Here is a 112703-nt window from a genome sequence, read left to right on the forward strand (position 1 = left end):
GCGCAAAGGATTTGTTTTTTTAAGATTTATTTATTTATTTTTTGAGAGAGAGAGCACATGCGAGCAGGAGGAGAGGGAGAGAGTCTCAAGCAGGCACCTCAGGGGGCAAAGGATTTGAACTAGCATTCTGTCCAAGAAGATGTTGAATGGGGGGCACTTAGAGTGGCTCAGTCAGTTAAGCATCCAAATCTTGGTTTCGGCTGAGGTCATGATCTCAGGGTTGTGGGATCAAGCCCCACCTCCAGCTCTGCACTCAGCTGGGAGTCTGTTGCAGATTCTCTCCCTCTCCTTCTCCCCTTCCCCCGCCCCCATTGCATGTACCCGAAATAAATAAACACATAAAATCTTAAAAAGAGAGAGGATGTTGAATGGCAATAAGCACATGAGATAAGCACATGAGAAAATGCTCAGCATCATTAGTCATTGTAGGAATGTGAATCAAAACCACAATGAGTTACCGCCTCACACCCACTAAGAGGGCTGTAATTAAAAAGAAAAGCAAGTGTCGAGGATGTGAGGAAGTTGGAACCTTTAAACATTGCTGATGGGAATGGAAAAATGGTGTAGCCACCTGGAACCTAATTTTGCGGTTCCTCAGAGTTAAACACAGTATTATCGTATGACCCAGCAATTCCACTCTTAGGAAGTTATCCAAGAGAACTGAAAACATATATCCACACAAAGAATTCTACACAAATGTTCGTAGAAGCATTATTCATAATAAGCCCCCAACAGTGGGAACAACCCTAACATACATCAATGATAAATAGGTACAATGTGGTATATCCATTCAATAGAATCATCTTTGGCCATAAAAAAGAAGGAAGTATGATACATGCTACAAAACAGACAAACCTCAGAAACATTATGCTCAATGAAAGACACCAGATGCAAAAACCATAATGCATGATTCTATTTACATGAGATGTCCAGAAAAGGGGACTCGCTAAAGCAGAAGGTGGGTTAGTAGTTGCCAGGGGTGAGGGTGGGAACAGGCATGAGAGATCTCTTTGGGATGATTGAGTGTTCTCAGATTAGCCCATGGTGATGGTTACACAAGTCTGTAAACTCACTAAAAGTCATGGAATTGTATACATAGAAGAGGTAAATTTTATGGTATGTAAATTATGTCTCAATGAAACTGTTAAGAATGACATTGCAATTAACATCTTTAAACAACAAATTTAAAACTTTTTATTTTCTCACCACACAGAGGAGTTCATTTTTTCAGACTCGCTGCCTGATTTCAGACTCGTTGACTGACTGGCCCTCTGAGGCCTACCAGAGCTTATTGCAGCTTTGGGCTCAGGACACATTTAATTTTCCCACTTGGAACCGAGAGACCTCAGATCTTTTCACAGACTGGCAAAGTTTGGCAGGGCCTTCAGAAAAGAGAGGCATTTCACAGCTAGAGAAACTGAGTCCCAGAGAAAGAAAGGGCCTTGCCAAGGCCGCATGGGCATTTGGCAGCAGCCTCATCAATGCCGGGAGAGATGGGGTTCACCAGACAACCCCCAGGGGAAGCAGTCATTGAACGAGCTAGACTTAGTGCGGCACAGGCAGCCCCTGGATTCTTTCTCACCAGAGCCCTGTTAGCTTCTCTGGAGACCCTTGCACCTGCTTGAGATGCTCCTGTGGCTTCTCCATCCTGGGGGTACACAGCACAGGCACAGGCTCATCCTCTATGTATTAAAAAGTCTGGTCCTGTTTGCTCTCAATGTTTTTGTGTTCTGTTCAGTCTCAAGCTTCTCCTCCCTGATAGCTCAGAGGAAGAGACGGGTAGAAAAAGTCTTTGCTGATGTGGCTGTAAATTAGGCATTGGCACCTCTGGGCATGGTAGACACCCAAATGCTGATTCTGTCCCCACAGAGCACTTTGGTGGGTTCCCAAGGGAACCTCCCACCAGGGACCTCACCCCACCTTCCCAGGCAGAGTGGTGGTACTCCCTAGCTGATCTGTCATGACCCTCACCCCTCAGCTTCTGCACACCCCCATTCACTGCTCAGCTGCAGATGCCCTTAGAAGACACCCCATGCGATGGTCCTCATCAGAAGGCTCACAGCCACCTTCCTTCCCACCCATGGAAGCAGTCCCCGTTCCCCAGCATCAAGACAAGAGCAGCCTGCTCCCAGAGCTGCTGGTCGGTGAGCTGCTGGGCCCTCTGCATGTAGTAGGTAGTATCTTTGATCCTTACGACAAACTCCAAGGCAGGCATTTTCACCCGTCCTCCCTGCCCCATCTGCCTTCACAGATGAATAAACTGAGGCCCAGACAGCAAGCACAACTGGCTAGTATTCGAATCCACGTTTTCCTGACCCCAAAGCCCTTTTCCTTCTTTTAGGCCAAGGATCCTCTTGGCCAGACTGAGGCCATTACCATTATTAACAGCAAATATTTAGTGAACACTTAGTGATGGTGAGGCGGGTCAGACCAGGCAATCTAGGCAGACTGGAGGCCCAGGTTTGGGCAAAGGGCAGGGGAAGGAGGGACACAGGACTGCTCGTGGGACCCAGGACTCCGGAAAGTAAATCAGGCGGTGGGGGGAGAAGAGTCATTAGGTGATCTGCAGCCTGGGGCCCTGGGACAGGAGGTGGAGGTGCCATTAATCAAGGCTAAAGGGGTTGCCAAACCCTGCTGCAAATGAAAACACCCAGGGATCTTTAAAATATACCGGTGCCTGTACGCCACCCCCAGATTCTCGGATCTCATTGGTACGGGGAGCGATGTGCGCATGGTGAGCTGTGGAGGTGCAGCAGGTGCGTGGCCGAGGAGAAGCAGGCAGCTCTGAGCATCTGATCGGAGCGGCAACGACCTGGCCCCAGGGAGCCTGAGGCTCCAGAGCAAGGAGCTCAGGGCAGAGGGCAGCGGGCTGGCCCCAAATGCCCTGGGGAAAGGTTAGTTGGAGAACTGTGGGAGGGAAAGGCAGGAGGGCAAGAATGAAAGACAGGAAGAGAAGCCAAACCCCAGGCGGTGCGGTGAGTGTGAGCCCCTTGTCTGTCACTAACTTTCCATGTGCCTGGGGGCAAATTGCTTCCCCTCTCTGGGCCTCAGTTCCTCCACCCGGAGAAGGAGGGGATTGAACTTAATGATGGCTCAAGATCCTGCGGGCTTCAGGGTTGGAGGATGCGCCAGACCGGGCCCCAGCAGGCTGGACCTCCTGGTGTGTAGTAAACCCAGATGGCCTTCCTGGTCGGCCCACCCGTGCACTGCCCGTCCCCGGACTCCCTGGACGCTTCATCATCCTGCCAGACATGGTTTGTGGAAATTTCCTCTCAGCCCCTCTTAGCCCAGCTCGGGAGCGTGGCTGTCCTTCCAGCTTCCAGTGGAAATTTCCACTCTCACCCTGACAGCTGGTGGGAGACTCGGTGCCTCGGAGCGAGAGACAGACAGAGATCCCGCAATGGGAGGGGGGGTGGCAGTTCCGAGTTACAGGCCACACGGGGTTGTCAGGGATCGGGGCATCCTCCTGCGACAGGGATTTGCCGAGCACCTCACCTACGGAGTGCTGGCCCCTCTTCCAGGTGCCAGGGACGCAGGAGAGGAGGGTCTCCAGCCTCGGGGAGCTGGTCTCCTCGTGGGGAGAAGAGACCTACGTGAATACTGTGCATCCAAGGATGCAGGGTAAGGAAATAGGGGGTGGCGCTGGAGGCAGGGAGGTGATCAGGGAAGGCCTTGTGGTCGGTGAGGGCATATTGTGTGATTTTCATGGGGAGCAGCAAGTACGCTGGCCCTGAAGCCGGGCCTCCGCTGGCGTGCTGAGGATGGCAAGGGTAAAAGTAGAAGTTGTGAGATCAGAGAGTTTCCTTGCGGGGGGCCTTCCTGTGGTCAGGACTTTGGATTTCAGGCTTAGTGCTCTGGGGAGTCCACAGGGGGTTTCTGAGCAAGCAGAGGGGTGACAGGATCTGACATATTTTATTAGCTTGTTTTTGTTTTTGTTTTATTTGCTTACTTTACAACCTGGGGCTGATGTTTATCTCCCTATCAGGGGCATTAATGTATAAGTTTGGCCAGGGCAGAGCTACACTTGGGAGTGAACTCATGCGTTAAACACTGTGCGCTTGCATCATAGGGAGGTATTGGCGGAGGTCGGAGGGTGGACCTGACTCATCCCCTCCCCCCCACCCCCCGCTGCTGCTCGTGGGCCCACATCTGCAGGGAAGTGGGGAGAGTGGACTGCAGGGAAGCCATCACCCAGGAGCTTTGAGGGCCAGAGGCACAGCCCCCTTTGTTGGCTATATTTTCTTTTTCTTTTTCTAAGTAGGCTCCACACCCTGCGTGGAGCCCAGCACAGTGCTCCAACTCACGACTGTGAGATCAAGACCTGAACCGAGATCAAGAGTTGGACATTTAACCAACTGAGCCACCCAGGCACCCCAGCTGTATTTTCATCCTGCATCCTGTTAGTACCTTGACAATGTCATATGGGCATACAGGACTTTTGGGGTGTCAGCATCATACTTCAAGACTGGACTAAGTGTGATTTCATGAAAACAGGCCTCTGTTATAAAGAAAACCATAGGCTCAAAATGGTGTCATTAATATTACGGCCTTATTGCAGTAAACCAAGACTTAATACCTAGCAACAGTTTCAATGCCCCAGGAATGTAAACTTTAACCAGCCCAAATGGAATTTCCTGGTCAATGCTAGGAGGTAACCCCTTAGGGAGTGGCCTAAAACAATGCATTCCATGCGAATAAATTCTCTTTTTCTGGCCCCCTCTCTGCCTTTAAAAACCTTCCATTTTTCACAGCTCCTTGGATCTCCCTTCTACCTGCTAGATGAGATGTTGCTGTATCCATGAATTGTTTCATAACACCAATTAGATCTTCAGATTTACTCAGTTAAATTTTGGTTTTTAACAGATTTGGTGGCAGCAGTGGGATCCAAAGTGAACTTCTACAGCATTCAGGGACAGTGAGAAGCACAGACTCGCTGCTCTGGGAACCCTCGTGAGTTCACTATCTTTCTCACCATTTCCTAGGCTCTGGGTAAGCTCCTCTTGGTCTGAACTTGGCTCCTTTTGTGTTGAGCTCCCAATCCAATCAGCTTTCCAGCCCAGGGTTCACAGGTCTGTCTGGACGGACAGGAGGCTCTAACAGTGCACCAGTCCTTCGCTCTTGGTTCGGTCTGCAATTCTGCAGTTGTGCGGAATCACTTTCCCCAGTTCCAGTCCGCAGTCCCCATTTACTGGAGTCTGCTGGTTTCGTTTATACTGGGAATTGCAGGTAGCACGTACCGGGCCTTCTGTTGGCTGGTCCACGAGAACTTCGAAACCCCAAATTCCACACTGGGAATAACTGATGGCAGCTCTGGCTCTCTGTTCACTGGGAACCAGTCCAACAGTCTCCGTTCTCTGAGGTCTGCCAGTTCAATCCTTTCCCCAGGCCCCAGGTCTCTGGTTACTGGCAGTGCTCACACTTCCATTCCTTGGGTTACTCCTGGTTTCCGTCAATGTGCGTATGGGGTAAAGGCTTAGCTAAAAGAAAAAGAAAAAAAAATAATGAGATGTGATCTTTGAAATCCAAAGAGTTAAACACACCACTGTCCGGCACACCTGCTTATTTTATATATAAAAACTACGGTCCCCAAAGCTATAAATATCTTGGAAGGGGAAAAAAAGGGCAAAATTTTACTAAGCTTGTTTTGTGTCCTGAAGAACTCGGCTTGGTAACCATCAGGTTGGGGGCCCCGAAACACAGCCAGAAAGACATGGGAGTTGCCCCCCCATCTGCAGCTAGACATGGCAGGACAGAAATATGGATTAAAGTCCATTTTTGGCTCGGGTTCTACCAAACTGCCATCAGCCCTCAGGGGAATTACAACCTAGAATTGCAACGGCCCTTATGAAGACTGTTGCAATTAAAAGAGATCATTAAGAAGTACACTTAAAAGCAAAGGCTTCAAGAATTGCAAAAAGTTCAACTCCATTAAAAGTTTAACTGCAAAAAACTGATGAAAAATTAAAAGACACAAGAGGAACCTAATACCTAAGATGGATGTCAGTCTTACTGCTTCCCTCCACACTCCTTTATTTGAACATTCATTCTAGTTACCCTCTGTCTGAACTGCCTTGACACAGAAGTCTGCCAAGCTAATGACTTAACAGACACCCCCATATCTCCCTTCAAAGAAGAGCCCTTGGTGAGCCCCTTCCAGAGGTGATGAGACTGAGGGATTTTCTGGTAAACTGCTACTTTATTCCTTGAAGCAGCCAAAGGAAAACTAAAATTAAAAAAAAAAATTCCAACATAGATCAGTTCTTTAACATCTAGGCTACAATCCAACTCTTTGAGGAATTAAAAGCAACTGTCCTTATCTTACAAATCTTTATAAAACTAGAAATGCAGCTCAGCTCTAGAGGGAATTCAGAGTTTACCTAGTCCTTTCACCAATCCCAAAACATCCTCTATTTATCTCAAAAGGCTTGTAAATTATTGGCCTTATGAAACCAAAGTCCTTCTTGGAGGAACTTTCATTCTTAACCTGTGTCTTTGAGATGAAAATATTAAAAGTATAAACCCCAAGGATATAATTCCTTTTTTTTTTTTAAGATTTTGTTTATTTATTTGACAAAGAGAGACACAGTGAGAGAGGGAACACAAGCAGGGGGAGGGGGAGAGGGAGAAGCAGGCTTCCTGTGGAGCCACCCCAGGAATATCATTCTTATCAGAAGTAAAACACAAGGGGAGGGGCGCCTGGGTGGCTGAGTCGTTAAGCGTCTGCCTTCGGCTCAGGTCGTGATCCCGGGGTCCTGGGATCGAGCCCCGCGTGGGGCTCCCTGCTCAGCGGGAAGCCTGCTTCTCCCTCCCCCACTCCCCCTGCTTGTGTTCTGTCTCTCTCTTTTCTTTTATTATTATTCTTTTTTTTTTAAGATTTTATTTATTTATTTGACAGAGAGAGACACAGTGAGAGAGGGAACACAGCAGAGGGAATGGCAGAGGGAGAGGGAGAAGCAGGCTTCCCGCGGAGCAGAGAGCCCCACGCGGGGCTCCATCCCAGGACCCCGGGATCACGACCTGAGCCGAAGGCAGACGTTTAACAACTCAGCCACCCAGGCGCCCCTTTTATTATTACATATTCTTTTCTAATTTTTATTTTTAAAATTTTAATTTCAGTACTGTTAACACAGTGCTATATTAGTTTCAGGTATACGATATAGTGATTCAACAATTCTATACATTACTCAGTGCTCGTCACGGTAAGGGTTCTCGATCCCCTTCACCTATTTCCCCCATCCCCCACACCCGCCTTCCTTCTGGCAACCACCAGTTTGTTCTCTAGAGTTAAGAGTCTGTTTCTTGGTTTGTCTCTTCCTCATCATCCTTAACCAGTATTTTTTTAAAAACCAGCACAAAACCAATTTCTTTCTTTTTTTAGAACACGTCTTTTGTTCTATCAGTAAGCATATTCAGCAAGCATTACGTGACCTGATTATGAATCATGTCTAAAGAAATTTTGCTTACTCTTTTCTAATTGGGTCCCTTTCATTTGCATTGAGATCTGCATGAAGGGGAGAAATTACTGTTGCCATATGATATCCCACTTAAGGAAGTATTTTAAAAAGTATTACATTAAGGGGGCACCTGGCTGTCTCAGCTGGTAGAGCATGCGACTCTTAATCTCAGGGTCATGAGTTGAAGCCCCACATTGGGTGTGGAGCCTACTTAAAATTAAAACAACAAAAAAAAAAGTTCATTACACTAAGAATTCCATTATAAAATTGACCTATATTTTCATGTGTTCTAATATTAAGGTAGACTTCCCGGAAACTAAAGAATAAAGAATTATTTTAAAAAGGTGATGTGGAGAAGTTGAGGGGGAAATCAGTACGTATTAACCTATAGTGTTATCGATGTAACTTCACATACTGTAGGGCAAGGTGCGCTGTAGAACAGCATATAGTTAGAAGACACTGTCACCAATTATTTATTGCCCAAATATAATATATACAGCAATCACAAAATCAGAAAGCCATGGGTACCAGGCAGTGCCTTAGGGATAACAGAACATCTTTACTATGAGCAGTAAAAGCATTTGTTATCCAATCTTTCTAAATTAACTCTTACCACTTATTTCTACATATTCTAAATAGCATTTCCCTCCAAAAAGTAGATTCTCCAGCTCTTGGCACTAATTTTTAAAGTCAATAAATTTGATCATATCAATAAACTCTTCAGTCTTCTATTGCTCACCACAGGCATAATGTGTAGGAAGAGCCTTGTGTGTTCTAAAGAAAAGTATGCATTGCCTTACAGTTTTAAATACTAAGTAATTGATCCTCGCAAGCAGATAACATCAACTAAAACTTGTTTTTACTAGTGTTCCTTCTCTTTTACAAGAGACTAATCATTGTATTCATATTAATATTAAAGATTTTATTATTTTTACATAATCTTTACACCCAACATGGGGCTGGAACTTACAACTCTGAGATCCAGAGTCACACATTCTACTGACTGAGCCAGCTAAGCGTCCCATTTTATTAATGTTATACTACAAAACTATGTACACTCCCTAATTTAAAAGGTTAAATGTCAGATATACAAGTAATGGTATTTTCGCCAATAATTCACAATTTTTACCATTTCTGCTATTTTGGAACAAGCGTTAAAAGTCCCACGATTTATATATCATTAAACATGAATTGAAACACTTAACATCTCAAAGAATTGTTAAAAATGGCAGAACCTACAATTAACTATAACTCTTAACATTGGTGATATAGCTCCCCTTTGTTATTTTATATCTTAAGTAAACATTCTACTACGGTGTTTTCAAGTGAATAGTTCTGGTTTGAAAATTTGATTTTTCATATTAATTGTAAAGAGCCTTGTTGTCGTACATTTTGTTAAATTATATGATGACCTTGAACTGAAGGACATGCCTACCCAACTTAGAGCATGTATCTCACTACTAGTGTTAAAAAAGTTTCCTTAAAATTCATATTCAGATGAGTGGGGTTTAATCCAATTTTGCAAAGGTTTTTATGACTATCTTAATATAGAAACCTTGTTTTGAGAACCAGCATTTTATACCTCTGAATGTTATTGCTAATATTAATTGGTAGCTTAAGAGCTCTATTTTTTTTTTGGAAAATTAATTGGTAGTTAAGAGCTCTACTTAATCAGCTTAAAGAAAATTAGGCACTTATATAAATTTAGTAGTCATAAAAATTCTCGAAAATAAAAAGTTTAATTCAAATGAATTTCAGATTCAGGTAACCTGGGAAAATATTCTGTATCAAAACTAGTTTAAAAATTGCTGGTTTGATTAAAATGAACATGTCTTAAGAGTTATCAACATTGAATATAATGCAAACATACAACTTTTGATTTTACCTGGTTTTACTAATCAAATAAGTTCATGTTATGTTGCAAAATTTGCTAGCAAAATATAAATAACTTAGAATAAGTTTTTGTTATAAGTTTTATTATCTAATGTCTCACAAAGATATCTAAACATAATTGCCAAGAATAAGTAAATTTCAGGTGCCTGGGTGGCTCAGTCGGTTAAGCGTCAGACTCTTGGTTTTGGCTGGGGTTGTGATCTCAGGGTCATGGGATTGAACCCTCATCCAGCTCCCCAGTCAGCATGGAGTCCACTTGAGATCCTCTCTCTCCCTTTTCCTCTGCCCTCCCCTTGCTTGAGTTCTCTAAATAAATAAATAAATTCTTTAAAAAAAAAAAAAGAATAAGTAAATTAAATAGATGTCAGTATGGTAAAAAGTTTTTAGGTATTTTCCCCAAATCATTTTGGTAGCTTCAGACCTTAATGTTTTGCTAAGTTAAGTGATGAGTTAAGTTAAATTCAATGAATATCCAGATAATTTTTAAATAAGATAAAATACTGAAACATTAATTACTGAGCATAGGCTTATCACTTTTTGCTGCCTTTCTCAAGTCTGTAATTACATAGAATTTTTAAAAAACTGAGTCTTCTCAATATTTTTTTTTAAAGCTTATTTATTTTTTTTAGTAATCTCTACACCCAACATGGGGTTCGAACTTCCAACACTGAGATCAAGGGTCGCATGTTCTTCCAACTGAGCCAGCCAGGCAGGGGCCCTGCGTCTTTTCAACTGTAAAAGAGCGAGGCTTTTTACAAATATTTAACTTTCTGTATTTGCCTACAAATTGTCATTCTGGTCAAGCGGATAACTGAGCATTATTTCACAGTGACCTATGATCTTGTTTGACCAAGTGTTCTAAAACCTTTTTTTTTTACTTTTTTTATTTGAATATAATTGATACACATTCTAAAACCTTTTTATATTTTTTAGTATTTTTCCTTTAGAATTATTTTCTTAAATCATAAATGGGGGTGCCTGGGTGGCTCAGTTGGCTAAGCAACTGCCTTCGGCTCAGGTCATGATCCTGGAGTCCCTGGATCGAGTGCCGCATCAGGCTCCCTGCTCAGCGAGGAGCCTGCTTCTCCCTCTAACCCTCCCCCCTCTCATGTACTCTCTCTCTCTCTCTCTCTCATTCTCGCTCTCTCAAATAAATAAACCTTTAAAAAATAAATAAATAAATAAATCATAAATGTACAACTTCTTTACACATGCACTTAAATTTTTTTTACATTTTTTTAAAGATTTAAAAGATTTAAAGATTTTCTTTATTTTTTTAAAGGTTTATTTATTTATTTTAGAGAGAGAGAGCATGAGTGGGAGGGCAGAAGGAGAGGGAGAGAGAATCTCAAGCAGACTCCAAGCTGAGTGCAGAGCCCAACATAGGGCTTAATCCCAGTACCCTGAGATCACAACCTGAGTCGAAACCAAGAGACAGATGCTTAATTCAATGTACCACCTAGGCACCCCATTATTTTTTTTACATTTTATTTTTAAGTAATCTCTATCCCCAACATGGGGCTCAAACTTACAACCCCCGAGATCAAGTGACACAAGCTCTATGGACTGAGCCAGCCACGTGCCCCAGCACTTAAATCTTTAAAAAGGAAAAACATGTCTTATTATATCATGATCCTGGCTAATAGCTTTTCAAAACTTAGAGAAAAATCTTTTAAAAAGTTTCACAGGTCATCTGAAACTTACAAATTCAACATTATCAAAGAACAAATTCTTCTACACTCTTACAGAGACCACTAAGAAGAAACAATAATTAAAAAGCTAAGAAACTGGGCACCTGGAAAAAACAAAAAAACAACAACAAAAAAAACTGGGCACCTGGGTGGCTCAGTCGTTAAGCGTCTGCCTCGGCTCAGGTCATGATCCCGGGGTCCTGGGATCGAGTCCCACATCGGGCTCCCTGCTCCGCAGGAGGTCTGCTTCTCCCTCTCCCACTACCCCTGCTTGTGTTCCTGCTCTCGCTGTGTCTCTCTCTGTCAAATAAATAAATAAAATCTTAAAATAAAATAAAATATCACTGGTTTTCTAATGTTCTGCTTTTCCGGATTTGGGAAAATCTTTTGTCTCTTATGCTATCAACAATTTGATAGAGTGAACAGAGATGTGAACGAAGATGAGATGTTTGTGAAAAAAGATGAGATGTTTCTTTTTCCTTCCTACCTGATCCCGCCAGAATTAAAAAACTCTTGAGTATTCTTTTTATATATATGAAAGATTGTTGTATCTTTCCTTATTAATCCAGCTTGAAGGATCAACATTCTTTTTTTAATGTTTTTTTAAATTAACATATAATGTATTATTTGTTTCATGGGTACAGGTCTGTCATTCATCAGTTGAGTATTCTGATGGCAAAATAATTATTTACGTAAGTTCAATGAGAATCTTTTCTCCTCGCAACAGGAGACAATTAGAAACAGTGGTTATATTACCAAGGCTTTGACTGGAATATTATATTTGAGAGAGATGTGCCTAGACTCAGGTATGACCAGACAGTTTTAAGGAACTAAGGTTGACTTTACAGAGCCAATAAAGCCCCTTAAAAAGGTTTAACCTGGTACCTTGCTTACAATTCTCCAGCAAGGTAGTTTTTTGGTTTTGGTTTTTTTTAAGTAGGCTCTGCACCCAGCATGGAGCCTAACATGGTGCTTGAACTTAAACCATGAAATCAAGACCTGAGCTGAGGTCAAGAGTCAGGTGCTTAACTGACTGAGCCACCCAGGCACCCCTACACACAAGGCAGTTTTAAAAAGAGCTTATATATGGGGCACCTGGCTGGCTCAGTCTGAGCATAAGACTCTTAATCTCTGGGTCATGAATTTGAGCCCCATGTTGGATGTAGAGATTCCTAAAAAAAAAAAAAAGAGTTTATATGGTCAAGCATTATTCTTGCAACACACATATAAATAATCAGGCAACGTTTAATGCAAACAAATTAGTTTTACTATTAAAAATATAAAGGTAATTGTAGAGAGAAGAAACTACATTTGCATCTTTGTCTGTATCAGATTCTAATCCTGTTAACTGTCTTTGAAGTTCTGTTATATACCTATAAATTGGACTGAATCCCGAATTCCTCCAGTTTCTTCAAAAATCTGGCAATGACTCCCAACTAATGTTTCCAATTTTCTCCTGCCCTTCTGATTTGGAACTGGTAAGAACGAAGATTGCCCCTGAATCTCCTTTGGAAGGGACTCTACCGGGCCCTTTTCACCACCCAAATGGCAGCCAAACTTTGGGGACTTACACCTTGGATATGCATCTCACAGCTGGAAAAGGTTCCACTCGCCCTCTGGTCCTATATAAGCCATGGAGACCCCTCCAAATCATAGTGATGAGGAAGAGAAGCAGCTGACATCAAGGTGAACTGCTTCCTCCCAAGATATTAGATCAAGATGTCATACTTTAAAGACAAAACCCTTTCTTCTTTCCTTTACTCTGACCCTGGCTTGGAAAGACAACGACAAAGGGGTCAACTTTGCCTTTCAGACTGTGGATTTGTCACCAAACATTCCTTTGTGAACTGGAGGTTGTGAATAGCACAGAAATTAAACAAAAATATCATGTCAGTTGGGCATCTGCCTTCGGCTCAGGTCATGATCCCAGGGTCCTGGGATTGAGCCCCTGTCAGGCTCCCTGCTCAGAGGGGAGCCTGCTTCTCCCTCTGCCTGCCACTCCCCCGGCTTGGGAGCGCTCTCCCTCCCTCTCTCTCTCTGGCAAATAAATAAATAAAATCTTTAAAATAAATAAATAAGGGCGCCTGGGTGGCTCAGTTGGTTGAGCGACTGCCTTCAGCTCAGGTCATGATCCTGGAGTCCCGGGATCGAGTCCCACATCGGGCTCCCTGCTCAGCGGGGAGTCTGCTTCTCCCTCTGACCCTCTTCCCTCTCGTGCTCTCTATCTCTCATTCTCTCTCTCTCAAATAAATAAATAAAATCTTTAAAAATAAATAAATAAATAAAATAAACAAAAATGTCATGATCTGAAGAAAAGAAAAAAAAAGTCACGATCTGTGGATACTGTGCCAAAGGAACAAGATTGGAGAACTACAGAGCACTAGCTGAGAGTTGCGCTAATGTCTTAAATTGTGGTTGCATTTTTCAGTTAAGCTGAGAGTCTGATCAAAAGGGAGGAACTATTTTAAAAAATGGCTCAAAATAGTGTCACTTATGTTAGGGCCCCACTTGAGTAAACCAAGATTTAATGACTAACCTAACAATGGTTTCGATCTCCGTGAAATGTAACCCTTAACCAGCCCAGCTGGAATTTCCTGGCCTACAGGAGGAGGTATTCCCCTAATAGACCTCTACAATACCCCTTGAGAGGGTGACCTTGCCTAAAACAATGCATTCTTTGCTTATAAATTCCTTTTTCTACCCCTCTCTGCTTTTTTTTTTTTTAAGATTTATTTATTTTAGAGAGAGAACATGAGCAGGAGGGGAAGTGGGAGAGAGAATCTCAAGCAGACTCCACACCGAGCACAGAGCCGGACGTGGGGCCCAATCTCACAGCTCTGAGATCATGACCCGAGCCAAAACCAGGAGTCAGACACCCAACCGACTGTGCCACCCAGGCGCCCCTGCCCCTCTCTGCTGTTAAATCTTTTTTTTTTAAGATTTTATTTATTTGTTTGAGAGAGAGCATGAGAGAGAGAGAGCATGAGAGGGGGGAAGGTCAGAGGGAGAAGCAGACTCTCTGCCGAGCAGGGAGCCCGATGCGGGACTCGATCCCGGGACTCCAGGATCATGACCTGAGCCGAAGGCAGCTGCTTCACCAACTGAGCCACCCAGGTGCCCCTCCTCTCTGCTTTTAAAAACCATTTTGTACAGCTCCTTGGAGCTCCCCTCTACCCGGTAGAGGGGCTGCTGACCCATTCATGAATTGCTTAATAAAACCAATTAGATTTTCAAATGTGCTCGGTGAAAAAAATGTTTTAACAACTGCAAGCCCAGGAAGGAGGGCTGGAGGAGATGCTCCGGACATGTGGACCTCCTATTGCCAAGGGTGACTGCTGACCATTGAAAGCTCACAGCCCTTCTCTGGCGGCGGGGGGGGGGGGCAGAGGAGGACGCAGCAGGGCATCCCCTGCTCCAGGTGCCCAGAGATGAGGCGCTGCTCTGCTCCCGGCCCACGCCAACTCCCTCTCAGCGGTGGGCGGGAAGCTGTACCCCTCGGCCCACAGAGATCCTGAATCTGACCTTGTCTCTCCACCCCATTGACCGCACCTCCATCCAAGCCACCTTCCTCTCTCCCACACGCCTGCTCCCCACAATCCACTCTTCTCACAGTGTCCGAAGGATCCTTTACACACATGGCCCAGTCACGTTGCTCCCTGCTTAAAGCCCCCAGAAGCTCCACATCATTCATGAAATGTCATGCGACCCCTCGTTCTGGCCCACAGGCCAGCACGGCTGGACCCTGCCCACCACCCTGGCGCCGGACACCCTGCCTCCCCTAATCCAGCCCGAGGGCCTTGTTTATGCTCCTTCCTCCCACCTGCTCGTTCCTGCCTCGCATGCTGTTCCATCTGCCAGGAACACGCCGCGCCCAGCCCACCTCACCTGCAGAGACCCTCACCCCGGCCGCAGTCACTGCCTCTACCAGCCCTTTTCATTCCTTCCATGGCACTCAGCATCTTTTGGTAATGTCTGTCTCCTCCACCAGAATGTAAGCTCTTTTTTTTTTGTCTAAAGATTTGGTTTCTTTATTTGACAGAGAGACACACAGTGAGAGAGGGAACACAAGCAGGGGGAGTGGGAGAGGAAGAAGCAGGCTTCCCGCCGAGCAGGGAGCCTGATGCGGGGCTTGATCCCAGGACCCTGAGATCATGACCTGAGCCGAAGGCAGGTCTGAGCCACCCAGGAGCCCCAGAATATAAGCTCTTGAGGACAAGAACCTGCCTGCCTTGCACATCGCTAACCCCCCAGGGCCTATGACTGTGACTGGCGTGTAGGAGGACTGTTTGTATTTGTTCAGTGAATGAATGAATGGAAAGGCTTGCTTTGGGTACTCTCTTAGGGACATCTAAAGAGAAAGGAGAGGAAGGAGATTGGGGCAGAGGGCCTGGTATCCGAGATACGAGTCAGAAACTGGAACCAACCATTGATCATCTTCCCACCAACAGCCAAACCCTCCTCCCTGACTGCCCGAGGGGTCCTGCCAGCAGGAGCGTGTCTGGGACTGGGAGTCAGAGGCCACCTGGGGAAAACAGGAGGGAGGAGATGGGCACAGGCACGTGCCATATTGAACCACTGACTTCAGGCTGGGATGGGACCCAACCATCTGGGGAATGGTGTTGAGCGCGCCAGCTGCAGGCTCTGCCCCTGACCAGCCACGGGTCAGTGACACAACTTTTCTGAACCTCAGTTTCTTGTCTGGAAAAGAGGCTAGAATTGGATTGACTTGACCAGGATGCTTTAAGGATTCAGTAAGATGGGGTAGGTGAAATGCTTATTTGCTACGGTGCAAAGCAAATGGCAGGTGCTCAGGAACCCTTAGCAGAAAAGAGAAAGAAAAGAGGGACAGCAAGGAGTGACAGAGCACAGAGAGATGTGACACAAAAGCAGGTTGCCAGTAAACCAGCAGCCACCTGGTCTGACATGCTGGGAGTTTGTCCCAGAAAAGGTACAGAAACGTAAATCATCCCACACTTTATAGCACCTCCTCCCCAGAATGGACTTTTGAGTTCTCCCGGTTCAATTCCCTCATTTTACAACTGTTCTGAGTCCCAGAAAGGACAAAAATTTCTCTAAGATGCCCAAAGAGATGGCAGAAGAGTTGAGCACAGAGAGGCGGCCAGCTGGGGAGGGAGACGCTCAGATGGGCCAGTGCAGGAGATTATGAGCTCCCTGTTCTCAGTCTGGAGAGGGTCTGCCTTCCTCTGTCCCTGCAGCTATTTAGTGAGGGGGAAATGGCAGACAGAGAAGACCCTGGAGTCCACAGGAGTAACACTGGGCTTGGAGGGACAGAGAGGGGCAGGGGGCTGACCTTCCCATCACCCAAACACCAAGCTCTGTGCTATGTCTGGCATTAAATTTGGCCCAGGCTCAATACTTGTCCAGCCTGGGAGGGGTTATCCCTATTTTATGGGCAAGGATGGGGATGCAAGGCTGGGGAGACCTAATGGAGCTGGAACTTCAGTCGTATTCTGTGTGACTCCAGGAACATCTGCCTTGCTTCTCTCTGGGAATTGAAAGGGGGACCACCACTAGCTGCTTGTGAACTGGGGCAAGTCTTTTCTTTCTGGCCTCAAGCTCCTCCCCTGAACAAGGAGGGTAGACTACAGGGGTCACCGAGGGCTTTCCCAGCTGGAGCTGACTTTACTGGAATTCTAAACCAACGCACCTCCCCCGGCTGAGTCAGGATGAAAGCCTGCCAGAAAGCCTGGCGGCCTCGCATCCGACTTTCTTGCCCCCAGCGTTCAGGGTAGCCCTGCCCGGGGAGAGCCCCGCTTCGGTCCTGTGCCCCAGGCAGCACGGAAGCCTCCTCTCCCCGCTGGACCTCATCCCTCACCCTTCTCTGGGGGCAAAGCTCAACCCAACAATTGGGGAAATGAAGCCAAACAATGTATCAAGCCCTGCAGTCAGGGGCCTCTTCCCCGCCCCCCAACACCTTCAAGGCTTTGGGAAGCCCACAGGTCAGGGTGTAGGTTAGTGCTTCTCAAACTAAATTTAAAAAACATAGGGGCGCCTGGGTGGCTCAGTCGGTTAAGTGTCTGCCTTCAGCTCAGGTCATGGCCCCAGGGTCCTGGGATCGAGTCCTGCGGCAAGCTCCCTGCTCAGCAGGGGGTCTGCTTCTCCCTCTGCCTCCCTCTCCCTGCTTGTGTTCTCTCTTTCTCTCTGTGTCAAATAAACAAAATCTTTAAAAAAAAATTCAAAACACATGTTTATCTGCAGAGAACTTCCGCTTTTGGAAAATTAAGGAAATCCACTAGACAGTGGTAGTGGTTACAAACAGTGTGAGTGTACCGAATACCACTGAATCGTGCACTTAAAAGTGGTTAAAGTGGCACATTTTATGTTATATAGATTTTACAATGAAAATTTGTATAGATAAAATGAATAAAAAAGATGCAAAGTACTAGTCTCGACTTTAATAGTATTCAAATCACCTTGTGCAATGGTTAGGAAAGTTTCTAGATGCTTACTTGCAATTCTGTGTTCTCTCATGGCAGTCAGCAGAAGCCTGTGGCCTGGCAGGGGTCTGAGGGCCACTCGGATAGCGTTCACTGAGGCTGCGGAGAGGCGGGCTCTGGCTTTGGAAAGCTTCTCCGGAGACTGACCAGAAGGAACAAGGCTCCTGCATCCCTGCCCCTCCCCCCTGCAAAGGTACTTCTAGATGTCAAGCCACCTAACCCCAAGCAGCCCCCTGGGCCGGGCATGCTGGTCCGACTTATGGCTGGACCCCTCCTTCTATCCCTGTTGGTCTCCCAGCGCCTTCTCGATGTACACGGTTATTAAGGTGTCCCTGTCAGTGGCCAGTGATACACAAAGGCAGCTATGAGGCGGGGGGGGGGGGGGGGGGGGGGGGGGGGGGGGGGGGACGGGGGCTGGGGTGAGCTGGGAGAGGGAAGGACAGGGTAGGGTGTGACTTCTTTTCTTCTAGCCCCTAGACCAAACTTGGCCCAAGCCTCACCTCCTGCGGGAAGTCATCCTGGGCCTGCAGCTGCACGGAGAAGCCCCCACCTGTGCCCCCCATATCCCAACACCGGCCTCCCCGTATTTGTATTGAATGGTTGACATGGTAAATTCAGCCATGGTGCTGCTCCTCTGTGGCTTGGGAGGGCGGTGGAACGTGGCTCGGTGTGAAGGTACAGCCAGGGTTCAGGCTTTTACCGAGTGCCCCTGGGCAGGGCACAGTCCATACACCTAAGCAGTGACCCCGATGGCCGGACTCTGGGCCCATCTCCGCCAGACTTTGGGGGACTGGAGAGGGAGAAGTCTTTTAGGGATGTTGCATCCTGAGTACAGTGGTTGTCTGCCTTGCTGAGCAACAGAAAACACTGTGGGCTCTAAAATAAACCAGACACCTAGACTCCAATTTTAGAAATTCTACCTCCAAAGCTCTGATGAGGGTCCCTGAGTCTATTTTGAAAAACCCAGCTGGTGTCTGGCCCATAAGAGGTGTCTGCAAGCGTTTGGAGACAGTGCTCCTGGAAGTGCAGCCTGTCTTTGGGACAGACAGGGACTGTGGCCTCTGGGAGGGGGGCTCGGGGACGGCAGAGGAAGGAGAGTCACTTTTACTATATTTCCTGTTGTACCGTTTGGACCTTTGACCTAAAAGAAGAGTTTGACTGATGGAGTTGCTGTCATCTGTGTCTGGTTCTGCAAACTCAGGCCTGCAGCCGGGGCCCTTGACTTTCGTCAAGGACAGAAGTGGGCGGGCCGGAGAACAGAGAGCTGTAGAGCACACGTCCCACCTCAAGGGGGCAGCAGCTGCCCAGAGCCTGCTGACTGTCCGGGCCTCGTCGGGAGCCCAGGGTTGTCAGATCTTCCAGGTTTTTTTAAAGATAAGCCGGAAATCAGATTTCCGAGTGGAATTCATTATCAACTCACTCACAGATTTAAACAGCCTGGGTTGAACTCAAGCTGCCTGCAGACAGGCTCTGGCTGCAGGCCACCAGCCGCTGCCTCTGGATCTGAAAGGGTGTCATTAAGGGTAGGTCACCTCTGAGGCCAATCTGCAAACAAGGGCAGGGCCATCCTCTGCTTCTAGAAAATCCGACTGACTTCCCATGGGGTCCACACAAAAAGAGGACAAAGCAGGTGCCCTTAGGTGGACCACAAGAATCACCCACCAACTCATAATGATTTAATTCAGCACATATTTATTAATTTAAAGATTTTGGGGGGGGGGCGCCTGGGTGGCTCAGTTGGTTAAGTGACTGCCTTCGGCTCAGGTCATGATCCCGGGGTCCTGGGATGGAGTCCCACATCGGGCTCCCTGCTCAGCGGGGAGTCTGCTTCTCCCTCTGACCCTCTTCCCTCTCGTGCTGTTTCTCTCTCACTCGCTCTTTAATAAATAAATAAAATCTTTAAAAAAAAGATTTTTTTTTTTTGAGAGAGAGAGAGCATGAGTGGGAGGGGCAGCGGGAGAGGGAGAGAGAATCCTAAGCAAACCCCACACTGAGCACAGAGCCCAGCCGTGGGGCTTGATCTCAAGACCATGAGATCACGACCTGAGCAGAAACCAAGAGTCAGACGCTCAAGTGACTGCACCACCCAGGTGTCCCAGAACATATTTATTAACCTCCCACCACATGCCGGTCTCAGAGTCAGAGATCCAGTGGTGAATGTAACAGGCACAGTCCCTCCTCTCTGAGAACCTTCCTTCTAGCTGGAGAGACATACTTGAAAGAAGTAACTGCATAATCATTGTTATGTGATACATAAGGAGCAGCAGTATAGCTGGGGGTTGGTTAAAAGTTAAGGTTTGAGTCCTGAGGGCACCTGGGTGGCTCAGTTGGTTAAGCATCTGCTTTCGGCTCAAGTCATGATCCCATAGTCCTGGGATCAAATCAAGTCCTTCCTGCATCAGGCTCCTTGCTCAGCAGGGAGCCAGCTTCTCCCTCTGCCTGCCATTCCTTCTGCTTGTGCTCTGTCAAATAAAGATCTAAAAAAATATAAAGTTTTGAATCCCAACTCCACACTCTTAGGTATGTCACTTTGGGCAAATCTGAGTTTCACTTGCCTCATTTCTTGCCTGTAAAATGGGTATAACATCATAGGGTTGTTCTGGGGATTCACTGAGATCATGCAAATAATAAGCTCCCACATAAGAGGGGAGCCTAGGTTTGGCAGGGAGTCCCCCGCCCCGCGCCCCTCCCCATCCTAGGGATACTGGGGCTTCTTGCCAGCAAGGGGAGTGGGAGGCCACAGTTTGAAGGCCCAGCCAGAGGCCTCCTGTACCTACAGAGGCTCAGTCCCCTCCATTCTGTTGAGGTGGTGGCCGTGGGCATCTGGCTAATCTGCTTCTGTTTCTTACCCTCTCCGTCCACTTCACAGCCCACTTGCCCCCGGTAGGATTTGGTGCCCAAGGACAGGGATGGTGTTGCTCACGACCATGCTGGGAGAAGGCTGGGCCTTTCCAGCTCTGGGCCGGAGCCCCTCCACTGACGCTGCTGCATTTTGAGCTCTTCGAGCCTTATAACTAAGCTTTAAGAATCTGAATGCGTGTATAAAACAAGCCAGAAGAAAATCTGCCCTGGGCCCCTTCAGTGCAGAATACCAGCTTCTGCTGGCAGAGGTCTCAGCCACAGGACCTTTAGGACCTTGTTTGACCTGGACCAAGAGGCAGGAGGCAGATGGCAAGAGACTGAAGCGCCAGCAATGTTTCTGGGGCCTTGAAGTTCAGCTCAGTGTGGGGAATCCTCAGTGGTCAAGACATGGTTCCCGACCTCAGGGGTCTGCAATCTCACCAGGTAGAGAAGACCCAGAACCGCAGTCTTGGATCTGAAAGGGAGATTCCGGGGCACCTAATCCTACCTCCCGCCCAAAGGGGAAAGCTCCTTTTAAGGAGCCCAGCTTTCCTCTTTTTCTTCTTCCTCAATGAATCACATCTAATCGTGACTCACACAAACTGAATGAACAGTAAGGTGGCCAGACAGCTAGCGGAGCCGCGGTCCGGACGGCAGCGCGTGCCCCGAGCTCTCCGCCGCCCCCCGCCCGCCAGCCCGAGGCCCCCCGAGCCCAGCCCGCGGCCCCAGCAGCAGCGCCGAGAGCGGCCCCAGCAGCAGCGCCATGGCCGGGTGGAACGCCTACATCGACAACCTCATGGCGGACGGGACCTGTCAGGACGCGGCCATCGTGGGCTATAAGGACTCGCCCTCCGTCTGGGCCGCCGTCCGCAGGAAAGCCTTCGTCAACATCACGCCAGCTGAGGTTGGCGTCCTGGTTGGCAAAGACCGGTCAAGTTTTTTCGTGATCGGGCTGACACTTGGGGGCCAGAAATGTTCTGTTATCCGGGACTCACTGCCGCGGGATGGGGAATTTACCATGGATCTTCGTACCAAGAGCACCGGGGGAGCCCCCACTTTCAACATCACTGTCACCATGACTGCCAAGACGCTAGTCCTGCTGATGGGCAAAGAAGGTGTCCACGGTGGTATGATCAACAAGAAATGCTATGAAACGGCCTCCCACCGGCGGCGTTCCCAGGACTGACCTCGACCGTCCCTCCCCACCACTCCCCACGGCTTTTGCACCCCTCTCCTTCCCAGACACACACATACACCATTTTTATTTTTTGGGCCATTACCCCACACCCCTTTTTGCTGCCAAAACCACATGGGCTGGGGTTTGGAGCTGGATGGACAGACACCTCCCCCTACCCAAACCCCTCCTGTGTGTGGTTGGAAAACTTTTTTGGGGGGGGGGGTTGTTTTTTGTTTTTTCTGAATAAAAAAGATTCTACTAAAAAAAACAAAAAACAAAAAACAGTAAGGTGGCCAAACCATTATCTGAGAGGACAGACTTACTAGGAGCGCTAAAACATCACTGGAAATCAGAACTTTCCACTGGGCGAATAATCCACACAGTAGAAAGGGCCACCTTCATAAAGGACTGTGGGTGGCAGGTGACACCTCTCTTCCCCAGCATCACCGGAGATGGTCGGCGGCTGCCTTTCTGAGAAGGGTGGCCCTGGCTGAGTCTGGGGCACCAGGCGGGCGTTGTTTGGAACAAGAGATGTGAGTGGCCGGAGCAGCCCCCTCCACACACGGGGCCTGGAGTCAGACTGTGTGCTTAGACCCTCGCCAGCTCCGAATCTCAGGCAAGTCAATAACCTCCTAACCCTGCTTACCCCCTGCACCCAGGGGTGATCTGTACCACCTCACAGGGTTGGACCCAAGGAGCCAACTTACATAAAAACCCCTGAAAGTAACCCTCAGTCAACAGGAGCTCATTATGGGCCCCATCCCGCCCCCGCCCCGCCGTCAGCTGTGCAATGGTCTGTCTTTCCTCCTCCTGTTTCCCAGGCCCAGCGGCAGGTTTCCACAGGTTTCCGGGAGGAGGTGGTCTGTCTACTGCTCCAGGGCGCTGCGCTCCCCTCCCGTTCAGACCCTCATCTCGGGACCCCTGCACCGCTGGGTCGCATTCCCTCCACTCCTTCCGGCCCCGCCTCCCTTTTCTCTCCCTCAGAATGCCTTTGCTCACCGAATACTGCCATCCCCATGTTCTAAAGCCTCCAAAGGCTCTCTCTCCATTGCTTAGGACCAGAGAAACGAAGAGGGGCTCTTCGCTGGGCTCCTGCCATGAGCCAGTAACACTGGCAGGGTCCCCACTTGAGTGCTTGTCAAGGGCTTCATCCGTTATTAAGTGCTGGGGTCCATATCTGACCCCTCAGAGGACTGGCTGGAGTCTTTCCTCCTCTATTAGGCCTCCCAGGCCACCAAACCACTAAAGCACACTTGGCTAGTACGAGCTTCTGGCCGGGAATTGTATTCTCAACTAAGGGTTGTACAACTCTCCTCCCCTTCACCATCAGCACGTGGCGCACTGGGACCCCATTCTCATCACTAGCAGACAGCCCAGTGTGTAACACACTCCAGGTGCTTGGACACAGCAGATCTAAGGGGCTTCCCATCCCTCAAATCTCTTTTCCACCAAGGCCAGACAATCACATCTAAGTACAAAAGTCTCAGGAGGAAGGGACAAACCTCATTTTCCACTCAAGCCAAAAGGAATGGAGTGGGCTCCTTGACGACAGCCCCCGGGCTGAGGGTATACCTCCTGGCCTTGCAAGACTACCTACACCTGAGGGGCTGTCAGGGAAGGCTGGCCCCACCGGGAGAGATGCGCACTGGAGGCCAGGACAGAACGCCCAGGCTGGGGTAGTACCCACTCTTCCTTCCCTCCAAGTTCTATGCCAAGAGTAAAAACACTTTAACTAACAGTTCAACCTTCTCATTTTTGTCCAGGAGAAAACGGAGGCCCAGGACTAAGTGCCTCTCCAAAGGTCAGAGGTAAAGTAGCAAGCCAGGGTTTCTGAGGTCATGGGTAAGCTGCACCCGCCCTTCAGTTCCCTGTGACGCATCACCGTCATGAGGTGGGAACTCGGGACCCTTGGGATGTGAAGTCAGAGCCACCATGGGGTTGGTGGGAACTAACTGGGGTATCCTCCCTCAGCCCATCTTGACTCTTTTCTTGCTTTTCCCTAAGTTCTGTTCCCTTCCCTGCAGGTCCTACAGGAACACAAGCTTCCTGCCATCTCTCGGACGCCCAGTAAGTAACACTACCCCAAGTTTCTATCTTCACACTGTCTTCACATCCCAGCTACTCACAACTGCCATCTAAAAGATCCCTGTGGGCGCCAGGTCACCCACGCAAACCTCCAACACCTGCGACGTGTCAGAGACTGAGGATGAACGATGCTGAGTTCCTGCACACAAGCCTTACTTTGTCCTATTTATTGTCTGAACTAGCATTCTACTAAACTACACTTGATCTTGTTGTTTGCCCTGCATGGCCGAACTCTTTACGTTCAGCTTTTTCCCAGAACTACAATTGATCACCTTGGTCTAGGTAAATTTGGAAGTCAACTCAAGGCACACAAAAAACTGCATCATCTTTTCCAATTTAAGAGTATAAACTTAGCTCACTCACTAGCCACTGGTTGAAGATAGTTGTCATTTATATGCGTGCTAGATACTAAAGCAGGGGGCGCCTGGGTGGCTCACTGGGTAAGCGTCTGCCTTCGGCTCAGGTCATGATCCCAGGGTCCTGGGATCGAGCCCCGCATCGGGCTCCCTGCTCCTTGGGAGCCTGCTTCTCTCTCTCTCTCTCTCTCATAAATAAATAAATAAAATAAAAAAAAAAAAAAGATACTAAAGCAGGGCTCTAACTGTGCCTTCTATACACACACACACACACACCCACAATTTAATCCTAACAACATAGGAGGAAGATTGATAGGCCACTATTATCAAGTTTGGTAAAACCGAAATCAAAGACAAAGCCGGAGCTGAGGAAGTCCATGCTCAGCACCGAGCAGACCCTCCCCCAGCGTCGTCACCCGGCTCGCTTTCTCACTGTGAGGTGCTGGGCTTCCAAGAGCTTTTATACAGATGTCTGAGAAGCAAATAATCATATGCAATTAAGGTTATTTCCCAAATAGCATATGAAAGCTGCCAAAGGCTGTCCCTGAATTGAAAGGCAACACTGACAATGGTGAATATTGTAACCTCCGGATACAAGATGAAAGAGATGCCAACCTGAACCACCCAAATCACACGTTACTCTGGAAAAGAAGGCTCCTTTTAACCTCTGCACCAAAGGTTGCTACGTGGGCCCACAGAATGATATTAAATATTCCAATTTTGGAGTCATGGCTTCTATGGCAGGAAAGTATGAGAGAACGCATCCCACCCCCACCTGTAACAGAAAGCCAGTAAGTAAGTGGTCAGATACCGCTAACCAGGATCTCGAGATTTCCCCTAAACCCTTCTCTAGAAACCCCCTGTGTGCCTTCAATCTGCCTTTTTAACAGGGACACGGGAACAAAAATAAGCTTGTTTGCAAATAAACATCTGAAAGACTATCGTAGCAGCTGATCTGGGCCAAGGCATCAAAACAAAGTGATGATTGTGGAAGAAGACAATGCAAAGGACTCTGGAGCGAGAAACTCCAGGGCAGAGAACTTGTGGCGACATGTGCACTGGGTGTTTCTGGAGGCCAAAGGCCCCATCTGGAACGAACAGAAACTCGGAGGGTCTCTGTCACTTCACAGTTTATTACCTGTACAGAAAGGAGTCACTGCCACCAACAGCACTGTGCAGCTTTATTAACCATTCAAGTACAGTAGCATCTGGTAAGATCGGGACAGAATTGGGATTTAAAAGTGAACAGATATTCAGCATCTAACAGTTTGAAAGAAGCCACTACATACTCTTTTCACAAACATGTTTTCACAGAGCCAATACAGTACTAGCCGTTAACCCAGTACGCCAGGTGCACTGAAGTAGAAAAGATGCAACAAGAAAAAGTAGCTACATTAGAAAGACTTCAACACTTTAGAAAAAGAGTACAACACTTTCCGTTTCTCCCCTTTAGCCCCGAAAACAACATCATACAATCTGGATCTACCTATACAGTCCTACATCAGCTTCTAGAAGATTTGTCAGGAGGGCAAAAATAAAATGACACTGGCCAGTACAGTCTTTGGATATTTGGGCAGGGGAAGGGGAGAAAGTCAGTGCTCAGAACAAATTAGTCAGCTTCAGTTTCATCAGCAGGATCTTTGGATTCTTTGTTCTTCCGCACTTCCTCAATGTGCTTGTCCTGGAAAGAAAACAGCATCCGTCAGTCAGTCAAATCACAGAACCTGCCAAGCCGCGCACCCTGACAGAGGCCCGACGGCAGGATCTGGGCGTGCGTTATGTTATATGTTAGTGGGAAGCACACAGAGTTCTAAAAATTATCTTCAAACTTCCTTGGGTCACTCATGGAACCTGATGACTGAGCCTCCTACTGCTCTTTCAAAGAATGTACAATTTTTCTGGAAATCACTGAATACCCCATCTTACCCTTTTTTAAAGGTTTTCAAGTAATCTCTACACCCAATGTGGAGCTCGAACTCACAACCCCAAGATCAAGAGTCGTATGCTCTTCTGACTGAGCCGGCCAGGTGCCCCCGGCTCCCTCTTATTTTAAAAGAAGATACCCTCCCATTTAATATGTTGAGCCCCAAAACTGAGGACAGAGACACCCAACACCTTGATCAAGGCAATTAGTTCGAGCCACCTCACGGGTGCAGACTTCAAGCTCTCGACCCTCTCAAAGCAAAGCTGGCCCACCGACCTTCTCCCGCAAGCGCTCCAGTTTGGCCGCCATCTGGGCCTCTCGGTTCTCTTTGTTGGCCTCCATTTTGTGGGTCAGCTTTTCTTCCGCCATCTTACTGAAGTTGTTGTTCTCCTCTATGGCTTTCTGAAGCACCTCTTTCTCGTGCTCCCGCTTCTCTGCCAGCTGCTTCAAGACCTCGGCCTCATGGGACTGAAAAATGTTTAACAGGCTAGACCCTCTGAAGTTCATTTAGCATTAAATTTTTGACCAAAAAAAGTTATTAACCGGGAAGACTGAAAAGAGGCAGAAATTGAGATCTCTTTAAATATAACCTAAGCCAGGGCCTGAATCATCTGTATCAAAATAGTGTGAAAATCACCCTCTTTTTCTAGTGTTTGTATTTACTTTGGAAAACTGCCCAGGTTTGTTCAGTCTTGCCCAAGTGTTCTCTAAAGGAATCCCTCTAAGATTTACTGTTTAATGGTAACAAGAGGACTTGTAACATGCACAGGGGAATGGAGCTGTACTGTCAAGAACTGGTTATTGAACTTGAACGTCCACTGAAGAAAATTAGCTTATTAAAACAAAAGTAACCATATCAATAAAAAGAAAAAACATGAATGATAGGGAATTTAAGACTAAGCCGCCAGACTACTATTTGAGCCAAGGGGATTTCTGTTTCGTGGAAAAGCTTCATCGCTTTTCTCTCTGGAAGTGGCATTCACTTCCATGCCACTGGGGCTGTTACCTCGGTGCGCCTCCTTCAACAGACTCAACACTCAACAGCATGTTACCAAACAGATTCCAATGTGCCTGGAAGCATCACCGAGGCAGGAAAACTACAGGGCACCTGCCGCTGGTTCTGTTCACTCTCTTCTGCAATATCCCAGTCCCAAGTTTCACTATATAAAGCACAGGCTATTGACTACAGGGCCAGGGTTGGCTCCTTACAGATTTCTCTGTCCAGCCGTTGGCTGCATTTCCTCACAAACTCAAAACTCCACAAAACTCCCTCAACCTCCATAGGAGTTCACACTGCGCAGACGAGCAGGTAGGAGACGGAGCTCCCTAGCAAACACTGCCACCCGACCCGGGGAAATGAACGGCAGTGCCGACAGAGGGTCAGCGCACATTCACACGTGGCACTGAAACATACAGGGCACGTGGTACAGCAGCTTCAACAGGGGCCTGTATGTGTGGTCAGATGTGTCAGACTTCACACTGTACTAACTGTGTCGGGCAGGGGCACGTTACTACCTCACCTCTTGTGCCTACTTTCCTTCATTTTATTTTGTTTAAAAAAATTTTTTTTATTAAGTAAATTCTATACCAAACGTGGGACTTGAACTCACGACCCCAAGATCCAAGAGCCACATGTGCTATTGACTGAGCCGGCCAGGCACCCCTCCCTAATTTTAAAATTAAACCCACTCACCTTAATCAGGGTTGTTGGAAGGGAATAAGAATTTATATAAAGTTCTTCATGAAAAGAATACTGAATGGAAGGAAATGCACCAAAATGTTAACAATGGTTATTTCTGGGAAGTAGGGTAATGAATACTTTTAATTTCCTATGTATAAATTTCTGATTCCCAATTTTTCTATAACAAGCATATTAATATTTGTTGATCTTTCTGATTTGGGTTCTTTTTTTTTTAAGTAGGCTCCACACCTGGCATGGAGCCCAACATGGAGTTTGAACTCAAGACCTGAGATCAAGACCTGAGCTGAGATCCAGAGTCAGACGCTTAACTGAGCCACCCAGGCGCCCCTTTTGATTTGTTTTTAAAAATGGGTATTTTATAGAATTGCTTAAGTAAGAGAAAAGCTGCTCCAATATCATTAGGCCAGTTGAGCAACACAATCACATTACCAGCAATTTAAAATGTTTTTATTGTACAGCTCTCGGGAAAAAAAACAAACCACACAGGCACACATACAAACCAAACCAAACCGGGAAAAAAGGGGGGGGGCGGGGAGAATCATCCACCAACAAATCTATTTTTCAAAGAGAAAGCAAGAGAAGCAGGAACTTTGGTTTCAGATAGACCTAAGCTTGAATTCTGGCTCCAACACTCACTAGCTATAGGACTTGGGAAAATGACAACATTTCCGAGACCATTTTTTCATCTCAGTATCTCAGACATCTACCCTTTTAGGGTCAAAGGGTTAAAGGAGAAAAACAGAAGTAAAGGACTTGGTACATAATATGAGCTCAGTAAATGATGCCAGGCATTTTCTTCTAGCTGCTGGCATATGTAATTTTCAGAGTTATAATCACATCTAGCTCCAAGTCTGTTTTCCTCCTGTTACGGAAATAAAACTGATCTGCCACATTATATAAATAAATATCCTGTTTTCTGTGAATTGTGATGTTTACCTTGCGTCTTTCTTCTGCAGCTTCTAATTTCTTCTGAATTTCCTCCAGGGAAAGATCCTTCTTCTTTGGAGGGGAAAGGGGAAATTCTGGGACGGATTCTTTTGATCGAGGGCTGAGAATCAGCTCAAAAGCCTGGCCTGAGGCACGTTTCTCCAGTTCTTTCACCTGGATATCTGGATTTGATCATATTCATAATGTATTCAGAAAAATGGGGTTTTCCTATTCTAGTAAACTATCCTGTAATTTTCTAGAAACCAAATCAACTTAATGAATAGGATTCGGGCTGATAAAGAAGCTGTGTTTGCAGGCAAGAAATTATCTAAACACCACCTCCCACAAACCCAAAGCTCAATATTTTTGGATTAAAAAAAATGCCACTCTGAGATATCAGTGTTTGACAATCACTTTAATAAACAAAAGGAAGACTTGTGCAAAACTCCACATTTTTGCTCTCAACCAAGCCAAATCATCATATAATGAAACAATTAGGAGCTCTCAGTACATTCAAGTGATAATTTTTTCTTCTTTATTCTCCAGGATTTATAAAATGGGTTTTTGATAAGACCAAAATACAACTGCCCAATTAATGGCTTAAGACCTGAATCCATCTCCTACTATAAAATCCTAAACCCATCACAATTCAGCTTTTCCAAATAGATTACCTACCAGAAGAAGCCATGGTGAACAGAAGACAAGAGACTGGCAGTGTACTCTACACAATCCACTGGCAAGGAAAACCCTGAAAACGATTTTCAAAAGCATGCGATCAATTTCTTTGCATTTCTAGGTCATTGATCCAAAGGGACCTCAAATCACATCCACATAAATCAGTGTCAGAAAAATCACTACCATGGAATTAAATAAGACATTATTAACTAGAAAATTATAAAAATCCACAAAATACTGAAACATTGGTAAATTTGAACTGAATAGAACATTGGTTGCAGAAAATCAAGTCAACTGAGCTTGCCTGTTCAAAAAATATCTTGGATTTTAAAAATTAGACGACGTTAAGTCACAATATATTTTTTCCCCTAAAAACTCTAAAAATTTCCCCCCACAACGGCGAAAATATATTCCAGATTCAACTCAACAGTGAGACCGGAGCCATCTTAATACTGCCTACAACTCATTGTGCAAATGAAATGCCCACCCCTGCTTTGTCTGCGTCTGCCATGGTGGAAAACAAAACGCCCAAGCCAATATTAACCAGTATGTTGAACTCCTATTGTTCCAGGAGCTTAAGCTCCTTAGCCAAAAGCGAGCAAAATTAATCAGTTTTATGAACCTTTAGGCTTTAGGTTATAATATTTGCTTCCTTATATCACGAAAAATTCTACATCCCTCCTTCATTTTTTTTTTTAAGGTCATCATCCTTGTACACCCCAGGCTAAGTAAGAAAACCTAAGATTGCAGGTTCCAACAGCTGGAAATTAAAACCCTAAGCAGCAAAACGGTCTAACCCCGGCAGAGCAAGAGACGCAGCACCGGACCCAGAATGGGCGTGGCCCCGGTCCAAGTGAGGAAAAGCGGGTGGCCGCCCCCGGCCAATCAGAGCACGCCCTGCGCTCCGGCCCCTGGCCCCACCCCCTTCCTCCCCGCGCCTTTTCGAATCTCCCCGAACTCACAACACCCCGGAGCCCGCGCGCGTGGGAAGGGGAGGGATGGGCGGGGTTAACGGTCCTATCTGGGTAACTCCGCCCTTCCCGGGCTCGCCGCGCGCTGACGCCCCCCCAACTCCCGCCAAAAACATCTCGAGGCCACCCCCACCCCCGCAGCAGCTCGGCGGGTGGGGCAGGCCCGGGGAACCGGCAGTGGGGTAGCTCAGGCATCGGCCCGCCACCTCCTCCTTTCACTCCCACCCACCCTGCCTCCATCCTAGCTGTCCGCGCCCCCAGCCGCAAGGACAGGATTGCTCTCGTGGGGTGTCAGCCTCTCGGGCTCGGCCCTAGTCACTGGGCGAAGGCGACAGCGGGGAGGGGGAGCGGCCCTAGCCGCCCGCAGCCCGATGCTATGGCCGCTGCCCTCTAGAGGCGCCGCCCCGCCCCTTCAGACAATGGGGACCCCAGCGGGGCTGAGCCTGCAAGTGAAAGGAGGGAGGCAACGGAGGGCCCACGCCCCCTATTGTCTCCAAGACTGCACCCAGGGCTAACGCCCCGGGCTTGCCCAGCTGGCCGCGCCCCCTCCCCACAATAGCCGCGCCCCCAGGGAGCGGGGACAAAGCCGAGGCTCCGCCCGAGCCATACACAAAGCGGAGCGACCCCCGCCCGCCAGTCCCACTTGGGGCCCGCGGCCACGCCCGCCGCCCTCCGGCGGGGGGTCGCTGCCATGGCCCGGCCCCTCCCGCCGGCCGCATCCCTCTCAGCCCCCAACCTCCAGCCACCTCCTTCCAGAGCCCCGCACCCACCTGCTCGGTCCGAGCCGCCTGGCCACACTCTGAGCACCAACAGACCCGGGCGCGCACAAAAGCGCCAAACAGCGGCACGTGACCTCCCCACCGGGCTCTCCATTGGCTGAAACCAGCGGCACGTGCCGCCCCCTCCCCCACAGCCCAGGTGGCCCCGCCCCTCGGGACCCCCGAGCACCTCGGGAAGTGTAGTCCAGGCTGGCGGGGTAGGGGGACAATGCGAGGGGTGGGGGGCATTTGGGGGTCTCCCCGGATGTGAGCAGGGGGCCCGGGCGGTTGAAGAGGGCTATACTGTGGTCCCTAGCCTGGGTCTGAACCAGCTCTCCCATCCTTAAGAAAAGGGCGGGGCCGGGCGGGGCGGGGTCCCTCCCTACCTCTCAGAGGGTGGCCCCCTGGACTCCTCCTCCGTTGAGCCACGTGCCCCGCATCGCCCCAAGGGCAACACTCGGACAGCGCAGTGCCCCTACAGTGCCCCACCCCTTGCTGCCACCTAAGACGCCCAAGCCCTTCTTACAGGACAACGCGACTCTTTGCCCCTGTAAGGCCCCCCTGCAACCCGGCGCCCTACCTCGACACCCGCGTGTAACCTGCATTGTGACATCATCGTTATCCCTTAACCCACTCAGCGCTAACAGGTCACGGGCGTGGCCCTTCCTCACCGTGCGAGTTTTCGCTACCATTATCGGGTCCCGGAGCTGGTGACCAGAGAACCGTGGCGGGGGGAAGAGTGAGGCTCTGGAATTTGATCTCCTTTGGTCTAACAGTTACTCCGCTTAAATGCAGACTCCATCTGTTCTGCCTAGCCTTCAGCCTGATGATAGGGAAGGAAGAGCAATAGTAGTTCTAGACAACACAGACTGCAGTTAAGTGTTGCTTTTGTTCTTGGAGCACGTGCTCCCAGTGCAGTGCTGGGCCCTTTTAAAGAATCAAAACAAAAGGGGGAACCACAAGGTCACGGTTCCTCCTGGCCTGGTTTGATGAGAAGCACAGCAGAGGCACAAAGGAAACTGGTCTGACCTGAGAGATCTTAGAATGACTGGCCGCCTTCTTCCCACAGAAAGGCCAGAAGAAAAATAAAATGAACATGGTTTCCAGATCCCTCTTCCCATTCCCCAGACCAAGGCTGTGTCTTTGGTCTTCAGGTGGTGGTCTCTACACCAATGCACCTGCTCTGAGATCCTGACTGGGTAGAAAGACACCTTCATTTTATTAATCAGTGGGTCCAGACGCCCCATACCAAGAAACAAATATGACTAACTCTGCAGAAAAACAGCAGTCCTAATTGTAAAAGGCTCCAGCCAGTCACTGGGGATGTGCTGGAGATAAATACAATTACTGGGTGCCTGAGACAAGGAAAACTGGATCATAGAGGCAGCAGACACACCACACAAAGCAAACAGCCATTTGCTGTTGCCTGAAATATGCTTGTTGTAGCATTTTCTCCAACAATCGCCCTTGTGTGGGGTCAGCCTCTCGCCCGCCCCCAATCGAAGCGGTTTTCCTTTAGCATGTGAGCAAGACCAGGAATAATTCAGATTCTGAGCCCTGAAAGCCTTCTCCCTCTCAGACCGAACCTAGCTACAAAACGGCCAGGTGTTTCCATCTGTCAGTTTTCTAAGCAAAATCTCAGAAATCGTTAGAAAGCCTGGAGAGGGGTGGGGATAGAGCTCACCGGAAAGTGACAAACTCGCAGGCAACACAAACGAGCACGGAACCCAAGGCCAAGAGGTCTATTATCCCCGAACCAGCCTTTATCTTGAAGTCTTTGTACTTGAACTGGAGGTTTGCAGAGGAAGGTCCCACCCATTTGATGCATATTTCTTTTAAATACAAGAAATTGCCGTGCAAAAATCTTAACGTTTCTGACTATTAATGTTGTGACAGGAAAAAAAAAAAATCTTTCAAAACACTGATTATTTTAAAGCACTTACACCACTTCCCCCCGCCTTTCCTTTTTCCCTAGAGCAGATGTCTATTTCCATGGAAACCACAGCTAGGAAGGAAGATGTTAGAACTCATGGAGATTTTTAATCTTTTGTAACAATGCTACTTAGCTGGTGGGTTTGTTGTTAGATGCCTAGTCCTGCCACAAGGATTTCCTGAGCTCCTCACTGCTGCTTGAGGCCTGAGGAGGCGGGGGTAAGTCTGCCCCTTTAACAATCCTTTGCATAAAAAGGTGCATGTGTGGTGAGGTGATCCCTAGGTGGGTTTCCTAGGTGGGTCTGCTTTTCTGAGAGCCAGACCACAGCTATTGATTGTCATCTCTGTCTGTAAGGGTTCCTACACGAGCCCTGGAAGAGGAAGGGCTTTCAACTCAAAGGCGAGAAAACAGCTTTGCCACTTCATGGAGAGGGACAGAAGCTCCTTTCCGGGAAGCTGGCTAAAACTCCCTTCAAAAGCCACTCCCTCCTGAAGTGGCAGCAAGGAGTTAACGTTCCCATCTTGGAACTGCCTATCTTTGCCCATGAGAATTATTTTTGCCTCTGCTCAGATGGTGTGGTCGGATTGCCGTGGAGCTGGCTGTGACTATGGATTAGCACAAAGTGAAGTCAAGATATGGCAGCCCTCCAGCTCATTTGATCTGTGTAGACAGCTAAAGGAGAGCACTTCAGGCTTCAAAGTCTAAAAGGGATGTCTACACTGATCAAACGAGCCGGGCTGTTGTCAGATCTCCTCCGTTCTTACACAGCACCGCAGCCTTTGTTCATTGCTGGGTCTGAGGCTGCTGGGGTTGTCGCTCGCCTGGGTGCCGCCGGGTTCCAGGGCTTACGGGGCCTGTCCTTGGCAAAAGGATATTGTGGGAGAGGTCTTCTCCTTGTCCCCAGCCTCTCTGTTCCCTTTGTCCCCTAAACCTTAGGCATTGTGCTCTAACACTCCCGTCCCTGTTCAAGCCCTGTCTGTGAATCTATCTCACACGCCATCTCCCTCTGGGGATGATTAAGTCCCAGAGGGTGGGGCCTGTGCCAGGGTCTCATCATCCCCGGGGCCCAGAACGGGGCCTGGCCCAGGACGGTGGGACTTGCATGTGTGCAGCTGACTTGAGGCAAGAACCACCTCTGTCATCTTCTGCCTCCTCCTCTGTGCTGCTAGACACCTGCTCCATAGAGGGGTGGTGAGGACTAAAGGAGATGATGTACATGAGGGCGCTTAGCGCGATGCCTGGCATGTGTTAACTCTTGTCGCTAGAGAAGGTTCTTGATTACTATAGGTTATGGAATGAAGGAATGGATTATTGAATGAATGCATGCATGAATGGATGGATGGATGGATGAATGAATTCCCACACTTTGTTAGGAATCAGAGTCACTGGGTTAACTCTTCCTATTCAATGTTTTTAAAAAATCCAATTAATTTAACATTTTGGATAACCCATTCATGTAGTTTAGAAATAAAGTATAAAAAGGGTGCCTGGGTGGCTCAGTCGGTTAAGCGTCTGCCTTCAGCTCCGGTCGTGGACTGGGATCGAGTCCACCTTGGGCTCCCTGCTCAGCGGGGAGTCTGCTTCTCCCTCTGCCCCTCCCCACTGCTCATGATCTCTCTCTCTCTCCCTCTCATGCTTTCTCTCTCTAAAAAATAAATAAAATCTTAAAATTAAAAAAAAAGAAAGAAAGAATAAAAAGTCCTCTTCCCTTTTCAGTCCCGATCTGCCAAATCCATCAACCCTCCCCAACCATAACCACTGTCATCAGTTTCCTGGGTATCCTAGAGTTTCTTCAACAAGTTTCTAGATGTGTATTCTTAGTCCCCCTTCATCATACAAATGGTAGTCAACTGTAACGGTTCTGCACTCAGAATTTTTTCACTTCACGATACATGTCAGGGATCTTTTCCCTGTTCATACATCAAGCGTTTCCTTGATCTGGGATTCACTGTATGAATATTCCATAATCTAGTTAACCTGTGCCTTCTCCATGGCTTTTAGGTTATTTCCAATTATTTGCTATTTCAAACACTGCTGTTATGAATAACCACATATATATGTGTGTGTGTGTGTGTATATATATATATATATATATATATATATATATATATATATATATATGGTATTTTCCACATGGGTGAGTAGATCTGCAAGACATTTTCCGAGAGTGGTATTGTGAGGTCAAAGGGCAAACACATCTGTCATTTGGACAGTGCCAAATTGCCTTCCACGGGAGTTGTACTAGTTCCACATTCACCTTGTGGTGTTTTAATTCATTATCTCAATTCATTCAAAAATGGTTTGAAAGGCTTTGTCCCTAGAAATTTCAGGCATCAGGGAAAAGGAGGGGGAGGACTAGAAATCCCAAGAAAGACGTGGCTGTCAATTCTGTCTATATTAATAATTCCTATAAATACTTGACAAGCAGCAGCTGATCTCAGAACAGCTCTGGGGCCCACACAGTAGTGCTCCTCCTACTCTGTCCTGTGGTAGAAGTATCTGCAGGTGTCGCTGTGAGATTGGAAGCCTTTTGAAGGCAGGCTCTTTTTCTTGGCTGTATCCCACTCCCCACCCATGATGCCTGACACAGTGCCTGGCATGCATCTTATTTAATTAATTCTAAGATGTATGTTTTCCCCACATTTTTGTGTCTCTGAAATTGGCTGGACCTCATGGTCAATAAATAGCATGTCATAATTAGTGACAGCTTATTTTCTTAGTGGGACATAAAATAATGGTATCTTAAAAATCAATGGCATTTTTGAGTCAGCGAAATGTTGGAAAGGGCGCCCATATTAAATGTGTGAGTGGAATGACGGCCAAGATGTCGCTGTTTCCTGCCAGTCCTCTCGCTCTTAGTCCTAACCCTCAGTTTCCCATTTAGCTGGTGGCTTTGCTAGACACTCACCCTCCAGGTTTAAACTTCAGTCAGACTCAACTCTTCCCTCTTTCTCGCCCAAGCCTCCAATTATGGAAACTTAGCATTTTCTAGTAGAACAGAACCTTTAAAATGATAATAGCTACAAAAAGAACAAAGCTGCTCATGCTTCCTGATTTCATAACTTACTACAAAACTACAGGAATCAAAACAGTGTAGTACTGGCATAAAGACAGATATACAGCCCAATGGAAAAGAATAGAGAGCCCAGAAATAAACCCTTGCATATGGGGTCAAATGACTTTCGACAAGGAGGCCAAGATTCATTCAATAGGGAAAGGACAGACTTTTCAACAAATGGTGCCGGGAAAACTGGATATTCATTCACATGCAAAAGAATGAAGCTGGGCCCTTACCTCACACCATATACAAAAATCAACTCAAAATGGATCAAAGGTCTAAATGTTTATAAAACTATAAAACTCTTAGAAGGAAACATAGAGCAAAAGCTTCATGACATTCAATTTGGCAATGATCTCTTAGATGTAATGTCAAAGGCACAGACAACAAAAGAAAAAAATAGACAAATGGATTTTATGAAAATTTAAAATTTTGTGCATCAAAAGAATATCAACAGAATCAAAAAGCAACCCACAGAATGGGAGGAAATAATTGCAAATTATATATCTGATGAGGAATTCACATCCAGTATACAGAGAGAACTTCTAAAACTCAACAAACAACCTGCTTCAAATATGAACAAAAAAGGCCTTAAATAGACATTTCTCCAAAGAAAATATACAAATGGCCAATAAACACATGAAAAGATGCTCAGCATCACTAATCATTAGGGAAATGTAAATCAAAACCACAATGAGATACCACCTCGCACCCATTAGGATGGCTACTATAAAACAAAACAAAACAAAAAATGGAAGGTAACAAGTGCTGGAGAGGATGTGGAGAAACTGGAGCCCTTGTGCACTGTTGGGAATGTCAGATGGTATAGCCACTGTGGAAAACAGTATGGAAGTTCCTCAAAATATTAAAAATAGAATTGCCATATGATCCAGCAATTCCACTTCTGGGTATACACCCAAAATAATTGAAAGCAGGGTTTTGAAGGGATATTTGTACACCCATGTTCACGGCAGCATTAGTCCCAATAGCTAAAATGTGGAAGCAAATCAAATGTCCATTTCCAGATATACACATAAGTGAAACATGGTACATCCATACAATAGAATATCATTCAGCCTTAAAAAGAAGGAAATTCTGACATGGATGGACCTTGAGGATATTATGGACAACATGGATGGACCTTGAGGATATTATGCTCAGTGAGATAAACCAGTCACAAAAAGATAAAAATACTGTATGATTCCACTTATATGAGGTGATTAGAGTCATCAAAAATTATAGAGATTTAGAAAGTAGAATGATGGTTGCCAGGGCTGGGGGGAAGAGGGACTAGGGGGTTATTATTTAGTGGGGACAGAATTTCAGTTTTACAAGGTGAAAAGAGTTATGGAGATGGGTGGTGACTGATGGTGACTGCGCAACATTATGAATGTATTTAATATCCCTGAACTGAATACTTAAAGATAGTTAAGGGGGCGCTTGGGTGGCTCAGTCAATTAAGCATCCGACTCTTGATTTTGGCTCAGGTCGTGATCTTGGGGTTGTAGGATCAAGCCCCCCGTGGGGCTCCACATGCAGCAGGGAGTCTGCTTGAGGTTCTCTCTTTCTCTCTCTCTTCTTCCTCTGCCCCTCCCCCCGTTTGAACATACTCTCTCTCTAAAATAAATAAATAAATAAAATCTTAAAAAAATAATTAAAGGGTGCCTGGGTGGCTCAGCTGGTTAAACAACTGCCTTCGGCTCAGGTCATGATCCTGGAGTCCCGGGATCGAGTCCTACATCGGGCTCCCTGCTCAGCAGGGAGTCTGCTTCTCCCTCTGACCCTCTTCCCTCTCGTGCTCTCTATCTCTCATTCTCTCCCTCTCAAATAAATAAATAAAAAACCTTAAAAAAATAATTACGATGGCAAATTTTATATGTGTATTTTTTGTTATGTGTATTTTAATACAATAAAAATAATTGGAAAAAAATGATAATAACTAACATACAGAATGTTTACCACGAGGCAGGCACTGGTCTAAACACTCTCCATGAAATAACTCATTTAATCCTCATAACAATCTTATGAAATATTATCAGCCTAACTGTAAAGCTGAGGAGAGGAGGGTGACTAACTACCCTGTCTTGCCCAGGACTGAGGGTTTTTCCCCAGAAAAAAACAGTATAGGACTTTCAGTGCTAAAAGTAGGAAAGTCCAAGCCAAACCTTGGATGAGGCTGGTCATCCTAAAGGAAACTGAGACACAGAGAGACAGTATCTTCCTTAGACGTACCAAACAGGGTCCTTGCCCTAGGCCCTGCACTTTCAAGGGCTGCACTCTAACCCTCCAGCTGTGCCCCTTCTCCCAGGTAAGCTTTCCCCTGGGGCCAAGGATATGAGCCCACTTGGAACCTGGGCATCCCTTTGAAACCACACTGTAGGTATCCAGGACTCTAGAATTCCCTGTCCAAATGACCTGAGTCCACTTTCAGCATCTCTGCCAGCACCTTCCTGGTTCATCCTCCCAAGGGCAAACTTCCCTGCCTGAGTGTAGGGCTGGCTACTCTTAAGGGGTAGGGACGGAACCTGGGCATGAGGGCCAGGAAAAGGAAGTGAAGGGGGCTGGCTCTGCCACTCTCTAACCTGAAACTCCAAGGAATCCAAGAATTCTCAACTCAAAACCTGACATTCTAGCTTATTACGGAGGTATATTTCTCAAGGTAGAAGGATAAAACATATATTTTTTAAAAAGTTTGTGAGCTTGATTTATAACTCTTACATACTTAGACTTAAGGTATGTGGGCTTCCCTTTTATCCTCCTTTCTCGAGTCTGGCAAATGTTAGCAGTAGGCCTGCAGAGATTGAATCACTAGTCCAACTAGGTTACACAGAAGTGCAGAGCTTTTGCAGCCTGGCTCCAAGTCTATGCTTTTAGCTGGCTAACTCTATTTATTTTCCAGACTGGGGAGAAAGGGCCGGAGAACTCTAGACATTTGTCCAAGGTCCCACGGCTAATTCATGTCACAGCAGGAATTTGAATCCTGCGCTTTAAATGATGCTCCAGGGACTGTTCAGTTACTACTCATGTGAGCATGGGCAGACGACTTCTCCCTTTTTAGGCCTGCATTTCATCATCTGTGAAATCAGGATAATGCCCTAACTTCATAGGGTTGTCGTCAGGAACAACAACCTGAAATACTAAATGTAAAGTATCTAGCATTGTGTCTGATGCGTAATAAACCCTCGATAGGTGAGAGCTATAGTGTTAGTCATCAAGCACAGCTCTGATCATGCCACTTTTCTGCTTGAAAATATTTGATGGATTAAATTTTGGGGCACATAATCTGAGAAACATACAAATTCCTGAAATCTAAAAAAAAATTTTTTTTTTCTTTTTTTTTTGATGACTCCCTTGGATTTATAGTCCCAAGGGTCATCCTTGGCATGGCATTTGAGACCCTCCATGAGCTAACTGCAGTCTACTTCAAGATCAATTAAACCCTGAGACTCTTGGGTTCTTGATGTATTTGAAGATCTGTCATCTCAAAAAAGGATAGCTATAGGGTAGCACAGTTAAGATGCATGGAAGGAGTTAGCTAACAACATTAGGGACCTCATAAGAATGAATGAGATTCTTGCTATGGGAGGTATCCAGACAAAGATTTGTCACTCAGCTGCTGGGAATGCAAGAAGGATTCTTGCATTAGGAGGAAGGTGGACTCCCTTCATGCTTTTTTTTTTTTTTTTTAAGATTTTATTTATTCATTTGTGAGAGAGACAGAGAGAGAACAAGCAGGGGGAGAGGCAGAGGGAGAGGGAGAAGCAGACTCTCTGCTGAGCAGGGAGCCCGATGCGGGACTTGATCCCAGGACCCTGGGATCATGACCTGAGCCAAAGGCAGATGCTTAACCATCTGAGCCACCCAGGCACCCTCCCTTCATGCTTTAAGAATCTTCTTTAATGAGATGGGGAAAGGCTTGTGGTATTACGCTAATGAAAGAAACAAACAAAGGCTACCCAACTGCGTGTACAATATGAACTCAAGTAAGATAAGAGCAAAATAAAAGACACCAAAATATTTGTTTGGAGGGTAAAAACAATTGAGTTTAGTTTTCTTCTTTGTACTATTCTGAAATTTCCAAACTTCTTAAAGTGAACATATATTATTTTTATTAATATGAAAAAATTGTATTGTAAAAACAGAAAAGAATTTTGTCCTCCTGACTGATCTTAGGTACTCCTATGTCTCTGGAACCCCTAGCCTCCCACGACCCCCTCCAAGTCTCAGTTTTATTGCACTATTCCCAGCTCCATGAAAAGTCATGCACCTAATATGTTTCAGTGTTTTGCTGATACTAATTCTCAGCCTGGAGTCCCTTGGCTTCTGTGTCTATTGAAATCCTCTCCACCCTCAAGGTCTTGATTAATCTCTCTGACTCCTCCATATTATGCCTGGTATTGAGTCGGTCCATACACATCTCTGTCCTCCTCACTAGAGAATGAGTTTCTTGAGAGCAGGATTACAGATGATTTCCGCCTCGTATTCCTACAGTGCCATGAATAGACACTCAGCATATATTGAATCTTTTGGTCAATGTCTTTTTAACCACTAAACAACACTTAGGGCCATGGGTCAGACAGTATAACTGAGGGTTTATCCTGGAGTCTAGTCTCCTGCAACTCAAAAAGTACCATCCCAGGGACATTTAAAAATATATATTTTGGGGGGGCGCCTGGGTGGCTCAGTTGGTTAAGCGTCTGCCTTCGGCTCAGGTCATGATCCCGGGGTCCTGGGATCGAGCCCCGCATCAGGCTCCCTGCTCAGCGGGGAGTCTGCTCCTCCCTCTGCTGCTCTCTCTCTCTGCCAAATAAATAAATAAAATCTTTAAAATAGATATATATTTCTTACTTGTTTTTAAGCTTTTAATCTGAACTCATTTCAGATTTCCAGAGAGTTGCAAAGATAGTACACAGAATTCTCATATACCCTTCAGCCAGCTTGCCCTAATGTTAACATCTTACATAATCATAGAACATTTATCCAAACTAAAACATTAACACTGGTACAACGAAATGGCTAGCTTTAATTGGATTCTCCATTTTCCCTTCGGATCCAGGATCCAACTTAGGATACCACGTTGTATGTAACATCGAGTCTCCTTACCCAGTGACATATCTTTTAATGTGGAGCCTGGGGTGACTGCTTTCTATTGTTTCTTCCAACCAACCTTTTTCCAAATAATCAAAATGTGAGCAAGAAAGATGGTGTAGGGATGGCGAGGCTGCAGCACTCGCCCTCTCCTGGGCCTCTGGGGCTTTGGACAAGTAAGTGGACTGTTCCTCCCAAATGGGGCTAGGGCGATGGATTTCATTTCATAAGATCTAGTCTTTGTCTTGAATGGGCACCTGTAGGCCTAAATACAGATGGGGTTTACAGGTTACTTTTAATTCATTAAATTTCTGGGCCATTCCATAGCCCACTTCTCCACGGCCTGGCATGAGGACATGTTCCCAGTTACTTAGAAAACTTCCAAGCAGTTGGCATTTATCAGCGATCTTAGCAATTCAGTGAGAACAGAGGTTACAGCTGTCACAGGAAGCTGAAACCAAGCCTGCTGAAATCACACCCATTGGAATGTGGGTGAAGTATAGACTGAGGAGAATTCAAGCCAGAAGGTGCGGGCGGCTGGGGTGTCAGGAGAAGGGTGGGATGCTGAAAAAGAGCGAATACACAAGGGGAAGAAAAGCTCATGTGTCACCGGAACTAGGGTTGATTTACAGACCTTCACTGGCTTATTGCTAAGCCCTTGTATCGACTAGTAAGCATCAGCACTGCCGGGCCCTGGCAGACCCCACCACGCTCCTGGATTACCCCAGCAGGCTCCTCAGTGGTCTTCTGCCTGCCCCCTCCTTCAAATCCATTGCCAGCATGGGCACCAGCCAACTCAGATCTCTGGAGAGTACAGCCCCCATCTAAGCAGGAGGATGTGGGGTGTATTACTTTCCTGGGGCTGCCTTAACTAAGTGTCACAAGCTGGAGCTGGGTGGTGGCTTTAATGACAAGAATTTAGTGGGTTGTTTTTTTTTTTTTAAGATTTACTTATTTATTTTTTTTTTAAGATTTTATTTATTTATTTGAGAGACAGAATGAGAGAGAGAGAGCACGAGAGGGAAGAGGGTCAGAGGGAGAAGCAGACTCCCTGCTGAGCAGGGAGCCCGGATGTGGGACTCGATCCCAAGACTCCAGGATCATGACCTCAGCCGAAGGCAGTCGCTTAACCAACTGAGCCACCCAGGCGCCCTAAGATTTACTTATTTATTTTAGAGAGGGGGAGAGAGAGTGGTGGGAGGGGGTGAGGGAGAAGAGAATCCTCAGGCAGACTCCCTGCTGAATGCAGAACCCACTGTGGGGCTTGATCCCAGGACCCTGAGATCATGCATGACCTGAGCTGAAAACAAGAGTTGGACGCTCAACAGACTGAGCCACCCAGGTGCCCCTGACAGAAATGTATTGGTGCACAGCTCTGGGAGTTAGAAGTCCGAAATCAAAGGTGATGGCAGGGTTGGTTCTTTCTGAGGGCTATGAGGGAGAATCTGCTATGCTTCTAGCTTCTGGTAGTCTCCAGAAGGGGAAGAAAGTGCCAGGAAGAGGAAACAGGGCAACTAAATGCCCAGAAAAGAGAGTCAGCCAAGCACAGTAGTGAACCGCAAGTGGTCTCAGGTTTTGACTGGTAAGACTGGATTCAAGCCCGGCATGCTCCTGGGGCAGGAGCACAGGGCCCTTGAAAACCCTTCAGTGGGGGGCAAGGACTTTAGGGATGCTGACCTAGAATCACAAGATCGCAGGCTCTTTGAGCTGAGGGACTTGACGGGTCTTACAGTCACTCTTGAACTCCTTCCCTGCATTTTAAAAACCAAAACCAACCCCCAAAAGTACAAAGAAGACAATTATTCACATTCTCCACCACCTGGAATCAACCATTGTTTACATTTTGACATATTTTGTTTCCCAGTGTTCTCTTTATGACTCTATAGTTTTAAATTCCTTGGGCAATATATGAATGCACTGTCATTTTTTTTTAAATAAAAAATCAGAATGTTACAAAGAAAGCTCAAATTCACTTTCACCTCCACTGGCTGTCCCAACTCCCTGCTCCTCTCCCCAGAGAAAGACGCTCTTATGAGATGGGAATGTATCTTTTCATTTTTTAAAAAATGCATTACATATGTTTGAATATACCACAGTTCTATTTGATATGTTGCAAAAGTTGTATTATGCTGAATGCATTATTCTGCAACTTTCTGTCTTAATATATTTTGAGCTCTGTCCATGTCCCTGCATATATAGATCCAATTTATTCCTTCTAACTGCAATATAGTGACCCATTATGAAAACAGACTCTTATTTATAATTTCCCTATGGATGGTCATTGAACTGTTTTCAGTGCTTTGTTATTAGATATGATCCTGCAGTGGCCAGCCTCCTTGAATATACCATCTAAATATTTCTCCCGGGTAGAAACCAAGAAATAGAATTGTCAGGGCACAGGGTATAAACCCATTTCCCCACAACCTCACCAATATCTGACATGGTCTAACTCTATTCCTCATTGCATCTTTAGAAATGAGAAGACAGCCCTGGGGCTGCTTTCTCAGTCACAGAGCAGGCTGGGGGTTCAGGGCCAAGAGTAGGCCCCACACCCCCTGGCTCCACGAGGCTCTATGTTTGTACCACACCATATGGTCACTGTCCGTTCTCCCTGGAAAATCAAGGGAAAGGCTGTGGTAGAAGGGGGTGGGTGGGGAGGGAATGGCTGAAATTCTCCAGCATGCTTTTTTACTTTGAGTGGAAATGATTTTACTCCATGATTTTACTTTGAGTGGAAATGCCTCCAAATCCTCCCAGAAAATGGCTTCACTGTGCTCCACGGATCTGCTCTCCCACTCGCGGCGCTTTCTACCTGCAGCTTTCACAGCTCCACACAGGAATGTGATTGGCTCTTCCAGCCCAGACAAGGGTGGGGACAGAAATGGCGTCTCTAAGCAGCTGATTTTTCAGTGCATCAGCCCTGCTCTGGGAGGTGGGGGAGGGCAAGCCTCTCGGGACTCGTGCAGGTGTGGAGCCCACGAAGGCCACCCTGCATCCCAGGCTCGCCCAGCCGAGCGCAGCACCCAGCACCCAGCGCGAGCCCCGGCGACCCCTCCCTGCCACTTGCAGCACCTCGAGGGTGGGCTGGCTCTGCCCGGTCCCCCGCAACCAGCGCTTGAGTGGCTGGAAGGGAGCGAACGCTGCAGAGAATGGCACTAACGACAAGTCACAAGGACTACACGGCTGTGCCCACCGGGGCAGCTCTGAGATGCTGGAGCCCAGCCGTTAGCTCCGAGTAAGAGACACAAGGCTAGGCCAGCACTTCTCACTTCCCAGGCTCTGATCGGGGCTGCGGAGGCTCCGCAACAGGGACCCCCATGGAGGATGAAGACTAACCCTGCCTGCGCTCCTCCTCCGAGGCGCACGAGGGGGATCTGGGCGAGGTCCCAGATCCCAGCCCCTCTTAAGAGCTAGTCTTGGTCTGAGGTGCTTCTCCCCAGGGGCTGCTGGCCAGATTTCCCTTTTTTTTTCTTCAAGGCAGGAAAGACTAGAAGGAGAATTTGAGGGAAAGAACAAAGCTGGCAGCGCCCAGCCTTCTTTTCAGAGCCTGGAAGGCTCCCTTCCCCTCACACTTGGGATTACTTGGAGGGCTGGCATTTTTTGCCTTAGCAAACTTTTCTTCTTAGGGACCACGTTTTGAGCCCTTGTTATATGCCAAGCACGGTACTACATGCATGATCTCATCTCCTCCTCTGGACAACTCTAAGACCTTAGTCTCAGAGAGGACATGCAGTTTCCCAAGATCACACATACAGAGTGGCAAAAGTGGGATTAGGACATTTTTTAAATGTGTGTTTTAAAAAAAAAACTGTTTTAGGTTTAAAAAATTAACTATTTGCTCACTTCCACTAGTCTTTCACAGGTCCTTTTGAAAAAAGGACGACTGAGCACAAACCCCACAAACACCGGCATGCTATTTTTACTCAGTGGGAGGAGGGAACCGAGCGCTGGTGTGTTGCTGGCAAGAGTGTAAATAGGTAATACTTTTCTGGAAAGCAGTTTGGCCATTTGAATCGAGAGCTTTAAAAACTTTCCTTGCCCTTTAATGAGGAAATTGGCATCTTCTAAGGAGACTGCACCAGCTAGCATTATGGAAAATGCACATTTCCATGGAGCCAGCGATTCCACTCAAAGGAATCTATTCTATAGATGGATGCACTAGCACATGGTCAAAATGGTATATATGTAAGGACATTCCTTAGTGCGCAGCTCCAACAGCAAAAGATGGGAACCAACCTAAAAACATTTCAATACAATTCATTATGACACATCCATTTAAAGAAATTCTATGCAATATTTCTAGAAAATGATGCAGTTCTTTTTATATATGGACCAATCATCAAAAAATATTAAGTGAAGAGAGAAAGTACAAAAGTATGCATCGGGTATGCTATTTCTGTATGAAAACAGGAATATATATGTATATATATTTTTTTTCTATGAAAGATACACAAGAAACCAGGTAATAGTGTTGCCTTTATGGAGGAACACCACAGCTGAGGGAAAAAATATGATATAGACTTTTTTTTCATTGTGTAATGAAATAGTACCTTTGGAATTATGTACCATGCATGCCCATTAGCAATTCAAAATTCCACTTAAAAAAACAGATGCACTAAAATCCTACCTCTAGACCCAGTAATTCTCCTTTTGGGAATCTAGCTTAAGGAAATTATTGGATTTCAAAGATTTATACAAAAAGATATTCACTGAGGTGTAACAGTGAAAAAGATATAGGCAATTCAAAAGTCCAACAACAGAGGAATAGCTAAGGAATTATGGTATGTATCTGCAATGTCTATCACGAAATCATAGAAAGGATGCTTACAAAAACATTTAGTGACATAGGAAAATGTGTATTATGTTAAATAAAAAAAGCTGGACAGAAATTATCTCTGCAGGGCGCCTGGGTGGCTCAGTTGGTTAAGCGACTGCCTTCGGCTCAGGTCAGGATCCTGGAGTCCCGGGATCGAGTCCCGCGTCGGGCTCCCTGCTCGGCGGGGAGTCTGCTGCTCCCTCTGACCCTCTCCCCTCTCGTGCTCTCTCTCTCATTCTCTCTCTCAAATAAATAAATAAAATCTTTAAAAAACAAACAAAAAAAGAAGCTGAATTTAAAAAAAAAAAAAAAAAAAAAAAAAAAAGAAACTATCTCTGCAGTATGATCTGATCACTGTAACAACAGTAGGACATAGGAAATAATTGGAAGCAAACATCCCAAAAAGTAAACAATTGTGGCAAGTGGGTGGAGGGACTGTGAGTGATTTTTTCTCCCTACACAGCTTTCTATACTTTTCCACTTTTTTGCAATAAGCATCCATGTCTTGGATAATTAAACACACATACACACACACACACACACACACACACACACACTTAAAAATAAATCCCCACAGTATTTAGAAAAACTAAAGATACAAAAACATGTTAACCTAGCAATTCTACTTCTAGAAATAAACCCTAAATAGATAGGTGCACAGATGCTCAGAGCATAATATGAATAACAAAACATTATAAACAACTCAAGTGTCTATCAGAGGAGACCACTTAATTAGTACAAAATATCCATAATGGAGAATATTAAGCAGCAGTTATGGAGAATGGGGTAGGTATACCAACGTGGAAAAATCTACAGGGTAACATTTTTTTTAAAGATTTATTTATTTATTTGAGAGAGAGAGAGAGGGCAGAGGAGGAGGGAGAGAGAGAATCTCCAGCAGACTGCACTGAGCAAGGAGCCTGAGGTAAGGTTCGATCACATAACCCCGAGATCATGACCTGAGCCAAAATCAAGAGTCGGTGCCTAACCAACTGAGCCACCCAGGCGCCCCAGGGTAACACATGATTGTGACAGGAAAAGCAACTTGCAGAAGAATATGGATGTTATGACTGCATTTATGCTAAAGAAAGGAAAGCTGAAACTCTGTGTTTGTGTTTGTACATAAATGTATGGAGGATGTTAAACTTTACCAATAGTTGTCTTTGGGGAAGGGAATATGCTGAAAAGAAGGCTTCTGCTCTGGACTCTACATTTATCTGCAGTGTTTGTTTCTCTTATAATGATAATGTATTCTCATATCATTTGTGTAATTAAAACATAATATGGGGGAACGTATACACATAGAGAAAGATCTAAAAAGATACATAACAAAATTATGCATAGTTTTCAGCAGGAATGAGGGATCGGGGCTTGAAGAGATGGGTCATTTTCCCAATTTACTTTATATACTTTGGCACTGACTTTTTCTTCACGCCCACACATGAACTACCTTCATAATTAAAACAGCAACATCAAAAGTCCTGGCTGATGGGTAGCAGCCTCTGGATTTCTCCAGCTCTCCACTGTCCCTGTTTTAGGGCTCTGCTCTCTTAGGTAACAAGCCTGGTCACAAGGCACCACCCAGGCGTGCAAAGCCCCAGACAATACCGGCTCATTTCTCCTCTTACCAAAGAGGAAACCGAGACGCTGAGACACAACCTTCTGGCAGCTCTGCTGGGAAAGTGGATGCAGGTGACCTGGATCCCAGGCCCCTGCTCTCCCACCTTCAATTTCCAGAGATAACCCATAGGAAGGGAGAGCCAGGGACTGGTTTCCACCAGGCGAGGGAGGACAGGGCTTCAAGCCACCCATTAATGGTATCAGTTAGCATCAAATGAGGGAACAATAAACCCCATCATTTGCCAAGTTCCCTCTAGGCTCAGCTTTAAGCTCCTTTCCCAGACAATGGCTGGTCACATCCCCACATAGCCTCTGCCAGGTTTTCCAGAGAGACTGCAACAGAGCCTGGGGACCAAGTGGCCTCCAATGGCCAACACTCTGGGACTCACCTCCATGGAGGGAGCTGGGGAATCCTCCCAGGGCTCAGGAGCTCAGCACTGGAAGATCTGTTTGCTCCAAAAGCTGAGCAAAAGACAATTATGGTGCCGCAGGAGGGCACTGGCCTGGAAGAAGGAAAGCAGGGTTTCAGGAGCCAGCACTGCCGTGGCCCCTTTTGTGACCCTGGCAACTCACCAGATCCTCTGAGTCTGGGCACTGGAGTGGGGGGGTGGGGGACAGACAGGAGCCTCTGTATCTGGGGGAGAAAGGGCGGTGTCAAGCCCCCTCCCCTTCCATGGCTGTCTCAGAATCCTAGATGTTGGTGAAGCTGCTGGTCCCCTTCCCAGTGCAGCTGCTGCCTGTCTGTCTCCATGGCAACCAGGCCAAAAGACTAATTTGCCAGGGTCCAGGCTACGGAGCTTACCTTGGAGCAGGGTTTTAACTTGTCTTTCTGAAAGCCAATCCATTGCCACTCCCAGGAGCCTCTGATAGCATCCCCTAGCCATTGCATGGGAAGGACACTGACTGGGCCAGCCAGAAAAAATGTTCCGTGTGTCCTTTATAAACGCCACCCACTGAGAGAGAGGGGAAAGACAAACAGCCTCCTGCCCAATGGCCTTATCGCCACTGGTGATTTGTGTTTCAGAGACCCCCGTCTCGCTCCCTAGTTGCTCTGGGCTGCTAGGAGGGATCTGCAAGAACAGATGGCTTAGGGAACAGGTTCACTTGTAAGAAGGTCCCCCATCTTACTCGTTTGCATTCCCTCAGGCTCCTCACTGCTCTCTGCTGGCCTATGACTGGCCAGAAGTCCCACTGTGGCTGTCTGGTTCTAACAAGACTGAAATCTTTTTTTTTTTTTTTCCTTTTCTAAACAAAAAATCTTGATGATCACCTCTCTCAGAAGCTCATGAAGGGTTACGCGGGCACTCAGATATTTACAGATCTCTCCCGGAGACATAGTCAAATTTGCCTAACTATATGGGCTTCCCCCAGGGCCGTTTTAAATCAAACACCTATCTTTTTTCTATTTGTACTCTGTTACCCTGGCTGTAACTTCCTAGAGGACAGGGATTAGACGGCTGTCTCTTCCCAGGATATGACATATTGCCTCGTACACAGCAGATGGGTTCATGAACACTTCCAAAGCACAGAAGGACCTTTATATACCAACCAAAAAAATCTGACTCGAGTCAGAGGACCTGGTTCTGGGCCTAGCCCTGCAGCTAACTTCCAGTGCAACTTTGAGCAAGTCTGTTGCCTCTTCTGGGCCCCACTCTGCCAGGTAGGACTGTGATCTCTAAAGATTGCTCCCCCGCTCCAACTCTCTCTGTCCAAGACAGAAATCCACACAGCTCTCCGTAGGGGAAACTGGGTCAAGATCAGAATTGAGCAAAGAAAAAAGAAATCATGAAATGGTAACTTTGGTCCCTAATGTCCCAACTGAAAAGGACTCACAGGATAAATAACACAGTCTATGCAGATTAAATGCCATTCCCGAGATGAATTCTGGAAAGTGAAGTTACCTGCCCTATTCACAGCCCCTTCTGAGGGAGGCATCCTGAGTTCTCTCTGTATAAAGTTGTAGTGGATTGTGATCAAAACCAGTCATGTCTGGACCTGGGATGGGTTAGCTGGTGGATGCTGGACCCAAGGGAAACCAACTCCTGCCCTGGGGGCTTGGCTGAAAACCCCACATCCTGGGGCCAGTTATGCCAGTCAGCAGCGAACCAATGCAACCGGACTCTCTCTGAGGAACCACCACCACTAGGAGCTCGCGGAGCTGGCGGGACCCTATAGCTCAGGCTGTAACCTGAACAGCACTGCACTGACTTGGAAGTGAGGGATCCTGAGCTTGTCCGGGTAGCAGCTGGGACAGTTTAAAACAGCAACAGAAAATCTCTCCCCCTCCAGGGGAAACTCATAACAAAGTCCCGTCACCGAATTTCATTTACACAGGCTTCTTGTAATCCAGAAAGGCAACCCGATACACACAGACATACCTGCCCAAACACCCCGCAAAGAGAACTCCAGGGTGACCATGAGGCTCCATTCCGACAACAAGAAACAGCTACCACGCTTCCTCGAGCAGCCCCCGCTGCAAGCACGCTGCACTACCCACAGACTCATGCGTGTTCTTTCCTCTCCACTCCCATCTGCAAACCTTCCTACTCATCTTCCTTCTGTGGGGCCTTCTCTGGTCCCACCCGGTGCTCACCACACCCCTTTCTAAATCCCACAGCACCTTGGGACACCTCAATGAGAGGTCTCAACTGTGGACATCATTTTAAAGTCCTCACGTCTAGGTCCTGTCATTCTTTGTCTAGATCTGTCTCTTCTCCCTTTGAATTCCTCAAAGCCTGGAGATTTCCTTGGTTCCTCAGTACTGAACACAGTGTCTGGCACAGGGGAAGGATTCTGTAAGCATTTTTTCCAGCACTGAGTGAGTGCAAGAGAGAAACAATCTGAGGGCCGCCAGCCCTCGTGTTTGTATGAAGATGTTCAGAATCGTGCCTGGCACTTGTTACCACGCTTTTCATACTCACAAAGCATTTCTGACGTTACTTGTCATTTTGATTCTCATCATACCCAAGAGGTAGGCAGGGAGAGGGCAGAGACTCCCCACGGTAGAGAAGGACCCTAAGACTCTGAGAAGGACAGTGACCTGCTCAAGGTCACAGGAGAGATGGCTCAGATCTCCTGCCTCTGAAGCTGGCGTTCCTTCCACCCCCCACCATTGGCTTCCTGATGTCCTTGTGACCTCCCACACGAAAGGGGGCATTGAGACAAGGAAGGGAGCTTTGAGGCCACACAAACCTTCGGCCCTTTGGGGGACGCTCTCCTTCTTGGCAAAAGCCCAAATCCATGGCCCTAGGGAAGGAAGCATCTAGAAGTGTGGAAGCACTGGGCTCATAGCTAGCAGAGTTGGGTTCCAGGTTTGGGATTTCCACATTCTAGTGATTTCATCTTAGATAAATTGTTTACTTTCTCTGAGCCTCAGTTTCCTAAGAAGTGACAGGTATTTGCTTCACAGAGGTGTTACAGAATCTGTGGGTTTCCAGAGCTGAAAAGAATTCATACCCTGTTAAAGTATCATACGCATGTGAGGGGAAAAACAAAAACGACAGGGCAAACAAAGCACGGTGGACAAGGCCTCAAGTGTGCACCCGCATGAGGACAGGCCGTCAGATGCAGCTCTATGTGTGGGCAGAAGTCACCGGCAGGGCAACAGGGCTAACTGCCCTCTGTTGTACTAGTCCCACCTCTCCTGCCATGTCCCATAGGCAACTGAAGGAGGCACAGTGGAGAGGGTTCTACTTTAACCTAAGCCTGCAAAAAGGCGTTTTCCTAAATTCGACCTCATAAAAATGAGCTGCTTACTTTGCGTTCACTCTATCTATTTTTAAGTAATCGCTATGTGCAACATGGGGCTCAGACTCACAACGCCCAGATGAAGAGTCACATGCTCTACCGACTGAGCCAGCCGGGCGCCTTGGTGATCTGCTTACTAGATTCACCAGGTTCTGGCCAGCAGCCTTTTCCCAAATCTCCCTTTGGCCATTTTGCTACTTATTTTCCCCTCCAAGAGGTGGGTGGGGAGCCCATACCATACCAGTTCTGACCCTGTTGGCCTTTACTGAAGGAGGAGGTGGTATGCACAGGGCCTTAGGGACAATTACTTTTATTAAGGCCCGAGAAAAGCCACACTCAGCGCTTCCGTTTTTCATCACCAGATTTGCTGGGGAGAAAATGAAATCACTGGGTGCTGTGACATTTTACACCCTCTCCCCAGAAATGGCCAGTTGCTACTTGCTATTATTATGATTTTTTTTACATTTCCATTATTAAGGTCATGGGTTCAGCCTCTGTTCTCACACATATAATTTCGCCTAGAGACAGGAAGATCTATTCCACTGCTATAAACAGTGCCACTCCCAATGTGCTGCGTGGTAAATGCTTGCCTGTTCCAACCACAAGACAGTCAACTCCTCAAAGGCGAGGAATCTGCCTTATTCATGTAAGTATCTCCAAGTGACCAGCACAGTGCCCAGTGTACTGGACGCATTTAATAATTACAGCTACTCTTTGTCGCACACTGCACTAGGCACTTTTTTACGTATCATCTCGTGTAATCCTCACAACAACATCTCAAGGTAGAAATGTTATGATTCCCATTTTACAGATGGGGAAGCTGAGGCTCAGAAAGGTGAAATAGCTTGTCCAGGGCGAACACAGCCAGGGAAGAGCATTCATGTATTTGGTGCCAGACAGTTTATGTATTATTTTGTTCCAATCCTACAGCATTCTCATGAAGCTGACTAGCTTCAGAGCCTGTTTCCGGCCACCCACCTCCCCTGCTGGGGAAGCCTTTCCTTCAGAGGGCCATTTCTGCAGCTGAGGCAAAGGCTGGCTCTGATCCTCCATCCTGTACTCCCGACTCTCTCTGGGGCCTTCACCCTTTGTTTTCCCAGTGACCCTCAGTTGTCCCAACAACAGAATGGGGCACTTAATCTTTTTCCTTAGGCCCGATGACTTCGATGGTGGGGGCAAGGATTTCTTATCACAAGTGCTAACTGAAAAGGAAAAATTCATAATGATTAAAATAATGAGGCAGTCAAGGGACACTCCAGGCTCCTCTGTCCTCAGGGGAGCCTCACATCCTAATCTGGGCCAAGCCACTGCCTTCCTCCCCGGTAGGGCTGATTTGATGGTCTATAAAATGATGATAATAATGCTGACCCTTCTCATGGGAAGGAAAAGGAGGTACGTGGGAGGAGTTAATGCTTAGACGGGAAAAGATTAGAGATGAAAAAGCATGAGTTTCTCGCTGAATTTAGTGCATGACATCATTTCTTTTTAGAATCAAAAGTCGCTTTTAAGTCATGTTTATGAAATTGCTTTTTGTAGTTCCTTGAATCCCTCATTTGCCAGTCTTCTACCTCCTATAACAGGAGTCAAAAAAGGGGAGCCATAAGTCCAGAGGGTGCTGAGACTCAAGTCTTCACAGGACAGACTGGAGACTCAAAGGCTTACAGAGCGCCCACCCCCACCAAGGAGTGAAGGACAGTGAAAACAGTTGGGGACAGCTTGGAAGGTGGCTTTGGCTAGCTCCAGGTGCGGGAGGATTTTCAGGGGGAGACACACAGGTCATGGGGAGGGAGGCTCACTCTGAGCTAGGGAGGGGTCCTCGGGCCCTCGCCTGGACTGCTAAAGCAGACTGTGGTCCGAGGGTTTGTGGGCTCGCAAAGATAAAAGTGGTATTTAGCAGAAGAGAGAAAAATGTATTCAACTCCCAGCCCAGTTATGATTTAGACGCAGCCGTGGGCAGAATAGCAATGAGCTCCTTATTTTAAACAAGTGGTAGAGAGATGGAAATAGATCAAGGGTGTGGAATCAGTGGAGGTTTTTGCAATCAGTGAACGGATGGCAGACCACACCCTTGTCAGGAAGGGAAAAGAGAGAAATATAAAAAATATTCCTTAAGAACAAAAAGCCTCTCTTTTCAGAGAGGAGTGTTCACATTATTGCTGCAGAGCAGCGTGCATCTAAATCATCACTAGAGAAGGTTCAGACCTCCTCTTGGTGCTGGACTCTGGAAGGGAGGAGACTCCAGCCCTTCCCCTGGGGACTCTGGATCCAAGTAAGACCCTCCTCCAAAACGAAGGGAACCCTGGGCTGGATGGACCCTCAGGATCATGTAGCAAAAGCTAGGACAGTGGCTCGCATTCATGTATTTGGTGCCAGACAGTTTATGTATTATTTTGTTCCAATCCTACAGCATTCTCATGAAGCAGGTACTTGTATCTTCATGCTGTTAAGGGAAGAAACTAAAGCTGGGTCTAGCTAAGGTCTAGCCCAAGGCCACACAGTTAAAAGTGGAGAGTTAGGATTTGAACTTGGGCCTGTCTGGCTGCAAAACCCACATGTTCTCCACTACACCACAAGAGGCCTTTGCTCACTTGTTACTCTTCAGTGAGGCCTTCCCTGACCACCCAAAGTAAACATGCAGCGCTCCATCCCTGGCACTCTCTATGCCCTGCCCCTATTTTCTTCCTCTGCTCAGCACCTAAAAGCCTCTGACCTACTATATTTTTACTTATTTGTTTACCATCTGTTTTCTTCCCCTAAAACCTAGGCTCCACGAAGGCAAAGATTTTCAGCCCTACCTGTAGTGCCTAGAACAGTACGTGGAAAATCAACGAATATTCAGCAAATAAACACATGTTGAAAAGCCTCCTGCCTGACTTTCTACTGGAAAGCTAACATTGAAATGCATACCACTTTTGATAAAAAGCAACCCAATGGTCCTTCATAAAACCTAAAGTTAGGGACACCTGGGTGGCTCAGTCAGTTAAGCAGCTGCCTTCGGCTCAGGTCATGATTCCGGGGTCCTGGGATCGCGTCCTGTGTACCTACTACTCCACGGGAAGCCTCCTTCTCCCTCTCCCACTCCCCCTGCTTGACGCACTCATATTTATTTATTTATCATAAATAAAATCTTTAAAAAAAAAAAAAGAGAAGAAAAGAAAAGAAAAAAGCTGTGATAGCAGCATGATCCAGGCCACAGAAGCCAAGATGGGAAGCAAGGATGCCTTGGGGAGGATGCCCAGAGGACGTGGGGTCCACTTAAAAAAAAAAAACAAACAAAAAAACCCCTAAAGTTTCTAGACTCAGATGGAGTAAAAGGGAGAGTAAAGAGACAGTGGGCCTACCTTTTGGAAGACAGGAGAGTGGAAGATGGCATCCAAGCCGCCACAGTGGGCAAGACGCAGACACAAGGCGCTAGTTCACAAGCTAATTTGAGCGCACACAGGGACCTGTGAATAAGAGAATAAAACAGGTAACTAGAGATGCTGAGACAGACAGTGGAGCTCAGTCTGTAGGAAGAATCAACAAAGCCATTCCATAGCTTCACTTGGCGTGGGTTGTGGGTGTACTGCTGTCAGTAATGTGCTCTTCATTCAGGAAGATAAAAAAGGTGGGGGTGGGGGCAGGACCTCCCTACAGGACAGGCATCAACTGTTCCAGAGAAGATTCACAGAGCAGTGGTTCTCTGGGGCGCCTGGGTGGCGCAGGCGGTCAATCGTCTGACTCTTGGTTTTCAGCTCAGGCCCTGATCTCAGGGTCTGGAGATCAAGCCCCGCACTGGGAGTCTGCTTAAGATTCTCTCTCTGCCCCTCCCCACCACATTCTCTGTCTCTTTCTCTCTCTCAAATAAATAAATACATCTTTAAAAAAAAAAAAGCAAGCAAGCAAGCAAGCAAGCAGTGGTTCTTTAACTTGCCCAAACTGGTAACTTGGGGCAAGGTTCTTGACTCAGTGGGGATAACATGAGATAATGTATGTGAAACCCTGAGTACAATACCCATTTCTGAAAATCTAATACATGGACACACCCCCTCTCCAGAAAAATGCGCATTTGACTATACACTCAAAATTCTGCACACAATTTCACAGGGGCTAGGAGCCTTCCAGAACCTTCCAGGTCTACTGAATAAGGGGTTAAGAAAAAGTGCCTTAATGAGATAGAAGGGCTCCAGGGTCAACAAGATTTGGCTGTAATTCACTAGAATATAATCATATACCTAAAGAAACAAAGTGCTAACCGGAACAATCAACCTTGGAGCACAGAAATGGCAAATATAGGCTGTCCCCATTCATTCAAGCACTGCTAAGGGAGGGGTGCCCTGGTCCAAGAACCTACTCATCTATCCCTGGTGGCAATGGTTTAGTGCTACTATGGAGATGTGTGTAGCAGGTCTTCGCTTGGTATCTTTAACAACTGAATCATGTCACCTAATTCCCCTGACTCTGCCAGTGAAGGCCTACAGTGACCAAAAGCTCTGGCCAAGGAACAGGGAGTCTAGTCCCCTCCACTAACGTCTCTCATTGTAAACAGTGAACTAGCATGCTGGGTTTAATAGAACAGTCTGTGAGTATGACTAACCCCTCCTCCTCTGTTGACATACAGATCAGTTTTCTGCGCCCACAAGGCTTCTTGGCTGATAGCCAGGAAGCCCCAGTGTGCTGAGATCGAGAGCTTACTTTTTTTTTTGTAAATATTTTATTTATTTATTTGAGAGAGAGAGAATGAGAGATAGAGAGCATGAGAGGCAAGAGGTCAGAGGGAGAAGCAGACTCCCTGCCGAGCAGGGAGCCCGATGTGGGACTCGATCCCGGGACTCCAGGATCATGACCTGAGCTGAAGGCAGTCGCTTAACCAACTGAGCCACCCAGGCGCCCAAGAGCTCTTATTTTCTACTAGTGAGTAGAAATGAGTAGATTCTAATGAGCAATTTCTCTTAGAGCAATCGACCTAAAGGAAATAATTAGAAGTTGAGACGTATATAGGCACATACAGAAGATGTCCACTACGATGGATTTCTAAAAACTTTTTTAGTTCATTTTTATTTATTTTTTATTTTTTTTTAAAGATTTTATTTATTTATTCATGAGAGACGAGAGAGAGAGAGAGAGAGGCAGAGGGAGAAGCAGCCTCCCAAGGAGCAGGGAGCCCGATGCGGGACTCGATCCCAGGACCCTGGGATCATGACCTGAGCCGAAGGCAGATGCTTAACCATCTGAGCCACCCAGGCGCCCCATTTTTATTTATTTTTTAAAGATTTATTTATTTGAGAGAGAGAGCATGCACATGAGCAGGGGGAGGGGCAGGAGAGGGGAGAGAGAATCTCATGCAGACTCCGCGCTCAGCGCCGAGCCCAACATGGAGCTCAATCTCACCACCCCAAGATCATGATCTGAGCCGAAACCAAGAGTCTGATGCTCTACTGATGCGCCACCCAGGCACCCCTTGAGTTAATTTTTAGATTAACATGCAGTTATAAAAAGTAATATTGAGAGACTCCCTATACCCTTCACCTAGTTTTCCCCAGTGGTAACCATCTCAGTCTGTTCAGGCTGCTATAACAAAAACACCAAAAAGTGGGTGGTTTAAAAAACATACACTTATTTCTCACAGTTCTAGAGGCTGAGAAGTCCAAGCTGAAGGCACCAGCAGATTACCTATCTGGTAAGAGCGCCTTTCCTGGTTCAGAGGTGGGCATCTTGCTGTGTCCTCAACATGGCAGAATGGGTGAAGAAACTCCACCCTCCTGACCTAATCACCCCAAAGGCCCCCACCTCCTAACATCATCACACTGGGGATTAAGTTTCAACATAGGAAGTTTGAGGGCACACATTCACTTGATGGCAAGAATATCTCGTATAATCATCAATCCACACGACCTATTCAGATTTCACTGTTTTATGTGTACTCATTTGTGTGTGTATTTAGTTCTATGTAATTTTATTACATGTAGATTTGTGGGACCACCACCATAGTTAAGACACAGAAAGGTTTCATCACAGTAAAAAAGTAAAAATAATAAACCTCAGCATCCAACATTAGGAGATTGCTCACATAAATTATGGCACAGTTATAGGATAAAATTTTTAGTTTAAAATGGTGAATACATATATATTATAAAATGTTTGTAGAGACTGTTTAATATGGGAAAACGCTTATGAGATACAGTTGCATATATGATATTTTTTAAAGTGTTAAAAAAATAAAGTATTGAGAAATACTGGAGGAAAATACGTTAGAAGTTTCTAAACACTATTTCCCTTTAGTTGGATAGGTTGTACCTTTCTTCCATTTTACTTTTTTGTATTTGCCAAAAACTTTTTTTTTTTTTGCCAAAAACTTCTACAATAAGCATCTATTATGGACTGAATGTTTGTGTCCCCCTAAAATTCATACATTGAAGCTCTACCTGGGAATGTGATGGCATTGAGAAGTGGTGTCCTTGGGAGGTAATAGGGTTTAGATGGGATTATGAGTGTAGGGCCCTCATGATGGAATTAGTGGCTCTACAGGAACAGAAGACAAAGAGAAAGACTGCTCTCTCTCTGTCCTGTGAGGACACGGGGAGAAGGCAACTGTCTGCAGGCCAGGAAGAGGGACCTAGGAACCAAATCAGCTGGCACCTTCGTTTTGGGACTTCCCAGCCTCCAACACCGTGAAAAATAAATGTTTGTTGTTTAAGCACCCCAGTCTGTATTTTGTTATGGCAGCCCAAGCTAAATAGGACAGCATCTCTTACTCAAAGAATAGGGGTGGCGGGTGTGTGGGTGTCGGGGGAGGGGTGTGGGAATACAAGAGGGGAAAAGGGAAGAGAAACCAAATTAAAACCAAAAATTTTGACTCAAGGCTGAGACCCTACCATGAGGAGGGACTGCTCCCTGGGAAACAATTGCTCTATCTGCCCCAGGACCCCAGGGCTCCGGGGACTCTAGCCTATGGCTTTCCCAGGCACCACGGGAGTGCAGAAGGAGTCTACAGGCTCTGCAGCTCTGGTTGTGAACAGGGTGTAACAAGGAGGTGAGGGCACCCTCTGGGCCTCAGCCTTTATTTATGAAAGACAAGGAGGCTGGAGAGACTTGAAGGGCAAGGGCAGGAGGTGGAAGCAGCCAGTTAGCTCAGCCTTGCCTGTTCCACTGAGTGTAACCCTTCCTGATCTGAACCCAGGAGGAAGAGGAAGGGGGTGTGGGGAGCGGGATACAGGATGGGTGGAGCATCTGCTCAGGCAGTAACCCACGGGAGACAAATGAGGGCAGAGCCGGGCTGGAATCTGCCCTGTTTGGGTCTGGGCCCTCTCTGCAAGGAGACTGTGCACCATCTGATAAGAGTTTTGGCCTGGGAGTCAGCTATCTGAGTCTCATTCCAACTGGGCCTCAAAGCAGGGCAGTTTGGCAAAGCCAATTCGATATGGGGGACATTTTGATAGAACTGAATCAAAATAGAAAATTACCATTAAAAAATCACCAAGTAACTTCTGAAAGACCCATCCAACCCTTACTTTCTCTCAGACCCTCCCCCTTCCCCTGACCCTCATTCCACCCCCAACCTTGACTCCATTCCTGATTTCTACCATGTCTCTGACCCCCTCTCCACTGCAGATAATTTCTGACTTTCAGAAGTGAGAGCTGGTATTGGGCGGGGCTCAGAGGGGAAGCAAGGATGTCTGCTTTACATGCAGCACTTGACAGTAAGAAAAAAAGTTATAAATTTAATGATTTGGGTTTTAGGGTAGATGTCCCCATAGGAATAGTGCTGTGCCAATGCATTCCAGGGTTGAATGGCTGCTTTCAAAACTGCTAAAGACATTGGAAGTGATTTCTAAACAAAGCGAGAGATCTCAGGGAGGGTTCTCAGGTGAAAAAGCCAGAGGTCCCAGAAGGGAAAAAGAGACCGCTCCATCCAGGAACAAAAAACACTAGAATCCTTATGAGGATATGGGTGGTCTGCCTGCCTGGAATTCTGCCCTTTGCGGGGCTGCCTACCCCTCTGCCATCTCACATGGTTCTGGTAAACAGTCACAGTGTCATGCCTGCCCCAGGCGAAAGAAGTGGGCCATGGCTCAAGCCTGGCCAATTTTAGTACCTATCTCCTGTCCACAGCGACTGGTCTAAGAGGAAGGTACAGAACCCAAGCAGAGTCAGCCTCCTTCCACAGGGTCTAATAATATGGTGCCTAGGAGGGCGCCTGGGTGGCTCAGTTGGTTAAGCGACTGCCTACGGCTCAGGTCATGATCCTGGAGTCCCGGGATCGAGTCCCGCATTGGGCTCCCTGCTCAGTGGGGAGTCTGCTTCTCCCTGTGACCCTCTTCCCTCTTGTGCTCTCTGTCTCTCATTCTCTCTCTCTCAAATAAATAAATAAATAAAATCTTAAAAAAAAAAAAAAAGAAAGAAACCTGGAGTCATCTTTAAAAAAAAAAAAAAAAAAAAAAAATATGGTGCCTAGGAGAGAACACTCTAGGATCTTCCTCTGGGATTGTGAACTATAAAGATGATGGGCGTCTGGGGCTGCTGGCAGCCATCTTGCCACCATGCAGATAGTCAGCAACCCTATTTCAAACTTCCTAAGCCAATAAATTGTTTTTGCTTAAGCGGGATCATGCCTGTTTTCTGTCCATTGCAACTAACAGGCCAGTAACAAATTGTTCCACTCCTTATTTCAGAACTTCGGGGATCCCGAGATTGCCTAAAGGGAGGCTTGCTTATTGACAGGCCCTACCCACTTCTCAGAGCCCATAGTCAGACCTTCCACGCAGGAAAGAGATCTCCTGTGGAAAAAAACTCTCATGCTTCAGAGGAACCTACACCAGCTATCTATCTATACTAATCAACCAAGTCCTTTATTCATAAATGTCTTTCAATCAAAAAGAGATACATACCTAGGCACATACTGGTGAGGTATCTGACCTTTGAGGATAAAAATTGGCCTCCAGAGTTCCCAGAGATAAAGAATCAAGACTTAGATTAGCTGCAGAGCTCTTACCAACAGTACTGCACGCTGGAAGACAAAGCAGTGAGGTCTTCAAAGGTCCGTGGGATAAAAATGAATTTGTACCTAGAATTCTCTCCCCAGACAAATCAACATACACATCTGAGGTCCTACAAGGACCCCAAGTTTCCCTGTCACACAACCTTTCAAAGCAGTATGCATACTCAAGCAAAAGGAACAAGAAAGCCCAGAAAGAAATGGACCTGAATGGGATACGGGAAACAGAGGACTAACCCAAGAGACATATGAAAGCAACGTCTTATAAACCACATGAGTACGAGTCTCAATTACTGCATCCAGGTGGTGGGTTTACAGGGGTCCTTTGTACTATGATTTTGACTTTTCTCTATGTTTGAAATTTTTCATAATACAAAGTTGGAAAAAAAAATAGAAGCACAAGGATCAGGAACAACAACAACAACAACAAAATAACAGCACATATCCTTTGCATTGACAAGAGAAAGGGCAGTTAAATAAATGTCAGGATAAATTAAAACATAGGTTATTTAATGTTTTGTTAACAACATAGGTGGTTCCTAATTTACTATGTTCTACCATCTAGATATTAAAACTGTGCTCCTCAAGAAACATGGGATTTTTAGATTATGCAATGTGAATGCACTTAATACCACAGAACCGTACACTTAAGAGGGATGAAAAGGGTAAATTTCATGTTATGTATATTTTGCCACAATAAACTTTTTTAAAAGAAGTGTGATTTTGAAAAATTAGCATTTTCATGACTTTTTAAAACCCTAGTTGGAGCTTTTGGGGAAACAATAACTTTTGTGATGAAGAAACATTTGTGTGCTGCAAGAAACAATTCTGTATGTGTTTTTTTGTACACGTGAGCAAGGGTTTCTTTGGGTTTGCCTAGGAGGAGACTTGCTGCTCATAGGGTATATGCATCTTCCACTCTGGAAGATATTTCCAAAGTGGTTGTACCAACTGACTGGTGTGCAACCAGAAGGGCATGAATATTCCCAATGAGTATTCCCCCCAATTCCACGTTTTTGCTGGCATTTGTGTTTTCAGACTTCCACATTTGGGGTGTGAAATCTGAGTTTCATTTTTATAGAGTAGGGGTGAGCAGGATGTGATCTGTCAGCCTGGCTGAACAGTCGGGACAGTGCCCAACATCTGGTCCAGCAGCAACACAAGCAGGTATGATGTTGGTTGAACTGAACTGGCCAGGGACATTTGTCCTTCACGGAGTCCTTTGTGTGATGGGGGAACCAGTGTGCATGAGGACCTGCGGAGGAGAAACTAACAGCCCTGAGGAGTACATCCCAAGCGCTGGCAGCAGACAGGGCCGAGAAGATGCTGGAGCAGCTTGTGTGAGGCTTGGAGGGTGGGTTTTTCAGAGGAAGAGAGTCCATGGCAACGCTGGAACAGAAGGGAGGAACAGAATCTGATGAAGAGAAGAGGGGAGGCGGGATAGAAGAGACTACAGCCTGTTCCAAAGCTCAAAAGCAGGAGGAAATTCTACACCATTGAAGGAAGAAGATGGGTGTGCTTGGCAGAAAAGAATTTAAAGTAGAGAATAATCAGAAATACTGACGGTGAGGTAAAATTATTAAATCGCTGCATGCCTCAGTATCCCCAATCGTAAAAGCAGGATACCGATGGCACCTATCTCATAAAAGTGTGGTGAACATTACATGAAATAATCTAAGGTGCCTGGCATAACGCCTAGAGCAATTCACTAAGTATTAGCTCTTGCTAAATAAGTCGTCCAAGATCACATAGCTCAACTCGTGAGTGGGTGTCTAGGATTTGAAGAGTTCTCTGATTTTAAAGCCCAGACTCTTAACTCCTGTGCTCTACCAACTACCTACCATTTATGGAGCACAGTGCTCCATACTCTACATTAGTTATCTCATTTACTCCTTATCACATCCCTGAGCTGGGTATCACCATTTTACAGAAGAGGAAATTGGGCATCGCTTAACTCGCTTGCCCAAGTTCACACAGTTGGGACTCACTCATACCCAGGCCTGCCTGGCTCCAGGGCTCTCTCGCCACCACCACACTGGGAATCTCCGGGCCTGGATCCTAGTCCCAGATCTGCTACTGACTATCTGCATCACTGAGTCTGTTTCCTCCTTTTGTAAATAACGGGGTTAGTTAGAGAATGATCTCTCTGGTCCCTTTAAGATCCACTGTTCTTGAACAGACATTTTTCCAAAGAAGACATCCAAATGGCCAACAGGCACATGAAAAAGTGCTCAACATCGCTCGGCATCAGGGAAATCCAAATCAAAACCTCAATGAGATACCACCTCACACCAGTCAGCATGGCTAAAATTAACAAGTCAGGGAAAGACAGATGTTGGCGGGGATGTGGAGAAAGGGGAACCCTCCTACACTGTTGGTGGGAATGCAAGCTGGTGCAACCACTCTGGAAAACAGTATGGAGGTTCCTCAAACAGTTGAAATTAGAGCTACCATTCGATCCAGCAATTGCACTACTGGGTATTTACCCCAAAGATACAAATGTGGGGACCCGAAGGGGTACGTGCACCCCAATGTTTATAGCAGCAATGTCCACAATAGCCAAACTGTGGAAAGAGCCAAGATGTCCATCGACAGATGAATGGATAAAGAAGATGTGGTATATATACACGATGGAATATTATGCAGCCATCAAAAGGAATGAGATCTTGCCATTTGCAATGACGTGGATGGAACTGGAGGGTGTTATGCTGAGTGAAATAAGTCAATCAGAGAAAGACATGTATCATATGACCTCACTGATATGAGGAATTCTTAATCTCAGGAACAAAGTGAGTGTTACTGGAGTGGTTGGGGGTGGGAGGGATGGGGTGGCTGGGTGATAGACATTGGGGAGGGTATGTGCTACGGTGAGCGCTGTGAATTGTGCAAGACTGTTGAATCACAGATCTGTACTTCTGAAACAAATAACGCAACATATTTTAAGAAAAAAGAAAAAGAAGAAGATAGCAGGAGAGGAAGAATGAAGGGGAGTAAGTCAGAGGGGGAGACGAACCAGGAGAGATGATGGACTCTGAAAAACAAACTGAGGGTTCTAGAGGGGAGGAGGGTAGGGGGATGGGTTAGCCTGGTGATGAGTATTAAAGAGGGCACATTCTGCATGGAGCACTGGATGTTATGAACAAACAATGAATCATGGAACACTACACCAAAACAAATGATGTAATATATGGTGATTAACATAACAATAAAAATTTAAAAAAAATGCCAACCATAAAAAAAAAAAAAAAAAGATCCACTGTTCTGGGAAGGCGGATTTGATGAAGTCAGACAGTGTTCCAGGTAGGAGAGAGGGGTATGAGTCAGACGGATCCCCATCCACATCTGACTGCACAACATCAACCAAAAGAGATCCAGAGGCGCCAAGGGAGGAGTCCAGGTTTCCAAAGCATTAGTCATCGTCTGCTCCCCCACCCCAGGGGACCAGCAGGGCTGCGGCTCCAATTATAGTGGATTGATGAGGGGCCCCTAGGATGATGAAAGGGTGGGAGAGGGCATGTCAGAGGGCACACTGGGAGATCTGAATCGCTCAGCCTGGAGAAGAGAAGGCAAGAAGAGTCAGTCTTCAAGTTTCTAGTCTGGGTGGCAGGGGAGAAAGAACACGAGGGTAAGCCTCAGGGTATCTGGGACCTGGCCCTAGTCCTGGCTCTGATACTAACAAGCAGTAAGACCTTCGTTTGGCAAGTTACCTCATCTCTCTGATCTTCAATTTCCATGTCTAAAATATTAGGGAAAGAACTCTAAAGAGAAATCCCACCAATTTATATGAAAAAATGTAAAATATTACAGCTAAAAACAACTAAAAGTGGCTCAAAACCCTGGCAATGGGGAGAACTGCTAAGCAGACCCAAACAGAAGGGTGGTGGTTGATGCGATGGAATATTAAAATGTCATTTGGGATGCTGAATGGTAACAAACATTTATTGCACGCTATGTGTCAGGCACTGAGGAGAGGTCTTGACATGCATGACCTCATCTAATATCCTCAAGCATCTTCTGAGCTAGATAGGATTGCATTTTTCAGATGAGTTAGCTGAAGCCCTGAGAGGTTCAGTCACCCAACACGTTAATAAGTGATGACATAAGGACTCCAATTCAGAGGTCCATCTGACTCAGATGGCCCCGGCCCTAATTTACACTCTCCTGCTGGATGGGAGGACCGTGCAGAAATAGACAAAATGGATATATGAAAGTGTGAAGCAGGGGAGGAAAAAAAACTCTCGAGTGATTATGTTAATGTAAGAAAGTTGGCATCCACACTAGGTTTGGAAATTTATAAATAGGTAATTTAGGAATGATGAAAAGTTACTAGGGGCTGCTAAAGTTTAGATGCTTCTGCTCCATTTTTGGTAGTAAAGATGATGAAACATACCTGAGGGAGGGGTGAGTGCAGAGGAGGGGCCTTTCTGGTTCTACTAGTAACTTTCAAGGTGAGCAGAGAGGGAAAGTACAGCTGCACTTCTTCATCCCTGAAAAGAGACGGGAAGTCTGCTCATATAACTCTCCTGCTTCAAGCTTTTTGGTTACTTCATGTGGCCTATAGCACTGGTTTTCAACCTTGGCTGCGTATTGCAATCACCTAAGAAACTTTTTTTTTTTTTTAAAGTAGGCTCCATGCCCAATGTGGGGCTTGAACTCACGACCTCAAGGTCAAGCGTCGCATGCTCCACCCACTGAGCCAGCCAGGCACCCCTCACCTGAGAAATTGTTTAGAACTACTAATATCTGGGTCCACTCCCAGAGATTATTTAATTGATATGGGTGTAGCTTTGGCATTGGAAATTTTAAAATGTTCTCACATGATTCCAGTATGTGGCAACATATGAAAACCCTTGCCAAATGATAAAGGCTTAACTTCTTCACTTGACATAGAAGGCCTTGATTACTTCAGTAAGCTCCCCTATATCCCCATTTTCACCTATTTTCTCCAAACCAGTTACAAAGTCCTAAATATGCTATGCCCTGCTATTTATATTTCTGCATCTTTACATGTTATTTCTTGTGCTTGGAAGGCCTTCTCCCTTGGCCATCTGGAAAACTCCATCTTCAATTCTGTGGCAGCCAGCCTCCACGATCACCCTCAGTAATCCCCACATCCTGGTGTTGACACCCTTGTAGAGTCCCCTCCCCCACTGAATAGGCCTGGCCTGAATAACGGTATGATATTGTGGACACGATGGAATATGACTTCCAAGGATGGGTCATGACAGACATCGCAGCTTCCATCTTACTCTTTCTCTTGGATCACTTGCTTTGGGGGAAGCCAGCTGCTGTGTCTTAAGCGACAGCCCCACGGAGAGCTCCACAAGGTAAGGCCTCCTGCCAACAGCCACGTGAGTGAGCCAGCTTGGAAGTGGATCCTCCAGTCTTAGTCAAGCCTTCAGATGACAGTAATCCCAGCTGACATCCTGACTGCAACCTCAAGAGAGATCTTAAGCCAGAACCACCCAGCTAAGCCACTCCAGAATTCCTGAGCCATAAAGTGTGAGATAATGTTTGTTGTTCTAAGCTGCTAAATTTGGGGTTATTATGCCTCGAAAACTAATACAAATACCAAGCTCAAGTATATGATACTCTCTGAGAGCTTTTCTCCTCTGCTGAAGTTGAACTAATCACCCTGTACCACTTTGGAGCCTTGGACAACCCCTATTATAGCACTCAGGACACGGGGTCTAACTGTTGGCCTTTCTTGCCCTCTAGATTCAGTTCCACGAGGACAGGGCCAACCATTAGTGTAAATGAACACATGTGAGAAAGGCCATCTGAGTTGACTGTGACCGACCTTTTAGCCCAGGCTTCTTCCCTACACAAAAACTCCAAGGTATGATTGCTGGAAACCATGGATGTCACGGCGAGTGGGTCCTGAGGATTTTCTTAATAATCCAACAAAATCTTGGCATCTACGGATGCATCTAAAGCATGAGACTGGAATCCAGATCTGAATTTGATTTGATTTGATTTTAAAGTAGGCTCCATGCCCAGGATGGAGCCCAACACAGGTTTGAACTCACGACCCTGAGACCAAGACCTGAGCTGAGATCAAGAGTCAGACGCTTTAACCAACTAAGCCACCCAGGCGCCTTCAGATCTGGATTTTAATTCAAATCTGCCAACTATTTGCCGAACGTCTCTGAGCTTTGGTTTCCTCATGCACCAAAAGGCTCTTCCAATTCTAAAATGTAATGATTCCGTATTTTCAGCTAGTACTCTTGTTCCATAAAGAAGAGAAAAATAGGCTAATAGTGTTAAACCATAACACGGGTTCTCAAATGAGGCTGTGTATCAGGAATACCCCTGGAGCTTCTCTCTCTCTCTCTCACACACACACACACACACACACACACACACCCTTGGAGCCCACCCCTATACCTTCCGACTCAGCTTCTCTGGGTCTCTGGGGACATGGCCAGGGCATCTGTATTTGTATATAGTTCCAAAGCGATTCAGATGTGTGTCTAGAGCTAAGAATCACTAATCTACAATATATAAGTCAGAGATTAAAAATTTTTTTTCTGCCAGTTGGTTGGCTCCATGGTTTATAGTGTACAGTGCTAATGGGTTTGTTCTCTGAACTGTTCGCTTTCTGTGAGGTGGACAGAAGATAGATGGACTCTTGGAACCAGCCCATCTCTAGAAAAGCATTCACAGGTGCACTACCAGGACTCCGTTGGATCGTCAACAAAAGTGACTCTTTGTATGACCCAACTGTTGAGGGCATTTGCTGGAAAGCAAATCATGGGTTATTTTCGCCTACGTAGGGTAGAGAGCTGCTTTCTTTTTGTGAGATAGGAATGAACAAAATTAAGAGCACTGGCTTTGGAACCCAAAAGTTTAAGTTCAACTCCTGGCTCCAGGATTTAATCATATGCTGGGTGACTGTGGCTGAGCGAGCACAGCTTTCTGAACCTCATTTCCCTGGGCCATGGTATGGGGAGGACATGCACCTCCTTGCAGGGATGTTGTTAGGATTAAATGATACAATGTATGTGAAACACTCAGCACAGAACCTGGCACAAACCAAGTGCTCATTATGTAGCGGCACTCTGGCAAAAACAAAATATGGCACTTTTGTTATTAATAGCAATATATATTTGTCTAGTGCCTTGTAAATTACAAAGTGCTCTTATATCTGACACTGAACCCTTCCCCCACCCCCAATCCTGAGGTGGGCACGGCAGACATTAGTGACCCCATTTTACAGAAAAAGAAAGGCTCAGAAGGGTTCACTGGCTCCAGATCAAATGGCAAAAAAGTGTGTCTGGCTTCAGACCTGGGTGTGATACCATGAAAATGAGTAATTATACACGCACACTTGGCAGGCTGAGCATGTAGGGACCATCTGGCTTCACGGGCTGAGGAGGACTGGATTTCTGAGCAGCTTCTTTTTTTAGATGAAAGCAAGATGGGGAAACTAAGCTGGCAAACTTTCCCTCGTTTTCAATATCGGTGTGATTTGTGCTCAGTTTTGCTTTCCTTCTCTCAGGCACTCCACATCCATGTTACCTCTGTTCACTCCAGCTGCCCTGGGCCACACTGTCACTAGCTCTGCCCTGGGCCCCACAGCTGGGGTCTGAGAAAACCAAAAGAAAGGGAAGCAGGGGCAGCTGGAGCCATCAGAGGGCTAGGCGAACACCAGCTGTTCCCAAGTCTGGCTGGGGAACAAGAAGCCTGCTGATGAGGGGGACAAGCGGGGAGGGGGCAGTGATCCCTGCTCCCCCGTGTCAGTCAACAGGAGGATGCTTTTCCCATGCAACAGATGGGTCTTGCTGCAGGAATAATGTAACCCATTATGGCACGACTGTGTTTCTCCTGGGGAGCAGGAGGCCAAGAGATCAAATGTTAGTTGAGTCTAATCAAGAAGGCTTTCAGAGAAGAGGGGAACTCGAAAGGGGCCTAAAGGATTAGCAGTACTTGGAAGTAGAGGTAGGAGGTTGGGAGGCTCCCCAAGCAAGAAAACATCGTGAGAAAGGGCATGCGTGTTGGTTTGGGGAAAGGGTGGGCATACTAGGGGGACTGGGGAAAAAGAGCGTGTGGCAAGAAGCAGAGGACAGGAGGGGTAGGGCAAGACCAGACGGAGTGAGGGGGCGAGATGCCATCCTCCAGGGAAAAGGAAGTCCTGCAGATTCCTGACAACTCCAGGCCAGAGCCCCAGAATGGCAGAACCAAAGGGGCCTCAGGGATCAGCCAATTCAACAACCACCACCCCATAGCCCAATTTATAGACAGGGAAACCGAAGTCACAAGAGGAAATGCACCTACATGAGGTCACCAAGCAAGAGAGACTGTGACTGAGAGACGAGACAAGAACTCCGGGCTCCATGGGGCGCCTGGGTGGCTCAGTCGGTTAAGCATCTGCCTTCGGCTCAGGTGGGATCGAGCCCCGCGTTGGGCTCCCTGCTCGGCGGGGAGCCTGTTTCTCCCTCTCCCTCTGCCTGCTGCTCCCCTTGCTTGTGCTCTCTCTCCCACTATCTCTCTCTGTCAAATAAATAAAGTCTTAAAAAAAAAAAAAAAAAAAACCCAGGCTCCAGACCAGCAGTTTGGTCCTCTTCCCACCAGACCACCTTGCCAGACTGGCATTTTGATAGAAAAGTAGTGTTTTAGGAAGATTTGGCAGCAGGATGCAGGGGGAAAGAGATTAGTCCAGGGGTGAGCTGCTGGTGAGACTGGCCTCAAAAGACCTGAAACCAGCAGTGGGGGGGACACAGAGGAGCTGGTGGGAAATCAGAGCTGGCAGTGAGGGGGAGAGCTGAGGTCATTCGCAGGCCCTCATCAGGCCTGGGGAGTGTTCTCCTGAGGAGGTCATGGGGCACTTGAACCCCTTTATGCCCACCTCAGAGGCAGCAATCACAACTAGCCTCTACTACACACTCCCCACCCCCAGGTCCTCCTCCCTCTGACCAACGTCTACACAGACCTCTGAGTTTCCCACTCAACATTTTAGGACCTCCGGGTTACATCTGGTGCATAGACATGTGTGCTTGGATGATCAAGAGTGAAATTAAAACCCAAACTGGAACCTAAGAGTGTAGACCCTTCCTGGTGGTGAAGAGAACCTGCCAGGCTAGAACTGCGGGGTGGGTTTTGAGTTTTGCTGTGAGGAGCAGGGAAATCAGCCGAGAGAGAGAAAAACTGTCTTTTCATCTAGCTCCACCCTTGCACAATGAGAGCAGTTGGGTGGCAGGGAGCAGGCTTCTTGTGAGGGAAATACCCGGGAAACCAGACAAGCTGCAATAGGAGTTTAGGCCAGGACCACCGGGGTCCACTCAGGGAAGGGAAAGTGATACCTGACCGTACAGGCGTGTAAGGAGGACCAAAGAATACAGTGCAGGTCACAGCTAGTGTTAAGTCCTTAGTACAGATTGTGCAAAGCACTTTATACGCATTACTTCATCTAATTATTACAACTCGAAGAGGTAAATACTATTAGAATTCTTATTTTGCAAATGAGGAAACCAAAGTTCATGAACAGCATGAAGTCACAGGGCTAATAGTGGGAGAGGTGTCTGATTTCGAAGACCATCTTCTCAACCTGAGCTACTTGTCTCATGTATCAAACCAACCGAGCACCCACAGTCCTTGGTGAGGGGCACTTCCCTCCCCAACCCATCTCTCAATAATGCTGAGGGTGTCACTGAGTCTAAATACAAGTCATATAGAAACTGCTGCAATTAGACTTTTTTGGAGTTTGGCTTTTTTTTTTTTTTTAAGGATTTTATTCTTAAGTGAGCTCTATACCCAATGTGGGGCTTGAACTTACAACCCCGGGATCAAGAGTCACCTACTCCCCTGACTGAACCAGCCAGGCACCCCATGGAGTTTGGTATTTTTGATTCAATTTCTCATGAAATTACATTCTTCATATCTTGAGAGTTTAAAGAGACAGAGGAAGGTGCAAAACCAAGCATGTGTATCCCACAGTATGGCTCAGTGATTAGCTTGGATTTTGATGCCAAAATGCCAGCTTTGCCAAATTCTTGCTGTGACCTCTTGATCAAGTCACTTCTCTAAGGCCCTGTTTCCTTATACGTAAAAATGAGGCCAAAAGCACCCGAGCTCAGGCAGTTCCTGTGAGAAGCAAGCGAGATGTGTGTGAAGCCCTGAGCGTAGTCCTTGACTCCCAGAAAGGGCCCAATAAAAACAGGCTATGAGCATCATCATCTCCGTTCCTTTGCCATGCGGCAACGGATGGGGACACTTGGCATCTGCGTGTGGTTGTGACAGTGGCACAGAAAGTAAGCTTCCTAATGAGGATGGGTCCTGAGTACAGAGTGTGACCTCTCCTGTCCCTCTGTCACTCTGCAGGCCCAGGGGTAAGTGGTGCCCCAGAAGAAAAGGGGAGCAGATGTAGGTCCCCACAAGGCCCAGACATGGAGTTGGGAGTCCATCGACTGACATTTTAAGAGCCTCGTAGTCCTCCTGAGGATGGGCAAGGAAGCAGCTATGTCAGGACGTACAAGAGAAAGGCGCCTGGGGACAGTGTCGGGGGCACAGCGAGAATCCGATCGGCCTCAGCCTGACAAGTCCAGGAAGGGGGAGGGATGAGGAATCTCATTCCAGTCTGTGTTTATTAATCTTCCCTCCTCCTGCACCATCCCATGCACAGAAGGTTTAACACGTACCACCAGGAGGCTTCCATGGGTAGTCCTAGAATGGGATGGGGAACAAGATGCAAAAGAAACCCAAGACCTCTTCTTTGCTTTTGGAAAGGATTCACTAGAAGGTAATTTACCAGCAAATGCCAAATAATATGCACAATTACCTTACTTCTCTAAAAGCCCATTTAGCTGGTGTCTTTTGATCCCCTGGAAGTGAACAAAAAACCAGGACACAGGACCAAAGGTCTTGTGAGATCCCTTCTGAGCAGTCAAAGGAAGGATTATAAAGTCCCAGTGCTAAAGACAGTGCATTTTAACTCTAGGAGAGTCTCTAAAGCCCTCTCCGACTACCTAGTTTTACTTTAGACAGTTGTAAATAAGGTGGCTGATCAGAAGTCACAAACTTGAAGTGAACAGGGAGGGCCACCAGGGGCTGGCACATTTAAGGCAATGAAGGGTGATGGCTGGCAGCCCGACTGCAAGGGAGACAGCACAAGCTCTGAAAAGCAATCAAGAGAGCTCAGAGGACAGTCACTGGGGCCACAGAGGGTCAGTGCAAACAGCTCTCCATGCCTTTCCAGACCAGAGGGCAGCACCGCTCAGACCTCAGACCTGCCCACAGATATGTCTGTAAGGCCAGATGACTTGCTGTGGCTAATGAAATGTGAATGGAAACAGTGAGTGGGTGGCACTTCTGGGAAGAAGCTTCAAGAGCTAATGAGTGTTCCATCTTGGCGACTGGCAATGAACGGTTTCAGCAGCGGCAGCTCTGCTGGCCTGGGTCCCCAAGTGAGGATAAAGATGACACCAGGCAGAGCTTCCCCAACCAAGAGAGAACAAGGACATGGGCAAGAAACACACTTGTTACTTTTGGGGGCTGCTTGTTAACTACCACATAATCTAGTTTATCTTTTTTTTTTTTTTTAAAGATTTTATTTATTTATTTGAGAGAGAGAGAGAATGAGAGAGAAAGCACATGAGAGGGGGGAGGGTCAGAGGGAGAAGCAGACTCTCCGCTGAGCAGGGAGCCCGATGCGGGACTCGATCCCGGGACTCCAGGATCATGACCTGAGCCGAAGGTAGTTGCTTAACCAACTGAGCCACCCAGGCGCCCAATCTAGTTTATCTTAACAGAGACATCCTAAAAAGTTATACGTCAGCTCACATTAAGAAAATGGGTGCATTATCTTTTTGGTAGATTGCCATTCAAAATAGTCAATATTATATTATATTTTGTGGCTTAAAGGATAATTTTCAATTATATAAAGATTCACCTACTCCAGTGTTGCCAGATAAATGAGTCATTACCAGATCATAAACTGAAAGGAGGAGATGGATCCAGGTTTGGAGTACCTTCTTTACAAAACATACCTGCGTAGACATTGGACATATTTGCTGGGTCTCATGTGCTAATGCTGCCAGAACTAGCCCCCAGCATCTGCAGAACCAGCCCCAGGCACAAGAAGTGGCATCTACTGGTTCTGCAAGTGCGGAGGGGCTCTGGTCCCCGTATAGGAGTTTGAAGGCTCTATTAAATACCTGTATGCACGCTCATAGAAGGAAGTCCATAATGTGCTGCTGAGTAACATGGCAAGCCCAAAACTTCAAAATATACAGTCTTTTAAATCATATAAGGAATATTTACAAAACTGACCTTACATTGGGCCAAAAAGCAAGTTTCAACAAATCTTGAAGGATGAAGCCCATGGGGGTTATTTTCTTTGACCACAAAGCAATAAAGCCAGAAAACAAAAGCTGTAAGATAAAATCTCACATAATGAGAAAGTAGGAATCATACTTTTAAATAATCCATGGGTCACACATCCTTATGCTTAATCCTCTTAACGATTCATGATGCAGATCCCCGTTTTAGAAATTCAGGAACTGAGAATGGAAAAAGAACACAATTTGCTCAAATCTACACAGTTAGTAGCGGTAGAGCTGGGACTCAAAACCAGGATACAGAATTGTAGAGCCCAGTGCTTTAATGAATGATATTCTCCCTACACTCCATCTCACCGGAATTCTTAAGATCCTCCCAAGGTCCACAGTCTCAATGGATCTGATATTTCATGTCTTAGAAAGAATAGCTGTTGAGATGGGAGACATGGTCCCAGCCTGCTTTGGTGGCACTGGCCTTGGATCTACTGTGTAGAGATGCATTTCCCTTTTGCTCCTGCCTTGTCTTGGGGTCCCCTACCTGGGCTGAGGTATGAAGTCTAGAGGAGTGGAGAGGAGTGTTTCAGGTTGATGTTCCCAGACAGCAATCTTGAGTTAGATTTCCAAGAAGATTTCCTTTCCTTTTAAAGTTTTTTTTTCCACATGGGCATAAGTAGTAAGCGAACAAAGAAAGACAGAAGGAAAAGTTACTTCCAGATGGCTTGCCATCTTGCTCTAATGCAGATTAAATAAAGAAAATATTCCAACATATCATTAGGCAAACATGAGTATTAATATCATTCATATTATAAATGGAACAGAATGGAAATTCAGTCTATATCTTGATATACATTTGAGGCTAGGGCCTCAGAGCCAGAAAACAATTACAGCACCCTGATTCTGAGCAAGTTGGAGACTCATGATATCTGAGGTAAGAGGCAAGACCGAAGTGTTCCTAGACATCTCCAGGGGTGGCCGCCTAAATTCTAACCAACCAAACTGCCTCCCTCCTGTTGCAAGGGCCTGTTCAAATGGCCATTTAATGGTGTTAGTCTACCTTCTCTATCTCTACCAACTTGTGTTGATTCTTGTCAAGGTACATTTTTGGCAAACCTCCATGACATCCAGAGCTTCCGTGATACCACTCTGGACCTCAGCTTCTCCACCTATGCTGTGAGGACAATGCTTCTGCCCTCCTCCATGGGCTCACAAGTCTGAGTCCTGACCATGTTTCATGCAACAAGAAAATATACAGAAAATTTGATGGTGGTCCATATCCTAGAAAGTTACCTAATGTGCTCAGAACCTACCAAGTGGCCCTGGGGAGGGAGAAGGCTGAGAGGTATGAAGAGATAATGCTAAGCTGGGCTAGAGGTCCTGAAGGTGGGAATTTTACTCCATCCTTTGGCTTTATTTCTTGCACGACAGAAGCCACAATGGCCCAAGGAGTGGGAGCAGGCTGCTGGGTTAATATTGTTCAGCTTGGAGCTTGAAGCAACCCCCTGCCCCCGAACTCTACCCCACTGCTTGTTCCCCACACCATCAGGGTTCCATTCCCAGAAAGTCAGTTTGCCAATGAGCAAGTGATCCAAGTCCCAGTGTGAGTTTAAGATCAACAAGTCCAAGACCAAAGTACCCAGTTATCCAATCAGCAGCGCGATTATATCCTCTCAATCTGTGAAGAAGGATCACGCCAACCACTTCTTGATAGGCTACAGGTGTCCCTGGGCAGGCCCCAAATGGGAACTTAGCTCAGTGACTTTTCACAAATGACCAACTGTGCCTACAGGCTGGACAGATGGTGTGGGGCCCCTGGGGTGAGCGATGGTCCGATGCCTTCAATGAGGCTGTTCCACTGGTCATAGTCTTCCTTCAGTTCTGAGTGGGGAAAAAACAGGAAGATTAGGGAAATCTTTGTAAGGTAAGATCAAAGAATAGCTACTGTGGATTTCGTGGGTCACCCTGGAGAGGAGCACCAGGGGTACTAAAAGGACTGGTTAGATGGTTGTGATGGTGACAGCAGTGTGGTAACTACTATTCACTGAGTGCTTTTATTTTTTTACTTTATTTTATTTTATTTTTAAAGATTTTATTTATTTATTTATTTGAGAGAGAGAATGAGAGAGAGAGCATGAGAGGGGGGAGGGTCAGAGGGAGAACAGACTCCCCGCTGAGCAGGGAGCCCGATGCGGGACTCGATCCCGGGACTCCAGGATCATGACCTGAGCCGAAGGCAGTCGCTTAACCAACTGAGCCACCCAGGTGCCCTCACTGAGTGCTTTTATAAATGGGCTTCATAAATGACTTGCTTACCCCATAACAACTCAATAAGGGTAATAATAACAGAAGGCAGCATTTACTGAAGAGTAATTCATCCTAGAGACTGTGCCAAACATGCACTGTTTCATTTAATTTTCACAATATCCCTATGTGTTAAGTCCTGTATTAGCCCTATTTTACAGCTGAGGAAACTGAGCCTCTGAAAAGCTACCCAATTCACCCAAGGTCATTCCAGTGGAGAAGTGGTAGAGACAGAATTCAAACCTGGGTCAGAAAGAGTGAGAAAATGGAAAGCCTACATCTAAGCTCAGGGAAGCTGTTGAGCAGGAAGGAAGAGATCTTTTGCACCTTAGCCAGTGGAAGCACATTCAGGGCCACCTCAGTGAAAGGCGGGAGAGAACAGGATGGCAACATCATGAGGCAGCCTAACACTGGATAGGATTTAAGAGAGGGCCCTGGGGTCACAGGCAGATGGGTCTAACATAGCAAGAGCGGTCAAAAAGCGGCGAAGGCCTCCGGCTGAGGGAGCAGGGCACAGCTAAACAGGCAAGTGGTACTTTTGTTCAAAACAAACAAAAGCTGGGACAGAAACCAGGGACCACTCTCCATCTTTGGATCCCCAGTGCCCTGCCGAGAACCTGGCATGGAAGAGGTCCTCAACAAGTGTTACATATTCATTAATTCAAAAACTATTGAGCACACCCATGATGAGCCAATATGTTCTTGGTGCTAAAAATACATCCACAACACAAATAGAAACCCTTATCCTCATAGAGCTCATAATCTAATAGGCAGAGATAACAATAAACACAATAAATTATATAGGATGGGAAAAGGTGCTAAATACTATGGGAAAAAACAGAGGGCTGCATCCTATGGGGCCAGTGGGACACTGGACGTTGGCTTTGACTCTCAGAGAAATGGGGAGCCACTGGAGGATTCGGAACAGGGGCATGAGAGATTGGACTTAGTTTCTATCGGGATCACTCTGGCCGCTCGATTAAGAAAAGACCTTGTGGGGAGGCAAGGGCAGGGAGAGATCACTTGGACAGGGTAGAAGTCGTGGGGGTGAGGACAAGTGACGAGGTTCCATATGTAGTCGGAAGGTAGAGCCAAGAGGATTTCGAAGGGATTGGAAAGGGGAACAGAGGCAAGAAGGAAGATGTCAGCTTGAGTAAATCGAAGTCGGGTTTTGTTGGAGATGTCTACTGGACGGAGAATCATTGAGTGGCAGGTTATACAATTGTGATGTTCATGGGAGAGATCGAACTGGAGACATAAGGTGGGGCGTTGTCAGCCTGAGACTTTAAGCCAGGAGACTGGATGGATGACGTCAGGGGATGTGGACAGAGACAAGGTCTAAGCCCTGAGCCCCAGAAGCAGTAAAGTAGACCGAGGAGGAGCAGACATCCAGACAGGAGAAAACCCACAGCGGGGTGTCCTGGCAGCGAACACAGGGTTTCATGGAGGAGGGCGTCACCAGTTCTGTCAGAAGCTGCTGAGCACCCCAGCAGATGAGGAATGAGAACTCACCACCAGATTGAGGGCTGTGAGAGTCACCGGTCATACTGACAAAAGCAGTTCTCACAGGGAACTGGGATGCAAACGCCTGACTGGAGTGGGTGTAAGAGAGAATGCTAAGGGAAGAACCAGAGAGAGTAAAGACGGACATTCTTTTGAGGAGTTTTGCTGTTAGGAGGAATAGGGAAACGGAGCGGTAACCTGGAGGGGAAAGTAGGGTCAAGGGAGGTATCTTTTAAGAGAAATTTCAGGGTGAGGGGTGCCTGGGCGGCTCAGTCAGTTAAGCGTCTGCCTTCAGCTCAGGTCATGATCTCAGGGTCCTGGGATCGAGCCCTGCATTGGGCTCCCTGCTCAGCGGGGGGCCTGCTTCTCTCTCCCTCTGCCCCTCCCCCTGCTTGTGCTGCCTCTCTCGCTCTGGGTCACTCTCTCTCTCAAATAAACAAATAAAATCTTAAAAAAAAGAGAGAGAAATTTCAGGGTGAAATGAACCAAGTTGAGAGGGGCAAATTGATGATCGAAGATAAGAGGAAAACCCTGCTGGCACAATCACCTTGAGCCCACGGAAGAGTAGGGAAGCTGTGTGCGGGTGGAGGGCTCGGCCTTAGTTAGACAACTGACTGGGAGCTAGTAACCAGACGAGGAGCTGAGTGCACAAAGGTGGGTAGATAAGGCGCCGGGATTTCAAGGAAGTACTGACTACTTTCATTTTCTCAGTGAGGTGGGAGGCGAAGTTCATCAGCGGAGAGAGAGGAGGGGAGGGTGTCAGAGGTCTGCAGAGAAAGGAGGGGAGAGCGGAAAAGGGAGACAGAAGCTGCCTAGAGCTCACAGGACAGAAGCACCAAGAGAAAGTGTATGCCGGGGTCAGTGGCAGACATGCTCCCAGAGGTATTTATAGGAGCGGGGAGAGGTATACTTCACTGCGACCCATTTCGGTTTCCCGTGTGACATGTGGCCACCAAAATGCTTTCCTCCCCTTGCAAAGCTAATTGCCCCAAGCGGAGAGTCTTTGCCTTTTCAGACTCTGTCTCATCTCTTCTTGCCTGGTTACACCACAGCCTTCGAGCGGGGCCCTCAGCCTCTCAGACAGGCCCATCGCTCGTCCTTCATGATGCAGCCAGACCGCACACACACGTCTAATCCTTGCCAGGGGACTAAAATCCACACTCATTTCAGCAAATACGTGTCTTCTACATCTGGCTTCTGCTCACTTCTCTGCCGTTATGTTCTACCAGTTCACTATCCTGAGCGCCAGATACACTAAACACAGTTTCTCCAAACTGACCACACAAGCCTCGGTGCCTTCTCTTTAGAAGAGCCCTGCCCCTTCCCTGGTGAACCAGACTCATCTGTTAAAGACAAGCAACACTTTGTCCAGGGAGCCTCCTCTCCTGACTGTCCCATCCCTTCTGTCAGCTAGGTGCCTGCTTTCTGTGTCTCCTCAAGACTGAGTCCATGCCTTGGTCATTAGAGTCGCTGGCAGGACAGTGTATCAGCTAAGTATGTGGGCTTTGGAATCAGACGATTTAGGCTGCATTCTGGCCTTGCCACTTAGTAACCAGATAACCTTGGACAAATTACTTAAATTTCCTAAGCTTCATATCTTCATCTATAAAATGGAGTTAATAATAAAAGTACCTACTGGAGAGGGTGGTCTTCAGGATTACATATAATGGTGAATCTAAAGTACTTAGGGGAAGGCCTGGCATAAAGCAAGTTCTCGATAACCTCCCTACAGTCTAAGACTCTCCTCCTTCCCATCCCCCTCTTCTGCTGGTCTCCAGTAATGAGCATTTTAGCTCAACACACATTGCTCCTAACTGCAGCCCAATCATGCCATGGGGGGCTGCCCTGTCATCTTTGGCTCTTTATCTAATGACATGATGCTAACAGTTACCAGGGAAAGTGGGCCGAGGACATGTAGTCAGTCCCCACTGAAGTCTAGAGTCATGGATCCATTCCTCTCCTACAAGGTGATAGGGTGATGCCCTAAAGTCTCTATTAACCCTGCAGTCTCTACACCCAGGCTGGCATAATGGCTCACAGGAGCAAGATGAAATGAACAGGCATGTAGATATGCAAATTTAGGTTAAAAAAAGTCAATACATTCATAACAGAACAAATTGTGTTTTAAAAGCAAACTGAGGAGGGCGCCTGGGTGGCTCAGTCGTTAACCGTCTGCCTTCGGCTCAGGTCATGGTCCCAGGGTCCTGAGATCAGCCCCGCATCGGGCTCCCTGCTCCGTGGGAAGCCTGCTTCTCCCTCTCCCACCCCCCCTGCTTGTGTTCCCTCTCTCGCTGTCTGTCAAATAAAAATAAAATCTTAAAAAAAAAAAATTAAATAATAAATAAATAAATAAAAGCAAACTGAGGGGTGCCTAGGTGGCTCAATCAGTTAAGCATCTGCCTTTGGCTCAGGTCACGATCCCAGGGTCCTGGGATCAAGCCCTGCATTGGGCTCCCTGCTCAGCAGGGAGCCTGCTTCTCCCTCTCCCTCTGCCTGCGCTCTGCCTATCTGTGCTCTCTCTCTCTGTGTCTGTCAAATAAATAAATAAATAAAATCTTTAAAAAAAAAAAAGGCAAACTGAATTCCACACCAAATTTGTTAGGCAATTGTTGGAACTGTTAACGCACTCAGGCCATGTAACTAGACATCTAGTGTCCAGAGCACAGAGGTGACCGTCCTGCTGTATGTACCACATCCAGCATGTCACGTTCAAGTCAGGGCACCACACATTAAAAGGCACCCAGACAAACAAGTGCATCCAAAGGGGATAATAAATGGCAACATGGGGAGCCGCATGGGGAACAGGTGCAGGTACCACAGACATCTAGCTTACCGAACAGAAAATGCAGAGAAGACACCATTGGGGACTTCGAGTATCTAAAGAGCTGCCATGTGCAAGGGGTCTGAGGCTTCTCTGGGTAGCCCTTGTGGGGTGACCAGGGCAAGTAGAGAGAGTCAGAAAGGATCAGATCTTGCTCTTAGGCTAGAGTGAGGTGACCTTGGAAACTCGGGCTGGCCTGGCTCCCTTCTGAAGGAAACTGTACTGTGTACAACACTACTGAGGGATCAGTCTGGTGCACACAATGGTAGCCGCCTCCATTCTGGCTGGTTCAGAAAGGGACATCTGGTCAAGATAGCTCCGAGCCTGGGTGGGGCAGTGGCCTACAATGTGCTGCTAAGTAAAGATGAGCTGGGAGAATCAAGTTGTCTCTCTTGAATCTGGTCGAAGAAATCCCAGAAAATATGGCAGTGAGCACTGGGAGCCACAGAGGAAAGGATGCCACAAGGCAGGGAGACCAAGCCATGAGTGGTTTGAGCCAACTGAAGCTATGAGGAACCAGTAACTATGAACAAGTAGATGCTAAGAGAAAAACTAGAGTAGAAAAGGAGGAAAATACAGACCAGAGGCAAGAGAAACAGCTGTCATGAGAGGAAGAGACAGAGAGACTGAGCCCATGAGAGAGACCAGAGAGAGAGAGGTCAGTCCTGTAAGTTACCTTGGTTCCCATAACTTTTCACTTCCCAGGTGGCTGGGTGTACTTTCATAAACAAACTCTCCTTTTTTTCTCAAGGTAGATGATGGAATCTCTAGTCCTTGTAACCAAAACAAGCCTAACTAGACTATCCGTCATAAAACGAGAGGCGGAGAGGGCTGACCCTCATAGCAGCACACTCCCCGTGCTGCTTGACTGTGTGGTGGGAAAAAGGAAGAGAAGATCTCCTCTGGGTGGAAGGCTAGGCCAAAGACCTCTACAGGCCTTGCCATTTAGCTGGTCTGTGATGGTATGACACTGGTCTTAAGCCTTCCATGCTTTGTTTTGTTTAAAGCACTTCTACAAACTTAGCCCATTTATCTTCATAACCTCCTCTGCAGTACAGATGAGGTGAGTGAGAATGAGTTAGGACACAGGTCTTGGAGGAAAGAGAGAGGTGAAAGTTCCATTTACAGTGAGGAAACCAAGGCTCAGAAGTTAAATGACTAGGCCAAGGTCATCCGGATAGTAAGAAACAGAGTCAGGGTCTCCAAACTTAACAGCTAAGTTTTCTTTCTATAACTCTGTGCAACTCTCTCCTTCACTCAGGTTTTCCTTTTGCCATAAATCTTCCTGACCTGGGACATGTCAGGATGGGCTACTGGGTAGGGAAATCTAAGGGACCCCCACAGCTGCCCACAAACCCCAGTTCTCTCCTTACCTAGGTGCTTCTGCAGGAAGGCCAACATGGCCCTCACCATAATCTCCTGACCTTCATATGGGTCCAAGCTCCCACGGGTTTGAGTGGAGAAGAATTTACCAATCCAGTTACCAGCCACAAAAGCAAAGTCAGTTTGACTCCGATGAACAGAACCACTAGAGGAAAAGAGAAACAAGTAACTGGTACAGGTCTGGAGATGAGGGCACAAAAATATTTGCTAAGCACCTACCACGTGCAAGGGGCTTTACGTGCGTTATCTCTGAGTTTTCATCACAATCTCGGAAGGGAAGCACTTTCCTTTCAACGGAATCAGAGGAAATGATCTGCCCAAGGTCACACAGCCAGGAAGGGACAGAGTTAGGACTTGAACGCAGGTGTGCCTGGCTTCAAAGCTGCCCTAACTCCTAGGCCACAACGTCTGACAGTGCCGGGGAAGGGTGAGTTAGATGGAGTGGGCAGGCACAGGGCAAGGAGGCGAGGCCTGCCATCCCTGCCATTCTGCTGTGATTATAAACTATTGCACCGTGGCTTTTCCCTGGTGACTTCTGAACAGTCACAAAACATATCAGCTCCTTCTTCATCAGAATCGTGCCACAAAGTGAACAGGAAAAGGAATCACCTGCATTTATTGAAGTAATCAGAAAAGTGAGGGCAAACGCCTATAAAAGAGGGTTTCCAGATTAAAATTTAAGTTCCTAGCTATCAAATACACTTAATTCAAAAGTGAAATACTCACTAGGTTCATTTTGGGCTATGACTCACAGCTAAATATTTATTAGTCATTTCAACGAGGGAAGGAAATCGAAACGCTCAATTTTGGTTGACATCATGCAGAATACCCGACTTTTTAAAAAAATGTGTTGTTTAGGGCACATGAAAAAGTGTAAAGAATAATATAATGGATACCTGAGTATCCAGCAGTCGGTTTAAGAATTTACACAGCCGGTAAATTGCCTTTGGGTTCCCCTTCCCAACTGCTCTCACCTCCCTTCCCTCTGGAGGTCACCATTATCCTCAAACTGACTGGCGTGGGGAAACTGTCAAGCAGTCAGTCCCCTGCTGCCATAAGACCAAAAGGAAAGGGGAGGGCTGGCCCTAAGGAAGACAGCCTACCCAAGAGGAGCAAGGGAAGAAGTACTGTTTACCAAGGGAACTCGCAGTATTCCAGCACTTTGGATTCAGCATTTCAACTACCGAGTGATTCCAGAAGCCTGTGACATGTAGTTACTTGTTTTGCAGAAATAGGACCTGGGATCCTCGAGGCATGTGCAGTCAGGCTCTGCTAGGCTCTGAGTGCAGGGCAGAAGCAAGTCGAAGATGTGTCAGTGGGCCTTCAGCCCTGCACCCGAACTCTGTGCCACGTTCGGATCTGAAGGTCACTCAAAATTTTCTTTCTGTGATAAGTGGTTCCTGAGAGAAAACCATCTGATAGTGCTAGCAACTGAAGTGAAGAGAATATGGTTTCTCTTGGGCAGAATACATATGGTTTATGGAAGATATATGAATTGCGGTATTCAAGGTCTCCAAAAGTCTATCTTGTGACTGTCAAGGGTCTATTGTATTTACACTCTTCAAAAGACTCACTAAAATTCCCAAATGAGGTTAGAGATCTCTGGAGTCCAGCCAGACCCATACTCTCCCTCTCCAACTCACAATCCTACAATACCTTTTTTCCAGAAGGCAGCAGGTAAATCCTGTCAGCAAGTCATACAAACTAGTAAAGGAATTCCTATAAGTGGAGCTAAGTGGAGGGGGACAGATAGGAAACCCTAAAGGAATTAAGACTTTGCACTTCAGGAAGTACTGAAGTATCGTATTAATGGGTAGAACTTACGGATAATTTAGAAGAAATTAATAAGAGAGCCACGACCGAGTAGCAAATGGAGAGAACACTGGGGATCATGATCATGACCCTGGGGCTTACTCACAGGACAGTTATGATCCTGGACTGTTCGTGCTGAGCACATATCTTCTTCATCAAGTTGACACTCTCCATTGTCTGGAATTTCTCAGCATTGATAAAGAACACAGGGCCTCGGGCTTTGGGGTAAAAGTCATGTTCCAGAGGAAACATCCAAGCATCCAGAGCCACAGCACACCTGTGACAGGACCAGACATTTGGAACTGCCATGCGGAAACCCAGGCAAGAATAGTTAGGCCGGTGGGGGAGGGGCAGGGTTCTTCCCTTCACTGGGACAAAAGCTCAGAAAGCCAGGAAGGGGGTATCAGGGCCCAAATCCTTAAGTTAGGATCTTGGATAGAGATCACTTTCACCTGTCACCAAAGATCCTTCTAGATTTTATTTGTTTGTTTGTTTATATTTATTTATTTTAAAGTAGGCTCCATGCCCAACGTGGCGCTCAAATTCATGACCCTGAGATCAAGAGGTGGATGCTCTACTGAATGAGCCAGCCAGGCACCTCAGATCCTTCTAGATTTTAAACTCTCTGGCAGGGTGCCTGGGTGGCTCAGATGGTTAAGCATCTGCCTTCGGCTCAGGTCATGATCCCAGGGTCCTGGGATCGAGTCCCGCATTGGGCTCCCTGCTCCTTGGGAGCCTGCTTCTCCCTCTGCCTCTCTCTCTCTCTCTCTCTCTCTCTCTCTCTCTGTCTCTCATGAATAAATAAATAAAATCTTTAAAAAATAAATAAATAAATAAATAAATAAACTCTCTGGCAGCAAGGATCATTTTCCTGGGTCTACCCTCAGGCAGCTGACCTGGGTTACTCAGAAGGCACTTCATTCAACATTCATTGAGTACTTACTATGTGTTTAGCCCTATGCTGTGGATACAGAGATAAATGGCATAGTTTTTGCTCTTAAGGAGCTCCCAGTCTAGAAGGGGAGACAGAACAGACAAGGTAACAAAATAGAGCTTAGTGCCCTGACTGCACAAGGAGCTTATGTGAGCCCACAGTGTGCATGGCACAGGGGGTCAGGAAAAGCCTCCTTGGTGCCACAGCTCAAAGACATGGCCTGAGTGTCGAGCAGTAATCTGTCACCTGGGGCAAAACTAAGGCCCCAAGATTAGCTCCTCTCCCCTACTCAGAGTTCCTCGAGTCTTCTCAACCTCAATAAAGGACAATCATCTCCCACTCAAATTCTAAAACATAGCCTGACTCAAATTTGTTTCTCTCCAGCCTGCCACCTCCATCCTAATGCCGATCCATCACCTCTGACCTTGACTCTGAAACAGCCTTCCTCTAACTAGCCTCCTGGTTTTCAGTCCTGTCCTGCTACGATCCACTCTTCATACAGTAGCCAGAGGGATCTTTTATTTTTTTTATTTTAAGGTTTTTTTTTTTTAAGTAGGCTCCATGCCTAGCGTGGAGCCCAACACAGGGCTTGAACTCAGAACCCTGAGATCAAGACTTGGGCTGAGATCAAGTTGGACACTTAATCCACTGAGTCACCCAAGTGCCCCCTTGAGGGATCCTTTTTTTTTTTTTTAAGATTTTATTTATTTATTTGTTATTTGACAGAGAGAGACAAAGCGAGAGAGGAAACACAAGCAGGGGGAGTGGGAGAGGGAGAAGCAGGCTTCCCGCTGAGCAGGGAGACTGATGTGGGGCTCGATCCCAGGACCCTGGGAGACGAGCCAGAGGCAGATGCTTAATGACTGAGCCACCCAGGCGCCCCCTTTGAGGGATCTTTTTAAGATTTTTCTCAGAGTCTGGCCAGCTCAGTCAGAAGAGTATGCAACTCTTGATCTTGGGGTTGTGAGTTCGAGCCCCACGTTGGGTGTAGTAATTAGTTAAATGAATAAAAACTAAAAAAAAAAAAAAAAAAAAAAGATTTTTCTCTGCTTAAAACCCTTAATAGTTTCCCATCATACTTGGAATAAAATCGAACTCTCTTACTCTGGCCAAAGGCCCTGTGATCTAGCCCATTTATCTTTCTGATCGTATCTTGACCCACTTCCCCTACTCACTGTGCCTTTCCCACACTGACACTGACACAGCAAGCTTCTTTCTGCCTCAAGGCCTTTGCATTAAGCTGTTCCCTCTGCCTAGAATGATGCTTCCCCTAGACCTTCATATGGTTGGCTTCTTTGTAAGTCTTGGCTCATGTCACTTTCTGAAAGAAGCCTCCAATTACTCCGGCATACCAGCTTGGTTTATTTTCTTCACTACACCTGAGTGCTGAGGATTTGGCTGTTAGCTTGTTTATTCATCTGTCTCTTCCCACAATAACATAATTCCATGAAATCAGAGACCTCGTTTTCTTGTTCACCACTGAGTCCCCAGCCCCCAAACAATTGTGCCTAGCGTGTAACACTTGCATGACAAATACTTGCTGAATGAATGAATCGTGCACGGAGCTCACAGAACATCGATGGGACACACTCACCGAAACTGGGTCTCCTTGGCCAAAGCCAAGACCGCCGTGGCCCCGCCAAATGAATGTCCCATCACAGCTACGCGGCTCATGTTGATGCTGCCCTGAAAAGCAGAGAACTGAACCAAATCAGAAATACGGGGCTGCTTTTTCAGGAATTCTTCAGAGGCAAGAGACAAAGAGTGAGACAATGAGGCAGAAGCACCATACAGGGGGGTGAGCTCCCGTCTGCACGGTAAGAACCTCTTGCTCACCAGAGAGCGGCCAGTCAGGCAATTCCCAAGCCGAACAACTTTCTGTAGTCAGGAATTCTGAAAACTACGTTTTTCATCTTTGTTTTCATAATCATACCACCTGTAATACCTGGACCAGGGGAGACATCCAAAAATACATGAGTAAACGACTGGGCATAAGTGATGTGACTCCACACAGATGCATCTGTGTAAGGGCACGTTAGGAACAAGAACTGTCTCCAACCCCTAGATCCCTGCCTTACAACTGGTCCAAAGGGTGACAAGGTGCCAAGTTGAGGACAAAATGGAAAGCTCCTGCTGCCTCCACTTCCCTCTGAAGCAAGGCCTGCTTGTGCAGAAACAAACCCAGCTTCATCTGCCTCTGGATATCTGTCCTGACTTTGATCCAGCAGAGGAAGTCTGCTTGCTCTTCCATGCTCTGCAAGGATCTATTTCGAGTTGTCCCCAGAAGGCTGCAGGGCACGGTTATATAAAAAGCCACTGCAGTCGCCTTCCGAGGGGCTTGGGAAATCTCTAGTCTTTGCAGCCCAGCCTCTGCCCTGAACCCCTGCTCTCCTCTGCTTCCCCCAATTTCCACCCTGAGGCTCTATACCTAAATCCTCTCCCTTTGCTTAGTACCTTCAGACTAACAACTGGTTGATAGCCGCTTCAGCTTTTTTTTGATAGGTTAATATATTTATATACGCCAAAAATCAGGAGCATATAGCGAAGTCACCCACATACCACATTCCCTTTCTACACAGCTGCCCAACACCTACCCCCAAAAGGGGCCAGTTTCTTCAGTGTCTTTGGAGAGCTTACTTATGCACACATAGGTAAATGTGAATCTGTATGTCCCCACTTTTTACACAAAACTTACCTTTGTGCATAATAGTATTAGTTACATAAAGATCTTCCTTATTTTTTTAAAGCTACATCTGGTTTCCCCATGGCATAGGCGACTGGCTGATCACCAAATCTGTCTCTCTTCTTCCTGGACATACAGCTAGACTCTGTTTCCCAGCAGTGGGATGTGGCCTTGGGACTGAGTTCTAGCCAACAGAAGGAGCGTGAAAACGATCTCTCTACTTCCAGGCCTGGCCCATAAAGAGTGTTTCGTTCAAACCTCCATGCCCTTCCCCACTCTTGGCTTACTGCACACAGTGGAGCTGGGGTTCACAAGTGGAAGAGGGTAGAGCTATAAGCTGAAAGGAGCCTGGATCCCTGAATCACCCTTTGCAAGAGGAGCACCCACTTGCAAATTTGCATGGGAGAGAAGTAAATTTCTATTGTGTTAAGCTACTGAGATCTGGGACTTAAGAGTTACAGCAATTAGCGTTACCAAAACTAATACATTCATTTTCCCGTAATCTATTAAACCATTTCCCTTACTAGAGAACACTTAGGATACTACCAATCTTTTGCTATTACAAACAATGGTGGAATGAATAACCTTGTACATGTATCACGTTGCATGTGCAGATTATAGAATAAATTCCCAGAACTGGACATTGCTGGGTCAAAGAATATGCACATTTGTACTGTTGATAGCTATTGCCAAACTGACCAGCGTGGGGCAATCTGTACTCTCATGGGCAACACAGCAGCTTCCCCATAGCTTTGCCAACAAGAGTGAGTAATCAATTTTCAGAGCTTATCTGCAAGGTGAAAATGTTCTTAGCTGTTTTTATTCTGTATTTCTCCAAATCATAATAATCCAACTCAACTCTAGCCTGCCCAACGCCTGTCTTGGCTCACAGGCACGCAGCCCTGCACTTCAGTGCCTGGGACCCTGCCTGTCTGCTGGGGGCTGGCGGCACACATCACATCGTTGGAAAAGTGCTTCATATGTCTGCCTTTCCAGCTGGCTGCCCAGGCGGATACTGTGCCCCGGATGGCCTTGACTTGACCAGAGCCTTTAAAAGGCATTTTCTAACAAGGATTTGGGGCACAAAGCACAGGCTTTGGGATCAAAAGGCCCCAGTGTGAAGTCTGACTCTACCACTTACTTGGCTATGTGTAGCCTCTTGGATCCTTGGTTTCTTTCTGTGTAAAGAGCTAATAATGCTTGCTGCATAAGTTTGTGTGAGGGGCTCTTATCATAGTAAGTACTCATACAGCAGTAATTGTTATTTTATACATATTTATATATATGTATTTATATACATATAAACACACACACCATTCTCATTCATGCAATGGAATACACATGGCTATTAAAAATCATGCCATAGTCTCCCTGCTCAGCAGGGAGTCTGCTTCTCCCTCTGACCCTCCCCCCCTTCATGTGTTCTCTCTCCCTCTCTCATTCTCTCTCTCAAATAAATAAAATCTTAAAAAAAAAAAAAATCACGCCATAGAAAAATATTAACTGGCATAAGAAGACATTCAGACTTATGCTAAGTGAAAACAAAAAGGCCACAAAACAGCTTGTATTAAATGATAACATTATTGTTTTTAAAAACGTATACACATGTGTTACGCATTTTAGAGTAACTGGAAAGATGAACGTCAACATGTAAAAAAACACTTTTTTTCTTCATGCTTTTGTGTGATTTCTTGGTTCTCTAAATAGAGCCTGAGCTACTTTTGCAATTAGGTGGGAACGATCGGGGGATGGGGGCGTTGGGAATGTTATCTGCATAGGTACCAAATTCTATAGCTGGGACAGTTTCTATCCTCCTGGGAGGATTTTTGGGATTCCCTCAAAGGAAGGAATTAGCCTGCTGTAGACACGGGTTGTTTGTTGCTCAACAGACCTTCCTTTGGGGAATGAACCATTTTTCCCTTATCCATGTGGCCCCGTAGGGATGCCAATCCTGGCGCTTAGGTTCCCCTGACCCAGAAGTGGGTGTATAACGTAGGCAGGCCAATCAGAATACCCTGTCCCTCTGGTACAGTGACTGGTCCAGAAGGGACATGTAACCCAGGCAGGGCCACAGCCTTCCCAGAATAGTGGAAGCCAAGAGAATCTCTTTTCCTTTTAAATTTGGAGCTGTGTTGAAATATAGGCTTGGGCTGCCAGCAACCATCTTTCCTGCCTAATGGAGAGAGAACGGTGAGAATGAAGCCCACACACACAGAGTGGAACCAAGCCAGGAGAAGGAAGAGAGAGTGCCAGAGCTTTGATGACAATGTCTGAGACCCTGGATCTCGCTACGCTGGCCTAAAGCCAGTCTGCCCTTGGACTTCCTCACTTATTTGAGCCAATAAATTCTCTTTTGGTTTAAGCGAATGAGTTAGGTTTCTGTTATTTGTAACCCCAAAAGTCCTGATGAATACATGCGCTCCAGGTCATACCAATTATTGCCATACCTTCAAGGTCATCAGATCCAACCCATCAGGAAAGATGTTAAGGACGATCTGCCCAGCAGTGACCTCTTGCAGGATCCTCAACACCCGTGTACACTCGTTTACCCTCTGATGTACCTGCAACAGAGACAGTCATGGTGGGGTCTGGAAGACGGCACAACTGTCCAGCAAGAACCTCACTCTCCAACAGGGCCAAGGGAAGAGGTAGGGAGAGTGTAGCCACCTGGATCTCAGCAAGTACTGGGAGCTCCACATCCTGAGAAAGGCTCGGCAACCTCCTAGCAGCTCACATAAGCGCCACCTAACAACAGTCCACTGGGGTCAGCACTGCTGTTCAGACTCTACCCACCTCCCCATTGGGGGGGGGGGGCAGGAGGACCCAATAAGACAACATATATGAAAGCACCTTGAACACAAAAGAAAGAAGAGTGTTTTTTTTTAATCAACCCAGTACTGGACTCTACTTGCCTATTTATAGCATACATCTATTGTTTCTGTCTGCCTAGCACTTACCTGCCCCCACTTCACCCATTACCCCTGACTTTTGAGGACTGTGACCCCCTCAAATCTATCGACCTATTTCTGATGAAAATTTCCCATTTGGATACTTCTCCCGGGCCCAGGAGCCTCCTTCCAGGATTTTTCATAGCGCAGCTTGAGGCAGGTGTGACAACTGGGGGACGACCACCCGAACAGCCCTATTCTCTCAGGTGGTGAGGCCAAACATGTGCAAACTCAGTCCATCTAACCTTGTAAGGTAAGCCAGTTTGCAGATAAGACCAACCAGCAGAGACAGACAGAGAAAAAAATGTCTTGACGGTATTTGAGTCTGGCTCCTGTGGCCCTGTCCCTCTTACACTCAGCCTGTATAAGCCAGTCAATTCTCCATTTTGCCTACCAAGATTAAATTGAGTTTCTGTCACCTGCAATTGTTAAGAGTGTTGATTATTACCCCATTTCTCTGCTGTGACAAGCTCAGACCCACTACGAGTGAGATTTCAGGTCAGAAGGCTAGTTCAAAGTCTTCTTAGTGACTGTAGTATCAGGAGGACGGGCTTATTAACTCTCCCTCCCCTACTGGCACAAGCCTACCTGGCAATTCCGGACATGGAATTCCTTCTCCCCTTCTTCAATCTGATGGTGAGGGAGCCATTCCTCCTCCAGTGGCTCATGAGTAAGCTGGCTCTCCCCTGGGGCCTGCTTGCAGAAACAGGTGGTCGCAGCAGACCCGTCCCTGAAATACACATGCCGCCGGAGAAACTAGAGGATACCCTTGAGCTTATTTCTCTCCTTTACTAAATCCTCCATTCCCGCCAAAACACTGGATCATCTTTTGGCTAGCAGGGAGAAAGATCCAGGGGCACACATAAGAGAGTAGAAAAAACACGGATTTTGAAGACTGACTTGGGTTTGAACCCCAACTTGGCAGTGTCACTTCTAGCAAGTGAACCTTTGAACTTTGGTTTCCTCACCTTGAAAATGAGTAGAATACCTGCCTTACATGGTTGTTGTGAAGATTAGAAATAATATATCAATAAGGGACTAGCCTATATCCTAGCCCACTGGTAGCAACCCATCCAAGAGTTTGTTATGGCCATCACCCCCTCACCTGTGTTCCAGGACAGCAACCACGAAGCCATGGGAGGCCAGCTCCATGCAGAAGGCTGAATACAGCGTCCTAGAGATGCAGGAAGGAACAGAGGGAAGTAGTCAAAAGAATTGCCCCCCTGCAGCTCCCATTCCAACCATGCTCTGCTAGTGACCATCTCAAAAGATTGAATGGAGGAAGTTTCATCTGTAGCAGCCCTTCCTCCTCAAGGTGCTTTCTCTGGTCAGCAGACCATTCGTCTCACCAAGGCTCCAAGAAGCATGTGTAAATCGATCCATGGTGTTTTCAACCCCACAAGAACCTTGACTCATCATCCATCTCCTCCACCTACCCCCAAAACAGTTTGGTACATTAACAATTGCATTTTTATTGTCTATGTATTATTGTATATCTCCCAAATTAATTGGCCAGATCCTTGGAGACAGCACTCTGGCTATTTCTGTAATATGCAAATATGCACCTGTGACTTAGCATGTGAATTTGTCTGTCCTCCAACTTCCCAGAAAAAAAGGAATATGGCAGACACTGTTAACTGCCTAAATACTTATTTTTCTCTCCTCCTTAGTAGCAGAATCTTATTTTCAGCTGAAGATACAGGCATCAATTATGACATTTCCCAGCCTCCCCTGTAGCCAGGGTTATCTATGTGATTAAATTCCAGCCCAGCAATAGAAATATAATGCTGCCCTCATAAGTAATTAAAATTTTCTAGTAGATACATTTTTTAAAGTAGAAAAAAAAAGTGGAATTAATTTTAATAATATATTTAACTCAATAGAGCCAAAACATTATCATTTTAACATACAATCAAAATGTCTGAATTAGGGGGCGCCTGGCCGGCTCAGTCCATAGAGCATCTGACTCTTGATCTTGGGGTCATGAGTTTGAGACCGACACTGGGTACAGAGATTACATTAAAAAAAGAATGTTGGGGCGCCTGGGTGGCTCAAGTCAGTTGGGTGTCTGCCTTCGGCTCGGGTCGTGGTCCCAGGTCCTAGGATCAAGACCCACCCGTGTCGGGCTCCCGAGCAGGGAACCTGCTTCTCCCTCCCTGCCCCCCTTGTGCTCTCTCTTGCTATCTCTCTCCAGGTAAATAGATAAAATCTTTTAAAAAAATTATTAAAGGGCGCCTGGGTGGCTCAGATGGTTAAGCGTCTGCCTTCGGCTCAGGTCATGATCCCAGGGTCCTGGGATCGAGTCCCGCATCGGGCTCCCTCCTCCTTGGGAGCCTGCTTCTCCCTCTGCCTCTCTCTCTCTCCCTCTCTCTGTCTTTCATGAATAAATAAATAAAATCTTTAAAAAAAAAATAACATGTTTAAAAAAAATTAAATAAAAAATTTTAAAAAGAATGTCAAATTAATGAAATATTTTATTAAGTTCTTTTTTTCCCATATGAAGTCTCTGAAATCCAGCGCATACCTTATACTTCAGCACATCTCAGCTTCGACCAGCCATATTTGTGATGTTTAATAGCCACATATGGCTTAAAAGGACAGAACAGCTCTAGTCATGGGACGTAAGCAACTGTGTTGTATAGAACTTTCGGGGGCGGGGGGAATAAAAGCTTTCAGGAGAGTTCTCCCTTCCCATTGCCTGGAATGTGGATGTAATGGCAGGACCTAAAGCAGCCCCCCCGAGGTCATTAGACAGCCTTAGAAACGGAAGGCACAAGGGGAAGAGCAAGGTGATGAAAGAAGTCTCTGTCTACCACTAGTGTTCTTTTATCTGAGCAAGAAATAAATTTCATACAGCTTAGGTCACTATGGTTTGGGTTTTTTCTGTTAATACAACTTGCCCAGATCCTAAGTTATTCAGGAAGGTCAGGAAGGACAGACATTAAATTTCCTTTCACCTTCTCTCATTTCTCTGAGGGAGGCAGTGAACTGGGCATAAGAACCAGAGAGATCTCTGATGCCTTCCTAGTTCAGACTGTGTAACCTTGGGCAAGTCTGCCTCTCAGAGCCTGTTTGGTCATCTGTAAAATACGCACCCCCATGACCTACCTCACAGGACTGTGTGGAAACCGAAGGAACACAATGCAAGCAGGGAACACTTAAATGCACATACTCCTCCCTGGGGTGGGAACCCAGAGGTCTGGAAGGATTTCAAATCCTGAATCAACCACACATGCAACAAGAGGAAACCATGTCCCTTTCCCTCCCTGCCTTTTGGCTTGGAATTTCATTCTGGTGAAGGAAGAGTGTTTATAACTGGCTTACCCAGGTCGATTGAGGTACGAAGTCTCAACACAGATTCTTAGACCAAAAAGACCAGTCTCCAAAGTCATGTGCTCACCTGCTCTCTGTATAAAATACCTGTGAGCTTAGGAGAGAATGTTTCTTACTTCTTTTTCCTGCTAGACTACAGTCCTTCTGAAGGCAGGGACTCTATCTTATTCACTACTGAGCACACAACCCCAGCACGGCCCCAGAATATGGCAGGTACTAAATTTACTGAATAAGAAAGCAACACTAAACACCATCTACTTGCTTACTGGCCTCATCTCTGCGTTTACTCTCCTGCCACAGGCTACAGTTATGTGAGTCCATGTTCGGGCTCCCCTACTGGATGCAATTCCTTGATTTATCTCCACAGGAATCACCTTTTTCTTATGCCATGGTGCTGGTACAGAACAGGTGCTCAACAGATATTTGCTAAACAAATGAAAACCTAGCAAAACATAGCCCTTGTGTTTGCTTAAAAAATATTCATTGGGAAACTACTACTTTCCAGGTATTGTCCTAGGCACTCACTGGAAGAGATAGAAGACAGATATGGTCTCTGCCCTCATGGAGCTTACAATCTAGCACGGAAGACAGACAATCTAGCAGGAAAGACAGACCTTAAAGAATAATCACACATGTAATTCATTCATTACAATCATGTTAAGTACTGTAAAGTACAGGTATCTTATGAAAGCACATTACTGGAAAACATCATATAGTACAGGGATCAGGATGGTGTCCCTGAGAAAGTCACATCCAAACTATGACCTTGAGGGTGATCTGGAATTAGCCAGGCAAAGATGAAGGGGTGGGGGGCATGGGAGGAAGAGAGGAGCAGAACAGCAAATATTCCAGGCAAAGGGAATAGCCACAAAGCACAGCAGAGATAAAAACTCTGAAGCAGAAAATAATGTAGCGCCTTTATGGAAGTGAAGGTCAGTTTGTCTAGAGAGCTGGAATGGGGCAAGTAGTAAGAAACAAGGCTGGAGACTTTGGGACCTGCATCCAGGTAAGACCATGAAAGGAGCTGAAATAAGTTCAAAGGGCTATTAAAAAGACCAGGTAGGGAAGCAACATTCATTCATTTATTCAATAAGTATTTATTGAGCACCTGCTATCTGCCAGGCACTGTTCTAGGTGCTGAAATGACAAGGTCATATTTGCTTTTAAAACAGATCTCCCTGGGGGTCCCTGGGTGGCTCAGTTGGTTGGGCTCAGGTCATGATTTCGGGGTCCTGGGATCGAGCCCCACATCAGGCCCCACACTCAGCAGGGAGTCTGCTGGAGAGTCTCTCTCCCTCTCCCCCTCCCCCTGCTCATGTTTTCTCTCTCTCAAATAAATGGATAAATCTTTAAAAAACAGAACAAAAAACAGATCTCCCTGGCTCCAGTGTGGACAATGGTTTGAGGAGTGGGGAGGCAAAAGCAGACACCTTTGGGAGGTGTGACACTCTAGGACATAAACTAGACTTACATGTTGGTAATGAACATATAGACAGAATATTCACAAATTTAAACAGGAACATATGGACTAGTAAGTAAGCTGTATAACACAGCAAGGTGGAGAAATCAGGATCCCCAGGAAGAATTCTGAATGGATACTGCCTTACAAACATCAGGCAGAGTTTCCCAAAGTCTTCCAGTTCACCATCTCGTATTCCTCATGCAGAGAAACACAGAGCACTGCATGTGTGCATGCTTACTAGGTGCCAGCCTAACCAAATCCTCACAACCCATGCGGAGGGAGCAGCATCCCCAACTGACAGACGACGAAATCTAGGCTCAGAGAGTTCTACAGCTGTCCCGAGCTCACACGGAGCACAGGCGGTGTGGCTGAGCCTCCCAGGTGAGGCTGAGTTGCGGGCGTGCTGGGAGTGAGCCCGCTTCACCGCTACATGCATGCCACAGAAGAGCTGTCCATCCACGGACACTGAAGGAATGACTCTGGCTATAAAGCTCAAGCTCCTTCTAATACTTCTGTGCTGTTACATGGAAAGAGAGCAAAAAGTGTTTATTTTGGGGCGCCTGGGTGGCTCAGTCATTGGGCGTCTGCCTTCGGCTCGGGTCGTGATCCCAGGGTCCTGGGAGCGAGCCCTGCATTGGGCTCCCCGCTCAGTGGGAAGCCTGCTTCTCCCTCTCCCACTCCCCCTGCTTGTGTTCCCTCTCTCGCTGTGTCTCTCTCTGTCAAATAGATAAAATCTTAAAAAAAAAAAAGTATTTATTTTATTTATAAATGTTTACTTATTTTTAAATATAACACAAACATAAAACCAATCAGGTTTATTTATCAATGCAGGAACATGAGAAGCGAAGGATGTGAAGACCGCGCGGAAAGACCCCACCAGGTGAAAGGGGCTTGGGGAAGCCTTCATGGAGAGGTGGACCCAGCACTCCAGAATGAAGCAGGTGGCAGAGAAGACAGCTGGGGGATGGAAATGTCTGTTTCTCTGCCCTCTGAGAGCAGCTGTCACTAGTTAAGGACTAGGCAAGGTCTGAGGGAGGAAGCTCTTACCTGAAGGCCCCCATGCCATGCGAGAAGATGATCAGCGGGTATCCAGAGTCCTTTGTCTTAAAGGGGCCATTCCAGCTAACAGGCAGGCGACAAGATCCTAACAGAGACAGGGGCTATAGAATCTCTGGCTGCTCCAATGCTGTAATCCCAAGGGCAGCCTGGGCAGAGGCATGGGTGGGGACATGTGCCCCTCCTCACTGGAGAAGCACCTTTTGCCCCTGAGCAGCCCAGGACAATCAATCACCTTCCCTTTACCCCTATCTTCCCTAGAAAGTACAAATGTGATAGAAAATGGGAAGATAAATGCAAACAAGTACTGAACAACTATGGGGAAAACCCCTGAGATGCCAAGGCAGTTGGCTAGAGTTCCTCATGGTGGGGCCTGTGGGGAAAGTGGATGGGTCAAGGCGACTTTACCCGGAGAGAGGAGAGCTAAGGAGGAATCAATGATAAAGTCTGCATTCGAATCCGGAACAACCTAACGCTGTAACCAAAGCTCTCGTGTATATAATCCTCTCCCGACTCTCCACACCACACTGGCTAATGCACGCCCCGCTACAAGAGGGCTGGATGATGCCAGCTACACAGTACTGTGCCTGCCTAGGGATCTCCCGGAACATAACCAAGAAGCTGGGAAAGCATCTGGGGGTGAGGCCAGCACTTACCTACAGCCAAGCTGAACAGCAACCCCCCCCAGCGCTTATTATAGCGCAGGTAACTGGCCAGGCCAGTGCAGTACTCAGAGCGGGGAATCCACAGGGGCTGCTCCGTGGTCTCCTCCACCTCTTGGCAGGGGTAGAAGAGTCGAAAGAAGCTCCCCTATAGGAAAGAAGAGAGCAACTGCTCAGAGCAAGAAGCCCAAGCTCAGTTAGGTTTCCCAACACACACACTCGGTGGGTACGTGGGGTGCCAGCAAAGCAGGTCACCAAAATGGGGCACTTAAGCTTCAATTCATATACCTGAATTTTGCATTCAGAAAATCCAGAAAGAAGCAATTTTATTTTTAGCATGCACGTAGGCTTATGTTATTTCAAATAGCTGACTGTATTTTAAATGACATCTGGGGGACACCAAAATATTTTCAGTGCTTGGATCAGAGAGATTTAAATCTGGCCCAGAGCCCAGGCCGGTAGGAGCCCTGGGAATGCGATCAGGTCGCAGGCCGGATGGGGTGGCATCCGGGGGTCCCCCAGGCCCGTTCTCAAGGCTGGCCCTTAGGAAGCAGCAGCACACTCATTTCACATGGGAGTAGGTGATGGGTTAACAGGAAGTATGTGCCTCTCACAAGGGAAAGGGGGGAGTCCAAGGGCCAGCAGAGAAGCACCTAGGAACTGGTGGAGGGAAAGTCCAGAACCAATGCAGGAGGGAAAACGGATAAAGGTAGTAGAGGAAAAGGAGCAGCAGGTCTTCCTACCCAGGCTGGGGAGTCAAAGGCCAACAGCACATGGTCCACTGCTCCCCCTCTCACACCTTCAGATTGGGATGAGACCAGAAACCTTTCCAGATCAGGCATCCGCTCTTAAGACCGGGCAGGGGATTTGAGAGCTGCCCTTGGAGCTCGAGCCCCCCCTTCCTCCTAGCTGGCAAAACAACCCCTCTCTGGCTACTGAGAGGTTCCTAACCGGAAAGAGGAAGAAGGTGGTCAGGGAAGACAGACCTGGGGGCTCTATCACCAAATCCAGACCAGCAGTAACTCAGTCCCGTCCCCTCCCCCCTCCGCTGAGAATCACACCATCACCATCAGACTGGCTACTGCAAAGTCAGGGCGCAGAAGCAGCAGGAAGGATGTGCGGGGACGGAGCTGGAGGCACTTACCTGGAGACCCTGGCCCTCCATCACATCCCCGCAGCCTACAAGGTGGGGTCCTGTGACAGGCGGGAAGCCCACGGACTGGTTCACCCCCATCTGATCACCAGTTGAAACAAACAACGAACTGGGCAGTGCTGAACTTGATGGCTGAGGGTGGAACACAGAAGAGCTTCTTGCTGGTTTCCTCTTAGCTTCCTGTTGCTTCTGTGTTATCTGTCACCTGTGTCCGCGGCTCCTTATCACCCCATCTCCCTGCCAGGGACTAATTCCGTCTTCCACATCATCTGCTTTGCTACACTGACTTCGCCAAGGTTTAAGGGCTGCTTTGTTGTTAGTGGGAGCAGGGTGAAGAGACAGCTGGGGAAAGAGAGCTTCCATGCTCCCCAAAACCCACTGCCAAAGGGGCACCTGGGTGGCTCAGTCAGGTGAGGGTCCAACTCTTGGTTTCAGCTCAGGTCATGGTCTCAGGATCCTGAGATCAAGCCCCATGTCGGGCTCCACACTCAGCGGGGAGTCTGCTTGAGATTCTCTCCCTTCCCCTTGCGCGCGCTCTCTCTCAAATAAATCAATCTTAAAAAAACAAAACAAAAAAACCCACTGTAGTGTTTGTTCAGCACCTACCACATGCCCAGCGTGGCAGTAACCTCTGCAGAGAATGTAACCCAGACCATATCCTCATGAGGCCAAGAAAAATAATAAGATGTATTATTCGCTCTGTGTCAGCACTGAACTAAGCTCCTTCCATACAGTACATCATTTCATTCTCTCCACAACTCTCTGAGGAAGGTCCTGTGAAGAACCTGTTTATAGATGAGGGAACTAAGGCACAGAATGGTTGAATAACTTTCCCGAAGTTATCCTGCTTCGGGGCAGCAAAACCAGGTCTGTCTCTTCCAGACCTAAGCTCTTAACCCCCATTGATCCTGCTCATGGGGGAGACTCAGATATAGGTCTACACAAACACGGACCTAAACTACCATAAAAGTGGCACTTAGGCTAGGTCTTGAGGTATGAGGAAGATTTAGAGGCAGGGGAGAGGAAGGAAAACATTTCTACACAGGACACAAGAGCAAGAAAGGGCAGAGATGGGGAAGAGTTTGATGTGGCAGTAGATCGACTAGGAGCCTTCTAGATCAACCAGGAGGCTTCGACACGGCAGGTGTGCGTGTTCCTAACTAGCCAACATTCCGGTAACTTGGCTGCTCCCTAAATTGGGGCCAATGCCATTGCTCTCTATCCCTCTTCAATCTCATCATCCCCAGCAGCCTCGTCATCACGACACTTACGGAGTGCCAGGAATTACACAAAGTGCAATACATTATTAATTGAAAAGCTGAGATGAGGAAATTGATGCTTGACAAAGTCAGGTAATTTCCCCAAGAACATACAGCTGACAGAGCCAGAATTTGATCGTGGGCAACGTGGCCCTAACAGTGGAGAATAATGGTCAAACTTCTCTATATCCATTCTACCTTGCCCTCCTATGCAGTACCCTTGTGACTTGGGTGGGGCTGACTGTGCCCCCCCAACTTCTAGACTTGGGCCTTAATTGACCTGAACCGATCAGCCCTGGGTGTCCCCTGGTCAGTCTCTAGATGAAGAATGGGCACATGACATAGTTGATCCATTCAGAGTAAAGCCCAGGACTTTGATGGTTGAAGATGGAAACGTTCTTTCTGGTTCTGAGGTAGAGTGATGTGCATATAGAAACCCTTGAAATGTGGCAGCGCTTTGCTACCTCAAGGATGAAGGTACCCATGGAGGACGGCAGAGCAGAGAGAATCAGACAAATGGAGTCATATTTGTGAAGACATTAAGAATCTCTAGATCTGACAATACCTGAAAAACCTGGCCCACTTCTGGACTTTCTAGTTACATGAGTCAATAAATCCTTTTTGTGAAAACCAACTGACTTTAGATTTCTATTGCCTGAACCAAAAGCATCTAAGCCAATACACTGAGTCCCAGTCCCACATTTTTAGTCATTACACTATGCTGCTTTCTTTAAGACACTCTGGGATGGATCAGAAAGTTTCAATCCAAGCGTGTCTGGGCAAGAAGAGACCTTAGAAGACATTTCTCTCAATCCTTGCCACAATCATCTCTCACCCTCCCCACTACATGTAGGTCCTCAGAGGTTAAGGGAGCTGCACAACATCACCAGCAGAACTACTATTACACATAGATCTCCTGGTTGCCAACTTCCAACTTTCTGGTCCAGTGGCAAACCCCAAATAACCAATTATCTGAACATCATTCTATTTAACTTTGGAATATAACAAATGGCTTTCTTTCTACTACCTTGTAGTAGTAGAATACAGTTCTTTTTAAAAAGAAACTAAGCTTGGAGTGCCGGGGTGGCTCAGTTTAAGTGTCTGTCTTCGGCTTGGGTCATGATCCCGGGGTCCTGGGATCGAGTCCCACATCGGGCTCCCTGCTCAGGGGGGAGGGGAGCCTGCTTCTCCCTCTCCCTCTGCCACTCCTCCTGCTTGTGCTCTCTTGCTCTTTTTCTCAAATAAATAAATAAAATCTTAAAAAAGAAAGAAAGAAGAAAGAAAGAAAGAAAGAAAGAAAGAAAGAAAGAAAGAAAGAAAGAAAGAAAGAAAGAAAGAAAGAAAGAAAGAAAAGAAAGAAAAAGAAACAAACTAAGCTCCTGATGCAGTCAGCGGCCTGGTTAGCCAGAGTGAAATTGAATATGTGCTGCTTAGTCTCAAACCCTGACCTTTTCCCCTCGCCGCTGAGGGGCACACACATGGAAGAACTAGGGCAGGGGCGCATGATACATATCACGCACATGATAATGAAGCAGCTCCAAGTTCTAACTGCCAAAAAAGAGGGTCAGATAAGAGGATCAGATGCAGGAGTGCTGAGAAGAAAGCACATTTCTGTAGCTTGGCAGTGGAGGGCAGAGGAAGATGGCAAAAGTTGACTTTCAAGTAGAAGAAAGTGCATCAGCTAAGGCACAGAGTAAGAAAGCCCATGTGAGAAGAGAAAGGTGTGACAGATTTGGAGGGTAGCAGTCTCTCTAGTGCTAGGCTAAGGAGCTGGAATCTACCCTGGAAATGGGTGATACTAAGTCTGAAGGAGCCAAGTTTGAGCCTAGCTCCTTTGCTGCCTAGCTCTTTAACTTTGGGCAGATCCTCTAATCTCACTGAGCCTGATTCCCCACGGGTACAATAGGAAACTATCCATCCTTGTAGGGTTGCTAGGGAGATAAAATGAAATAATGCATTTAAAGCACCTCATGTACTACCTGGCGCTCATGAAGTATTCAGGAAATATTTGTTGATTGAGTGAAAAAGTAAAAACAATGGGAATTGGCAAATGAGTGGATTTGGGGAGGCAAGGGAGACAGAAGAGCCAAAGAGGAGTCAGGTTTCAGGATTGGATGACCAGATGATAGTAACTTCTTATGGGAAGAGATTTCGGTCTTGCCCCATATAGAGAACAGTGCTTGGGATAGGAATCAAGATGAGTGGAGTTAAAAAAACTGCTGAATAGAAGGGAGTAGAACTCTCTAGTACTCCTGGAAAGTTTCTGGAAGAATCTTTAAATTTGGAAATAAATACAAACTAAAGCTAATTGGCCAGAATAAGGCATACACAAAAATGAATGTGCATTCCCTGGGCTCACATTAACTGATGCCCAAGGAAGATGGGGAGATGGGAAAATTCAATTTTGGAGACATACACCCAGACTTTCCAGAGTCATTTCTAACAAATGCCATAGAATTTTCCAAGGAAATCAGCCCAGGTGTCTCTACCTTCTTTTGTTCACCTCATCCAAACAATTCACAGTGGTACCTGTCTAGAAGCCTCTCCACCCATGCAAGCCTGCCCCACCCATCAAGGCCCAGTGAAATCTCTGGTTCTCTGTGCTTTAACAAGTCCTTCCACCTGCCCTCCTCTCAACTATAAGCACTGTCCGCATCCCTCACCTGCTAAACAATCATGGGCTGCCTTAGGATAGCTCTTGGATAATTACCTATTCTAGCAGTTTTCAATCAGTGACTTGCCTACAAGTGGTCCAAGTAGAAGCCAGTTCAGAGGCTCCTGAGTCTATTGTCACAGTCACCTGGGAAACTTTAAAAAATACAGATTTTAGGGCCCTCATTCCCAGATGTCAGTTTTTAAAAGCTTCCCATGTTTCTCACCAGCAAGGTCTGAGAACTGCTGGTCCAGATGATACATAGGACTTTTTATTCAGAGATGCATCCATGCAACAAACATTTACTGAGCGTATACAATGTTCCAGCCCACCATTTTATCGTAATGAAATGATAATGACTATGATTTCACTTGGTTCAATCCCCATGGCCACCTAGAAGCATGTTCCTGCCAGTCACAAGGCTTAATGTAGTGCCCCGCATAGAACTGGTCTCAATAATTAACTTATCCAATGAATCTGATTTAATTTTTACACACTTATGCCTCATTTATTTGGATATACATACCATATAAAGGCTGTGTTTTATACTTCTTTGTAGGCCGAACCAGCTACCTTCATGCTTTTCTTATGTAGTAAGGACCCACTAAATGCTCCTTTACTTGGCTTTGATTTAAACCCTCTCAATTCTTTAATCTGTCTTTTCACCCAAAAATAACACTATATGGTATAGTGTAAAAAGAAAAGGCTTTGGTGACAGTCTGAATTCCAATTCTTAATTGGCTGCGATCTTGAGCGAGTTCCTTAAATTCTAAGCCTCTGAGAATTTATCCATATGACAGAAATAATAGCACTCATGAAGTTGTCCATGAGGATTAAATGAAATAATGTATATAAAACACCGGACATGTAGAAGGCACTATAACCAGAGATGGTTGCTCTAACTACAATAGTTATTATAGCATGACCTCTCTGAGCCTAAGTTCCTTATAAGTTAAATGAAGACACTTCAAAAGTTAAATTTAAATGAGAAAATATATAAAAATTAGAAAAATAAGTAAATAAGAAAAGTGATATTGTCTAGGGCGTGGTACATTTTAAGTGCTCACAAAATGTTAGAAATTAATTAATAATGCTATTGCATCATACCCAGCCAAGGGGCCAAGGTCTCTTCCATTTTTTCTGTATTAACCACTTTGACAAAATGGATTCTTTCCTCCCAGGCTTTTTGAGTCTAAAACACCGCAGCGAAAGTCAGAGTGTACTAAAAAGGCCCACAAGAGACCAGGAGATGCACAGTGCCTACGATGCAGCTGTCCCATCTCCTGCCAGAGTCCTGTTTCCAGTGAGCTGAAACCAACCACCCTTTCACCAGCTGTGTGCACTTTTCATCGCTGGCTATTTCAGGACAGAGTCCAAGAGAAGCACTTCTCGGGGGCTTCCTTTCAGACAAAGCCCTCTGGAGACTTAAAGCTCATTAGTCTGGTGGAAGTGAGGCAATATCCTGCTCTTGGAGAATGGAGACACCAAGCACTCAAGGGGCAGGCTTGAGCAACAAGGGGGCAGAGATAGAAAAGGACCCGAGATAAGAGTGTTCGAGAGCATTAATAATATAATAAAAATAACCTCTCTCGCTTGTGGAGGCTTTACAGTTTTAAAAAGCTCTTTCATACACATTAGCTTATTGACTCCACAAAACAGCCTCATCTTAAGACTGACAGAGCAACTGCCATCTCCATTTTGTAAATGAAGAGCGGTAGTCCCAGGGAGATTGCTTGATTTGCCCAAGGTCACACAGCGAGTGAGCTTCAGAGGTGGACTAGACCCCGGGTCGGCTGAGTCCGGGGCTCTTCCACGGAGTGGAAAGAAGGAATGGCGACCCTTCTTCCACTAGCATGAAACAGCGGAAAGTGAGGGGAAGAGAGAAGCACACAGGAGGCGTGGAGCATAAGACGCCCAGGTTTCGGGGAGGTCGCGTTGTGCGCTGCGGGTGGGGCTGTGGGGGCTGGGTTCTACCGCCGGAGCTCAGGGTGGGACTCCAGGGGCGCCGGGAGTGAAGGCGCGAGCTGACAGTGGGAGCGTTAAGGGTGCAGGTAGATATTGGAGGTGTCTGAATAGGAAGCAGAAAAGGATGAAGGATTAATGAGGAGTTACTAGGAATGAGACGAGCAGCCCCCAAACCAGGCTGGAGGATGAAAATGTCGGCTGATAGCTCAGTTCAGAACAAGAGCTTTCTCCAAACCAACTTACCCAGCTAAGTTGACCCCTCAGAAGTAACCCAGAAGGTCAACGCCACGGAAACCAGAAACTACTGCGGAGCTCGTGGCCCTTTGGTAGATGTAGTTTCCAGAACTCATCATTGGCGCCTAAAAGCGTTCCCGTCCTCTCCGCCTGGAACTACAACTCACTAGGTGCATTGCGCAAGATGGAGCATTGCGACCCTAAGACTACAATCCCCAGAGTTCCACGCGGCCCTTCTTTGTTGGATGAAACCGCCGAAGGCCCGGGATGCGGCGCGATTCCTCCCCCTGGTGGTCTGAGACGTCGCCGCCACGGTTACAAGGCTCGGGCGGAGGGTTATTGCTTATAGTCCCGGCTAGTAACCCACCTCCTCACCATTCCTCAAATAATTCCCGGGCGTGCCTACAAATAGCCTGGGCTTCTTTTTCTTCTCAGGGGGGTGCGGGGGTTGGGGGGCAAGGTCTGAGCCTTTTTTGATTACCCCCAGTCTGCGCTCTGTGAGAATATGAAACTGATCATTCAAGTTAAGCGCACATTTTCTACCAAACCATACCCGTTGACACTTGTGATTTTCCATTGTCCTTCAGAAGCTCGCCGACAGAGAACAGGGAGGAACCTGAGCGATCACTGGTCCTCCCGGCCTCCAGCCCAGCCCCTCCATCCGTCATCACTTTACTGACCCTATGCTAGTTCTTAGGGACACGGTGGTAAGCAAGATACTGTCCCTAGCCTCAAATGAAATCACAGTCTAGCGGAGGATTCCGACAAATGAAGAATTAAAACACAGCAATATGCGCTCTAATAGGGGAAACAAAGGGGGTTGTGGGAACCCTGAAAGGTGGCACCTGCGCGGGCTTCTGGGAAATGGGACCGTGTCAGCAAGGCTTTTTAGAGATCTTAGAGAGAAATTAAAATTGAGAATTGAGGGAATAGGACTTAGCCGGGAGTCCAGGGATTGTGAAGAATGTCTTATATTCAGGCTGGAGCACAGAAGTGTGAGGGATGGAATGGAGAGACACCTGAGGAGGTAGGTAGAGCCACATCCTCAGGAATCTTGTAAGCTACTGTAAGAAATTTGGATCATTCAAGCGATTTAAAAACTTTCAATAGCTTCCAATTACCTACTGAATGAGGTCCCAACTTCTTCGCTTTGATGCAGGCAGGCGGGGTCTGAGGACCCAAAGGGGTTCCTGCAGGACTAGCCAAGAGGGTCCTTGGCTTCATGCAGGATGGAAATCAAACTCGAGCCAGCAGCAGGTGAAAGTGGTTTGTTGAGGATATAGAAACAGCAGATACGGACAGGACGTTCAGAGGCTCAGAAAGGAAAGGAGCATGAGTCTTATCTTTGCTTGGGGTCTGGGGGATTTATTGATGATCTGGTCTGATGCAGGTGTCCTCTCAGGCATCCAGGAACTGGTCAGAACAAGGTCAGGGTCCAGATGTCCATCCTAAGTCACTCACTCCTTGGAGTCACTCACTCCTTGGTCTTGGCGTTGAGATGTCTAGCGCCAGTGGTCTGGAATATGCACATGATAGCTTTGCCCAGGAGTTCCTTAGATATTATCTATTGTGCTGCAAGACTCCAAAGATATTATTAACTCTTTGTCCCTTACAAGGAAGACATACATACGATAAAGCATGTTTGTGTAGGGCGGGGGTGCAGGTCTAGCAAGAATAGAAGCCCAAAAAGGAGCAAAGGAAAAAAAAAAAAACAGCTTTTTCTCTCACGTGTTCCCTTTGGCTTCCCTGCCTCAGCTTGGCATTGGAGGTCCTCCTCAACCTGGCCCCCCACTACTTCCCCAGAAGTGTTGCTCACTCTGACAGGGATCTCCTCTCTTCTGCTCTGCCTCCAGCTACCTTCACCTCCTCGCCATTCTCAAGGTGTATCGGGGTTTTGTTGTTATCTCCAACCCTTTACTCATGCTCTTCCCTCCACTAGATGCTGCCCCGCCTTGTGGCCTGTCTAATGCTGTTCTTTCTTTAAAAATCAGCTAGGCTCTCCCCCCCATGAAGCTTCCCTGATTCCGCCAGTCCCAAAGGACCTCTGCCCCCTCTCAATTGCTGGGATGTTTGTGTGTACCTCTCATGTGGGAGCTTACCTCACACTGCCTTGTGCCACCTTCTAGGTGGGAGGTCTTATCTCTGCAAGAAATTGTGAGCTCTCGGGGCGCCTGGCTGGCTCAGTTGGTTAAGCGACTGCCTTCGGCTCAGGTTGTGATCCTGGGGTCCTAGGATCGAGTCCCATATTGGGCTCCCTGCTCAGCAGGGAGCTGACCCTCCCCCCTCTAATGCTCTCTCTCTCTCTCATTCTCTCTCTCTCGCACATAAGTAAATAAAGTCTTTTAAAAAAAAATTGTGAGCTCTCTGAGGTCAGGTGCTGAGTCCTCACAGCCCCATCTCACGTACCCTCAGATCACTGGTCCAGAGTCCCTGTTTTGGTCTTCTTTAGGCTCACCCCTGCTCCTGATACTGTCACCACCACCATCCTTCCAGGAGCCACAATAAAGTCATGAGGAAAAAGTGATGGCAGCACCGGGCTGTGGTAATTAAGCCCCGGATTTAATTAAAGCTGTGGTTAGTGGTAGTGACAGCAGAATATAAAAAGCTTAGCACACATCTGAGAATGCTCTCTTTGGCACTAATTACTAGGTGCTCTGCAGTTGGCCCAGAACACCCAGGACTAACTAGAGTCCCCAGTCATGAAAGAAGCAGCTGGGGTCACTCCTCTGTCTCCTACTCCCAGACCAGGCTATGGTGGGGGTATTTGCTGGGCAACTGACTTTTAAACTTCCCAGGGACAGGGACATCACAGCCTCCTTTACCTCCTTTGTCACTGTGAGGAAGATCCGTCTTGGGCCCAAACTCCTGTTGCAAAATAGAATGCTTGAATTCAGTTGCATTTTCTTCCAATCTAGTCTTTTTTAGGATAAACAACCCAAATGTTTTAAGTTTTTAGCAAGCAGTTGATTTTCCAGGCTTTCATCATAGATCCTGTCCTCCAACAGCCCAAGGTTCCCTTCCAGTTGGCTACTATTCCACTCCAGCCTTCTCCTTGTTGCTAAGTTACTAAATTGTTATTTAAGTGACCAGTTTGGATCTCCTGTTCTCTCCACTACCTGCCAAAGTTGTTGGACAACACTTTTTAAAATCAAACTATAATATATATACAATAGAATGTGTAAAGTGCACTACTAGTAAGTGGACACAGCTTAATCTTTTTTTTTTTTAGACATCTGATGTAGGTTGGGGCACCTGGGTGGCGCAGTCAGTTGGGCATCAGATTCTTGGTTTCGGCTGAGGTCGTGATCTCAGGGTCATGAGCTTGAGCCCCAAGTCGAGCTCTGCACTCAGCTCAGAGTCGGCTTGTTCCTCTCTGCCCCTTCCCTCCTCACGTGCACATGAGCTCACTCGCTCTCTCTCGCTCTCAAATAAATAAATAGGGGCGCCTGAGTGGCTCAGTTGGTTGAGCATCCAGCTCTTGGTTTCGGCTTGGGTCATGACCTCAGGCTCCTGGGATTGAGCCCCCGAGTGGAGTCGGGAATCTGCACTCAGTGGAGAGTCTGCTCAAGATTCTCCCTCTCCCTCTGCCCTTCCCTGCCCCCAAACTCTCTCTCTCTAAAATAAATAAATCTTTAAAAAAAATAGATGTAATCATCACTTAATCTGAAATGTGGAACATTTCTAATACTCTGAAAGGTTGCCTCTTGTCCCTTCCCTGTTTATAACCACTCATGCCCTGGAGGGAGCCACTATTTTTCTATCATCATCAATTAGTTTTGGGTGAGCAGCACTTTGTAACTTTCGACAGTGGTGTTTTATGTTCAACGACCCATCAGTGGGTGATACCTGTGTAAATGCCCTGCAGTAAAAGACCACCAGAAACAGAGCTGTAATTGAATAAATTGGAGGGTGCCTGGGTGGCTCAGTCGTTAAGCGTCTGCCTTCAGCTCAGGTCATGATCTCAGGGTCCTGGGATCGAGTCCCACATCGGGCTCCCTGCTCAGCGGGAAGCCTGCTTCTCCCTCTCCCACTCCCCCTGCTTGTGTTCCTGCTCTCGCTGTGTCTCTCTGTCGAATAAATAAATAAGATCTTTTAAAAAAATTGAATAAATTGGATACTCATTGCAGTGAGGGAGAGCAGACATGATCAGGAACTGTGGGCCATCTCAGAAAGAGGGTATCAGAAAAGACTAGAATTGGAGCTTTGTTAGATGATTTCAGGGAGGGTTGAAGGAAGCAGGGCTTTGCTCTGGATTGGATGCTATCCGGAAGTAGGGGTAATTCTATGACTGGGGACCTTAATTTTATCTAGAAGGAGGGAAGATTTCACTAAGGTGGAAGCTGCCATTAGTAAAAAGCAATAGTCTCTTTTATTAGCCAGGATAGGGGCTGGCTGGTGTTTTTTGTAGTTTGGACAATGTTCAATGTCCATTTTGTCTATGTTCAGAGGTGATTACGGAGTGGTCCTGTTTGCATCTTTTTTTTTTTTTAAGATTTTATTTATTTATTTGACAGAGGGAGAGAGAGCACAAGCAGGGGAAGCAGCAGAGGGAGAGGGAGAAGCAGACTCCCCACTGAGCAGGGAGCCAGATGCGGGGCTCAATCCCAGGACCCTGGGATCATGACCCGAGCTGAAGGCAGCCACTTAACTGACTGAGCCACCCAGGCGCCCCAGTCCTGTTTGTATCTTGATCCATCACGGACCTGGTGGCCTCACTGATGTTGATGTTCTATGAAATTGTTTCTGTTCAGCTTAGGAACTCAACTGGGAGTCCCAGGCCAGCTCCTGGAGATCAGGGACTGCTTCCTTCTTTCTTATATACCAACATATGTTAATGTCTGCTCTGGGCTGGGTGCTGGGTGTATAGAAATCACTTGCCTTCGTGTCCTTGGGGACTCATGGCTGGTAGGGAAAATGGACAAGAGAATAAATATATAACACTGGAAAGCACTATAGTTAAGGGTCTGAGCCTCAGAGATAGGCGATGAAACTTTTTTTTTTTAGATTTATTTATTTATTTTAGAGAGAGCGAGAGTGCGAGAGCAGGGAGAAGGGGGAGAGGCAGAATCCTCAAGCAGATTCCCCACTGAGCACGGAGCCCAACAAAGGGCTTGATCTCACAACCCTGAGATCATGACCTGAGCCAAAACCAAGAATTGGATGATTAACCCACTGAGCCACCCAGTGCCCTGGCTATGAACTTTAAATCCCAATCTGTCACTGACTAAGTGAGATCTTAGGCAGCTACTCTTCTCTAGGCCTAGGTTTGCTCATCTGTAAACAAGGACAACAATAGCATCTACATTATAGAGTTGACGCAAGGATCAAGTGAGCTTATCCACGGATCACTGGTTACTTAAATGGTTTGGATCTGATAGGGGGCAGGGGTGGATCCAGGTTTTGTGACGCTTGACGCTTATACAATTTGGAGAGACTGCTTTAAAAAAAAAAAGAATTTTCGATATCTTACTTTTTCAAACTTTGTAAAACATGTGGCCATAGTGAACACATTGCTAGATCCCCTCCCAGGGCCTCGGAAGGGACTCGAAAACTTAAACTTCATTACCCTCTCTACAACTCTGACTTTGGGAAGAGGCAAAATTATGCAGTCGCTTCATTCTTTTCAAATCACTGCCTTCAAACAAGCTCTCCCAAAATACTCTTGTCCTGGCTGAAACCTGCTCGAGTACTCTTAGCTCTTTCTTGTCTTATAGCCTGGAAGTTAGTGGGCCACTGTCAGAGGAGTCAAAGGGTCCTGCTCTGAATATAGCTACACCTACTATTTTCAGCATTGGGCCCCTGCTGGAGTCCAGATGAATCCAGCTAGGTCTAATGTCCTGTTAACAAATAGAGTAGATGCTTAACAAAGGTCAAGAATAGTAACTGTCCTTCTCTATTATTGTTAATATAATGATTCTTTCATTCAAAAAAATATCGAGCCCCTAGTATGTTCCAGGCACTATGCTCAATGTGGAGATCAAGTGGTGAATCAAGAAATTAATTTCCTACCCACACGGTGATTCCATAATAGTGGAGAGAGGCAGATAAACAAACATATAACCAAGATAATCACATGCTATGTTAAGTGCTCTACAGAAAACAGACAGGATGCTTTGATGGAGAACAATGGTCTGGGAAGAATTCTGTGAAGAGTTGGCATTTGTGGCGAGCCCAACCATACACCGACCATTTCTCGACTGTCTACTATGTGTCAGACGTGTCGTTAGCAACTTTCAAATACTTTACTTCATTTAATCCCCCTGGGAAGTATGTCATAGTCTTTCTGTTTTTCAGACAAAAAAACAGAGGCTCAAAAATATAACAGGAGCGTTGATACCTGCCTCTTTTCCCTTCATCTCTTCCCCGGCCAGCACGCTGAGGGCCCATCCATTCAAGCTCCTCCTCCTGCCTGCTTCCTTGCCCCAAGGGCTTTCTTGGGGATCTTTGAACCAGGAAGGGAGAGAAGGTGTCATGTTCCACACCCCAAGGGCAACCTTCAGCCATCAGGGAAGTTGGTGCCTCCCCATCCTGAGCCAAGATGATTTTGAGGTGCATTTTACACTGTCTCTCAGAGAGTCCCCAGGGGGACTGAACCCAGTGGCTGAGGGCAGCAAGCCTCCCTCAAATGTGCCCTGCCATATTAGCTCCTCTCCCCGACTCACCATCTTCATGCCTTTACTTCTGCTTCTTGAAATCACCTCCCAAATAGACTACAAGCACCTAAGTCCCAGGGCCTGATTTTGAGGGGACTCAAGCTAAGACAGAGCCTCAGTGATTTGCCCAAGGCTGCCCAACCAAGTGGCAGAACTGGAATTTGAATCCAGGTTCACATGGATCACATTCCACCGTCTTAAACACTATACCAGGGGACAGTGAGCCTGAAGATTGAGCCCAAGCCCCTTTAGCCCCACCCCATACCCTTGCCGTCCTGACCTTCCCTGCTCCTGTCGGTCCAATCTCCTCATTTTCAGCCACCTCTTGCTCCGGGCACAGCAAACTGCTTGGGGATATCACATTCTCCAATCTGGCCATGCTCTGCCACCCTCCATGCCTTAGCAAGTGCTGTGTCCCCTGCGCAAGTGCTGTGTCCCCTGCCTCGGCCACCCACTGTGGTCCATCTAATGTCTACCTTCACCCATCCCTGTGCCCTCCACCTGATGAACTCCAGCTGCAAGTGTCCAGCACTGACAAGAATCACATCTATGGGGCGCCTGGGTGGCTCAATTGGTTAAGCGACTGCCTTCGGCTCAGGTCATGATCCCGGAGTCCCGGGATCAAGTCCCACATTGGGCTCCCTGCTGAGCAGGGAGTCTGCTTCTCCCTCTGACCCTACCCCCTCTTGGGCTTGCTCTCTCTCTCACTCTCTCTCTCAAATAAATAAATAAAATCTTAAAAAAAAAAAAAAAGAATCACATCTATGCCAAGTGTTTGGCACACCCGATCTCATTCCACTGATACGATAATTCTGAGAGGTCAGTAGGGCCATTCTCAGTTTGCAGGTCAGGAGACAGGGTTCACAGAGGCTGGGTGATTTACCCAGGGTCTTACAGTTAATGACTGGCAAAGCCAGGACCAAAACCCAGATCTAGCTCTTCTGCTACTATACCTGGTACCTGGCTGGAGGGAATGGGCAGGCACTGGGGTCTCTGAGGTGGTTCCGACATTTCCTCTCTGTCAGACCTAACTCTACAGCTAAGGGGACAACCCCCAAGGCAGTCCCTAGAGTGCCGGCTGAGAGGCTCAGGGACTCTGGAGCCCAGAGAAGGGGGCCAGGCTGAGGGGGTTTCCTGCAAAGGAAGGGGCTGGGCATCTTGCCCACCCCCACCTGGGAGGGGAAAACTGGTGAAGGCATTACCCTTTCAATTTCCTGGCTCCTCCTATGCCTTCAGGAGTTTACTTGGCCTTGGCAATGGCCTGCTTCCCAGAATCTCTCATCAAAAATGGTTCTTGGAGGCTAGGCCAGTTCAGGGATGCCCAGAGGCCAAGGAGGTCCTGAATTCCCACTTTCAATCTTTTCTTCCTGGCCCCCAGTCTTGTTATCATCAAGCCCATCAAATGTCTGGTAAAGGCTGGCCAGCCTGCAGAACATGAGCTGGCCTGGTGGGTACCAGGTTCTTGGCAGGTTTGGGATAATGGGAGTGCGTAGGGATGGAACCCTTACTAACATAACGAGTGCCACGTCAGTCCCTGTTCAGAATTCTTCTAGGACTGCTTTCAGCCTCCGTGACTAAACCCACCATCCTCACCAAAAAGCCCAGAAGCCCTTCAAGATCTGAGTCAGCTTCCTTTAGCAAGTCAGATTCACTGTTCCTTCTCCTGCAAAGAGACTCCCTGGTCCCTAGACATGCATGTGCTCAGCCACCTCCACATGATTTAGGCTGTTTCCATTTGTGCCTTCAGCACCATTCCCATCGCTTCCTGTCCGATCTTCCAAAACCCAGCAGAGATGTCACTTCCTCTGGGGGATCCTGGTTGAAACCCCCTGTGCTCTTCGGTGCTGCCCAGACACGCATCGACATCCCCGTGACGCGTCTGCCTCCCCACATGGCCATGGGCTCCTCGAGGACAAGGATGCCATTTTATTCCTCTCTGTGGGCCTAGCACAGCACCCGGCACAGTGGATGTTGGATAAGAGAATGAGCGAATGAGTAAGAGACACCCAGAGCAGGGGGTTTGGAAACATGAATGACTTCGTGGTCCAAGCAAGCCAAGCAAATTGTTGTAAGATGCTGGGGAGCGGGAAGGATGGTGGCAAACTGGACAGAGTGATTTGCCTAAAGGAATTTGAATTCCATGAAAGAAAATAGGAGAGGCTCAGTCGGCTGAGCATCCAACTCTTGATTTAAACTCAGGTCATGATCTCAAGGCTGTGAGATGGAGCCCCAGGTTGGGCTCCGCGCTCAGCGGGGAGTCTGCTTCTCTCTCTCTCTCTCTCTCACTCTGCCCCTCCCCGCCACTTGCACGTTCACGCACGCATGCGCGCGCTCTCTCTCTCTCAAATAAATAAATAAATCTTTAAAAACAAAAAAAAAAAGAACACTGGAGAGTGAAATTCAGCCTCTGTTAACAACCTTGACAACGATAATGGCTAATTACAAACTGACTCTGCACCAGAGAATAAGGTACAGTGGTTCAGGATGTGGACTCTGGAAATAGGCTGCCAGGTTCAAGTCTCAGCCCTCCCGCCTGTTAGCTGTGAGACTTGGGTCCTGTCACTTAACCTCTCTGAGCCTGTTACCTCACTTGCAAAATGGAAATAATAATACCACCTACGTTAGAGGCTTGTCGTGAGGATTCAAAGAGTGAGTACATGGGAAGTGTGTGAAATGGTGCCTGGCCTGTGGAAAACACCCTAGAAGCGCTACTGTTATGATTCCGTGATGGCAAGGGTTCAGAGAGGGCCTCTCCGTGAAGGTGACGTGTACACAGAGCCCTGGATGTGGGAACCTGTGCTGAACCCTGGAAGAAGTATCTTTGAGGCAGGGAAAAGAGCCAAGGAAAGGTCCCAAGGTGGGAAGTGGCTTTGCTGGGTCTGAGGAGTAGCAAGCAGGCAGGGGGCTGGAGTGCAGTGAGTCCGAGGGAGGGGCGGGAGACAAGGTCCTGGGGGGGTCAGCGGGGGCGAGATCACACGGGGCCTTCTAGGCCGTGGAAGGAAGCCTAAGCCTGGATTTTACTCTGTGTGATGCAAACCACTGGGGGGAGTTTGTTTTAAAAAAAGGTTTTATTATTGAAGTATGGCAAGGCCAACAGATCAGGAGACAACTACAATTGAAAAGACGGTTTGTGAAACTCACAGATCCCAAGAGAAGGGGCTATGAAATGCTCCAGGGGGTCACATGGAGAAGCACCAGGTCTGTCAGGAGGCAGAGGGAGCAAGGGGAGAGCCTGGGCAAGAGCCTTTATTGTGGTTTCTGTAGGAGGAATGGATAAGGTAGGGGAAGGTGGTTTAGGATTGGCTAGTATGAATAATGTCCAAAGGCTCTGAGCCAGGGGGGCAGTCCTCAGTTGTCTAGCACCTGGCCCTGAGGTGAAGAGTGCAGGGGGAGTGTGGCCCTGTGCCAGAGAGCCCTCCAGGAGGTGTCTGGGGGTATGGGCTCTGGATTGATTGGCTTGCATTTGAA

General features: G+C 46.8%; 3 protein-coding genes across 14 annotated transcripts; 1 reads left to right on the forward strand and 2 right to left on the reverse strand.

The window, feature by feature from the left end:
* Positions 1-2915: 2915 nt before the first annotated feature.
* Positions 2916-22125, forward strand: LOC113927217 (profilin-1-like). Of its 5 annotated transcripts, none has more exons than XM_035727027.1 (4): positions 2916-2975; positions 4864-4950; positions 17536-17689; positions 20366-22125. In XM_035727027.1, exon 4 carries the CDS (start codon positions 21101-21103, stop codon positions 21521-21523), a length of 423 nt encoding a protein of 140 aa, XP_035582920.1. In that variant the 5' UTR covers positions 2916-2975; positions 4864-4950; positions 17536-17689; positions 20366-21100; the 3' UTR covers positions 21524-22125. The 5 variants fall into 5 exon arrangements, 4 of the variants coding, with proteins under 4 accessions (XP_035582920.1, XP_035582918.1, XP_035582917.1 ...); XM_035727025.1 differs by lacking the exon at positions 2916-2975 and adding an exon at positions 2994-3254; XR_004820012.1 differs by lacking the exons at positions 2916-2975; positions 20366-22125 and adding exons at positions 3286-3621; positions 17967-19017.
* Positions 22126-25072: 2947 nt separating this feature from the next.
* On the reverse strand, positions 25073-32666 carry STMN1 (stathmin 1). Of its 6 annotated transcripts, none has more exons than XM_027602922.2 (5): positions 32597-32666; positions 29184-29256; positions 28518-28690; positions 26156-26347; positions 25073-25636 (listed from the first exon to the last, which is right to left on the reverse strand). In XM_027602922.2, the coding sequence occupies exons 2-5, from the start codon at positions 29194-29196 to the stop codon at positions 25565-25567; spliced, it is 450 nt and encodes a 149-aa protein (XP_027458723.1). In that variant the 5' UTR covers positions 29197-29256; positions 32597-32666; the 3' UTR covers positions 25073-25564. The 6 variants fall into 6 exon arrangements, with proteins under 6 accessions (XP_027458723.1, XP_027458690.1, XP_027458683.1 ...); XM_027602889.2 differs by lacking the exon at positions 32597-32666 and adding an exon at positions 31299-31405; XM_027602882.2 differs by lacking the exon at positions 32597-32666 and adding an exon at positions 30925-31007.
* Positions 32667-54552: 21886 nt separating this feature from the next.
* Positions 54553-102737, reverse strand: PAFAH2 (platelet activating factor acetylhydrolase 2). 3 transcript variants are annotated; one of them, XR_003521532.1, is made up of 13 exons: positions 102592-102737; positions 96463-96603; positions 95313-95466; positions 94648-94744; positions 89911-89979; positions 89394-89535; positions 88305-88418; positions 84769-84860; positions 82347-82517; positions 80419-80573; positions 74057-74298; positions 72962-73061; positions 54553-54620 (listed from the first exon to the last, which is right to left on the reverse strand). XR_003521532.1 is itself a non-coding variant. In XM_027602863.2 (11 exons), exons 2-11 carry the CDS (start codon positions 96550-96552, stop codon positions 74204-74206), a joined length of 1179 nt encoding a protein of 392 aa, XP_027458664.1. In that variant the 5' UTR covers positions 96553-96603; positions 102592-102737; the 3' UTR covers positions 73068-74203. The 3 variants fall into 3 exon arrangements, 1 of the variants encoding a protein (XP_027458664.1); XR_003521531.1 differs by lacking the exon at positions 54553-54620 and having other exon boundaries at positions 71789-73061; XM_027602863.2 differs by lacking the exons at positions 54553-54620; positions 72962-73061 and having other exon boundaries at positions 73068-74298.
* Positions 102738-112703: the final 9966 nt, after the last annotated feature.

Source organism: Zalophus californianus, chromosome 4, assembly GCF_009762305.2.
Source record: "Zalophus californianus isolate mZalCal1 chromosome 4, mZalCal1.pri.v2, whole genome shotgun sequence".
NCBI lineage: Eukaryota > Metazoa > Chordata > Mammalia > Carnivora > Otariidae > Zalophus > Zalophus californianus.

What these genes read in the sequence shown, in the direction of transcription:
- PAFAH2 (XM_027602863.2), bottom strand. Translation starts at nt 96,552, where the DNA reads ATGGGGGTGAACCAGTCCGTGGGCTTCCCGCCTGTCACAGGACCCCAC. An exon ending in TGGAGGGCCAGGGTCTCCAG is followed by an intron (nt 95,467 to 96,462) that starts GTAAGTGCCTCC and finishes TCTTTCCTATAG; the next exon opens with GGGAGCTTCTTTCGACTCTT. An exon ending in CTTCCTGCAGAAGCACCTAG is followed by an intron (nt 74,299 to 80,418) that starts GTAAGGAGAGAA and finishes TTCCCCACTCAG; the next exon opens with AACTGAAGGAAGACTATGAC.
- LOC113927217 (XM_035727027.1), top strand. Translation starts at nt 21,101, where the DNA reads ATGGCCGGGTGGAACGCCTACATCGACAACCTCATGGCGGACGGGACC.
- STMN1 (XM_027602922.2), bottom strand. An exon ending in CTGCAGAAGAAAGACGCAAG is followed by an intron (nt 26,348 to 28,517) that starts GTAAACATCACA and finishes AACATTTTTCAG; the next exon opens with TCCCATGAGGCCGAGGTCTT. An exon ending in TGGAGCGCTTGCGGGAGAAG is followed by an intron (nt 25,637 to 26,155) that starts GTCGGTGGGCCA and finishes TTTTCTTTCCAG; the next exon opens with GACAAGCACATTGAGGAAGT.